Source organism: Centroberyx affinis, unplaced genomic scaffold (genome assembly GCF_046629955.1).
Source record: "Centroberyx affinis isolate AG114_WGS23_722 - 3 ecotype Tasmania unplaced genomic scaffold, CSIRO-AGI_Caff_v1 ptg000397l_1, whole genome shotgun sequence".
Lineage (NCBI taxonomy): Eukaryota > Metazoa > Chordata > Actinopteri > Beryciformes > Berycidae > Centroberyx > Centroberyx affinis.
Genome location: NW_027279065.1, coordinates 1 through 142,876, shown reverse-complemented (window position 1 = coordinate 142,876; position 142,876 = coordinate 1). Strand labels below are relative to the sequence as shown.

Sequence of the window (142,876 nt, the reverse complement as noted above, 5' to 3'; positions counted from 1 at the left end):
CACCAACTGAGCAGTTCAGGTTGGCATTTAATTTAACACTAAACATTTTGAAGACAGCTTTGCCAAAATTGATACCATTTGTTGTTTATTCCAGATAAGCTGTTTAACCTAATATATACCTAATATATACTGTATATATATTAAAAGGTTTGATCACTTACAATCACAGATGCTTTCCCAGATTAGTGCAGCTTTTTGGTTCCACTGTGCCCACCATAAAAAGTGCCTTTAATGTCTTTTAAAGAATATTTTAATTCAAGCTGCCAAATTTAAAATTCAGTTTGGAGACTAGAATTTAAGGACTAAGGACTAGAATCACAATCACAAATAACTCTCAGCATATCACAATACAACAACACTGCAAAACGTCAAGGTTTTGCAATGCGATAAATATTACGATTTGATATTGTGATATGCTTTTCTGTAACTATTACATTTGGCTGCAGTTAGAAGGCAAATGATATCAAATTAATGGGAAAAAAATTCAATTAAACTCATGAGCAAAATGCAGTATGTCAGTTACTAGATGAAAGATCTTCCACAATCTCTAGCCGTTGTTTTCATTTTAAAAAAAATTACATAAAAGAATGTCATTACATAAAATGAAACCATTGAGATAAAATTCTGTATTAATGTTTTCCCCCACTCCTCACAATTATTCTGTTACCCCATTTCTCACTCATCCACTTGTTTTGTGCTTAATTATCCACACACACACATACATGCAATTGACCCCCTGCACTACACACCTCTGCTTGGGGTCCTTCTTGAGCAGGCCAGCCAGCAGGGCCTTGGCCTCAGGAGCCAGGTTCTTGGGGAAGCGGATCTCCTCCATGAGGATGAGCTCAAAGAGACGCTCGTGGTCCTGGTTGTAGAAGGGCAACCGACCGCACATCATCTCGTACATGACCACGCCCAGGCCCCACCAGTCCACCGCTCGGCCGTAGTCATTGTCTTCTAGCACCTGACAGGGTGGGAATGGAGGGAAGTTACACAAAAATTAATCAATTGTATACTAGCAGACATTCAATTAACAGATCGGGGTGCAGGGCTATCAATTAACCTTTTTACTCACTCTTTTTACCCATCTCAAAACATTAGGAGCACCAGCTAAATTTCAGCAAAAAAATGCTGAAATCCTTTTTGATTGCTCTTCCTTAATGGAGTTCACATAGCGCCCAACTCAATACAGTCAAATGTAGATGTTCCAAAATGTTTTAACATCATCGAACTTGACATGCTGGGTAAGTCAAACCAACACTAAAACCAATGTCTATCATATTCTCATCCAGGTCTGTGACAGTCAGTGTAAAACAACATAATTCTGGTCAAACATCTTGATGATGTTGGTGCCTCCTGCTCTTGTGGAGTTACCTCTGGTGCCAGGTACTCCGGAGTCCCACAGAAGGTTTTCATGGTGGCACCGTCTGTGATGCCCTCTTTACACAGGCCGAAGTCTGTTATCTTTATGTGGCCGTCCTTGTCTAGCATAAGGTTCTCCAGCTGTGTGGGGAAGAAGAGAATCACATTAGATGACAACTAAGGCGGAAGTGAAAATGTAGCGAACAAAAAACAGTACTCCAGTACTTTATTAGGTGCGAGGAAGCACTTCTGTAAGAGCTTCAGCATAGCTGATTGCTTTCAGCACAGTCCTTGCAAGTAATTTAAAGCAGTTATTTTCAATACATTTACCCATCATCATAATGTACTACTGTTCTAATGCCTTGCTATAGCCTTGGATTGTGTGACAGGGCATAATTAACTTGACAATATACCTCCAGCCTGTTTAACAGTGTAACACTTAACAGTGTAGTAATACTATATTATCAGATTTGGAGTGAGAGGACACCGTACCTTTAGATCCCTGTAAACTACATTGCGTGAGTGTAGGTACTCCAGTGCCGACACTATTTCTGCACCATAGAATCGTGCCCTGTCTTCTGTGAACACTCGGTCCCGGGATAAGTGAAAGAAAAGCTGCAAAACAAATGGAGAAGTACACAGAGGAGTCAGCTTACTTCAGATTCAATTAAAAAAATCCTAGATTCAAATTTTAGCCTTAGCCTTCATCTTTTATAGTAATGTTTTCCATGTGTGCATCTAAACATTTCTGTATGGATGTCCAGTATTAGCTGGCTTGCATTTCTTGTTTTATTTTTTCAAATAAGCATTAACAAAAGTACTTAGTTTGGTTTAGGTTGCTTGATTAATCAACAGAATATTCAAAATAATACACAGAATATACAACTATTGATTACCAAAACAATCCAGCCAGTTGCAGTGTTTTTCAAGAGGTTTATATGTGAACACAACAAACATGATGGTTGGCCAGATAAAAACAGAGAACACTCACTTCTCCTCCATTTGCATACTCCATCACAAAGCATAGCCGGTCATGTGTTTGGAACGCATATTTTAGTGTCTACAGAGGAAGCAAAACAAAATTAGTGAATGCATTATATTGGTGGAGTGACTTTTTTGGGAAAGCAAGAACTGAGGCAACCGTCCAGCCATTGGTAACTCACCGTTAGGAAGGGATGCCTTGTATTTTGGAGAACTCTGCTTTCTGTAACTGTGTGTGCCACCTCATCCTGAAAGGAACACATACACACACACAGATAGATGTGATGAGAGAACACACACCAAGAGAACACATACCAATAGATGGGGATATTATCCCAACACATCACAAAGTATATGGATCATTGTAGTGAGGAGCACTAACTTTGGCAATGATGACTTCTTTGCGGAGGATTTTCATGGCATAGTACATCCCCGTGGCCTTCTCCTTCACCAGGATCACTTTACCAAACGTCCCCTTGCCCAGCAGCTTCAGGTAGTCAAAATCACTCATGGTCTGTAGGGACAGCAGCAGAGATAAGCCTTGACAAAAATGCCTACATCTAGTGGTGCACTCATACCACACTGAAGAACTCATACTTAGCTCTTGTGAAGGATACCAAGAACTTAACACCTGCAAGATGCCTTTTGATGCCACTGAAAAGGTATTAATCTCTTAATTACATCATAACAAAAAAACATGGGAGAACCCCCGTACCAGTGACAAAACCTGGCCAAGTCTCCAAAACTTTGATTCATAGTTTTTCCTGAGACACACAACAAAGTTGTATCTTTTCTAAGCCTAGCACAAGATTATTCCTGCTTTGGGCTACAGGGCTTGTCTATTTTTGAGACAGAAGAGCTGTAGCACTCAAAGAGAGATTTTTATGCCATAGTAACATATAAAAGCCTCCTAATTATTGGGTGAGATGTGGGCTAAGTGAAGGTACAGTGTTGGTGTAGTGTAGGTCTGATGAGTGCTGAGAGGAGATGTGGACGGGTGGTTCTGGGACGCAAGAATAAACTGTTGAGCTCTCTGGGTGTGCTGTGGGATAATAACTGAACAAACCATCTAATCCTAGTCAGCTTTCTACACAGGTGCTCACTATAGTTGAATAGTGCAAGGGAAAGTCACATCAGTGTATCACCTTCCAGTCTATTGATAAATGGCTATTTAACCACACCAAGAGGCAAAAAATAGCTTTAAAATACAGTGTGGGTGAAAAAGGTGGCATGGTGGCATCATATGTTTCACACACCCACATAATTGTGTGGGTGTGTGAAACATATTGAATGGTGAGTAAGAAAGGGGAAGAAAAAGTAGATGTTGGAGAAACTGCCCTCACTAAAGGAAAAGTGTCACCCAAAATAAAACTGATTTATAATTCAATTACTGGAATTACTAATAGACTTACTAGAAATATGATCAAATATCTTCCATTGACATTTTATGGTCTGCTAGGCTAATTCTAAATGCCGTCTCAACAACGAATTAAATTAGAGGATAGCGTCTTAAATTAGTGCTTGTTGTGAAATTTGTCTAAGGCAGTCCAACACTCAATATACCCTATCAAAATACCACCCCTGATTCATATAGATGTAGTTTGTATTGGTGAGTGGGCTGCCAAAAAATTAAGTGCTTGGTCAGTACAAAATGCATTGCTACAGCTCTACCTACATTTCACACTGGATCACAAACACAATAGACAAATAGCCATGCATAACCACTTCAAGAGAGACGACACTAGACAGAAGAGAAAATAAACACACTAATATAACCTTCTACTCACAGGTTGTATCAGCAACAAAGCTTTGAAAAACAGGCCTAAAGTTTGAACTGGACAAACAGGAGAAGCAATCCACCTGCCAGGCTCTGCTTGTGCAAATACTGACCACTTTGGAGCGGGACTTGGACATGGCGACCTCCATCTCCTCTGTGCCGCTGCTGTCGTTTGGTGAGCCAAATTTGATCTCCATGGGCTCCTCATCCTGCTGCTGACTCTTTAGGCCATTGGCCACCGCCTGGATTGACCGCATCCATTCCTCCCTGAACCAGAGAAAAATATATTCATAATTTATTAAAATTAGTCGAGGCCAATTTTAAATCACTCTGAACCTGTTCTATATGAATCTGAAATGACAGAAGTCTTGCCAAATGATAGGATTGTGGCAAGCAATGACTAACACATTTCTTTGGCTTTAATATAATCAGAAAGGCGATATATCAGTTGTGCCAAAAATACAACTTAAAGCGAAACAGTAGTCAAGTAGTTAACTAATTTGGAAAGGGAGAGGTTAATCTGCACGGCATTCAAACTGGGGGCTGTTGATGAAAAGAAAACTCATAATGGCGGTAGCTTGGGTTATTGGGTCATAGGGGCCCTTCCCTCAGGACCTTCTGTCCTTGCTTCCTGTGAAGCACACACAAGATCGAGACCGGAGGATTCAGACCTGTGTCTTACGAATTAACACTCTTATTTTCAGCCAAAAAATTATTTTAGTTACCAATGTATCAAGATCGTCACAAGTGACACCAATACACAGCGTGCACATATTTTTCACATTTTTCCCTATTGTAGTACAAAATCAGATCCTGAGGCCTATGACCTACATGTGACTTGTATTTGAACACTTAAATCAGAATTTGTCAATCTTGCATCATTCACCTGAGACAACTGTCATAATTTTGGTGCCCACAGCAGCTTGGCAGCTTAACCAATTTGACTGAGTTTGCAACAATTCGTAGTGAGCTTGTAGTGAAAAGGCACAGGCCTGTTAATAAAAAATTCCTGAGTATGAAGTTTGTGAATTAAAACTATTAATTGCCAAATTCACGTGCAAAGACTGTCACAATTGCAGCTTGTTGCTCCCTATAGTGGTATCTGTATTTATGTGCTTTATCACTCTGTAAAGCAGACATGTTTGCTAAAAGTGCTTTATAAATCAATCTGACTACACTTAAAATCACTCTTAAACTTCAAAAACGGCTTTTGTGATAACTGCCAAAATGCGATCCTGCATCTTTCCAAACAGCATACAGAGATTGAAAATAGGAATTGAAATAAATCCCTTGAAATGCATGACCTTGCACTTCTCTCACCTCTCTTCATTGCTGTCCACGTGGAAGGTGCGCTCGATGACCGAGGTCCACTGTAGGCAGCGGATGACAAACGTGTTGGGCCGGGGTCGTTCTGTCTTCATCAACTGGCATTCTGCAGGACAGACGGTCATTATTAAGGGCAAAGACATCATCACCACAACACAGTCAGCCATGGCATTTCTGGACATTTGCCATCAAGGTGGGAAAACTGACCTGCAACGGAGAAGTTGTTGAGTGGCGGGAGGCTGTGGTCGCTGGACACCTCAGGCTTCTCCTTGTAGCCGATGAAGGAACCATCACTCTTGAGGATGAAGTAGCGAGGCCTCCATGTTTTTATGTATTCACCTGGGAAAATGGACAAGGGAGGATATGTCAGTCAACTGAGGATTTATGTTTGACTGATTCCTAGTATGTTTAACTTGAGTGATCTACATATGCATTCAGTATTACCAGTATTACAGTACCAAAACGGGCCTTACCTCTCTTGTGGAGCCATCCCTCTCTCACAACACTGACTTCGTTCATGCTGGGGCAGAGGGCTGTCTGGGTTTGGGGAGGGCTGTAGGGAAGCCGGGGGAAGGGGCTCAACTGTTCCTATTGGTCAAGTGTCAGACAAGTGGCTCAGATAAAGTATTTAGACAATACCTATGGAAAGAACAGAAAAAAAATCTTTGTTAATTCAGGACACACAAAGAATGCCAGATTTTCCATAAAGTATAAAAACTATCCTCATCTTTGCCTAGAATAGCTTCATCATATCATCACTTCTCACTGAGAACACAAAGAGTGCTTATAAAACTCCATCATATAAGAAAGGCAATAAACCACCTATGTCAGAGAAACATGCCACTATTTATGACACTGGACATAACCCATCATAACAAAAAATATCAACTTTTCAAAATGTGTCAAATGTAAACTTGACATTAGAATGACCATTAGGAGTATGCTGTTACTCTTTCCTCTAAAAAAAATGAATCAAAAACTTTCAGCGACTCACAAAATTGTGAGCAAGCTGTATGACTTTGATTCACAAAACTTCAGTGCCTCGGTTAAAACACCAACATAAAAACATAGGCTTGGTTAATGGTTCTTTTCGTACGCATTTGCCTTTTGCATATACAAGCGGAAACTGATAAACAACACCAAAGACAAAGGAAGTAAAACTACAGCCAGGGAGGTGAAGGTAGAAGGTGAACCTGATTTCTCAAAACAAAGGAAACTTTCAGTGCATTGCTCTTGGCGCCTGGCTTTGAACATCTTGATTGCAACCTCAGATGAAGTCATACAATGAGATTTTCTATTTTTACTGTCTATTTGCATCCAGGTCTGTGTCAAAAACAAGTCTGGACACCAAGCCCAAGGGTCTGGGCCATGACCTGAGTCATTCTTGACACTGTAATCGATTAAAATCCTAACCTTGTGATGCATTCTGCTGCCATGGGACACAACAGCACAACAAAGAAACCTGCTGTATGACATCTACTTACTCTACTCCTCACCTCATCTCTGACCATCCGACACTGAAGGCAGTGAGGTCCAAAGGGGCAAGACTAGCATAGTTACTGTCAAGACCTTAGGCTAGGTGCTACAAATCCCAGGCAGCTCCACTCTCTCCCACAGCTCCTCTTGTCATCTACTGTCACTGTCATAATGTCAATAATATGGCACTGATACTGGCACTCTGGTGATGCCAGGTAGAGATCAAATGTGGGGGTCAATGCCACTGGTGGTTTGTATTGATCCAACAATCAGCAAAATTCCTGCAGTGCAGTGTCAAATCTAATAGCCACCCACAGCTCTGACTGACTGACTGACTGACTGTGTGAAATGGCCTTGGTGATCAGGGTCACCTCTGAATCCACAGCTTCACATAGAGAATAGGCATTACTAGAATTTATTTAAGTATTTCAATGAAAGTGATGGGCCTCATATTACAGTGCATACAGTCACAAGAACACAGAGTCTATTTGAACTGCTTTGTTTACAAAGATAAAAATCGATATGGCTTCCCCTCTACTTCAAACCTATTTCGTGGGAATCAGAATAGCATCCATACTTGTTCATTACTTTACATCTACTAATTTCAGTGGCCAGACTGACAAGTTGTGGTTCTTGAGGTCAGCAATTAAGAGCCACAACCTATCATGTCATTGCACCCATTACTTACAACTTTGTTTTCAGCAGACAGCAACTGTAACCTGGAGTCAAGTGTTACAGTGGAAGTGTACGTGCAAGTTTCAGGAATTAATTAAAAAAAAATCAATAAGTATCAATAGCTGCCGAGGATAGATAGCTACAGCATGTGCTAACATAATGCTGTTTCATTAATGTTTGAAAAACGAAAAGCCTTACACAACACGGCCACTCTAGCTAACGTTAACATTAGAGGTGTTTTGGTTAATTTACTTCTGCTGCCAACGTTTTGAAGGCTTTAAGCCATCTTCATGCTTTCTCAACTTCAAAGTCAAGGAACTAAGGCAAAGTCACCTGACGGTGCTTGTTCAGTCCCAGACAGATCGTTAGCGATGCTATCATATGTAAATAAGTTACAACTTCAACGTTACCCAATGGGCAGTTTGTCCAAGTGGCGCGTCAGGAGTCAGGACACTGACCATGACTGCATCACTACCAAGCAAGGCAGCTAGCCAAGGTAGCTTTCGAGCTAATAGCTAGGTAGCATGTTAGTTAGCAACTTGCGCTAGTCCTTCTCATTGTCCCGGCTTTCTTACCTCGACTTCTGTGGCAAAACCTTTCCAGCTGACGTTTCTTGAAGAGACGAGGGCACGCTACAGAAAACCTCCACCAGTTATCCTTTCAAGCTTGTGTGTATTGAACTCTGTCAATGATCACACAGCTTAGCTAACTGCTCGCCGAGCTTGTTTTCTTCCCACACAACAACAATGGCGGCGTGCTTGTTCTGTTGTTGGTGCAGTGGTTAACTCAGGCGTTTGCAGGCTAGCAAGCGAATAAAGTCGAATGAGCTCAAACTTGATGACTAGTTATGTTCTACGTAACTATAAACAATTTCCAAAGCGTTGAAAAAATGCAACGTAGCCTCTTTATCCCTTTAATGTGGTTAGTCGCCTGCTTAGCGTGTAGGCCCTCCGTCCAAGCCAGACAGAACAGCAGCCCCGCAGACGCACACAAACAGGAAATGACGTACGAGGCCAGAGAGGGTCCACTGCACCTGAATAGTATGAAAGAACATCAAGTACTATACTGTAACTGTACTGTGTTGTGGGGAGGATTAACTAAGAGTCAAGCAGTGCAACATTATAAAAGATGTTTATTATTCAGATAAAAACTACAAAAAATGTGTGTTCCCTTTTGACCTATTACCAGTCATCTAAACCACAGGTTATTCATGTCAAGGATCCCCAATTAGATACACATCAGACCACAGACAGCCTTCTGATAAGATGTTGTCCTCAAGGAATCACAGTCAATAAGATTTTTGTTTTTGTCAGATATGACATACAGAATTGCCTAACTGTCAATACTGTAGGTGGGGAGGTAAAAATTTGGGACAAAAGAAACCCATGAAAAAATAGTTTTCTTTCATTGTGCTCATTGTAAAGAATGAAGCAGTGCTGAAATTAACTATTTGCTGGGGACTCCCTGAAACCCTGTCAAGGAACCCATTTTGGGAACCACTACCATACCATTTTAGGGGAATGGATTAATTAAGACACAAGCAATGTAACAAAACATATAAAACTTTAATTACTCAGGTAAAATGTCCAAAAATGGTATACGTGGTATACCAGTCATGTCCTCTAAACAGCTGGCGAAGGTTTTGCACTCTGATGGTTGGGGTCCTGTGTTCTTTCATGTTGCTTTGCTTTGTTGTCGTTGTTGCTTTCGTTGCAGGTACCGAGCACGAGCGTCGCTGACAGTGGTTTCGTCGTTTCGCTTCTCCAGCTTCTTCATGACATCCTCAGTAGCTCCCTCTGACAAAAGATCAAACTTGTCTATTAGCTTGCCAGTGTAATGCCTCTTAACTTCATACACCGTTTCAAATGCTTAAGATAGTCATGCATGAATGGCCTTTTAACCCAACACATGCCATTTGGTGGACGTTTTCATCCAAAGAGCTTTACTGTAGAGTACATTTTAGCATGGGAATCCAACCTTATCCTGAAGCCTAGCCATTAAGCTATAGAGGACCACGATTCCCAAATGAACATTTAATGAATAATTCCCAAACCTGTCGGTCTTTTTGCCGCCTCTCTGGTCTCCCATTTTGCCATCTCCTCATCAGTCACCTCTTCCCTTGCCACGCTGCTCAGCTCATAGACGTCCACCTCGTGGAGCTTGGGCAGTAGGTCCTTCACCCAATCGTAACGAATTGGACACACCGTTCGGATGTACACCCGCGAGGTCACCAGCACATCGTGGAAGATGACCCAGTCCAGCTCTGCCTCCTGCTCAAATAGCTTGGGAGCAACAAGGAAAAGAGATCAAAGGAGAAATCAGAGAGGAAGCATGGAAGTTTTGGTTGCAGATTTCACATGCAATCTAAGGCCATTGGGTTTTATCTGTAAGTCTTCTTCCCTTGATTTTCAATGGTTGTGTCTTGTATGGAAAGAGAGTTTTATTAGTGATTTTTAAAAATAAATGAATACAAAAAAATACATTTACCGATGATGATGGATGAATGTGAACCATGGACCCGTGACCATCCATTGTGCAAAATACCTTTCCAATCGACCTAAGTGGGATGGAGGAAAGTTGAACAACTATTCACAACCAGCAAAAAAGGTCACGATACAAAAAGTTACTACAGGAATCCCAAATGTGAGTGAGTTAAATGTGGATCATTTAAAGTTATCATGAACACTGATGGTACCTTCTGGCAACGTTGGTGAAGTATCCTGTGCAGAGGCATCGTCTGAAGAGTTCACTCTTATTGCCATCAAACGTTTCTACGGGGAAATCTCTCTTCTGCAAGGCAACAGAAGTTCATCCCAAAAAAATCATAATCACAGTAATATCAGTCAGAGTAGAAGCATGGAGATGAACAGGATGTTCGGTTTAAAATAAACAACAGAATCCAGTATGTGACCACAGTGATCTGCAAAGAGGTTCATTACAGTTATGCAAAGTGTGGTCAATTCTTGCAGCATGTAAGTGGTGCAAGACACAGCAACACTAAAGACACAACTATCTATCACAGCTACAGACTAAAAAGACAGAATCCTCCATTACAGCCGTACTGTCTACAGTAATATGAAGCACTTATAGAGCATGGATACATGACAGGCTTCAGTGATGTAGAAATGAAGTCTGTCAAGTCTACCTGCTGCAGCCGGAGGAGGATCTCTCGCAGCTGAGTCTCCACACTGAAGGCCGACTTCAGCGCCCTCCAGTGGATCCAGTTATCTTTACACCATGCTGAGGGGTTATCGCTGCAGAAGGCAAGACAGTTATAGGTTAATATGATGAATCCATGGCAAGTAATGAATTTTCACATTTTGAAACTTCTTTAAATAAACAAAATGTTAATACCACAAAGGTCAAGATGAACCTACATGGGATCTAGATGCAACTACTGCTTCCATTTGAAAACAAAAAGAACTGATCATGGTTCAGCGTTCAGCAGTCATCTGTCAATCACAGTACCTGGCTTTACACCACTGAAACACACTCAGCAGCGTGCCAAAGTCGTTAACACTGCCCGCCTTGGCAGCCAGCTGCCTGTGCTTCTTATCTGCCTCCTTCTGCTTGTCAGGGTGTCCTGCAGAGATGATATCATGATATCAGTCAGTGCTTTGTAAACTGAAAGCCCATCTCTTCAGGCTGCACCTTACCTACTCACCAGCTTTTCTCCTCTAAACTGCACCTGCCTTTGATTTTGCCTGTCAAATATTAAATAAATAAATCAACTTGCCTGGCTCTCTATATTTCTGTCACTAGTACTTGTGGGACCAGATTTATTATTATCTCTTTATTATTTGACAATTCCCATGACGATACAACATGAATATTTCAGATGACAGGAATGTTTTAATTTATTCTACTGTCCTGGTGTGGTTGTTTTTTCCCCTGACACTCTTTATTTGACTGCTTGCTTAGACTTAAATGGACTAACAGATTACACTGAGTACTTTCTAATATGGAGGACAAATTTACTGTGAAGAAAAACAGAAAAACTCAACCGCTTGTAAACCTTCATAAACAGACACACAGACGCTAACCTGGTCGGATAAAGATGTTCTCTACAGACAGCATGGCGGCCACAGGGAGCAGCAGGTCCTGGCAGCCCAGAGCGGCAGCTTTCAGCAAGGCCCGGGTGAGGCCCGGGTGCAGGGGGAACTCCACCATCAGCTCCCCCAGCCGGGTCACACTACCTCTCCTACAGCCCACACACCGGACACACGGAGGTCATGAAATTTAACAGTCTACTACATTAACTGACTGTTATTGTGATTGTACAACAAAAGCTAGATCCATGTGTAGTGTAGTCCATGTGTACAGCCGCTCACCTGTCAATAGCATCACACTGGTAGAGCTGTTTTAGTGCCTCTAGAATAAACCTCTCCTCTGGACGGTCCAGGTAAGGGAACCTTAAAAGAAATTACTAGCCATTACTATTCCAACAACCTGAGGAAAACATTGAGTTGAACTACAGTATATTTACGTATGAAAAAATTAATCTCCAAACATGTACCTGATGACATCATGAACCCCCAGGCACTTGAGAGTGAGTATTACTGCAGTGAGGCTCGTCCTCTGGATCTCTGGAACTGTATATTCGGGCATGCACTTTTCCCAGAATTCCTTGCTATAGATTCGAAAGCATTTCCCGGCCGAGGTTCTCCCGGCGCGGCCCGCTCTCTGCTGGGCCTCACTCCTAGAGACAGAAAATCCAAACCCATCTATGGCGTGTTTCCTTTCACGGCACAAATGTTAGTAGGAAAATAATTTAAACAAAGCCATCTGTAATGATATACAGTATAATGAATTCCCAACACTCACTTTGAAATAGGCACCACCTCCAAGATATCCATGCCCACCCTTGAGTTGTGGTTGAGTTGTTTCACAAACCCACTGTCTATGATGTACCTGTATGGAGAACAGAATTGAATTTTGATGTGTTTTGCACAGCCATAAGTGGAGCTTTTTAATAGTGATGTTGCCATAACATATCATTATGTGGTGTTGTCACATGTGATATATGAAAGTCATTGGCAAGCATATAACCACAGGCCTCACTTTACTCACTTTATGCCATTGATGGTGAGAGATGTTGCCGCAATGTTGGTGGCCACCACACACTTCCTTATTCCTGGGGGGGGCGCCTGAAATATCTGCCTTTGTTGATCTGTGAAGAGGGCGCAGATGGTTAATGGTTTTCGGACAGAATTTTTGTTTTCAGCGTCATGGTAGTGCCATAAAGAAAGTCCACAATGAGCTAATTTTGGTTTGGAAAATGATGCACAAAATTACATCTACTTTACAGTGAATAAGATGTAACAGTTACCAGTGGGCATGGATCCATAAAGGGGCAAGATAAGAAGGCCCTCCACTGTTACGTCGTGTACATCATAGCGGTAGTCTATGGACTCAGCCTTTTCAAACAGCATGTCACAGGCCCTCTCAATCTCTGCCTGACCTGTCAAACATGGATGAATTCACTTATCAGACTGAGTCTGGCTTAAGGTATGCTCTGAACTCTGAGCCTGATAACATAGCTTACCTGTCAAAAACACGAGAATATCCCCAGTCATTTCACTGGTGTGCACATCAAGCGCCACCTTCACAACCTGTTAAGCAAACAGATATAATGCATCAAGCTACAAAGACATATCTAAACTGCTTCATTAGCGTTGATTGTTAATTCTTAAACCAAGTTACGGTACATTTTTTCCCCCATAACAATCACTACGTTCATGATAAATAAATACCTGACTCAAAAAATAAAGACTCACTATCTACCTCTTTCACATAGCTGGAGCTATCCGTGTCTTTTGGTCCTATAGCAGAGCCAAACTTGCAGCTAACAGGAAAGGTCCTCCCAGGAATAGTGAAGACAGGACAGTCGCCAAGGAAGGCTGACAGCTTGTCAGTTTCCAAGGTGGCCGACATCACCACCACCCTCAGCGGGTGGGACCGGCCTTTGGTGGCCTTATCAGGGTTGGAGAAGGTTTTCTTCAGTAAACCCAGGAGAATATCCTGCAACAAACATCAAATAAGTACAGCTTTTATTTTTTTTCCACAAAGAGACAATTCAGCAGCTGGGTGAGACAGCGAATAGGGAAACTGCCGTTCTACCGGTGGACCCGTCTTCAAGCTCCTGTGTCGACAACTATCTGCTCTGCTGAAGTGTCCTTGAGCAAAAGACAGTGAATCCCTACTGGGTCCAGGTCTGTCACTGACCCTGGACTTTGACCTCCCAATGGAGGAGAACAAGCAAAAAGAGAATGTCCCTACATATGACATTCAATTCTGAGATTATTTTGAGTGTTTTTACTTACTACTTTACGGTTAAGTGCACAATAAAGTAGTATGTCACCTTTCTAGACTGACATTCAGTTCTCTGGGCCCTCTGACAACTCCTGGCTTGAGTTTTTGGTTCAGAACAAGGAGGCTGAACCTGACACACTATTTATGTATGAAGGACGGGCAGAAAGGACTAAATGTTATCAGTCTTGGATGCTGACATTCTTTATGCATATCATGGTCCAGTGCAGACATCACAGATGCTGTTGACATGGGATCAATATCGTATACCGATTTCACAGTGGACTTACCGTGTTGAGGCTCCGTTCGTGGGCTTCATCCAAAATCACCACACTGTACTGAGAAAGACCAGGATCTGCCAGGATCTCTCTGAGCAAGCAGCCGTCGGTCATGTACTTCAACGCCGTGTCCTGGATCAAACACAGTCACATCTACACACTCACAAATATTTAACATAAAGACACATGTATATTTTTTGGTCATTTTTGGGTCCTCTGTCTCGCACCTGTGTTGTGCAGTCATCAAAGCGCACTTGGTAGCCAACCTCTCTACCCAGAGTGCACTGCATCTCCTGGGCCACTCTCTGGGCCACTGTGATGGCTGCCACTCGTCGGGGCTGTGTGATGCCGATTTTGCCATCTTTCCAAAAACCTACCCAAGAAGGAAGTCTTGGGTTCAGTCTATTGTTTATTTGTCATCCTAATTTGACAAAATTCACATGGATATGTAGAGGTGAATTATATTCAAGGAGGATAAACCCACCTAAACCCAGTTTGCCCGTCTTTTTGTTTGCAGAGTAGTTTACCCAACTTTATATGCAGACATAAAACTTTATAAATTCATAGTATACATCTCAGTAAGAGCATCAAACTGGTGTAATTATATGATGACATGGTCTTTTAAAGAAAAAGCATAAACGTTTTCTAAAAACATTTGTATCTACATTGTTTATAAAGTTGATTGTTTGCCTTGTGATGATCACCCACTGGTTTTTATAGTTTAACCACCTTTTTTCCCCCCACTACATCACTGATAATAAAACTGGAGCACTGGACTGGTTTACAGCCTACCTGCTTGATGTAAGTACTGTGGGAGCTGTGTGGTTTTCCCACTGCCAGTCTCACCGGTGACAACCAGGAATGCACTGTCCTTGACGGCCTTAATCAGTCTGGCTTTGTGCTGATAGATCGGCAGGTTTTTAGAGTCATTATCGTTATGCTCCTTCTTCGATGGTTTTGACATAACTGACAAGTCTGTGCAGCTTTACCAGGAGATGAAAGATGTGAGGAACAGAGAAGACAGAAGCTACACGAATCATGCGAATGACGGCTTAGCTACGGCTTACAGTGTCTGTACCGGCAGACAGTTTAAACGCCACAAAACTGCTTTAAAATAACTTCTCAGATATACAAAATTGCCACTTTCCTCGCGTTTATTGTCTTCGTTTATAAAACGATACAAGCATGCAATAACTTCCGCAAAACAACCCACTCTGTGTTTCTATTGGCTGACTTGTGAGCACATGACTGTAAGCCCCTCCCCCATGGCAAAAAGCTAACAACCTGCATTCAACACAGCTTACTCAAGGTTGATGTGATGAAATTAGCAAATACTGAAGCTGTTTGGATGAAAAGGAGGCTCAAATATGCCCACTCGAGGCTATTTTAGTAGGCCTACACTTATCTATTTCCATTACAAGACCATGGACAGTTCCTTGCTGAACTATTTCCTATCTTGGAGCTTCTAAATAACAGAGCAAAAATAGCTGCAGATGTCTCCTTGGTTATCACACCAGATGAAGGAGAGCTCCACCAGAGACTACACTGTAAATATTCTTCTGTCTTGGCCATGGTCTCATTCCTCCCAGTCTCCGCTTTCCTAAACAAAATGATACAACATTTTCAATACCACAACACAGTTTTACATGCAAGCAGCTGTATGTAATTTAACTAGAGAATCTAAGATGGCTTAATTTGACAAGAATGACTTCAAAAGGAGAAAATATAGACCCACTTACGTTTGCTACAGGGTTGTGGGCAGCCTGCTCCTTTACAGATCTCTACATCACAGTGGAAGTACACCTGTAGGAGCAACTAATAGTTCACACCAGCACTAAAAATTACTAGTATTGCTTTCAGTATACTAGTAGGCTTCCATAGGCCTGACACTGAATACCATTTGACATTGTCTCTTTCTTGTAACGTACCAGGCTTTGAAACGCAGGAGGCTTCACAAATGAGAAGAGCTTGACCACAAACCGCTTGTGAAGAGCAGGATACTTCAACTCCTTACTGGAGACAACTGGTAATAAAACCGTCCGCTGGCTGTCACCACTAAAAGGACACCTGGATTGGATACAAAGATGAGCCTCAGTTGACCCCGTTTCCTTTCAAAGTACAGATTTTTTTTCCTTAATTCTAACTGGAGTTACCCCTTAACGAGCAGGTTCCACCTCCGCAGGTCCTGTGGGTCTTCGGTCGGTGTGGCCCAGCAGTTCTGCAGCAGCAGCACCAGGTCCTTGTCATCACCTTTCAGGACAAATACCTCCACATACACAGGCTGGCCCAGCTGCGTCACCACTGGAGGAGTACGAGACGAGTAGAAGGACCGGTAGGAGGAATCTGCAGGGGAAATATTGTTAGAAAAAAAACAATATTCTCTGATTCGCTGGATTCATTTTCATGTCATTCACATCAACACCAAGTTTTGGTTTTAGTTGCATGGCTCTACCTTGTGGTTATGAAAATATTTTTGTGGATAGAGACAAGAAAAATATACAAAAACAGATAGAAACACATTACATCTCTGCATATATATATACATACACACACACACACATATATATATATACACACACACACACACAGGATGTAAATTTGAAAACTTTAAATGCTAGAAAGCAAAAACTATGAACTTGACCTTTGGCGAACCTGAGCTCAGCCCTCAGTATTCCCTCGCTCTTCAGTGCTGATGGGTACTCCGATGTTTCTCCCTCAATCTTGATGCCCAGTTGAGACATTCTGGCGAGCGTAAAGCTGCAACGCACAGTGAGTCTAACAAAAGAACATGTATAACTGAGTCAGGTGTCCATTACCTTCAAAACAACACAAGAACTGGACAATGTTCTCATGCTTACTGGAAAGGAGTGTCTCGAACTATAGAGCCTTTCTGCAGAAGTGGTTTTGCCTCAACCTTGACCCAATAGGTAACAATCCCATCTGCTATCTGAAAGAGATAATTTGCCAATCAGTTATACAAATGCCACCTCAACTATCTGGAGATTAAGGTCAGTAATTAATAGCTAGAGAATTTATTGACATTTACCACAGACTGGGTGCCACAGTCAGTGAATGGAAAGTTGAAAGTGACAGTGTCAGCGGATTTCGTTTTGGGTTTACAGTTCTGGCTTTGGCTGGAAGGGATCCATACTGTGTCCATGTTCAGAGGGGGCACTGTGGCATTCTGGGAAATGGTGATGTTGAATCCATCCTTGTCGCAGAGAAATTGTCTTGATACTGGTTGATTATCGTTTTTGATTTCCTCTGTAGGAAACACTCAGAGACTTAATAATACACAGACTTCTGATGACCATATCAAACATAATGTCATGAAATTCTTAATTAATATATTTAGAATCAGTACCTTTAATTTCCTTTTTGCAAATGAGAGGTATCAGTTTGGCAATCTCAACTCTGCCCTTGTCTGTCATTGCCATGATGGCAACAGTCAAACTGATATATTTCTAATAAATGAAATAGTATTGAAAGATTAGATTATGAACACTGGTGCTTTGCATCAAAGACAAAAAGAAAGAGGCTCAAGAGAATGTGTTTGGCTTACTTGTCTTCTCACAAAGCAGCCATGGAAAGCACCTGTTAACACGACAAAGGTTTCAGTTTCTCCAATGAAGTAGTGGCACTGTTGTGCAATGGCCATGGCTTGGTAATATCTGCCTCGTTCATCTGTGTGTGAAATTGGATATGAACAAGAACAGCAAAACCAACTAACCACACGACTGTGCCATCATCATTGAAAGTAAGAGGTTTGCTGATGTCATTATAATGTTGGTAATGACTCAGCTTTATCTGACTTACCTTGAACATAAATGGTGAATGGAAGATCGGCAAACCGCGCCTTTGATATGTAAACAGACATGAACCCTTCATGACAGATCAATGTATTATTATTCATGTCTTGATAAACTGTAGCTTGAAATAGTTTTGGAGGAGCATGTACGTCACATTTCAATAAGAACAGTGATAATGAAATGAATGTCACCATGAAGAAATCACTGCAGGTCTTCATCTTTGGTTACTGAAGGTCTCGGTGAACGAGAGGTGGAGCAGCTGTTTCTCATTATGCTTAATTGGCATGACATGACTCCCAAAGTGGCCTTTCTCTTTAAAATGATACAATTTGGATTTGTCCTCTCTTTTCATTGAGTAATGAGAGGGTTTCGTTTTTCATCCAAAATTAATATATAGCTTTTTGGAATGAAATCCTCCATTTCTTCCCAACAGTGTTGCAGTGTGGCAGGCCTACAGAATACATTTAAAATACATTATTCTTGAAAAATTGATTTGAAAGAACTTTGTTGGTCAATAGTATCACAAATATTTTTTTACTGAGCAAAATATCCATGTAAAAACCGTCCAAATATCACAGCAATGTCATGTTAATGATTTGAATTGCATTTTTACATCATTCACTATTAAAAATAAACACTAGGGGGCAAACTGGAAAGCAGACTCTGTCGGTTCAGTAGAATGGGACTGCTGGTTTTCTACTGTCCTATAGTCTAAAAGTAATTCAGCAATACAATATGATGTTTTGGAAAAAATACACCTCTAATGTAAATGTAATTCATCAAATTACTGTAGAAAACAATTAGTGGGGATTTGTTGATTCCAGGGATTCCAGGTCATTGTCAGTAACATATCAGAGACCGACCTTCATGAATTTAAGTGTCAGACATTTTCTTAATGGCCATCAGTACCACAACTTTGATCCTCAGTGAAAAATATATAATTAGAAAACTGTGGTATATCCTAAGGTTTAGATAGAAGCCATTGGGATTGTATAACACCGTAACACTATAACACACAGGATGCTAATCATTTTTTGGATAAGGATATATTTATTTGATGCCACGGCAAAAAAGAACTTTACAACATATTGCAAGCTGCTGTATCACATATTTCCTCATTTAACAGCCAAAAGTTGTGCAAGTTGTGAAATGCAGTGCAATTATATTACAATACAAAAATACAATAAATCACTCATTATCTAACTTAAAATCATTTCTCAATTGCAACATGAATGATCAGTAAGTAGCTCTGTAATTGGGTCCATATACAGAAAATATCATAACAGCCATCTGTGCTTTGTCCTCTACAGGTTGTTGAGTTGCTCTGTGCTGTTGTTGTAAATGGGGTTTTTGTATTCACTCTCTGTGAGGGAAAGAGCAGACAGATGAGACAGCAGTGTAAAAAAAGTAAAAGTAGGCTATTTGATTCTTAACACGCACACTGATGTAGTCACCACTCACTTAGCTTGGCTTTCTTCCTCCAAAAACTTGCTGCAACACAAAACAGAAAACACCTCAGTGATGAATGAAACAGATTTTCACAGTATTGACTCACTGTCACACCGCTTATGATATACAACCTCTGTGATGATTCTCCCCTTGAGATGACATGGCTTGCTGGTTCATCTCAGCCTGGTTAACTGTAAGATAAAAAAAAAAAAAAAGAATCAGTCAAACTCATCATAAAAGTTGAAATGATGTCTTTTGACGTTTATATTACCATAATAATGGCGACTGCTTGCTTGTCGTAATCTGCTGAGGAGTTCTGAAGAGGGGAAAGAAGATTGAGTTACTCTACTTTGTCCTGATTAAAGAGCTAATGATACAATGTGTAAGAGTTAAATAGATTTAACACCTCTGTGAAATCCCTGCTTTCTTCTCTGACTTTCCATCTGGTTACACTGATTTCTGTTTGGATCGGGCTCACTGGCACTTTGAGTGGGTTGATTTCTCTCTAGATCATACGGAGTTCCAGCTGGATCATAGTGATTTCTGGCTATGTTGTCCTGATGTATGTCCGGGACATAGCCATCGTTGTCTATTGAAGAAACAGAAATTAAAAAAAAAAAAATTGACACTGATCTTACTTTTCACAGCCTTGCGATTCATTAATTTTTGGGGGGAATACAATGACATTAGCTGTACATATGTAGTACTGTACATAGATGACATAGATGGGCAAGATGAAAGGTAAAGGATAAAACATTTGTGGAAAGACTGGAAGCTGTGTGAACGCACCATAAACAGGCTGATTGTTGACGGCTCCTAATGGAAGAGGGAAAACAACACATTGTGGATAGTGACGTTGGCTGCTAATTAAGTCACATAACACATTCTCACCAAACAAAATAGGTTTAAAGTTTTCTTATGGGATAAAGTAAGACTGGAGTGAATCCATTGGTTACAAAGCTCTCAATAAACGTTAGTTATGTTAAATTTGTTAAGTGTAAGTTTTGAGAATTTACATTTTACCAATCCTATATGCAAATCCATATGCCAAAGTTTTTTCAAACTTTTAACTGTGACTGTGATATCTTTGCATGTGTTCACACTTTTGTGCATTGCATGTAGAGTAGCTGTATGTGTGTGTGTGTGTTTGTGTGTGTGTGTGTGTGTGTGTGTGTGTGTGTGCGACTGAAATAGATTACCTCTCTGCTGTTCATTTCCTGGCTCTCTGCGTGTTTCCTCAGGTGGAGGACTGATACCTGCTGTATGGCAATACAGAAAGCAACTTAAAGGAAAATAAAGTCTAGCTTGTTTCCTTCAGTATATCTTTCCTATCATGCATTGCCCATTTCCATGACATGAATGGTAGAAAATACATCTAGACACACATCCAGAATCAAGCAGGAGGGAAGGCTGTGAGCTTGGTGGTACAGAGTGGCAGTGTGCAGTGGGTGAGGTGTCGCTTTTGCCTCTTTTACAGCCTATTTCCAGTTCTTTGAAGAAATTAGGATAAATAATTTGACAACTAAAACCAGTCTGTGCTAATGACCACATCCATGAGTCCAGTGCCGATCCACATTGCTTTATTTGGGGGCCGGTGTTGGCTGTACTGATTTAAATGCTACTTATCAGAGGATTCACGGCCACTTTCAGAAATAGTCTGAAAGTAACAAGGGTGCTACTTCTCTCTAAACTGACCATAATCCAACCTTGCCAATTAAATGGTTTGGAGTCTAAACCATTTAATTGGCAACGTTGGATTATGGTTTGACGAAGGCGTTTGTCAACAGGACATTAGATTCACTTTCAAAGTGCATGGGATCCTATGAGCGGCACGAAGTAATGAAAGTTTCATTTATATACTGTAACTTAAAAATCAGTCTAGATGGATCTGAAGATTACACTCGGTACCTCACCTGCATTGAAAGAACTGTTCACATAGTCTGGTGTACTTTCATTCCCTGAAATAGAACAAGATGGTGCTTTTACATGAGTAATCTGTCCATCCATCCATCCATCCATCCATCCATCCATCTATCCATCCATCCATCTGTCCACTGACTCAACCAACAAACCATACAGTCTTACTTCTAACCCACCAACTAATGGTTAGACTGAAGAGTGGAGGAAGATGAACTCACGTTGACGTCTCACCCACCAATAGCTGCAGGCGCTCAGGAGCAAGATGAGAGCGGCCACACCTGCAGCGTTGTAGAGCAGTAGCCTCTCCTCTGCGCTCAGGCCACCTAAATGGGAAGTTGTGGCTTTATGTAGATGCATGTTACAGGAAATGCAAGCTCATGAGCTCGGCCTTTGTTATAGAAGAAAACATGGTGGCCTTTAAGGCCACCATGCGACCGCTGAAAGGAAGAGACACCGCTTCTCTTCGCTTTCCGGTGAGAGGTTGTTGCTCTGCAGTGAATGAGCATCGCCTTGGAAAAGCGTACTTCTACTCACTGTATTCCAATATGAACCATACTTTCTCTCACCTGCTTGTTCAACAACTTCCACTTGGTGACACCCGTCGTCCTGCTCACAGCGATAACATCCCAGGTCAGACTGCTGGAGCTCATCGATGCGGATGGAGAAGACTCCTTGAGAGCACTGGTTGGGGAAGGCTTTCACCCGGCCGTACCTGGGGTCCAGGAATGTAATATTTCCCTTGGACGTGAGCTTGACCAGGTGGAAGTTAGGACTTTGCATCCACCGCACAGAGTCGCGGGCGGAGGGGGAGCTGTGGGAAGTGTTGGCAAAGCTGCACGGGAGGAGTACAGAGGAGCCGAGTGGAGCGACGAGTGTGGACGTCTCACACAAATCCTCACAGTATTGGCCGCCTAAACAGGGGGGTTGACATACAAGCAGATGTTTATGGTACAGGTCACATGCACTCATCTCATGCTAAAATAAGCAATGGTGCAAAGATATCAATAGTGGAGACATTTCTTCCCTTCGCAACAAGATAATGAACTTGCTTTGTTGTAATTTTTAGAAACACAAAGCCAAAGGAGACACCTTAAAGCAATATTCCACCGATCCGCTATGTCTGTCCGTCTCTGTTCATTTCAGTTCATTGTCCCCCACCAAAGGGGAGACTATGGATCGGTCTCCGTTCGTTCGTTCGTTCGTTCGTTCATTCGTTCGTTCGTTCTCTCTAACCACAAGACACTGTAGTTATTGTACAGTTGTTGGACTGTTGTACTGTTATTGCACTCATCACTGCACTACCACTGTGCCGTCAGTGTTGACTACTTATATCATATTACCACTTACCTACTGTGCAATACCATATATCACTTATCATTTAGCATTTATATTATTCATAACACTCACACTCCTGGTGTTGTATGTTATATTGTATATTGTATTACAAATTGTATTGTAGTGTACATTGTGTAATGTACGGATTGTATTTATTGCGTATTGTAGTTCTTATATTTTGTACTGTATTGAGTAAAAACAGGACAATTACAGTTACTACATTTGAAGATATAACTTGTAAGCCTAATTCTGAGGAGAGTAGGCAACAGAAATATATGGTCAATCTGTCCTTTCATTGTCCCATGCTTATACAATTTCACTCATATTTCAAGTACACTCAGCAATCACTGACTGACCCAAGGGTGGAACTATATCACTGGTGGGGGACAACATGTTTACTATTTGCTTGTTTTCAGTGAGAGCTGATGACACATCCGTCTCCGTCAGTTTCCATCCATTTTGACAGACAGAAAGTTCAACCCAGTTTAACTTTTTCTCGATGGACGGATTCGTGACCGTCCGTTTAGCTAATCAGTCATTCCTACATTTGTTTTGCTAAAAATAGCAGCGATCACAGAAACAACGGTCCAACCAAAATAAAGCTAACAATAATAATAATAATAATAATTGATTACATTTATATAGCGCTTTTCTAGGTACTCAAAGCGTTTCACATATCGGGGGGGAGGGACTCAACTCATCCATAAAATGGAGAATGCCTGGTATAACGTTGGGATGACTGTAGGTCAGTTTCTTATTTCATTTATACTGTATAGTCTAGTTCGTATTAGGGCCCGAGCACGACTTTGTGCGAAGCCCTATTGAAATTGAAGGAATTATTATTATTATTATTATTTTTCTTCACTCAAAAAAATCACACTTTTGAGGGCCTAAACATGCTCAAAAACTCACCAAACTTTGCACACGCGTCAGAAGTGGCGAAAAATTATATTTTTTTCTTGTAATACCGTTATAAGCAAAGCTGTGTTTCTGCCTCTCCCACCTTGTTGACATTCCAAAACAGCCCAACGGACAGAAATATATCCGTCAATAATTCTGTCCGTTTTCCGTCAGATCAGTGTGGCCGCAGTCTTAACATGGGGGCTATTCAGCACTTGGCCGCCATGAAAACCAGAATGTAAATTAATCACCAAGATTGGATGTAGCTGGATGAGTTTGTAGCATTTGGATTTTTACTTCCCATTCATTTGAATGAGGCCATGAAAATAACTGACATTTAACATGTTGGTGAACAGATTCAACAACAGATCCACTACTGTGATTTTCAATGGACTATTGGTCCAACGTTTTAGGACTTCGGCGATCAGCATTTTTATTGATAGAAGAGAACGTAGCGGAGGGATAACATTTAGGAGAGATAGTTCCTCTTTGGGAGACCGGTACTTTTATTTTTAAATACCATTTTTAGTTTAAACCAAGAATAGAAATGCAAAATGACGATGGACCCAAGACTGCTTAATTGTCTTAAAAGCAGGATCTGTTGTTGAATCTGTTCACGAACATGTTAAATATTAGGTTTCAGTCTATTTTCGTCAATCAAATGAATGCGATGTAAAAATCCGAACACTACAAACTCATCCAGCTGCATCAGATCTTGGTTTATAGTTTATATTCTGGTTTTCGTGGTCAAGTGCCGAAGAACCCCCATGTTAAAACTAAGTGGAATATTGCTTTAAGATGTCAGACAGTCAGAGTTGGGAATAAATGGATTACATGTAACAGGTTAACAGTGATATAATAAACAAAATTGATAAATCTAGCAACGATTAAAATGTTAACTGTGAATTAATCCATTACAGATACTTAAACAAAAGGCAGGCAGAGTACAGATGCTTTAAAATAGGTAGTTGCATGGTTACTAAAAAGTATGTTTTAAAGGCAGAAATTAATTACAAGTGTGAGATTTTAGTCCACAGACTACAGATTGCAGATATACTATTAACAACCTATCATGGTTTATCAAGGTTGTTAATAACACTGTTCGAGTGACAGGATCTGAAATAAACAGTTTGTCCAAGCAAAGGAATTCACAGATAACTAATAGTGATCGGATTACATTACTGAGTTGGATTAATGCAATGGATTTATGATGATTTTTAGTAATCAGTAATTTGTAACAGAATACATTTTGGAAGGAACCATCTCAACCTTGTAGACAGTAGGCCTAAACAATTCATTCAGCAAAAGAAGCAGAGTCTAATCGCATCTATTTTTTGAGCTTTTTCATATAAATGTGATCTATTCTCAAAGGACTTACCATCTGAAGACACATACATAAAGCACAGGGCTAAAAAGAAAATACAATATCTGTCAGCATTTACTGATGGCATCTTGTACAGTGTGAGCAGCATGGTGGGTAAAGCGTATGTGAACCGTTTTGAGCATCACCGGACGAAACCACAAGACCCTTCACAACTCATTTAGTTGCTTTCCGGAAATGCGCTGCACTCCCCCGTCTTCACACAGAACAGTAGCTGAATGTTTGAGATGATTGTTCCTTTAAGATACCACCAGACCACTTAAAAAGATCATGTTCCTTATCTTAGTTGTTCAAATGTTCCCCAAAGGAAATTCAACTCTTTTGCAAGGTGTCATGGCCTGTCGGCTAGCAGCAAGTAGAAGAAAGTTCCAGTGGGGTTGAAATGTCTGTCGCATCTATCGACCACAGCAGTTTCCTGTTGAAACCTGGTGGCCTTTGCAGAGCAAGGGGCTTTGTGAAGAGACGGCTAAAGTGAAAGGAAACATTTGATCAAGCAACCTCTGAAAATCCATTTCGAATTTGCGATACATCTGCTCTCTCTTTACCCCTAACTGTGCGACTTCTACTGAACTGTGGCCTAAAAAGAAGTCAGCACAGGACTGTATTGTTCCCATAGTCAGTGTAAGATGTACCTCTAACAGACACGTACACCTGTGTTACAAACAGACAGACACAAAGCAGTGCGGCTACATCAACTTTTTGCTCTCAACTACGGCAAACTTTTGTCACAGCTTAATATCAATTGTTGGTTTAAATCAAACACTGGAAGTCTGAAAACTACAGTCCAAAAAAGGCAGATAAATGGAGACTACAGCAACACTTTGCTGGTAATGGATTTTTTTTGAATGACTCCTCAAAGTAAATGAAGTGATTTAATTCACAAATGTGGCTGAATCTAAATTTTAATCAACAGCAATGTAAACGTGATGAAACAGTGACTCTGAGAGTCAAGGAGTGAGTGGGTGAGCGAGTGAGTGACTCAGTGACTCAGCAAATGAGTGAGTGACTCAGTGAGTGAGTGAGCCGGAAGCCAAACTCACGAGTGACTCATGTCTGTCCCTCTCTCATCTGTGCATAATGGCCAACTGAACCAAATTAAAGAGTAACTAAACCCCAAACCCAAATTTGTGGTGAAGCATGCACCACAAATTTACTACTGCACTGGCACAAAGACCAGCCAGTAGCAGATGGCCAGTGCAGTACCCTACTTTTCACCATTAGGTGTCAGGCTTCACCACAATTGAACAAATCTTTTCACTGAGTGAAAAGCTGAATCACATAAAAGAGCTAGTAGGCTACACACAGGTTAGCCAACGCTAGATGGAGTTGAGATTGGATATGTGAGCACATGTAGCCTATTTCCTGTTGCTAGGGGCTACTCCAATGATGCATACCCCCAGCACCTAAAAAGCACTAGTGCACTTGTTAATTTTGTCATTTTCTTGGCCTTCTGTGTAAATCATTTGTATGTTTATTTGTTGCATATTTCTATTTTCGCCTCTAATTGTTTAACTTTTAATTGTCACACTATATGCAATGACTTTTGGCTGATAAACAAAAAAAAAACAAAAAAAAAACAGTCACAATTGCCGCTTTTCCACTGCATAGTACCGGCTCAACTCGCCTCGCCTCGCCTCGACTCTACTCGCTTTTGGTAGTACCACTTTGGTTTTCCACTGCAGATAGTACCCCCTCAATGTGCCCCACCCCCCAAACTGGTCGTCCTCTCTAGATCCTCTTCATTCTGTCGCCTGCTGCTCCCAGACTACTACTAGATTTCTTAGGGTTAGGGTTAGGTGAGATTGTTACGGAAGAGGATTTGAACACCTGTCACTTTAATCTCAGAATTCTGAGAATAAAGTCAGAATTCTGAGTTTAAACTCAAACTCAGATTAAAGTCAGAATTCTGACTTTAATCTCAGAATTCTGACTTTATTCTCAGAATTCTGACTTTAAACTCAGAACTCAAATAAATTTTTCACGTGGCCCTAATCCTCTTCCGTAGATTGTCAACTGCCCCACAAGAAGAAAAAGTATTTCCAGTGTCCAAAATATCTTTCGAATGAAGGTCCAGTACATGTACAAATACATTTTTTTGGCCATTTTTTATATTTTGGAACCTATCTACAAAATGTATTCTACATTATGGTTGAAACGTATTTTTGCAGTATGGTAAATACGGCGTCGTCAAGCTTACCAAAGATAGATAGCTAGATAAGACCGGAATTTGATGGATTGCCTTCAAAATAAAAGCACCACTATTACAAGCAACCATTGCATCTTTGGCTCGTCAATAGGGGCTTTATTTTGAAAGCTGCGACCGGATGTTGCATTTCTCATTCTGGCTGGCTTGACACTGGTGATTAAAGTTGGGGGGGGGATCAGGGATCAGCGCGGGACAACGCGCACAGTGAACCCGCGGAGAACCTGCGGCGAGTGAGGATGGTTAGAGGTGACAGCAGGACAGTTTGCATTGCGTTACAAACAAGCTAGAGGCTATTTACTCCCATGGACACACAGCGGGTGAACTGTTAACTGCTGCTTGTCAGACGTGTAGCTGTGGCCCCATACGGCCGCTATGCGCTGACAGCAGACTGAGACGGCGGACTGTCCGGAGAGGAGAGCAGGATGGCTGGGGGCCACTGGAAAGGACTCTTCCTCTCCTTGTTCGACTACAAAACAGAGAAATACATTGTCGCCAACAACAAGAAAGTTGGCATTTTGTATAGACTTGTGCAATTATCTATCATCGGTTATATTATTGGGTAAGTGTCGTGACTTCAACGTTCATCTCATATGTTGTTCTAAAGGACTGAAGTTTATCCCGAGAAAAATCCCTATAATATTCTAACAGGGACTTGTATGTTGGTGCGTTTATGGTGACATAATCGTTGCCTAGTAGCCTACTTCATGGTATTTTGTTGTATCAATGTACTATGCCTATAATATTCCTGTAGGGTAGCTGGCTATTAGGCTACAGTTTATAGTTTTATTCCTTATAAAATTTATTGTAGGGTTACTGTGATTTTTGTGGTGCACGCTGAGAAAGGAGAGACATTTCTCTCCTTTCTCAGCGTGCACGACTGACAGTCGACCACAAACCACCATACTATAGTGATACCATAGAAGATTACAGTAAAAAAAAAAAAAAAAAATTCACTATTGAGTAGAACAGACACACACTATAAATCCCTATTCATAGTATTCCTATGATGTCACTTGCATTTCCTACCAATATGGTGACAGCTCATTGGCTGTGTTTGTCATTTGATTATAATCACCATTTTAATTTGTTACAATCACCTGTTATTTTCCTACCAAGATGGCCTTGTGGTGATGTAACAGAATACTATGAAGAGGAATATTATTGGTGTTTTTTTGTTAAGGAGATTAACACAGGTAATAACAGGTGGTTTCACTCTGAACACAAAACACAATAGAGTGTATTAAAACCACCTTATTTTTTGGGTGGTCAGGTACAAGACATTTGTATTTTGCATGTTGCTTCTTCACACAGGTGGGTATTCTTGACCAAGAAAGGCTACCAGGAGACAGACGAGGCCATCCAGAGCTCCGTTATAACCAAACTGAAGGGAGTCTCGGTCACTAACACCTCTGAGTCTGGCTTGCTGGTCTGGGGTCCGGAGGACTACGTCATCCCACCACAGGTGAAGACCTACACTCCAGTTTCAACCTACCTTTTAGTACACTTTCACACTATTAGGACAGGAAGGTATCTTTTCCATGTACTGACACCAGTGGCAGGTGGATTCATAGCCAAACTAGTTTAAAATAAGGAAGACTTAGTGAAATACTTGTGGACTACCTACCAAACTGGCAAGTAGAAAAAAAATGTCATAAGCATTTACTCGGTTCCTTCAAGCTGTGAATGAAATAGGACTGAACTGAACTGCAGCATTAATATACATCAGTGCAGACTAACAAGGCAGTAAAATGTGAAGAAGAACCCAATATAAAGTTCAATTATTTTACAGTGTTTTCTCTGTGTACAGGGTGAAGCTGTTCTTTTCATTGTAACCAATTTCATAGAGACGCCAAACCAGAAGCTGGGCTACTGTGCTGAGGTAATAATGTTTTCTTATGTAGACGTGACTGAGTTGCAAACCACAGACTATATCAGAGATTGCTGTGGTGACATTTCTATGAGAAAACTTGTGAGAAACAAAGTGAGAGTGCAGCTGTGTACGTGAGCACAGTGACAGCTCTTCTTGCACAGCAGCTCGGAGTGAACCTTCAGTGTCTCTTCTCCATCTTTCCCAGCTCACCACTCCAGTCTGAGATGAACTGTGTTTACTTTAAAGTTTCATTGTTTACTCTCTATTGTTTGAAGTCTCATCATCTGGAAACTAGGCTCACAGCGTTTCACATACAGTATAGACCGTGTAACAATGACAGTGGTTGAGCCTATCCTGGCCGTGCCTTGAAGGAAATACACATAAGGAATTACACAGAAACCTAACAGCTCGGCCTAGACTACCTTGAAGGCATGCTGAGCAGGATTTTCCCCCTTTGAAATAGCAGAAACTACCCAAAAAATTACCCTAGTCAATCATGACTTATAGCAGAGGCAGACAGCCTGCCTGCTGCCTGGATTTTCTTATTTACTTTTACTTTTTTTACTTTACTTTTACTTTTATTTTACTTTTTCTTATTTATTACCAAGAGGAGAGAGCACATTAGTCCAGTTTTAGTTTAGTTTTAGTTTTATGTCTATTTTCATGCATGTAATTTCTTTGTTGTAAAGCACTTTGAGCTGCATTTCTCATATGAAAGGTGCTATACAAATAAAGTTTATTATTATTATTATTATTATTATTATTATTTCTGAAAGCTCGGGACGTTTCTGGACGTCGACCTTTTGGCAGTGGCTGTGTCGGCTTGCAGCCGAAACCACTGCTGAATCGTTTATCTAAAAGACACGCTTGTTGAGCTAGGGAGGAGGAGGGGGCCAACTTTGAAAGTTGTGTTTACAAGCCACAACTGGCACAATCCAACTCAGTATGCCTTTAACTTGTATCAGTGAACTCAAATGTGGGCCCAGTTTGTCAGAAAGGCATGGGCCAGGTCCATAAACAAGAGACCCAAAGCACGACTACACCATGTAGGCACTTTGCGCCCCTCATTGTCCCCAGAAGTAGCCTGTCACCACTGAAGCTTCTTGTGTTCCCATCGCCCACAAAGATAAAACTCAAACAAATGGCTCATACGGTGGCACTGCCATCACAGACAGCATTTCCAAACAGCACTTACTCATAACAACAGACTTCAGGCTTTCAACAAAGGTTGAACACCTCGCTCGTCTGTCTGTGTGTGTGTGTGTGTTTGTGTGTGTGTATTTATGTGTGTGTGTGTGAGAGAGAGAGAGAGAGGGAGAGAGAGAGAGAGAATTTTCCTCAGCGACATCCATAGCTACATATTTCCAGAGGGCTCCTGGTATGTAAACTCCACTTCTGCTGGTCTGCTGCCTGACAGCTTGCTTTAACAGCCAACAAGCCTGAACAAGTGCTACTCAGCCATAAAATACTGCTCTTGTGTACATTTAGGTTCTTCCCACTGCAGCCTGTCTGTCATGTATCATCTTCCAGACAACGAGAGTTTCTTAACAATTCTGACAGGGACACGGGCACGGACACAGGCCCCTAAAAAATACCACTGCATTTTTAATATTTGTAATTATTAAATGTACTACCTGTAGCATTTTAACATTAATGAATTATTGCCACATTATTTTTTAAACATTTAGTATAAGTACTGTAAACAAATAAGGCCATCGCCAAGAAGATTGGCAGCCTCTACTGGCCTCTACACTAAATCTGCTGGATTGCTTTTATTTTATTTACAGCACAAAACACCTTAACATCCTCATTGTGACATCAGAGTGGCTGTCATAGCCATAGCCATAACCACCCACACACCCGCACACACACACACACACACACACACACACACACACACACACACAAACACAGCTATTGGTACGTATAGTACCAGTACATGTACCAGTATGTGTCAGTACCAGTACGTATATAGACACACACACACACACACACACACGGAGCTAGAATTGTCATAGCGACCATCTAGTACACCCTAGCAACCACCTAGAAACACCATAGCAACTACCTATTACACCCTAGCAACCACTTAGTACACCCTAGCAACCACCTAGAAATACCCTTGCAACCATCTAGTACACCCTAGCAACCACCTAGAACACCCTAGCAACAGCGTAGAAACACTCTAGCAACCACCAAGAACACCCTAGCAACCAACTTGAAACACCCTAGCAACCACCTAGAAACACCCTAGCAACCAACTTGAAACACCCTAGCAACCACCTAGAAGCACCCTAGCAACCACATAGTAACACACTAGCAACCGCCTAGTACACCCTAGTAACCACCTAGAAATACTGTAGCAACTCTACAGCAAGCCCACGCATTTTCTCCAGGAAATGTATTCTAGTTTCATATGCCTTGCCTTGGCTAAGGCCTAGATATTTTTGTTTTCATAAAGAACAGACTAATAACAATATAATCAGCACAACAGGTCTAATCTTGCGGTTCCTGATGCAAACCCAGTTGAGTGCCACTATATCAAAGATTTTTCATTCAGCATTTTTTTTTTGTTATCGCAACCTGTGAAACCTGTGAATTCTTGATAAGGGTTTGTTTACAAGCCTTAACGCAGACCTAATGAACAAGGTCAATTGTGGTTAAAATGGCAGATGTCAGTGTTTGTTGAACCACAGCCATCTTGTGTGGTGTTTGTTCCCAGAGCCCCAAAGTGCTGAACAGCCACTGCAGAGGCAACGAGGACTGTGAACAGGGAGAGATGGTGGTGTCTGGGCACGGTAGGAGAGAAACCTCACCGATTTGATTTGAGTAATCAAATCATTTTGATTGTCACGTTTCGATGTCAGCGTTGTCACATTGAGTTGCTTGTTTTGGTGCCATTCTGAAAGGTGATCTGGGCCTAAATTTATTCTGTTGTTTTGTGAAGGAGTTATGAGTGGCCGATGTTTGAGAAAGGATCAAAACTCCACTGGTACCTGTGAAATATATGGCTGGTGTCCCATTGAAAGAAGCTCTAAACCACAGTAAGAATGAATAGAAGTGAAGCTTTTGATTGTTCTCTTATCATGCTTTATCCACTTATTTTGATCTCATATTTATCTTCTTGCTATATCTGTTTTGATTTCTTCATAAATGAAATGAAAAAATAAATGGAAAAAGAGGATGCATGCACGCAAGTAGACACACACAAACTCACATACACAGAATGGCAATATTCATATCGCTGTTGTCATGTGAAAACCTCATAATTCTAAAATTTTCTGACCTCTTGGTCTTCAAAACCCAGAGATTAAGAATCTCTTTTTCAAGGGAGACCTGGCCCAAGAAAGCAGCATCAATACAAACATTTAATATGTAGAAAACATACAACAAATAAACAAAGCAAAGAGAGTTCCTTATTGGGTGTGTGACAAGATTGTTTCAACAATAGAGACCACCTTGTTCATCTTTAAATCATTTTGCAGTGAGTTCTATGGAGAAGGAGCAGTGTACAGAATGGAGCTTTGTGGTAGTTCAGGCAGGACGCAGCAGTCATACATCAGGCGCTCTACATGTCCACCAATCACATACCACCATGACCTAACTCTGTTGACTAGGCGGTTCATATAAACAGATCTAGCACTTACTCATCCTGCATGCCCTCATGCTGCTGCATCCAGCCTCCTCCTGCATTCACACTCAGGAATTCAGACTGTGTTGGTTCAGTGTGTCTATTATATTGTCATTATAATTAAGTGACGTGCATTTCTCAGGCTCTGTCCCGTATGCAGGAGGGCTTCGCGTGCTCCAAGCCAAATCTGTGTCATGCTTGCATAGATTTGTTCTCTGAGCATCCTGGGAGCAAAGCCACCCACCAAATTTAACTGTATTACCATTTGTTGCAGTAAATGGTTTATCTCATGACGTGATTGTCCTGACTGAAAAGGTCTAAGGCTTAATTCAGTTCTGACCTTAGGGATAAATACCAAGACCAAATCCTCTCATGATAACAGTAATTTCCAACGCCTTTTTTTAGACATTGGGAAGACTTGTGACTATATCACATCACAGTAATCAAGCGCTGACATAAAAGTGGCGGCGAGAAATATCTTTTTAGCTACAAAAGACAAACATGACTTCTCAGAGGAGCCTATCCCAATTTCAGCTCTTCATTTCTTAGCAAGGAAGTGAATATGTGGCCATGACTTATAAACCTTGTTGTTTTACAGAGGGCCTCTGTTGACAAACACTGAGAACTTCACTATCTACATCAAGAATTTCATCCGATTTCCCAAATTTGCGTTTACAAAGTAAGTCATCTTCTCCTGTGTCACCATAATATCTCCATGTAACTGCTTGATTAAAACAAAAACGACTACCACTTAAACTGTGCTTTTCTAATCGCTCAGGTCCAACGTCCTTGACACAACTGATAACTCCTATTTGAAGAAATGTCGCTATGACGAGGACCTCTACCCCTACTGCCCCATATTCCGCCTGGGAGACATTACTAGCCGAGCCGGATACAACTTCCAGGACATGGCCTCACTCGTTAGTTTACACCCTGCTCAGGGCTTCATTTGTATTCTAAAATCAGCTGTATCTGATGCATATTAAGTAACTTTAAACCCTAAACAAATCATACTGTACTCACTGGCACAACATGTCAAGTGACTGACATGTACTGAGTTATAGATAGAACTCTATCCCAGTAGTTCATCGATTGATTCTGACCAAAATCTCCACAATTGCTTCACTGTAGAGCTGTCTTTTGGTGTGCTATAAAGAAAATATCATTTACATTTTTGCATATTGTTTTCCTATAGCTGGCTTTTCAAATGGTAAAATGTCTGGATGGACTGGATTGTCAGACTATACATTAGTGTGCTTATCAGTCACTAAGTGCAGTTATAGAGTTATACTTAAAGCTTGCAGTGTCCCTTGTCCTCGAGACAAGGACAATGAAATTTGTCTTGATATTTTTAATGTTTTGAGTGAATGTTTATAGCAGTTTGTCATGTATTTGCTTTGTTTTCCAGGGCAGCTCCATAGGTATTCTAATAGAGTGGAACTGTGACCTTGACAAAGGTTATTCAAACTGCCATCCACGATACCACTTCACCCGCCTGGACATCAGCAGCTCCAACAAATCCATCACATCTGGATTTAACTTCAGGTGACCTACACTTTAGGCAGTGCTACAGTATATTTGAGCATATAAATATTGGTTGTGTCATATATTGTAAACTTCTTCCACGATTATGTAACTAGTTAAAACATTTGATTTGAAACAGGAGAAAAAATCTCAAGTCTGTTTTGGCACAGTATGTTTCATAAGAGAGTTATTGAGTTATTGAATTGTTTTTCCTTCTGCTGCCTCCAGATCTGATACAGTGTCTTGCTGTTTTCTCCACAGACACGCTCGCTATTACAAAGATGCTGCTGGGGAGAGCCACCGAACTCTATTCAAAGTCTACGGTGTGCGATTTAACATCATGGTGCATGGAAAGGTATGGCAAATGTGTTTTTCAACCTGGATGCATGAAATATTCCCTGCAAAAGCCTTCTCTCCTGACAGAAATCTGTGAATGGAAAGGTTCAAATGAACAACATATTATATAACACATTATGAAACTGATAATTGCTTCTAGGGTTTGGGGATTATCCAAGACAGTGAGATGACAGGATTATGATAATTTTCACGTATTTTTTGTGAATCTTTTTAAACCAGATCACTTGTATTTCTGCCGTTGTTCTTAGGCTGGGAAGTTCAGCATCATCCCAACAGCCATAAATATTGGCTCAGGACTGGCTTTGATGGGTGCTGTAAGTAACATTAATTATATAATTCTTCCAGAAGATGTTAAAGGATAAAACCACCAATGATATAGGGCCCATGAGATTTGTCGTATCTTTCAAGTAGTGATAGTACACTGATTACATGACTGAACGAAACATTACTTAACAGGGAGCTTTCCTCTGCGACATGGTCCTGCTCTACCTGATGAAGAAGAGCACCTTTTATCGGGAGAGGAAATTTGAAACATCCAGGTATGATAACCAATCAATGCTTTTCCTTTGGGTTTACAGCACTTTCTCTTAACAGATAATTAGATAATATACAGTGGTTGAGGGTGATAAGAAATATGGGAGAGAGAGGGATGATAAGCTGATGCTAAACTGGACTGCAGTCTACAACATTGCACAGATATGGTGTGTGTCTGCAGCCCTCAATTTTAAATATAGGTAGAGTCAAAGGTTTTTCATGTTATCTTGTGGATATGGATAATAAAGAGCTTAAGACAACCCGTTTTAATGATGCAATAGCACCTCAAGCTTGAATGCATCACGCAACAGCTGCATGATGTGGCTCAAATGAAATGTTAAAACTAGCTGATAAAGAATATGCATCACATACATCTAGGATGAAGATAAAACTGTTTTTCTATTTTAGATACTGAAAATAAAAGGGAAAACCACTCAGTCTAAGTATTCATATGTTATTACTGTGGTGAAGGGAAATTCAATGAACAACTCTCTTCTGAATCTGGAAACAGATTTTTACCTTTGGTGTCATCAAGATGTAAATGCTGAGCTGCTCCACAGAGAATGAATTGGCAAAGGTGTAAAGGTAACGTAACTGTGAGAGCAGTTTTCTGTGGATAGGTGCATATTTTCTGAATGGATAACACTAGAGAATAAAGATAATTTGAGCAGTCGGTCCACAACGTCAGTCAGTCTCCCATTCATTGTCAATGGGGAAGCTCCAGATTTTACAGCTTCATTATGTTGTGGGTCTGGATCTACGTTGGCTGGTTTCTGCATTTGACTATAGGAATAACATTCATGAATTCTTCCATCTAATTGTATTCCCTTTAGTAGTGATTACTATGTGTTACTTAGATTTCTAAGAAGCGTTTTAATTAATCTAATGTTATTCTTGGCTAGTGTAACTCACAGCAACACCTTCAGTGATAAGCGATCATTGCTTGTTTTGCACTCAATGGCACTGGCCCAACATACTGTAATAATAAAGACACTCAATGTAGACTGCGGTTTCTTATATTTCTTCTATCTTATTTAATTTATAAAAAAAAAGAAAAGAAAAATGCTGTTGTTGCTTCTGGGAGTTTAGAAGAGCAATGTAATATTGTTAATGAATTATAGGTTGAATCACTATTGTTTGGTTTCAATCAGTGATCGAGAGTAGCAAAACGGACATTTATTTATAATTTATTTATATGAAAAAGTTGCAGATTATTACTTGAAGTTTCTCTGTGAATTGTGCAACAGCACTCTGTGTCCTTTCCACAGAAATAACAAAGCTACATGTCAGGACGGCAGTGAGGAAGACAAAAATGACGGCTCTGAGCAGCAGAATCTGTCACCGCAGCTTTAAATGCCTCGGCCGCGGCTCACCGGCCTCAGAGACTGCAGCGTGCCAAGCTTTCACCACCGGCCCGGTCAGCACGGCGGGCCTTTTCCTGGCTCAGATCTGAAGGCAAACTGTTGGGACTTGATGGGCAGTGGCACTGAGTTTCAGCAGTCACATCTGAGCGTCGGACAGTCCAGTCTCTATTAGCGAACGTCTTCTGCTGCCTTTCAGAGCCACAGAAGAAGAGTTTGTACCAGGACCTAATCTGTGATGCCATACTGATGTGTAGCTCTCTTAAAGATGAAATGGAAAAGGTGACAATGATAAAGTAACTGAGGATTTTACAGGGATAAGATAGCGTATATTGTAGCGTAGCTGACAGCGCTACACTATAATATAAAGCTGATTGGAACGACAGTTGAGACCAACAGAGTCTCACTCAGCAGCTCCAGCCTTCATGTCACATCACATTCCTCTGGTTTCTTCTTTGGAGGGCTAGGTGCTCATGTTTGCAAACACTGATTGACTTGTCATGGGCCACAGGAATAAAATGTGTTGCTATTTTTTATCACAGAGTGCAATAAGTCTCCAAAGGCCCAGAACACAACTAGCAATTGACATAAAAAAAAATTCTGACAATCACTTTTTTGAAATCATGTGTACTACTTGATTTGCAATGTTTGTTAATTTAATCTTTATTTCAATAAAGGTTAAAAAAAAAAAAAGAATTACTATGAACGGAGTATACCTCATAAATGAATCAAGCAACAAGTGCCAAGTTTGCTTAAGCACATTTGTTTTACAGAGTAGTAAGTCTGTCTGAGTGTTTTTGTCTGCTCAGTCTGTATTATGTATCCAATAAACAAACCTTTTATTTATGTATTGATGCCGAAGAAAGCAATCTGATTGTAACCTGAGTAAATGTGTGAATAAAGATTTTGATAAGAAGCATGAAGTGTATGAAGTAACACAAGAGGAGAGCCACACAGTGACATCACAGTCTACAACTCCCCCTTGTGTTTTACGGCTAATCGTAACAGTCAGTAGTAGCAACTCCTGCCTCATATCTGAACCTGCGTGCAAAAGATGTTGTTCCAGCACAGACAAGCCCTATCTGTGGCTGGTTGGAAATAATAGAAGAATTATTAGAAGAATCTCTAAGGTGGAACAAATACCATCAGCGTTTGAGTTCTCACCAAGATCAAATCCTGCATTACATAAATTATCTTCTGTGCAATCTTCTGTTTGAAATCATTTAGAATCCACTCTTGTTGTTCAGCACTATGACTTTCCTTGATCTTGACCCACCCACCTTCACTGACAGCACTCGCCCCACCATAGCTGTTTAAACTGAAGCATCAAATGCAGTTTCCCATCCCCGTCTCTAGATGTCACTAAAGGACAGCTGAGGTTTTATCCAGTTGTCCCTCCCAGTCTGGCTTCCAGGGTGCTTTTCTTTTCCCCAACCTGAGAGGAGAACGAGGGAAATTTCTACAACATAGAGCGCAATTTTAAGGTTGAGTGCTATTTCAGTGTTTTATGGCCAAGTTTGACACTTGATCTGCGCTGAATGTACAAAATATCGGGGACTCTTCTCATGTTAAAGCCATTATCCCTTATTAAATCTCTACCAATTATAAAGGAGATGAAGATAAAGAGAAGCAGACAAGTTAGAGAAGGAGTTTTAAGCTTTGAGATAATAGCGATGTGGATTGAACAAAATAAAAAGTACATTCATTGTATGTTAACTAAGGCAATAGTTCTGATTGGTTAAATATTACCCTTTGATTAATGGGATATATCGGACGGGGTTACAGAAATATTACATTTCCATATTTGTGTGACTGTGTATCCTTTGCACGTTTTAATGTAGGAGTTGTTTAATTTACTTGAATTTGTTTTTGCACCCTTGATTTACTTTTGACACTTCTCACCCTGACCCATAGAGCCACTACATCAAATTCAGGGAAACTTCTACAGCATAGATGACACAGTGTTAGGGCTGATATAAATGTCATTTCATTGTTTTATGTCCAAGCTTTCCTCTTTATTGGCTAAGCCTTCGTACATACACTTCCTTTTTCAAGTTTTCATTTGACTGAGGGTGAGGCAGCTGGGGTATGATGCAATTTGTTATGCTTGATCTATGTTGACTTTGACAATAGTTCTGATTGGATACAAATATCAGCCTTTGAGTAACAGGTTATATGTTGCCAGGGAATAACTTTATCAATCTTAAACTAGGTTAAAGAAATACTCTGTTTCCATAGTCCTATGCACTTTGTAATGTACAATTATAGTGTAACTTCTGTGAATTTATTTTTGCGTCTTTTATTTACTCACATGGAGTTGATTTGTTAACATGGTTAACAGTTTATAGGCTCATTTATTGGGTTAGGCATATGTTTTATTCAAGTTGGCTACATGTAAAAGATGATTTATTAATTCATATGTCTTGCACTGTTGCTTCTGTCTCTTTCTGTTGTCCTTTCACTATGAGTCAGTGTGTGTGAACCTCAGTGACTTATCAATATACTGCATCTCTGTTTGTATGTCACCAAGACAGATTCCTGCACACCTGTTGCACTTGGAGATCAAAGTGATTCTGATGATTTGATGTTAGTTATACACAGACACTATATTGTCAAAGAATGTGTTTCTTCACCTCAAGAAGACAGCTTTTGGTGATTTCTTCTGCTACTTCAGGTGCCTTTTGTCCTGTGTAACGTGCCTTCCATTAAAGGCATTAAATGTTTCCACTTCATTTTCAAGTTGCCTAAAATGAAACTGAAAATGACTATTATTTGTTTTAGCACACCAGCACACTGAGCAACGCCCATGTTCATCAATACCTTCTTAGGAATAATATCAACATAGGCCATTGTAAGTCAGTAGTAGCTGTATGAATATAATGCAGGGTGGTGCTGAGAAATAGGTTGTAGAATGTGATTTCATCAAACTTAACCCAGATAAATAATAAAGTATTGTGTAATGTGTTGTTCTGCTGTGGAAAGGATGCTGTCTCACCGGTTAGACCAGGACGAACTGGCCTCTAATGCTTTGACGGTAACAGACCTAAAGTATGATAAAATACTTCCTGACTGGCAGGAATCCATGATAAATTCTCTGATATAATTAGATTCATAAGTTAGTAGAGTGAAACCCCTCATTAGGTCACCTATAGCAGATAATGTCAGAAACTCAAAGGTCATAAATGCATCATAAAAAGCCTGCAGAACCAAAATCTAATTGTGAACTTAAGCTGATCTTCCTACAAAGTGGAATACAATAGTTTGTTCTTCTGGAAAAGTACAAGGCAGATTAACTCTTGGTCTGCTTGATTTTCCACTTTGCTTCGAGACAATAGAGCTGAAAGGAATGTGCAGCATTTACTGTAAGATGATACACAAGGAAATGCAGGACTCAGTTGTAGTCTGGTATGTGGTGTGGCAGTATAAAAGTCAGTGAGCCGTACTACCCGCACACCAACTGACAACATGAAGGTCCTGCTGCCCACGCTGCTGCTGTTGCTGCTGTGTAGCACTCAAGGTGAGGACACTAACATTACATTGATATTTACATTCTGCAGTTTGGGATACCAGAAAACATATAAAGATCACAGTGGGATATGAATATGAATACTTTTTTAAGAATCTTTTTTTTAATTTTGTTATATAACATTTAATTGTGGAAGGAAATTGTTTCTTATACAAGAAGAGTAAATACACTACCAGTTTGGACACACCTGCTTGAATGTACAATGTTTTTTCATTATCTTGAAGCCATTTTTATCTAAGATAAAAAAAATAAAGATCATAAAGATTTTTTTTTTTTACACTTTTTTGGTCACTGCATAATTCTGCTTGTGTTTTTTCATTGTTTTTATGTCTTTACTATTATTCTAGAATGTGGAAAATAGTAAAAATAAAGAAAATGTTGTGTCCAAACTTTTGACTATGTATATCTCATGTAAATTATGAAATTGAAAAGCTATCCTAAACTAAGCTTCAACTCCTCTACCATCTACCCAGTTTCCATCAAGCTGGTAGTTGTGTTGCCTTCCCTGCTCACTCCCAGACAACCGTTGGGGTCGTAACACCGACTAAACATCGATGTTGCCTTTATGTCTGAATAGTTTTTATACTGAAGTAGTGACAAAGTGACAAAGACAGTGACTAGGAGCCTGTTTTGATGGACGCTGTCTTCTGTTCAGTGCACACGCTCAAATGCTTAACCTGTGACGGCGACGACTCCTGCAAGGTAGAGACGGAGTGTCCACCAGAGTCCAGATACTGCAGGATCGTTACGACCAGTACGTACTAAACTCTCTGCTCCAATCACTTGGTTTTGCTTAACCACAACGTAGGCTATGTATATACTGTATGTGTGTGTGTGTATGTGTGTGTGTGTGTGTAGCCTTTTTTCCCTTTGTTTTCCCTACTTTTGAAATGTCATATAAAAAATAATAAAAAATATCAAGCTTTTATTTTCACCTTATCAGATTGTTACAGTAACAGAGGGACGGTTCAATCATTGCAAAACCTTTCTTTTTTTTTTCCACAGTTGACAGCGTTTCTCGAACCTGCGAGGAGGAGTGCACCCCAGAGGTTGATGTCATCTGCTGCGAAGAAGACCTGTGTTAATACTGAGACTCAGCGTTCACTTCCGCTTTCTGTTCTAATCAACACACATGAAAAAATAATGGATCAAAGTCTGTATGACATCTGAATATTATGGAAGCGTGATTCCCTGGGTGGGTGATGGCTGCAATGACACTTTAATGTGAATGTCCTGTCTGTGATTCTTCTTGCTTTCATCTGCACAATGTCAATGAAATCAACACTTTTGAAATGAACCTCAGCTGTTTTGCCTTTCATTTCATGGCCTTCTGCAATTACACAAGACACCGGTAGTCACATATGAAGAGGGTTTTACACAAATGACTTGATGTGGATTTTATTTATGAATTAGTGCTAGAAGCAGGGCAAACACACACACACACACACACACACACACACAACACACACACACACACACACACACACACACACACACACACACACACACACACACACACACACACGCACACACTTAATCCCCTCCTGATGCTCCTGAGTGGGTCACTGCAGCAGCCTGCTGGTAAGTGGGTCGCCACACTGTCACAGTTGTGATGGGAAGTTTGGAGTCAGCTCTTTAGCACTCATTCATTAGAAAAAAAATACAATTTTAATTCATCATTTATTAATTTGTTTCAGTTGTCCAATGTGCAGGTGGGGCAGGGAAAACCTCCGCTGACCAATGAGTGAGATTTAAAAGGTTCTCACTCACTGAGAGCATTTCCGTATCTAGTTTTAAACAATGAATGACTGTACGATAACATTAGCGTTGCTCAACTGATACAATTTACAACTCTTTTAATGACTACAATACAAGTCAAAAGTTTGGACACATTTAATTGAATGTACTATGTTTTTCATTAGCTTAAAGCCAATTTGATCTAAAGACTTATGATTATATACTTGAAATTTGCTTTTTAGACAAATATAAATAGTGAATTAGTTGATGCCTATGTATGAATTTCTTTCCAAAGCCTTTGCCTTTCCATCTAGACAAAGGGCGACTACTTTAAAGAATCTAAAATATAAGATAGTTTTATTTGTTTAACACTGTTTGGTCACGGAATAATTCCATTTGTGTAATTTGATGTCTTTACTATTATTCTAAAATGTGAAAAATAGTAAAAATAAAGAAAAATGCATGTGTCCAAACTTTTGAGTGGTAGTGTAGTCGTCCACGCAAAATGTTGCTCTCAATTTAGATTTACAAATATATATATGTATATGTATATATATATATATATATATATATATATATATATATATATATATATGTATAGTTGAAAATAAATGAATCACCCATGAGTCACATGGCACTCAGACCTGCTGCCATATGCATCCAGACTGGCAGGATGAACTCACTCTACCCAGTCCACAGAGGGGGGATATTATAGCCTACCCTGTTACTCAGTCACGTACAGTACCTGGCAATCTGGACTTTTGCCCAGAAACCGAGGATTGTAGGGCACGTCTCATTCAGAGGCTGAAGGCTGAAAATGAGGGATTAAGAAGCTAAGAATAGTAGGCACTAGCATATTGCACATGACACACCGGCTGTAGAGGAGAAATCTACTGCAGGAGTGCGCTGAGCGTTTGGCTCGTTTTAAGGAGAAGGCGTATGCAAGACCGATTATTTGTAGTGTGCTGAAGCAAAAAGGAAAGGTGCTTCAATTATGTAATGATCAAATGAGGGGAAAAGTGTAGCAGGCTGACAGGAAAGTAGAGAACATTCATGAACGGCAGATTATGTAAGAGAGAGGAGAATGGTTAAATCATTTTTAATCTCAATATTAAGAATGAACTCCTAATATTGTATAATCTCAGTGTAGGCTATTTATATGATATTTCTATGATCGTCGTAGAGCTCTTTTACACAGGCATCAGATGTTTTCATTTAAAACCACGTTTCCTGTGAGTCAAACAACACAAATGCATTCGCATCAGCTCACAGAGATTTAAAAAAAGAAAAAGTTAAAATATAACTCGGATGAATTTACTAAAACGAAAGCACAGGGTGGCATCAAACTACTTTTTGATACTGCAAACCATTCCTCCTATACAACATAACACATGGAACATAATCAGTGTGAAAATACTGTATATAGGTCGTAAGTGCTAATCTCTCCGTCTGCTTCTTCTCCACATTAGAGCAGCCCAGACATTAGAGTTGACCGATTTATGGATTAATAATAACCAGAGTATTATACGCAACCTTCACACTTACATGTGTCAAAAGGTTAAATACACACACACACAAACATATTCTTCATATCCTCTCTCTCTCTCTCTCTCTCTCTCTCTCTCTCTCTCTCTCTCTGTGTGTGTCTCTCTCTCTCTCACATATAGCCTATATATAATTGAAATACGTCCAAAAGAAGCACTTTTCCTGATAATGAAACACTTGGTGGTTTTGCATTACTATTCGGTGAGCGGTCCCAAACTAAAAAAAATGAACAATTTTGCATAATTGCATAATGCGTAATTCCTCTCATTAAGGATTATGCTTTCTGATGAAACCAGCGGTTACATAAAGCCACATTTAGAGCCCAAGGGAAAATAATACACTCATCCACGCTAGCCCACACAGGAAAGAGTTGTGGCTGAGGTGACTGAATTACGTACGCCCCCTGCTGTGGTGTGTGTGTGTGTGTCTGAGACTAAGAGTTTAAATAATATCTGAGTGAGGCCAGCATGAGGCAGTAAGGGCATGGCACCATGCTAGTGTAGATGAAGCCCACATTTCCTCTTAGTAGTGCATTTTCCACATGTTATGTAAGCTCTTTGTTCCCACAGTTTTTATTATTTTTTCTACTACTCTTGTGTCTGGACAATTTGGGGGCGGTGCTCTATTCTTCCTAAGAGTCTTGTAAAAAACAAAAAACAAAAAAAAAACTCCTACCGCTAGTCTGGTCCTGGTAATACTGTCATAATTCCGATAATGCATTTATGAAATTCCATCTTATCAAATGAGTTCAAATCATCTGTTATTTATAGGCTTGTATCTGGAGCTCAGTCGGCCAAGTAATAAGGCTTACATTCAATCCCAATAAAACAAGGAGCTTTCTAGGATTTGATTGACTGCTAAGTTTAAATGGTGCTTTTAAAATGGCCCTGTTAAGGCAATACTGCTGTGAAAATAACTGCTTTGAGGGATTCATATGATTCAAAAGCCATTAAAACAGCTCTGATCTGTCTGAACTCAAATTGCTGTATTAAATCAGATACAAGACTATATGGAAAGCCTATAAGCAAAGTGCTCATTTATTGCTTTGATAAAGTTTCAATCAGTAAAAATGTCTGGGGAAAAAAATAAAAAAATAAGTGCCAAAAGTGCAAAGGCTGAAGCCACACATCATATCACCCTTCACTCTTGCTGCACCTTACATTAGGGTCGATGGCAGCCTAAAGGTGGAGGACTGACTGGTTGAACTGTCCGGCTCCCAGGTGTGACTGTGTGGAACTGTGTGAATGTGAAGCAGAGCGTTGGTGAAAAACAGCATGGCTTCCCTGCAGAAGGATAAAGACTAAAAGCAAAGACTGAATCTGCTGCTCCACCAATGGTGGGCTTGTTGTCATGTGTGCGGTCTGCTTCAGCTAGTGGAGTAATGGTGGTCCATCTATTGGATTAGAGGAGGGATTTCACTGTGGTATTAATCTGAGAAGACAGCAGGCGACCCAGGCTGGGCTCACAGAGAGCTGTTGTCTCTCTCCGTCTCTGGCTGTCACTCAGCACACTGTTAGACTCTATTAGACGCACTGACTCGCAGGAGACATGAACCTTTTCTGCTTCTCGCTGGTAAGAGACCAACTTTCATGCTTTCTGCTTCTTCTTAATTGTAATTTTGTTTTGTTGTTTTTTGACTGTGTGTAACTGTGGGAGAAACTAAAGAGAAAGTCACAGATTGATAGAGATGAGAGGTTGTCCCTACAAAAGGCTTAGCAATTCAAAGTAATATATATTAAGTATATGAACTATAACACGCTCTGTAAACCATTAAGTGCTGGACAATGGCCTTTTGCACAATCCGCATCTCAACTGTCTCAAAGCTTAAAAATCCTTCTCTAAGTCGTCTACTTTTCTTTATCCCCTCCTTTGTGATTGGTATAGATTTAATAAGGGAAATCAATAAGGGATAATAGCTTTTACCTGGATTCACCTGATCAGTGTACTTCATGATAAGAGCATTTAGTACTATTGTGTACTAAACGTTGCAGTTCATGTATTTAGTTGATGGTTCAAGCATGTAGAAGTGATGCTACAGGCATGAGGAGACCAGAGTTAAGAGATGTGTATAGTGGACAGCAAATACAAATGCACGCATACACACACACTCAGCACACACATATGGTCCTTCAGATGTTGCTACAGCTGTCATGCTTACACGTGTGTATGTGTGCACAAGGACATGTGCACACACTGAGACACACAGAAACTTCTCTTTGGCAGATGTCGGAGATGTTGACCAACAATCAGGATTATTAACTGAAGTCCTCCTGCAGCGACAGAAGGCTGGACGGACAGTGATTACACTTTCTGATTGCCCTCTCAGTTGCTGCTACTCCGCATCACGTGTACAGTGAGCTACTGACTGCTTAGACAAATAGATCACAAACCCATTCATGATATATTTACAATACATTTCAAATACACCTAGTTTAGGTTAGTTTAGGTACCTGCTCAATACAAACTTGAAGTGAGATAAAAAACACACAAACATCTCACAAAAAAACTGGATGATGAACAAAGACATAACTGCACTGGATAACAGCAACTAAATGATAACTAAACAAGTAGGAAAATGGTATTGCAACAATTAAAAGCATGGACAATGAAGGGAAATTAAATAAGTTCATAAAATATCCCTGATGCAGATAACAAAATCACAGGGGAAGTTGTGGTAGTGAGTGGATGGGTGTGTGTGTGTGTGTGCATGTGTGCGTGTGTGTAGTGGACCTTTATATCTCTGTTAGATCACTCAAGAGATGAACAGAAAGGTATATGTTTTAATCATTTGGACGCATCATGAGTGTTGCAACCTGAGAAAGAATGGCGATATCTGAGATCTGATGATAATTGCCAGGCAAAACTGCTACAACTGTGGTTTAAACTCCCTCACCTCTGTTGATGTCTCTAGCTCCTATACATTGATAAGACGTCATCTACGAGGCAAGATGAGATGGATGAAGAGAGAAATTGGTTATGTGTAATACTTTCCTAGAAGGAATCTGCACAAACTGCATGAGATTTTAATCCAGACTGATATCTGTTCTGAGGAATTTCAATCCCTCCCTACATCTATGGTTGACAAGCAAATGTAAAAGAGATTTTGAGCAGCATTAGTGGCATATCCCTATTGTCATGTCTAAACCTCCTAACTCCAAATTCAAGGATTTTCATCTATTCATTTGAAAGGAAGGTTTATGTGGATCTTTATGTGCTGAATGCATTTCATGAGCTTGGGCCCCTTGAAACACATTGGAAAAACTCATTATTTAAATTGTGGTCTTTCCAAACATGAAGTCATTTTTCTTACTTCCTGAAAAGTGGTCTTTTTGGAGGTGAGAGATTTTACCCAACAGTGACTATATGGAAGTTCCTGATATAAAATAAGGTCAGCTTGATTTGCACACAGAGACTTCAGCATTACACAATCATAAATCATTGTAAAACACAGGCGTCTCTAACTGTGCAGCCTCTATAGCAGGATCCAGAAATCCTTTGGGAGCACAGACACTTTCAAATCCTGTACCTTATTCAAATGAATAAATGAAATCCATTGATAAACCATACAATACTGTCATCCTGACAGTCCTCTAACAGCTGTGTGTGTGTGTGCATGTGACATCAGGAGGGGTCTATGGACAGTCTGTATGAGGCGGTGCAGAGCTCGGGTGACGGCCCGGTGTACCCCGTCCCCAGCCGCTCCTCCAGCCGCTCCTGCAGCCGCTCCTGCAGCCCGGCGGTCCTGCTGGATGACAGCGCCAAGTGGCGAGGCTCTGGAAGGTCTATTTCTATGGTGAGGGGAACACATATGTACAAAACAGATGCAGGCGCATGCAAAAATTCACATATCAAATCTACATACTGTATGTATTATGCACATTCTAATGCATACACAGGCTGTACACACACATGAAAACATGCAGGCACACATGTATGTCGTCAGGAGTGTGAATGGTATAGCCATCTGACAACCAGATTGTGTGGGGTCGTTTCTCAGTGGAATTGGGACTTGTGGGCTCCCACTGACCAGCTTGTACCCATAAAACAAAGCTGATTATGAAATCATGAGGAGGAACTGAGCCAGTTGACAGCTGCTATTAAAGCCAGACTATTCAGAGCACCAGACGTTATCAAAACATGAATTTCTCAGTTTATATTCAAACATGTTTATGTAAGTTGAATGCCAGTGGTGCCATGCCACTGAATCTCTATGTGAGTCTGCCAACATACCATTCAGTATATCGAGGGCTTGGAGCGATTTTGGTCGAATATGAGTATTATATATCAATTGAAAGGTCTCAGTGAGATCTTTTCAGTGCCAAAAGGACACAACTGAAATCATGACCCATAAGTTTTAATTAAACAAAAACTGAAAGCCGTAACAGTAAAAGTAGGGTTTTGTTTGCTGCCAAAAGGGCGTAACTGCACTTACGCCCTTTTGACACCAAGCAAAACCCCACTTTTGACACTGAACAAGCATTGTGGGTAGAGGATTCTAACAGCACTTAGGTCAACTCAAAAAGTATGCTGTTTTACAATTGTTTACTTACATACGCCCATATTCTGCATGGCTGTATTGGGACAATGTTTGTGCCAAAAAGGCGTATTTCACTATTTTGCCATTTTTTAAAAAGTTAACAAATATAATTCAACTTAAACTGTAGCAATATTGTTTTTATAGTGATGCTCAATCTGATAACACAAAAAGTTAAAATATTGTGCTTAGTATGTGGTAACGGCAGCTGATCCAAGTAAGATCCAACTCCTGTAAAATCTACTATAACACACTTACGCCCCTTTGGCTCCAAGCCCTCGATATAAGGTTTACCAGTGTGTTGTAATCAAATCCATTCTGACGTGGCAGAAAATTCCTTCTTTTAGTTAAACAGAAGTTAGCAAAATGAAACTAAACTGAGTCATCTAATTGAAAATGCCTGCTTTGCCTTCAGGAGATGTCTCAGATGCAAGGGGCCAACTCCAAACAGAAGAAGAGACGGTGAGTTCAAGCACCACGGATACAGAAGGAGAGGTTCGGCTAAGCAGGAAAAACACACTGACACTGTACCAACTGGTCCTCTTTAGATTCCCCCCAAACCATCTTTTAGCTCACTGGTAAACCAAGTCTGCAGATCTAGTTTGTAATTAATGTAATGCTGTCAGGCATTGAGACTAGTAGCATCACTAGCAAGTTAGCTACACCTGGCATGTGCATCTATGATCTTCTTTCTCTGCTTCTTTCATTGTTGAGTGTGCGTGCAACCTAAAGAAAAAAAGGCTTCTGTGTCAATCTGTGCAAGTGAAAGGGCTTTCCCACAGAGCAATAATATGGCTTGAAAGGCACCCTATTTATTTTCACTGAGGGTTAATACTATAAATCCTTCCTGCAGCGGGCCAGACAGGCTCTTCACCATCGCTTCTCTCCTTACATGGACTCCACTTAAGTCACAGCGCATCTGTCTATTCAATACAATGCTGTCCTTTAAGAAGGGGGATTGAGAGCTCATCACAAACAATTGAAAATATAGATTTTGGTAGCAATGTAATTCCGTTTGGTTGATATTGAATGTTTTTTGGGAAGCAGGGCACGCTGTGGGACCATCGGGCCAGCAGAAGGCAGCTTATGGCTTTGGGCTAGTTGGAGTAAGCGGATTCAAGCCCCACCTACTTACAGTCCCCAGTCGAGTCAACACCTTTACTCTGGCTTTACACTGAAAGCTTTAGGCCGCGGCCACACTGATCTGTTGTGTCTGTCCGTCTCCGTTCATTTCAATTCATTTTCAATAAGAGCTGTCCGTTGATGACACGTCTGTCTCCGTCAGATTTCCGTCCGTTTTGACGGACAGAAAGTTCAACCCAGTTGAACTTGTTCTTGACGGACGGATTCGTCACTGCAAATCAGAGGCGTTTTGTTGACGTTCCAAAACAGCCCAACGGACAGAAATCTATCCGTTAGTAATTCTGTCCATTTTCTGAGTGTGGCCGCTGCCTTAAAAGCAACATTCTCTGGTCACAGTGTGGTCTTCCCATCAATGAACAGAGAGACTACACATGCTTAAAAAGAATGCACTAAGTATGTCTCCGTAATAGGCATTAATGTCTGTATAACCTTATGTCCAGTTGTTTGTATGCCCTACTCAAACTCCTCGTAGCCCCATTTTTGTTATGTTAACTGACTTTGCATTGTGTTTCGCAGGGGAACTTAACTTTACTAACGGCTAGATCACACATCCACTCATAGTTTATAGATACCATGACTGAATGCTAAATAAAGACCTAATATAATATCTTTCTGTTATTTCTACTTTCAGAACACATATATCCAAATCTGCATCGGATAATGAAGCCTTGGGTGAGTAAAAACAAGAGTCAAGAGTCAAGAGTATAGTAGTGCCTGAAAAGGCCTGAAATGGTCAAGAGATCATGATTCATATATGACCATGCTTTCACCATAGTACTTAGTAATACCATAGTAATTTACCTTTTTGGAAGCTGCTTAAAAAAAGACAATTGGAAAGCTTCACTTAAATTGAGATTTAAAGCTATCACAAACTACTAGGCTGCCTGTGTTTGTGACTTGGATGACGGTTCCACTGAATTTTCATTTGCCGTCGTGCCCTCCCTTTCCCCCCAACTTTTCAAATAAAACCTTCAATGTTTCTCATTTCTCTCCCTTCGCAGCAGATAACCCCAGCTGTAATACTGCAGTTTGGCAGCCTGCCAAGAGCCGAGAAGATTTGGCCCACATCACCAACAATCTGAATGAAGGTAAATATAAAATAAATAGGTTAAGCTGATCTATGTGCGTAAGTTCATTTGGATTCTCTATGAGACCTGAAGACATAGGCAGGATTGTGGCCTTGTATGATCATACATGCGGTTGAGTAAACAATGAACTGGTACAATAGGACTTCATCCAACTGCGAGGATTTGCACTAAAGTGGAAGTAAAAATGCATTGTTTACTTTGATTCTAAAGGCGGTGATACACAGGATTAACATAATGTGTGACTGTGGTGGGCTACAGTGCTCAGGAGTCACCTCAGGATTGTTGCTCTTAATCACATACAGGAGGAACAGCACAAAGAAAGATATGGAGATAAACCACTCTAAACTCTTGATGGGATGTTGCTTTTGCTTTTTTTTGGTTTATCAATGCATCACCACCCTGCTGAAATATAGTCATGTTTTATGTCATTCTTCTAGAGATGGGGAAGACTAAGCCCAGAGCAGAAACCAAAGGAGGAAAAGGAGTTCGTCCATCTGGCGCTAAGAAAAAGGAGAAACCGCCCCCTAGCCAGGTTAGTCCCCCAGTCTTAGTCCCATCCTGTTTCACATATTGAAAATCTCAGTCAACAGACAATTACAGGCTACATGCAAACATCTTGCAACAATGCAAAACTGTTGCTACTACTCAAGCACTCCTGAATGTTTTCCGCACTTGTGCCTTCAAGATGTGAATGTAGAACCAGGCAGCAACACAGCATGTAAATTTTGGTTTACAGATCAGTAGTTATGAGGGATGGCAGCCAAATCCAGACTGGCCTAGCAACAACCAGACGGACCGGGTGAGCAACATAATGAACCTATATTTAAGGTCTTATTATCTCTGTGGTATGTGTGTCAGTACGCCCTCTGCAAGTTGTCAATACGTCTTTGCACCAATGTCACCAAGAAATTGCCGAAACTGGAAATGTATTGTACTAAACAATCAAAATGACTCTGATTCTCTTCCTGTATCCCCCATGTGCCAAATTAGACTTTCAATAGCTTTAACATGAACATCGTTAGCGGAACAAAAGTGTGCACATGTTTGCAAGTGGAGTCTAGTGGTCACATGGCACGCCAGGCCATTTTGGGCCAATGTAGGAGGTTCAACAGTATTACAATGTTACAGCTTGCTGCCACCTGCTTGTCACATCCAGGGAGCCTCTCTTGGCCTAAATGGCACAATCATTTCACACAAATGCTGATTGGATTTTAATACAGTGCAGATGGTCCAGAGAGGGGTACCGCTCTCTGTAATCTCTGGGCCACATGGCAGATAGAGATGTAAACAAGAGAGGGGAGAGCGCTGTGTGTGTGTGTGTCTGTGTGTATGTGTGTGTGTGTACGTGTGTGGTAGGGTGGGGGGTTTCTGTGTATGTGTACGTCCAACTTTTTTTTTTTTTTTTTACCTTATTGAGTATTTTTATGCCCGTGTGCGCGCGCGCGCGCTTGCGTGGGGGTGCCAATGGGTTTAAAGGCCTTGTGCCAGGTCACCCAGTGCCCATCATAGTGAGAACCAAACAAAGCGGAGCTTGCCAGAAGTGGATGAGCAGTAGCTTTCAGCCCGTCACAGTGCCCCGTCCTGCCAGCCAGCAGCCTGGCACAGCGGCTGTCCAGCTAACAAGACTAGTGTAACTGTCTGATGGGATTTGGAAGAAGCTGCACCCACCCTGCCTACAGTAGTGCCACCATGTCATCACAGAGAGAGAATGAGCTGAGTTGTGTGAAGATAAGACTTTCTGATGTTGTAATTGGCTCATAACTTTACCTAGCCCCGTTGGGACCCTCGCAATGTTGTGTCAGTCCCAACGGGGCTAAACTTAGGGGCTACCTAGTAACTTAATAAATGATATTCAGGAACTCTCCAGTCCAGTCAGCAGCCATTTTGTCAGAGGAGGTCTCACATTTTAAAGACGGTGAATTTATCATACTGGAATGAAATAATTTACCTGGGTTTTGTACGTGCTTTCTGTGGATGTTTTCAGAGTGTCCATGCTAACCGAGTGGCGACAGAAACTAAACCTGCTGTCAAAAGAGGCCAGAAGACTGGAAAGAAACCAGGCGGAAAGATCGTGAAAGAGGGCAGCAAGAAAAGTCACAGCTCCACAGGTAAAGATGGCCTTCCTACACACAACAGGATATTTACTGGCGACCGAAAATTCAGATGAAACATACGTTTTTAGAACAACATTAGCAACAATATAGTCAAGCTAGCTTTTTGCTAGCTGTAGCAGCAACAATATTGTACTGTAGCTACGTTAGTACATGATTGGCTGCTGTTCAGCTACAGCCAACTTTTCTGCTCTTATAAATGAGTAAATGAGGCAACCACTTCATTGTTTCACTTTCATTATTTCAGTTGTAGAAAGTGAATGGACTTCTGCTGACTGTTGTCTATGAAGGCATTTATGTTGCAAAACCTGAGAGCTTGTAAACTCATGTGACAACTTCTACTTTCGTAGAACGAAAATGTTGAAATTTTCACACACCTGTGTTCTGAATTTGAAGTCACTGACAAAAAGTTCACAAATGTGTAAATTGATAAATACAGTGACACAACTCAGAAGTTGTAATCACTGCGTGTGAATGCAAAGTAAATGAAATGCCCCTTGCTTGTCAATTGATGTTGTTTTCTGTTCTGCCCTCTGTGTCAGTACACTCCCCTCCAGGCCCTGTGAGTCCAGCCATGGGACCTCAGTATCTGGACGTGCCGTACAGGCCAGACAGGAGGCCCTACCTGGGCCGGGCCTCCACCCTCCCTGCTCAGGAGAACGCCACCCCTGGCCGGGACCTGGACATGACCACCCTCCCCGGCGGAGCCACCCCCACCCACACCCACCACCAGCGCTGGAGCAACCCAGCTGAGAGTAGTCCCTCCTGGGGAACCGTCCAGCACACCTGCCGCAGGCCGCTCACAGAGTACCGCGTCTACTCCCATGACTTCAGCGTGTCCCGCGGGAAGGATTGGGAAGGACGACAGCAGCAGGCGACGGCGCATGATGACAGTTTGAAACAGGACTCTAAACCCCAGATTCCCCCAAGGGTGCCGCGGTCTGTCACAGATGTGGATCTGTCAGAACCAAATGTAAGTTGCTGTGGATGGAAAATAAGTGTGTCCATTTTTCCTTTAATCATCCAGGGAAGCAGTGCTGAGTGTGTAGATGAGCATGCATGTTTTTTTTTAACAATGCCCTGCTAAATATTTATAGAGCTACACACATTCACACTTGGGAACTGCCCAGTATGACTGCAGTTTTCTAATACTGGCCACGATGCAGCTCTGCTGAAGTGGTTGGGGGTTGCGTGCCTTCCTGAAGGGCACCTTGCAGTTGCTGTTGAAGGAGGGGAGAGCATTACGCATTCCTCGCTCTGATTTCCCCTGCCTATTCGGGATTCAAACCGGGTCATCTTTGGGTCACCTCTCTTGCCTTTAGGCTACCGCTGCCCCACAAGCTGTAACATCGTCCTTGTATTGTCCTTGGGTCTCTTTAGGATACCGACGCCTGGTATTTACAATACCAAACCATTGTACTATTACATGGAATTTAATTCAGTATCAAATTCAACTTCGACCTTCCCGTTTGGACTGTTCGATTCAGTTGCTGTCCAGTATATAAAGTTCACTGTTCAATCAGTGCTAATACCAAGACGCTTGTGGAGATTGACTCAAAGGTCAACGCCTTCGCGTGCACTTTGAAATCTCTTCATGCATAAAACCTCCGCTGATGCGCAGTGAGCACGTGCAGTGTGTGCCCCATGTGACACAAAGCAGTTGTTTAGGCTTTACATGACATCAGGGTGGATTGTCTAATATGAGACGGATGATCCAGCGTCATGATTGCAAGGTCCCTAGATGTACAGTGTCATTGGTTCCTCAAGAGGAAATGTCATTTGATTTGACATCAAGCCTCTTTAGTGTGGCAAGAGATGGTGTGGTGGTTAGGGCCGCTGCCTTCCTCTCAGCTTCCCTACCGCTTCTCTAAAGAAAAAATTGACATTTTCTTTGCTCTGCTCACCTCTAAACATAGTTTTTTTTCCACCTTTTGGCACCAAATAGTGCAATTCCATAGAGTTTGGCCATGTAAAGTGTGTTTCTAAGCCCGTACATGGCTGTTACATGGCTCTTGCAATTTTCCAAACAATTCTCAATTGCAGGACAACATTTTGAAGACTCTAATGCATCTGCTTTAGCAAAAATGTGGGGCTTACAGTGTGATTTGAATTTAAATAGGATGCCGAATTTTAGACACCCTCACTTCTTCTTACACATGGTGTCCCCTGTTGCTCTAATTTCCAATCTATTTGTTGAATTCTGAAAACACAACTACATAATAATTTTGGTGATCTGATCTAACCAGAGACAAGTATTCATAATGTCTCTAAAATATATAGGATCCAGTCTAAACATGTTATCCCTTTGTCAAGCAAGGATTCAAATTACCCATAATTCTTTAAAAAGGTGCCATCATTTGTCGTAACTTTACACTATAAATCATTTCGTGAAAGTTGGTGTCATTTTTTTCAAATGGTAGATATTTTATTTTGGAATGAAACTCTTCAGATGAACAACTGCCTCTCCAGGGAGTCTGGAGGGTCTTAAGTAATAGATTAGAAGCTTTAATCTGGATTGAGAGGAGTTTACATCTGATTGCAAGCAGTGGGATTAGGCAATGTCTTTGTCCGTACGGTTCCCTTTTGTACAACTGGCCGATTGAAACCCCCAGAATGTAAACATAGTGGTAAATCCCCACATGCTAACGTCAGAGCAATGACTGGATGCCTGTAAGATGGCAACCTGTCAAGAGTTGAACTGCCAAACACTCTCAGATTCACTGACAGGGAGGCGAAGACCAAGGCTGCAATCTTTTTTGTGAGATAGTATTTTATTTACCTATTATGTGTAAGTAAGAAGTGTACAAGGGTATTGATTTGCAATCAGTACCCGGTCCAATGGTCTGATGACAGGCGGTTACTGTCTGACTTTCACAGGTTGCAACCACTATCTACCATTATCTAAGGAAACATCTAGATACTATTGTGTTTGACGGTAAATGATTACTATTGCTAAGCAAGGACAGGGTCTCTATATCAATGTCCCAAGTAGTAATGAAATGAATTCACTTAAAAGTTCCATATTGAATGCAGAGATAAACGGGAAACTGTTTCAACACAACAAAGTTGCCACTTTCAGCTGTTCCTCTGTTGGCCTGTCATAGCAGCAACACTTCCTCAAAAGTGAACACCCCACGTTAAGAAACGGGAGCGAAAGGAGGCAGGAGTAATTACTACTGCATCACTTACGATAACAGAGTTCCTCATTGTTCCTAAACGGAATATGGCTGTTGGGAGAAATACTTACCTGAAACTATTGACTTTGAATCAACAGTATGGGCAAAGCCATGATGTAAAGCACATAAAACACACTACAAACCAGGTTTCTATGTGGGAACATCTTAAGGAATATTTTCATCTGTTTGTGTGTGTTGGTTAATGCCAGGATAACCTGAGTAAGGCTAAAACCGGATGGCCCATATGAATTGTTATTTAATTGGGTTAAATCAGGTCACATTACAGCACAAACCCAGCAGATCAACCACAGTAATGACAAGGCGTGACCCCATTACCAAGACAACAAATATCTTACGAAGACAAATGTCACACTTATACAACCCAAGTGAAGCCGTTCCTGGAAGTGGCTCTTGAAAACGCTCACTTAAGCACATTGTATTTTTCCCTTTGAAACCGATACTGCGATAATAGACAGAATGTCAATTGCCTCACATCCTGTGTGTTTTAAGGAAGTGGGCCAGCCAGCCTGTAAGCAGGCAGTCTGACTTGATGTTAGTTAACACTTTCTTGTCAATAGAGTAGCTCACAGAGACGAGAAGAGCCAGGACTGAGATTTGACAATAACCTGAAAACAGCACAGACAATGTTACAGAGGACAGCCTCCAATGTCTCAGACAAACCAAAGAGCAGCAAACCAAAGGTAGGTGAAAATCTGAGCAAAATCTGAATATACTGCCGAATGAGGGCAGCGATGTTTAAATTCCACCTTTGACATAGTCGCTTGAAAAAAATAACCACTGTCCTAAATAAAAAGGAGAGAGAGAGACAGCCTGTTGTTTCCATTAAAGAGTGCTTCATGCATGCAATGTTTGAAGCATGACTGCAAAAATTCTCATGAGTTGTAAGTGACTCAACTAAAGATTTGGTAACAAAGTAGTATCATTTTAAAAGAGTATTAGGATAAATTGTACTTTGTCAAATATTGAATGAACATTGATTGTTTTTCATAATGGCAAAACAACACCAACAATGCAACAATGATGACAATGAAATACTCTACAAACGATACAAATAATACAAATAAGGGAATTCGTGGGAAAGAATAGTTACAATGCGACACTTCTGAAATACAGCAACAATTCTGTTGCTGTATTTCTGGACAATGGAGCAAATGGCAGCCTGTCAAAGTTGTAGACGTTGCATTAAATGAAGCCAGACAGGAATCTCTAGGAGTAAGGCCTTCATATTTAAAAGGGATTTCCAGGGATTATTCATTTATATAATTATTTTGATGTTCTGCAGTGGAGATGATGGGGGGAGGTTGGGAGAGATTAGCACTACTTTTAGTTTTATGAAAAATTGAAAAACGTGATTTAAAACAGAGCGAGAGTAAAGCAACTCCATGTGTGTTACCTCACCAGTGTTGTACGGTCACATAAGCTCTCATTTCTCTCATAAATTCCTTACATGCTGCCTATGCCTGAGGAGCAAGTCTAGGCAGTGATATGCTATGGAGGGCAGAGTGTATTCAGGTTTTCATTCTAACCAAAGACTACAGCAGGTGATTTTCACTCTCTGGGTGAAGGTGTGCTAATCAGTGAAATCTCCTGCTGTAGTCTTTGGTTAGAATCAAAACCTCACAGTGATTTTCACTGGAGTTTCTTTAAGCCATTTTAGCTGTGTGCGAAATATTAGGAACACTTGTGCTTTCCTTTAAATAGACAAACCAAGTGAATCCATTTGAAAGCTCTGATCCTATATTTTACCTGTGAGATCCACTCCCGTCACGAAGGGGAGATGTAGGAGGCAGGTTAAAGGGGGTGCAGCTCAATTCTCAACTCTTAGGAAGGTTTTCCTGTACAGTACCTTTACATAATGTTGTCTACTGTTCGAACCTTGCTACAGCAATCACACCAATGCCATACTAATTGTATTTTTAGACATATCCTCAATGTTTCTCTTTTTTGATCTCTCCCCACAGCGCTCCACAAGCTTTGGGAGGTTTGAGGGTCTCAGGCATCAACCATCACCAGTCAAACCAGAGGAAAATGGAACAACTACGGTTGGTAGTTTCATTACAGCCCCACAATGCTTTCATAGTTATAACTTGATAGATATGTTGCTTTGAATTCTGTAATTCTGCGACTTTGTTCGGTCATTATTGATCAGTAGTTATATATATGTAAAATGTTGAAATATGTTGATATACTGCGGTAGCAAAATACTAACAAATTAAATTACGAAGCTGCCATACCAAGTGGTCCTATTAAAAAAAAAAAAAAAAAAAACAGATACAGAGAATGGCAATAACAACACCAGAGTTATGGTTTGGATGGACTCCCATGAGAGCCATGCATCTTTGGTGCCAGGTGATGTCACCAACTGTACTCTAAAAGGTGACATCACCTGGCACCAAAGATCAGCCAATAACAGATGGCAATTTCAATAGCAAGCTTTTTGCCATGTCAGATGTCAGGCTTTACACCGATCTGGGTTTGGGGTTTAGTTACTCTTTAAAGACTCAGTAGGTCTTGTGCCAGTTTAATTGTTTTTCTTTGTTAATGTAAAATACTTTCTGTATAAATTTGTATTCTGGATAAATGAGGTAAACTGTTTGTGCATAGCTTACAGAAGAATGTGAGAGTTTGGACCCACACAAGTCAGCTGGACTTGGGAAGAAGATGAAGGCCATTTCACTGACCATGCGCAGAAGGATGGGCAAGAAACACGCCAAGTCATTCTCTGAGGAGCCGGTGAGTCATGGGAACACACACAGTCTGCCTCCACATATTAGTCCATCATTATATAGTTACTATATAGTTACTACAAGATACTACACTCAATTACTTGAACCCTGTACTGTTTTTCTCAAGAAGCCTATCAGTTTCATCAGTTTCATCAGTTATTGAACCCACATCCTCAAAAAATGCACTTTTTTGACGTCATAAGATCAAGAAATCCATGAATAAAATATCTAACAATCATCTAACAAGCAACTTGAATTGCTCAATTTAGTCATAAGCTCAACATACTGTATATCTGAGTTCAACATCTCTAACGGTAAAGTAACATTTAAGTTATGCACTTCATTCTGGGGTTCAGTTAAAGTTCTGTTTCTTGCAATTTCATGGCTTTATTGCAACATAGATTGAGTGTAGGAAATATGACAAACCTTCATAATATTGAGTTGCACTGTTACATCTCTACCTTCCTGAATTTCCCCAAGGGGATCAATAAAGTACTATCTTATATTACCTAAACCTCCTTGTTTTTAGGTTCAGCTCTGTTCTTAGTTTCCACATGGATCAGTCTACAGTTTGCACACTTGGTGTATATTTCATCTATGATCCCAGCATACAGTGTTATGACAGACTTTACCAATTTCCATTTTTCTATAATCTTCAAAATCTCCCTATGTGGTTAGCACTCACACTATGCCATCTTGATGCCTATTAATGTATTCCACAGACAGAGCTTGTTCCTGATTCGTTGTACACTCAGTACATGTCTGTTTTTTCCCTCCCAGGGTGATGAGACAGACAAAGACCCAGAGGGAGAGACAGAGAGCGTCCCTCCAGCAGAGAAAGGCTCTGCGAAGACCAGCAACTCCTTAGAGAGCCTCTACAGCGGCCAGAGCTCCTCTAGTAAGTATCTGTACATACTGTTAACACTGCAGACCTGGACCAAATAGTACATGCAAATACTTTTATGGTTTGTTTTAGCCTACTTAGGTGCCAGGTGAGTGGGGTTTACCACATAGGATATAACAATGAATTCCAGAAACTTTTACAATTATAAGAAAGTGAAAGTCAGTTTAGAAGACTTTTCCGTGAATGACAACTTGACACTATCTGAATTGTTTTGAATTGTTTTCATGTGGTATAACCTGCCTATTGTGTATACTCCAAGTAGGTTGAAGCATAAAAAGTAACCTGTACCATATGATCATACTGGGACACCCCCTGTTTTAATATAACCATAAAGGGATAGGACACCATAAACTCCCTTTTTTTCAGCTGTTAATCGATGTTCATGGCAATCTTATAAGAAAATATACTATACATTCTGGTCATAATCTTGACATTGCACAGCATAATGTTTATTTTCTGGATTCTTTTGTTAAAGTACTGGCCCAGTATCACCAACTTGCAGCTGAAATGACTTTTTTTCACTAATTTGAATGATGATGTTTTGATGGTGCAGAGATTTTCAAACGTCATACGTTCCCACCCCCTCTCCCTTTCCCTCAAAAGCCCACATGCCACCCACTCTCTCCGCCACTTCTCACGCTCCTCACGCCCACTTCTTCTGGAAATCTAAATCCCGCAGTAGGCTGAGAAAGGCAAAAAGTGTGGGCGTCTTATCCCTTTAGCTATGTAATCATACCATGTTGTCTTGTGTTTGCTGGTTCAGGTGGTGTGACCAGCGAGTCCAACGGTTCAGGACAGAGAGACAGTCTGAGGCTGGAGGAGGATGGTTCCTACCAAGGACAATTTTGTGGCAGAGCTCGTGTCCACACAGACTTTGTTCCCAGCCCATATGACACCGACTCCCTCAAACTCAAGGTAGATATGACACTGTATGAATAAAGTACTGTATTGTATAGTAACACCAACACAGTCTCAGCTAATTCCATGAACTTTTGAAATTCATCCTCACCATAATTCTGTTTTTGGTATGTGTTGTTTTAACATTGTAAACAAAACTCACTATAATATTGATTTAACAACTATAGTGACATTTAGAATTGAAAGATAAGAGTTAAGCATTTCAGATAAGATCTTAGGTAAAAATGAAACTGAAAACTGCGACAGTAAACAAACCCACAAATCAACATCGTCTACATGATTCTTTACGTTTCCTCCTAGGTTGGTGACATCATCAGCATCATCAGTAAGCCTCCTATGGGCATCTGGACTGGCATGCTAAACAACAAAGTGGGCAACTTCAAGTTTATCTATGTAGACGTCCTAGTGGAGAAGGAGAAAGAGGAGGAGGCCCCAAAGATCAGGCAACAGAAGCTGTGCAAGAGACCTCGGCCCAAAACACTGCTGGAGCTACTGGAGCGACTGAATCTTGAGGTGAGGAGAGCACCCACTCATCCCACCCACTCATCCCACCCACTCAGGAGGGAGGGGGAAATCCACTCACCTTCAGATTGTTTTTATTTATTTAGATAGTTGGAAAGTAGAGAGGGAAACAGACAGGAAAGCATCCGGAAAACAATTCAGTTTACTCTTCTGTATTTGACTTACTTGACACTGAATTGTCATGATGCTGTAAATCTTATCTATGTAATACTTCAAGCAGGTTATAACAAATGATAAACATTTGTAACTATATCGATTCAAGTCTGGACAGGATATCATCCATTTACTTTTCATCAACCAGAAAGTATCACCTGCATCGGTAATTTAGCCTCATTGATATATATGTATATACAGTTAAAATAGCTGAGACTTTCAAGTCTCTGCGGTCACCAATTTGAAATCAGCTCCAACACAGGATCGGATTTAGCTATCACATTATACTTTAAAACCAAGGTGATTGCAAACATAAAAACTTCTCAGAGGAAAGTAAGGTGAACATGTTTTCCACTGGGGTTTTTATTCAAGTATGAGTTGATGCTGATGAAGCAACACTGCCCTCTTCTGCAGGAGTACGCCTCTGCCTTGCTCCTAAATGGCTACCAGACAGTGGAGGACCTGATGCACCTGCAGGAGAAACACCTGATCGAGCTGAACGTCAAAGACCCGGAGCACAGACGCCGGCTCCTGGCTGCTGCTGACTGCCGCTACACAGGTAAGGAACATAAGAATGACTAATACTAACACTACTACTACTAATAATAATAAACGTAACTTTACAGTTCACTAATAAATGCTTTATTAACTAGTGATTAAGTATCATCTAAGCATGTGTTAACATATTAGCTATTTATTAGGCATGCTTCAGTCATAGTCATGATTGATGTGTAAGTACTTAAGTAAGGGATAATGTACAGTGAGCCGGTCATTATCGCAAAATAAGCCTGACCGGATGAATCACGACTCCAATGTGAATGGCTTTGATCATCCTGAAGGGGCAGAGTTTTCAGCAACGATCACCTCCATGTACATTATCCCGCTTATTACACAGCTAGGTACCAAAGACATTTCATCAGTTTACACAAAATATTGATTTAAAATGATTTTATTACAAGCTCATTTACAAGCAACTACAAGGGACTGCAGCCATAGAAACGCCTGCATCCATGGCTACACTGTAGCAGAGCTGTAACCATAGCAATGTAAGCTAAATGTAAATGTAAGATTGCCTCTCAGCATTTAACCAGCAATAAAGTTTTGTGCTCTCTGAATAAATTAAAAGTAATATTTGAGAAATCTTCCATGTTTCTATACTAGCTTAGCCAAATATGTTTTCTACAGTAACCAAGGTGTAATGTAATTTTGGCACAAGGTGTCACTAGTTAATTTGATTAGAAATCAACAAAATCAACTGGTCCTTTTGACTGTGCAGTGATTCTGTTATTCAGAAATAACAGATCCCAGCATGCATTCATTGGGCAATCAGAATTGGGTATTCAACAAAGCCATGTAATAATAATAACGAATTAATAACTAGTGCTAATTACTAGTTTAATGAATTATTAACATGTTAGTTACTCATTAACTCTGCAGAAGCCTCAGTTAGTTAATGCCTAATTACTTGTTAATTAAGCATTAAATAGTGAACCATAATGTAATGTATTGATAATAATAATAATAATGATGATGATGATGATGATGATGATGATGATGATGATGATGATGATGATGATAATAATAATAATAATAATAATAATAATAATTCAAATTTATTCAAATTAATTGGAAGTAAAAATCTGAACGCTACAAACTCATCCAGCTGCATCTGATCTTGACAAGTAGTTTATATTCTGGTTTTCATGGCGGTCAAGTGCCAAATAACCCCCATGTTAAGTGGAATATTGCTTTAAGTCAGTTTACCGTACTTCCTTTTTGTGAAACAAAGTTTACTCCATCAGTACCGTGGTATTTCTGTTTATATTACTCATTGTTGGGCTTGTGGTGATCATCGACTGACGTCAGTAGGTTTTGTATTTACCAAAACATTACTGCTTGAGAACAAGACTTGAAATGTATTTCTACATTAAGCTGTGAAATAGGACATGAATGTTAACACATTCGTACCACAAAGAAACACATCCTGCTGCTGTGAGAGGCTTATCAGTGATTTCCTGTTACTCAGAGAGAAACTGCTTAAAGGGGCAGAAGGTGTTTGTCTAATCTGATGTCTTGAACCAGAAGGCTGATTATCGCGGAGCCGCATATGAATAAAAACAAAACTAGTGTAGTTTCCAATGCAGATTTAGAAGGAGCGACGTGCAGATTTTTTATCAGTAGATAAAAAATCTGCACGTCGCTCCTTCTATGATATGTTTATCTGTTGATGTTCCGTTGTCTTTTACCCAGCCTCTCTCTCTGTGTCCGGGCGATTGAAGGCCGTGGTAAATTTTCTGTTTGGGTGACCGTGTGACCAAGCAGATGGCAGCGGCTGCAGTGCGACCTTGCCAAGCTTGTTGACTCACACGAGATTCCAGTAATTTAATCAAGCTGAACTCCATTAGGTTTTCAGTTTGGCAACCTAATTACACTGCTGAAACTAAGGATTAGTAGCCTGTTTCAACAAGGTATACAAAATAAAAGAAGGGAGGAACGGTGCATGCCTATGCCCAATATTTACTTTGTTAGACTGGAAAGTGAAAAGCAAGGTTTCAGTCACAGAGGACGTTCCCAGGTTTTATCAGAAAAAGTAATAAGATACAGTATACTTTGTGCTCCTGTTATAATTGGGTTATAGTGTACCTGCAGAGCGGATTCTAGTAATTAGGTCACTGGGCCGTTCACAGTCAGCCAATCACACACCTTATTGGTACATTCACATCAATCACAAATTTTACATTAGTTTTTGCAATATTATATGTGCCATTCTTAGTATTAAAGGTTGTTTTTATTAGTAAAACAACCTATAAAACAACATTTAATACTAAAAATAGGACATATACAACTATTATAGCAATACCCAAATGTTCACATATTCTGCTGTGAGTCGCTCTGGATAAGAGCATCAGCATATCTAAATGTAAACATATTAATTTGCCTTAACTCAATTGTTTTGCACTGATTTTAGATTCTTTAATGTGCTTGTAAATAGAAACCGACTTGTAATGCTGTATGATGAATGACTTTGACTTGATTTCATCTGTGCCCCCAGGTGACGATGTAAGGGAGGGGGAGGAGCACAAGTCCTCCCACAGTCTACAGGAGGAGGACAGCGACTGTCCCAGGGACTCGGGCTGCTTCATCCCGTCTGAATGCTCAGACAACAGCAAGGAGGAAGGGGACCAGCTCACAGACACTGTCGATACTTAATGTGCTCATGTCTCGTTGTCAGACGGATACCTTGACACTTCTGAATTTCAGTTGCTTATTTTTCCTCACCAGGTGACCTTGATGGAAACGGTTTCTACAGTTGTCTTTTAATTTTCCTAAAATGCCATGTTGACATTCCTCATTCCAACCAAGGGGCACAGAGAGAGCGAAACAAACAAAAAAAGAATATTCTAAATGTTAAGGTATCCCTTGATCATATTATCAACCGTTTGCTAATAATCAACTTGTTAGTTTTGATTGTCAGTTTTTATTGTATGTATTTTGTTGACAAATTGACATTTCATAGATTCACTTGTATTTATTGCCCTCTAAATCATTCAGTGTTTTCTGCGTATAAAGCCTTTATTTATCTTAACTATCTCATTTTGACTCATTTTATCTCATCTTGCCCATCACAGAGGTTGATCTCAATTCAAGAACCAGTGTCATCACATTGTTTTTTTGTGTAATGTTGATGTAATGAGATGAAATGTTTCTGAAATCCAGTCTTTGGGTTTGAATGACAGGCCCAGTTCAAATATACAGTGTATTGTACATGAAAACAATATGCATGCATATGTATTGTTTCCTGTGTGTGTGTGTGTGTGTGTGTGTGTGTGTGTGTGTGTGTGTGTGTGTGAGAGAGAGAGAGAGAGAGAGAGAGTGTGTATGCGTGTAAGTCAGCATCCCTGTGTTTTCACAACTTTTGTAAATACAATTAAAGAAATTAAATATACTGTCTTGTTGTTGTCTGTCCAGCTATGAAAAAAATGTATTGGGGGGGGGGGGGGGGTGAAACTCAACAAAAATACACACATATTTTAGACAAGAAAATCAACAAAGTTATTAGTGAAATACTTAACAGGAAGTCTACCCCAGCAGCTATGTTTCAATGAGCCTCCAATTTTGAAGTTGACTGGAATAAAGCCTGTGGTACACCACGCCTTTTCTCTGTGACCAATAAGATGAAGTGGTTTCCAAATACTGCCCCAGTGTGAAAAAGGAATATAGCTTCTGTGAAATATAAATATAATTTATAGAGTTGCTGATACTCTGAGAAACTTTGGAGAGACTTGGAAGATTATTTGTCCAATTAATTCAACACGAATATATAGCCTACAATTAGAATGTAACGTTAGATGTTCTATTTCGCTTCTCACGCCCTCATAAAAATTTCAATAAGAAAAAAACAAAACACAAAAAAAACAACGGCACGACACTGTTACGTCAGAATGTTGCTAGTGTTCATGGGAACTGTAGTAACAGGTAACCGGTTGTTCTGAACATGGCGATGACATCTAACATGAACTACATTACCCAGCAACCACGAAACGCAACACAATGTTGACGTGTATTTCGTTGATACCCTGAAAATTTCCAAACGCACAGTCAACCTGTCAGGATCAAACATCACTTATTCCGCAGATTTCTAGGTTTTTTACTACGTTTTTGTTTCGTTGGCTTGTTTGGTCATTTCGTGACAGTGTATGACAATGTCCGGAGAAGTTTCTATGATTGGTAAGTGAGCTGACAATTCATTATGTTTGTACGTTAATTCACCGGCGAGTGAATGCTAGGGTTAGCTAGCTTACTGGCTAACGTTAGTCAAGTCTGGTTTGGTTCACCTGTGCCTGTCTGGTGAGAGAATCTATGCCTATTCGGGTTTATGGCAGACAACGTTACGTACAGTATAGACGTAAGCATTATGTGTAACGTGTTGTCTAACGTTACCCTACGGCAGGTTCGGTCATCCTGGCCCTGTTCCTGGCTGGGTATCTGGGCCAGCAGTACCTGCCTCCCCCCAAGCCGAGAGTGATCGGTCTGGATCTGGGCACCACCTTCTGCTCCGTCGGCGTGTTCCACCCGGGCACCGGGGAGGTGGAGGTGATAGGAGACGAGGAGGGCAGGAACAGCATCCCCAGCGCCGTCTCCTTCACCGCCACTGAGGTCCTGGCCGGGCATCAGGCTCAGGATCTGGCTGACAGCAACCCCCAAAACACCATCTATGATGCCAAGAGGTTCATTGGGAAGATATTTGAGCCCGAGGTTCTCGAGCAGGAGAGTGCCCGCTACCCGTTCAAGGTGGGTCATGGGATTGATAAGGCTGGTAGGTGTTAGGTAAATGTTTGCAGTGGTTGGCGAGTTTGACTGCTTGACTTGCCACTTTGGCAGGTAACCAGCCTGCGTTCGAAGGCACTTTCCTATTCTAAAACTCAGTTTGTTTGGGGAACAAGGAAACTTCCATCAGCTTATGTGACCGATGGATGAAAAATGTATTTTCTTGCTCTGCATTTGTAAATTGAAATTAGTGACAGTGGGGAAAAAGTGATCCCAATCAGAATGGCACCTTTCCCAGGTGATCAGCAATATATGCAGTGCTGACTTTCTAACCTCCATCAGGCTGTTCCATATTATTTACGCTCATCTCTGCATCTTTTCTCCATCTGGACTTCCACCCCCCTCTGTGTCTCTCTCCCAGGTGATCAACAACAACGGCAGTGCGGAGTTTGTAGTCTCCACCAACCGCACCTTCACGGTGAGCCCGGAGTTCATCGGCTCCAGGCTGCTGCTGAAGATGAGGAAGATGGCGGAGCAACAGCTGGGGGTGCCCATCCAGAAAGCCGTAATCTCGGTGCCCGCAGAGTTTGACGAGAGGCAGAGGAACTACACTGTCCGGGCTGCTACTCTTGCTGGTCAGTATGGTGATTATTAAGCTAATGTGGGACGTCCTAGTAGTTATTTAGGCTAAGTTGCATACCGTGTACCTGCGGTGTCCTGCGTTTGAAACCGACCTGGGACCTTTGATGCATGTCATCCCCCTCTGTCGCTCCCATATTTCCTGTCTCTCTCCACTGTAAAGCTGTCCAATAAAGCCAAAAAATGGCCAAAAATCTCTTTAAAAAATGATTATGTTATTATGTTATAATAATAAATTATTATTGTGTGCATAGCCAATACATGGTTTTTACATAAAGCACTTAATAGCCAATATAAGATTTAACATTGTAGATCCAGTAGAGGTAGAGCCATTTTCTGAAATGTGAAAGGTGTGTACAATTTATACCTGTCTATACTAGGCATGTTTGATGATTTTAAACTATCAGCAAATACTAACTTTCCCTTTCATACCTTTTCAGACTGCTCTCATGACTGGAACTATTTCAACTCAGATTCAAAATAGCCTTCAACTGATGCTAGAAAATCTAAAAAATGAATCTGTCTGTTTATATCAAAGCCAATATACCCCTAATATGTACCCTAACTAATGTAAGTACTTGTTGCCGTCTGTCAGGCCTGGAGATCCTGCGTGTGATCAACGAGCCCACGGCTGCTGCCATGGCGTACGGCCTCCACAAGGTGGATGTGTTCAACGTGTTGGTGGTCGACCTGGGCGGAGGCACTCTGGATGTGTCCCTGCTCAACAAACAGGGAGGCATGTTCCTCACCAGGGCCATGGCAGGTAGGCATATGACAGCTTAAGTAATAAGAGATAGTAAGAGTATAGAGCAAAATATTAGGAATGCCTTCCGAAGAATGAGCTACACCTCCTGTTGCGCAATCCGTGTTCCAGTTGTCTCAAGGCTTAAAAATGCTTCTTTTAATCTGTGCGCTCCCCTTCGTGATTGAAGTGGATTTAACAGTTGAAATTAATACAGGGTCATAGCTTTCACCCGGATTCACCTGATCAGACTATTTCACGGAAAAAGCAGGTGGCCCTAATATTTGTTCAGACAATAATCTGGTTAAATTTTAATACCTATAATCTGCGACTTCACAGAGCAGCTTTTGCCTAAATTGGAAGGGTGGAGATCGCTCAGAGCAGTATTTGATGAAGAGAGTAGTTTCACTAATCTTAAATGGATGGTGTTTGTCCCAGGAATAGGGATGTTAATGATTAATCGACGATCGATTAATCACTGTTAATAATTTGATCGATCAAGCATATATTAATTGATAATGTACGTTATGTGCTATTTCTCATTTTTTTAAGAAATGGAAAGAAAAAGAAATTGATCTAAATCGCTCTGTAATGCGTCTAATGTGCGCATCACGTCATGTCCGTCATTTGGCGATGCAGCAGCTCTGTATCAACCTGACAGTCCGTCTCCCGTTCTGAAAATGTTCGTAAAAAAATATAAAATTCCACAATTTCTCAGAACTTGCATGTGTTGTAACGGTAAAGAGTAACTTGATACTTTTCAATCGGACAATTCTAACGCTGCTCAGTGCAGAGACTTCATTGCATATTTCACCAGTTGTGTTCCGTTGGACACAATGTAAAGACAATTTAAAGTAATGAACCCTAAAGAAAGTACAAACACTGATGTGTTTCCCACATCAGTCGGACCCCCGTTGTCGGGGGTCCGATGCTTAGTTGAGTAACTTGTTGAGTAGGCCTAAAGACAGGTGTAAAAACACACATTTTGTATTTTATCTTTTCTATGTCAAAAGCTGTTTTTTACATAATGATTAATCGATTAATCGGTCATTAATGTGACCGACGATCGATTAAGGACATTTCTGAAAATTTGCATCCCTGCCCAGGAAACAACAAGCTGGGAGGCCAAGACTTCAGCCAGAGGTTGCTGCAGTACACCATGGAGCGTGTCCAGGAGGAGTTTGGCGTCCCGCTCACTCTCAAAGAGGACATCCACCGTCTCCGACAGACCGTGGAGGCAGCCAAGCTCAACCTCACCCTTCAACCCAGCGTAGGCATTCGGGTGCCCCTGCACCTCCATACCCACGACGGCTCCGGTGCACCCCAAGGCTCTGTTCCGGTGCCCGTTCTCTTTCAAACCGTGATTACCCGCCAGCTGTTTGAGGAGCTCAACGAGGACCTGTTCCAGAAGATTCTGGCTCCTATTGAGACTGTTTTGGCTGAAGGCCACTTGAAGAAAGAGGAGGTGGATGAGATCGTTCTGGTTGGAGGCTCCACTAGAATACCGCGGATCAGGAGGCTGATCAGCGAGTACTTTGGGAAGGAGCCCAACACATCTGTAGACCCGGACCTGGCTGTGGTTACAGGTGTGGCCATTCAGGCCGGCATCATGGGCGGCTCCTGGCCCTTGCAAGTCAGCGCCATAGAAATCCCCAACAGGCACCTGCGGAAGACGAACTTCAATTGATCTCCTTTTTTTTTTTCTAGTTTCTGCTGCAAGGGAATTGCAGCAAAGACAAAACAGATGCCACAGAGACTTGCCACAAATCTCAATGATTTATGAATGGTTCCTGCTCCTCTATTCTGAATAATCTAATATCTGCTGAAGTTAATGAGAAATGCGCAACAAACGTCACTGTCACTCGCATATTTTTAAATGCATATTAGAGACACCGCATAATCCCTGGAGACATGCATGATATTCAGTTTTGCTGTCTAATCGTTAAAATCTCATGTTTCCATGTTTGTGAAAGGCAGTGGTAACAGAAAAAAATCATAATTTCATAACATAATATTAGTTTTCAGCAATTGACATTTTGTTTTAAAAGTGACACATGCTTCGTTATGCACATATCTTCAGCAGAAATAATGGACTGAGATGTTGATGAAATGTGAAGCAGAGAAGCCTCTTTGAAGCTAAAATGCCAATTCTACCATGTGTCTGCCATTACATTCAGCTTCAGTGATGGTGGCCAGCTGTGGTAGATACTGTAGGATTTACAATGGTGTTCAATTCAGGGAACAACTATTTTCTTTTGTAACCGACTGTCCCGTACATCTTCAGCTATTTATTTATTTATTCCCATGAACTGTGTATGGCTGTGTGTGTGTGTGTGTGTGTGGATGCATGTGTACTGCATGCCTTTATTGTATTTGTAACATCTTTCCATCAAAGGTTGACTCACAATGTGCTTGTGCCTTTTCAGAGAGCTGCTATATTGTTGTAAGTGAACTGCTAGAAGCTAGTGGTTCAAACAGTGGCTTGTGGCCAGTTCAGGGGGATGTGATGCTAAGCACTAAGATGATTTTAGTTCCACTGGAAGTCACTGGACAGAGCGGGACCTTAGTGCTGAGAAGTAGGTTTGCACAGTTCATTGAGAAAACTACATCATTGACAACTGCACAGCTGTTCATAAACAAGGTGTTCTGGCCAGGTGCAGAATCCCTGGCTAACAAGTGAAGTTACATGTTGGAGAAAGCCTTAAGTTATATTCACACATAGTACTGTAAATGTTAATTAACATTACGCCCCTTTTGAATGGAATGTGGGTCGGATCGTTTGCCTGCGAGAAATAAGGGACATTCCTAGTTTTGCACTTTGAGGACTTCCACTTGTGGGCCAACTTCACATTCTCGTGCAATAAATAGTGCATGGTTTATTTTGGTGGCAAAAGTCAAACACAGTTACACTGACTAACACTTAAAACATATTTGTGCTACATATCAGAGTTTTCTGCAACAGCCTGCCACTGTAAGCAGGCCTCTTCTGGTAGTGCCATAAAAGGACCAAAGGATTAGCTTACTGGTGCCTAGTGAATTTGTTATTGAGAAATGTGTTACTGTCACATCTAGGATATTTGGTGGGCCTGAATCATGGTTTGTAGTTGTAAGAGTGCCTAGAATTTTGCCTGTAAGTGGACAATATACAGACCATTATACATTCCTGTATGGAAGTTGGATTTGAGTTCTATTCCAAAATGCAATATATCCAGTTCAGAATACTTAAAACTACCTGAAAACCATTATTCAAAATCTCTAATACAGATGGTCCAGTGTGGATGAGTATCACCATTTTTCAACCAAGGACCCAAGGTACCTGCATTCCTTTAAAAAGTACCAGAACTTCATTTTTCAATTCTGCCATCAGTCGTTTAGTAAGAGTAGGTATTATTAGTTTTTCAAATGGTGTACATCTCATTTTGGAAGAAAATTCTTCATCTAATGGGCCTTCGGTGAAGATGAAGCACGTCAGGCTACGCTCTATGCTTTGGATACTGTACTAATCAATCCCTATGGAAATAGGGAGAAAAGAACTATGTGAGACTAGGATCTATTTTTATATTGTGCATTTTACTCACTGTCATCAAGTGAGACTACCCACTTGAAAATTAAAAGGAAGTTAAACTGCTTATGACCTGCTTGTCAGTCTATTAAAATTCCATTCCTGAACGTCTTCAGTGTCTGTTTATTATGGGGATTTCACAAAGCAGCAAACAGAAAAAATTAAAAGAAGTTTTGATCTCAACAATGAGGACAAATCTGTTCCTCTAACTGTACAAAGAATTGAAGTTGCCTTCCAACTTCAATTCTTTGTACAGTTAGAGGGCAAATTAACCATATTCCACGATAGTCTTCGCAATTGCAAGTGACTCCATTTTGAGATCGGAAATTCCTGTGAGTGAACCCTGTGTTAATAACAACATAGTTCACATACTGATCACACATCGTACCAAGTGCATGAAAAACGCTTCTTTCCTCCAGGGGACAGGAATCAAGTTGCTCTTATGTTCAGATTAATATCTATGTAGGCCATGCAGGCTTCATGGCTTTAAAAGCTGGTGTTAGAACTTTTGTTTTTCCTTCATTTGAAATTGACAATAAGATATAATTAAAGTCATTGGGTTTCTTCTTAGGACTTTTTCAATGTCCTAGACATGGCTTACCTTCCATTTAATATATTTAGATCCCCACTCCAAAACAAAACAAAACAAAACACATTAGAAATGTCTGGTTTCTAGAGTTTTTAATGTTTACTTCTGAGGCACAATAATACCCAAAGAAAGTAAAAGAACACAAAAGGCGATCCTTTTCTTGACCCTGTGCAGCCCGTTGTGATCCTTGTAGCGTCCCTTCAACAGCTTAGAGCTTCATTTTCACATTTAGAGCACCCCACTTCATTTACCTAACAGCATTCATCTGTACACTGTCAACCAACGTCAAGATGCAGCTAGGTTGTCAACACAACAATACCAAAGGCTTGATTGCAATTCAGAAGTTGTATAGGAAGTGAAATGACTTCCATTATGTCGAGACTATTGCTATCATCATCATTATTATTATTATTATTATTATTCTTATACATTGTGGTCACATTGTTCAAATGCAATTCTTAGCCGGCTGCAGCATCTCACACATCGGTTCACCTTTTCTGTACAATAACACACTCAACATAGCACTGCACACGGGGTTAAATATCTACCCGGCCAGAATACACGCAATACACTGTACACATCTTTAAAAAAAAAAAAGAAGAAAAAATCCAAACACATTCACATGAACCATAAAAAGACATCACAAATCTCCGTCCCCAAGCCATTTTCATTCGGTTGCACTGGGAGCACAGCTCACACAAGTCAGTTGATATGGTCATTACTGTCACATGCACTGATGATACGGAGAGGGGGGCATTCAACCAAAATAATCATCTTACATACATCTTGTGAATGTTTCACCTGGAGGAGAAGGCAGGACCTCTGTAAACAGCTTGTTCATGTTTTTTTTTTTTCCTTTTTCGTTTTTTTTTTTTTTAATATAAATATTGAAGTTGGTAATATTAAGAACAACACAGCACACTGGAGTGCCGACAGAAGGCAGGAGCATATGAGCTACAAGCGTTTCGCCTCATGCTGTAACAACGCCTCGTCGATGTTAAACGGCTTTCATCTGCTAAGAGTAGAGTGTCAACTACAGTGCTTAAAATAAAGTGACCGCTTTGGGAAATTAGCTTAAAAGAAATGAATCTGGAAAAACATTTTTTTTTGTTTTAAAGAAGCAGGCATTGGTAACTTAGGGGGCCTCTCAGACATTTTCCATGCGAGAGAGGAGGCCACAGGTTTGGCGAGATCATTTCCATCAATAAAAAGTGCTTGTAGTCCCAAACATGACAAGCAAAAACAAAACCTATATACAGAATGTACACAAAGCAACTGGGCGGTAACCAAGTGTTTTCTCCGGCGATGCGGGAGTCTGTCAGTCGATCATGAGCGCAGAGGAGGAGAGCAGACTTTCACACAAATCGGGATGCACGGACAAAAACGAGAATAATCTGAACACAACATCAGCCAAAAGCCACTTGGAGAGCGCCGTCGGTTTCCCACGTGCCTTTACAGTAGATTGACACAGGGCGAGTCTGGATCACTGGCTGATGCCTTGGTTGGTGTAGTAGTCGAAGCCGTTCTCCACATACAGCTCTTCAGCGCTGCCCACGCCGTTGCTCACCTCTGGGGGGCGCCAAAGGATTAGGAAAAAGTCAGTGTATAATGGTATATGAACCCATTGCACTTATGAAAAATGTTACAGTCTGTATCAATCTACAATTCAAACCACATCAGCTCGCAAGGATAAAAAGCAATTGGATAAATGAACGAATGTAAGAATGAATGAATGAAGAAATAATGAAAAATTGAGCAACAACAACCTCAGACAGTCAGACTTACCTTTTACCCCCCAGCACTAGAGGCTGCCTAGACAGAATGGGGTGTCTATAAGGTCCCCTACACATGACGCTGTCTCCAGTGGAGAGAGGGGAGGTGAGGTGAGGTGAGGAGAGAGGGGGGGGAGGATGGGTGGATGAAGGATGGACGAAGGGGAGAGGGGCAAAAGTAGGCGGAGAGTGGCGGGTTAACGAGGGGGGTGGAGCGGGATGGAGCGAAGGAAGAAGTCACCGCCGGCGGAGAATGGAGAGATGGTAGGATGGACAGGAGGTGGTGCACATCACACACGCAGGATGGATGAGGCGGGCTGCTACTGGGGCTGACCTTCATAGGGGGGAAAGAGGAGGAGGAGGAGGAGGAGGAGGAGGAGGAGGAGGAGCGAGAACATTCACAAACACTCAGAGATGCATGCTGGGATAGAGTGGCATGCTAGGTACTCTCAAAATGGCTGCTTCTCTTCATTCCCCGTTTGGTATGACCAGTTAAAAGGTGCGAATTACAGCGTCACCCTTTTGTGACCATCAGCGAAGTGGAAACAGAGGAAGCCATTTCTGAGTACAGGAACCCAAACAAACACAACAACAACACAATCATTATGTGAGAGCTGCTTACCGGAGAAGATGAGTTTCTCCTTCATGATGTTGACGTCTCGGCTGGACCGCCTGACCGCCGCGCTCAGCATGATCTGTTCGGGGTTGTAGCTGCGCATGCCGCTCATCCTGAACCTGCGGGGGTCACACGTGTCGGGTCAGAGGTCGCCGTGGGACACTGGGCATAACCAGCAAGTACTGCTGCCTCTGCTCTCACTGGACTAGACTGTGTACTGACAGGTCAAGTGTTGCTCCGAAAGGGGGTAAGACTTAACTTTTACAGTGGAATTGTGGACATGTGTAAGGTGTAAAAAGTTCTATTCAACATAGTGTACATACCTAAGTATAAAAAATGAGAGAGCACAAAAGATTACTAAATAGCTCCCTGGGTTTATTGTAATTGGAGAGCGTCTTTGACCAAACGGATTCCTTGGCTGAAGCGATTTGTTGTGTGCTGAGTGTTTATGTGCTGCTTTTAAGGAGAATGCCACTGAACGTTTACATGGAGTTGAGTTGTAATTTATTGGGTCATTGCAGGCTAACTTCTTATCATACAAGTGTGTATTGTACAGCAGAGAGATTTCTGAGATGGAATATATTGGTGGATTGTATTTAGTACACAATATATTTCAATATAATCCATTTGTAACAATGTATAGTGTAATATGTCATGTTTTACAATAATATTAAATGATTATCTTTTTTCCTGTACATATTTCCATTAAAAAGTGTAATGTGAAGACAGCGATCAGTTAATCAACATCTGTAAGTGGCACAGAGGATCACTTCCTAACGTCCTGGAGCTTGTTTGCTCTGCTAGGCCTTGTGTGACAGACACAGGCAGAGCTACTCATTTCCTGTAAGTGAAAGCAGCGTCCTCGCTCTAATAAAAACATCTTTGATTTCAATTAAATTAACTGAGGCACATTAGTCACAACGCACCATGGCTAATGCACAGAGTCATTTAAAAACAGAAACGCAAACAAGCGAGGCTTTGGTCCAAATCGGCATCAATAAAAGCCACTCTTGGAGCACTTCCCCTGATGAATGCATTACCGCAGTTCATTTGGGACTTTTAGTCATTTGCTTAATAAGATGGATAATAAATTTCAAATCTCAATGGCGACTAAGCGCGGCCGATCATTTGTGCTGTGTGGGTGGAAAGCATTCGTTTTAGCTCACAGGGATAAAGACGTAAGCTACTCCCTCTAAAGGGAAAAGGGAGAAGTGGCAGCAGTGCAGTACAACGATTCAGGTGAGATAGAAAGAGAGAGAGATGAGAGAATGAAAACGTGTAGAGAAAGACAGTGGCAGACAGATGGACAGAGGAAACCGAGATTGAGATCAGTGTGAAAAAAGAGAGCAACCAAGAATGAAAAAAAAGTACAAAGAGAAAGAAAGAATGAGGAAAAAAACTGTGAAAGAGAGAGAGTGCAAAAGAGTGCAACTGAGAGAAAGAATGATAAAGAGAATAAAAGAGGGAGAGAGAGAGGGTGAAAGGAGAGAAGAGTGCGGGTCAGAAGAGGTGACCCAGTTACCTGATCATGTGATAGCTGAGAGAAGATGCCAGAATGCAGCAGAAGGAGAAGAGCATGCACATCAGGCAGAGGAGAGAGGACGGAGGAAGAGGGGGAAAAAAAGGACAAAAAGAAGGCGGGAGACAAGAGAGGTCAGTCGAGAAGCCGGCAGAAGCTACTGAAGAACTCGGCTAAGCAGAGCGAAGCCGCGAAAGGCTTACTGCCCTCCATCCCAGAGACGGCGTGACATCTGTCTCTGGAGCGGTCAGACAACTCAGAAAAAAACCCCAAAAACACTCCAACAAAGGCATAGAAACAATGGAGGAGCGTGAAGGGATTTGCACACTAAGAGAAGATGTGCTCATGTTAAGAACACCGCTCCCTCTGTTCCCACTGGGAATATAACAGCACTCTTTGAATTTCACATAGAGGTGCTTGGGGAGTAGACAACAAAAACACATCGTAATAGCTTAACGCTGCTGTTGAAAAGTAGAACTGTGTTTCCCAGCCTTTCCTTGGAGAGTCATTAAAAAAAGAGGAGTAATTAAAACATAAAGCAATGCCAGCATTATCTGTGCACTGTTCTTTTGATTGTGTGTTTGAGTACGAGAATGTTTGTTGGGACAAATTTAATTGAGAGATATATGTGAAGGTTGCCATGCGGTGGTATGGCAGTAATTACCAGTAATTAGTAATATGTGTTCATGTGGGTTTGTGTGTGTGAAAAAGAGATAGAGAAAAACACAAAGAAAAACAGAGAAAACAAGAACAGTGTTTACTTTCCTCCCCATATACAACTACACAATTTACAATGAGAAGATTTAACTGTTGTATACTCAATGACTTGACAAGAGTTACATCTCTGAGTAACCATACTTACTTCTGGAAAATGAATATTCCTATGACTACAGCGAAGGAGATGAGGTCTGCAGACACCCAGATCAGGCAGTATTCATCTGGACTCTGGAAACACACACACACACACACACACACACACACACACAGTCATGGCAGGTCTCACTCTTCTTTTGAAAGGAAGCGTCTTGACATTTTTGCAGGACAAACCACCAGGTGGCGCTGTGTGTCAACACAATTCAAAGCCTAACGTCTGTGTCATGTCTATCATCTGAGCTGTGGCATCCAAACAGTCTGAGACTACATCTAAAGTGTTCCTGCAAATGAACAATACACAGTCATTTTTGTATGAAACTACTTTGAATGAAAATAATCAAATATTTTCATTTGCATGTGGAGAAGAGGGACATTTAGATACTTTCTATTCCGCTTCATGGATCATGAAATTGTGGTTCTTTGTGACGTGCATCCTTTTGAATGTTTATTTAACAGGCATAACTCATACCAAAAGAAACACTGCATGGGGGGATAAATACGTGGTTTCGCATGCCTTAACGAACTCAGTGAAAGTGGCTAGGCGCGGATTGAAGCTAACAAACAGGACGGCAGATGTCGTGGCAGCCTGCACTCCGCCTGAACCGCAGCAGGGTGCCGGGGTCACGGCCACATGTTGTCATGCGGAGCCCCGTGTGGCAGCGCGGACAGGGACACCGGGGCGGCTCATGGCACAGACCGGGCAGGGAAATGATACCAGCGCTCCACAGTGTGGGTGCTATCCATGTGGAGAGGTATTAGAGTGAGTCACGCACTACAGGAAAAGTTTGTCATAATATTATGTGTTGGGATCGCAAATGAGTGTTGAAAACAATAGGAGTGCCTTCTCTGTCCATGAAATAGACAGACCAGATGATTCCAGCTAAGATCCCTTGTTGATAGCACCTATTAAAATCCAATTTAGTCATGAAGAGGAGATGCAGCTGAAGAGGAGGAGACTGCAAAGGTTTACAAAACATTAATATCATATTGGGCACTTTCATGTACAACACCTAGATCATTTAAAAAAAATAAAAAATAAAAAAATTCTCGCAAGGGATGCAATCAAGTACAAAAAAAAAGCATGTAAATGATGAACACCGTTAGAAATGAATCACCAGTTTTGTATCTAAAACACTTAAATAAGTCTTTACTGCCAACTGATATCACACAATAATGATTCAACATCTATCCAGTTAATTAAAGCTTTTACATGTGCATATAAACACCGGGTGTCTGGTCCCTCTTTCCCAGGAAAAATTCTCTGATGCACAGAAAGTGATGTGTTTTACATATCTGGCAGCAGCAACAGCAGTTTGTTTGTAATAACTAGAGAGGAAGAACTGGGTAGTTAGCATGAGCAGTGATAGCCACCATGGCTGAACAGACAAAGAAAAGAGCGCCACCTACAGAAACTCAAACTGCATTAACAGAAAATCCAAGGAAAAAGACGTCACAGTACTGGACACACTGTTTGACTGACCTCAAAATCTCTGCAGTGCAAAAACAAAAGAAGAAGAAAAAGGTGGGTTAGGGGGTTAGGTGCTTACCATGAGCCAGATGGGGTAAGGCACCTTCTTGAGGATATGTGGGGCCTCAGAGGAGACTGATGACACCCCACTGCACCAGAGCACCGAGTACAGCCAGGGCTCGTTGACGGTGTAGAGGGTGAGGCTGATGTTGTTCTGTGAGAACTCACTGGAGGCAAATTCAAAACATGCAAGGTTAGTAAAGCCAGACAGGATCCACTGCAATGTGGATTAATGTTGGTCCAATGCTTTTAACTGTGGTACCTATATGGGATTTTATCTTTGTGAATGTAAATGCATGTCTTAATGTGCCTAGCTCTTAATGTGTGCGTACTTTCCTGCTTTCCAGCTTGTCAGCTTGTGTGTGTGTGTGTGTGTGCCTATGCTCCTACCTGATGTCCTGTGTGCCGGCCTCGTTGTATCTGAGCAGCAGCCTGCTGATGCCGTGCTGATGGAGACTCTGAGGACTTTGTTTCTTCACCGAGGTCTGGACCAGGCCAGGAGCCGCCTGCCTCACCTGAGCTCGGTCCTCATCCGGAGTCCACATCACCTTCACACACACAGCAAAACACACAGAGGGCTGCGGTTACACCTGTTGTCCCTCTGCGACTTTTATCATCCGATGACACAGCTCGCATTAGGTGACAGGGACAAAAATCAGATTACGCTCACACTGCTTCAATATCAGATAAGGAAGCGGTCAGGCTCGCATTGAGATCTGAATTCTACTTAGTCTGAACGCAATACAGCCACAATGCTCATAGCAATGTAAAGAGATGGAGAGGGAGAGCAGGAGAAAATAACAGACAGGTTTATATGAATACAGCCACAGGAGAGGCATTAACAGCTGTTTTCAGGCCAAGTGTGGACATACAGTAATGTGATCTCAGAAAATCCAATCCTTAGAATTAGATCTCAAAAATCAATTGTAATCATAGCCATAGTCTCTCTCTCTCTCTCTCACACACACACACACACACACACACACACACATTCATCACCGCTAAACATCCCTGTATTCATGTGTTTTTTTCGGATGTGCCGCTACACTCCTATAGCTGCTCGGTGTGTGATTCCTAAGCGCTCACCAGGCTCTGAGGCGCCCCAGACAGCCGCACGGCCTGCAGGGTGTCGTTGATCCAGCTGTGGTAGCAGGGGTGCTCCGGCGGCGGCCTCCTCAGCCTGAACACCACGGTGCAGTTATTGGTGGAGGCCAGATTAAGAAGCTGCTTCAAGCTGCACACACTCTGGTTGGCAACCAGTAGCTTCTCCCGTGGGGACAGGGTGTGCACCGTCCAGAAGGGGTCGTCCTGGAGCACAGGGGACAGGAGAGCGTGAGGACGCATTCAACAGGGTGTCACTTATCAGACAACCATAAAAAACATCAAAAGATAAAAGCCTTTGTCCTGTGAAGCTGCCATTGTTAGAAGTTCAATTCTGTTTCGGGCCACCTGTGCAGAAACATGCATGCATTCATGGCCCATTCATGGTCAGGTGCTTCCAATGAAAGCATCCATCAGCCCGCAAATGTTATACAAGCTATGTAAAGAGATAGAGGGGGAGAGCTGAAAAATATGAAAAATGTAGACATAGGTTTAAATAAATACAGACAGGAGAGGCAAAACAGACATTTTCAGGCCAAGTGTGGATGCACAGCAATCTGATCTCATAAAATCAAATCCAACAAGATGTAAAAGAAAAACAAAAAACAACAACTTTTAAATGCCAAGTTTAACTGTAGCCAAAGATCAAAGGGGATGAGTCTTGAGCCTCATTTTAATACAGCTGGATAGGAAAGAGCATGGATGCAACTTCTATCATCAAACATTACGGTACATTGTGAGTGAGATCCTCTAAATGTATAGACAGAACAACTGGCCACAACAGTGACTACAGTATGTTTTAGGAAGAAATTAGCAGAATGGAGTAGAGTATAAAAGGATACAGTAGAGTGGAAAACAGTGAATTAGAGTGCCACAGTGCATCTGGAATCCTCTACTCCACTCTTTTCTGTAGTGCTGTAGTCAGTTTTAACAAAACCCAGAGACCCATTATATTCACATTTTTCATGTTAGATTTTACTGATGCTCTTATCTACAGAGAGTTACAATAAATACATTATTCTTATTCCGGCAGATGAGATTAGGCCTTGGAGTCAATTCCATTTGAATCTGACATTGAAAATGTCGGTTTTGGCCTCCAGTGTCATCAACAGGATATCTGTTCAACTGAAAATGGGAATTTTAAAGGCTTAAAACAGTGATTCAAGTCAATGTATCAACGTCACTGCATTTTGCACCACATTTATGGATATTCTCTTCCTCGTGTGCAGAATATGCAGATAACTGCAGTTTCACAGTCTGCAGAAAATCATGAATACAACAACGGACTGGGCCATTTCTCAATTTCATGGGTATGTAAATATGGTGCAGTTATCGTATGGACCCAGAAAAGAATAATTCAGCCTGGGTCAAATAGTATTTCCAAATAATTCTCATGGTTTGTTTTGACTTGTTTGGAGAACCAGATGAGGTTTATTGCATTCAGATAGTGTCAGTAAGTCAGTCGGAGAAGTATACTTGATTGAATTTCAAATCATGTCTTGTGGTTGACACAGGAAAGCATCTCTGTACAATGCCTGGATCTCAATATTTTGATGAAATGATGACTAAGAAAACAACAACAAAACATGTTGTCAAAGGATGTGGTGGTGCATGACTCGTGACTCCATGGGCTTACGACATTTGTCACGTCATCATTAGGTCAGTCTACCCTGTCACACTATCTCACCAGCAGACCAAGCAGAAATGCCTTCAAAATAATCCCTCAAAAAAAAGGGGGGATACCTTGAGGAACCACTGTCCTGCGTTGAGCTCATGTATATCTGTCCAGTTGAAGAGTGAGGCGTCCTTCGTCCGTCTCTCTGGGAAAACCTTCTCTATGTCCGTGGTCCTCTGCAGGCTGCGGTCATGCATCAGGAAAGGCACACCGTCCAGACTGGGGACCACAAGGGGTTACACAGGTTTAAGGACATGAGTCAAGTCAAGTATTCAGTTTGAAGGAACGGAAGAAGGAAAGAAGGGAGGGGGAGATAGAGAGGGAGAGATAGAGAGAGATGAACAGATGGATAGAATCAATTGGAGAACAAGAATGATTGAATAGAATTAGAATAATGTGTGTTCGAGCAAATAATATTCAGTACTGTATGAATGCTGTCCATATAGGTATATTAATGACTGAGTATTGACATTAATGAGTACTGATATGTGGTTCTAGGGTTGGGAGTCAACCAGTCATCATGTGGTTCACATCATTATAATAATCTGCAACAAGTAGGTGTCAACAGAAAAAAACAAAGAAAAACCTTATATGAAGAATGAAAATGTAATAGTTACCAAAGGTAACCTCATCTTGTTTCTCATATATCAAAGCCATTACCTTTCAACATGCATCTCTGGAAATGCTTTTGATGATGTATCTAATGCTCAGTAGGGGAGTGAAAGCTCTTGAAATCACATCAAATGAAAGCGGAAGAGACAAGAGTTGGTTAGAGGGTAAACTCTTGAAATCATGTCAAACAAGAGCCGAGGAGAAGAGGAGAGTCAAGGAGACAAGAGAAGAGTTGGGCCCAAATATCAGCTTTCTGAAAATGCTGCTCTCAGACATTTGAATAACAAATTACTTTTCCCTTTTTGAGTTCACCTAAGCTTGTTGTCCATGAAAAAAACAAAATACTGTCGTTTTTCAGCATTTGTTATTCAAATTCATGGTCGGAAAAGAATGCCTTTACTGTGTGGACAGGTGTGTGTGTGTGTGTGTGTGTATATATATTTATGTGTGTGTGTGTATATATATATATATATATATATATATATCCATTTTGGGAATAAAATCATTACAGTGTGTGTGTGTGTGTGTGTGTGTGTGTGTGTGTCAAGTCTGCTGCAGCAGTGGAGGCTCACTGTTGCTCTGGTTGTCATCACGTCTAATTACTCAGCTTAGTCAGGAACCTACCTGTCAGCGGCCCTCACCAATCACACACTCATTCATGGCATGGGGAACAGCATACACACACACACACACACACACACACACACACACACACACAGTGCTACAATGTGGTTGCACATACACAAAAAGCTTGCACCTTCATTACGAGGTTAGAGGGTGGCAACAATAACATTAATGCATTCACACACACACTACACTTGTACATGCACACTAACAGAAACAGTCAGACACTCATCTACTACACTTGATCCTCCCAAAACACTACACACACACACCCACTCTCCACTAACTAAGCAATATTCCCAACCCCCACCCACTTGCTCATCCTCCATCATTGCACATGCATGAGTAGACACACACACACTCTGTTTCCATCCCATACCACGTCCCACTACAGCATCCACCCCCCCCACTTCACTTCCTCTCTCTCTGAGTCTCTCTAAGCTAAGCCTGTCATCTCCCATTGTGTTAGAGATGTCAAGCCTCCGTCTACTATCTACTGATCTACTGTTGCACGGCTCTAGCCTGCCCAATGCCACAATCCTCTGACTGCCGTACCCAACTATGTGTTGGGCTTGTTACTCATTAAGAGGAATATAATACTCAGTACTTGTTTCATTTCAAAGTAATATTATTGCTTTGCTTATTACTCTCTGCAAGCAGCAACTGTCGGTTGCATCAACTCCTACAAAATTTGTGATAAATTAATCGCACCGTTTGTGCACTAATGCACTTTCCATCCAAGCTAATTCAGTGTGAGCCCATGTCAACTGAGAAGCCGACAACTAATTATATTGAACACAACTCAGGGAATGGGAGTGGGATAGAGTATTTTGATAATGAACATCTTCAATCTGAGGAAGGGATACCAAAAGCAACAACTATTTTTTTTGATTGGCAAGTTGGCAACTGTAATATTATTCTTGAAATTTAAATAGTAACTATGAGTGTTACTACCAAACAATGACAGGAAGGCTCTGGAAAACAGGTTTGAGTTCCATCAAACAAAACAGAACTGAGGTCCACAGATCGACATGTACGCCCAATGCTGATGGGACCAACCAGGACCCAGTGGGCTTGGATAAGGTCAAGTCAGTTCTTGCGTACTTGTCTGGGTCAAATCCAGGTTGAAAATAAAGTAGTACTAGTAGTACTAGTAGTACTGTTATTAGGAAATTATCATTAGGAAATTATTACCAATTGTGGGATTTAGCTGGAGTTTTGACTCACAAAAATCTATACCCTTCAGTCTTTGGTTTTGGACAGATATTTTTTGAATTTGTGTTCGGGTCAGGCTCAAATGTTCCAGCCTGAGTTAAGCTCTACTAAGATTGTCTTTGCTCCGAGCAAGTCATTTGATGAAGATGATCCTAGTATTAAGATGATTTGAGGAAACTCAACACTGTTCTGCTAATTCAGGAAAGAAGGCCCAGCAGAGCGGTACAGTCCTGTGAAACACCAGATGACCTCGCGTTTGTTTGGCTCCGTCAGTCTGCTGTTCTCACACTGGTGCTGCTGTATTGATTCTGTGTGTGTGTGTGTGTGGGGTGTGTGTGTGTGTACCTGATGGCAACATCAGCCTCCAACCCGGTGACGTTCATCTGCAGAGCTCGCTTGAAGGACAATAGTGTGTTCTCTGGAGCAAGCTGGAGACACACACACACACACACACACACACACACACACACACAGAGCGAGAGAGCACTGTCAGTACCTGATTGATTGTCATGCCTGTAACAATATCCTGTAAGTGACCTTATATTAGGCGCTACTATGAAAAAACAACCGATGAGATGTTACATGAATGGTAAAACTGTATAAGACTAAGAATAAGACCTTCTTCTTCAAGTCAAAACATACAACTCTATGATATACTGTATCTCACAGAGATGTATGTGAAAATCTCAGTGCACTGCTCAGACTCCTCACTCTCTGAACAGGAAGGAATGTTGTGAAATGAACGAGGCCGGGCTTTGGATTGCTGTTTAACTCTTCAAGTCAAGGTTATGACCCAACACCAAACCAAGTTAAACACTACTCAGTACAAAAGCATTTTCCCATAAGGCCTTGTGAGTAAAGCTGATAATGGTCAATGACAGCAGAGGTGAAACCACGGGGTAAGGAAGGATGAAGCTGCGTGTTGCAATCAATGCAAAGTGCTTCTGGGAAATGGAGTCCAGTCATGTGATTTTCTCCTATGGGAGTTTCTCACAGCCTCACAGAGCCACTCCTAATTTTAGATTCCACTGTGTTGATTGATCATTTTGCTCAAATAACTGAGGAGGGCAGGGTGTGTTTGTGAGCGTGAGAATGAGAGTGAGTAACTGTTAACATATTTCCAGGAATCCACCGTCAATTCCCATCCAAGTGTTGCATAACAACCAGTGGGAAATTGTGCCAAACACATAAATCCTTCTTCAGGTAACGTTTAGAAACAATAAAATTAAACCGAGTACATAAATCAAATATCCAAAGCTGCAATGTGCTTGGGTATGCATAAATCATATTTATAGTGTGGCCTTCAATTGCATACTTATCTGAAAGGCTCTAAGAGGCTCTTAAAAAACACTGCAATGGAGTCTAACATGATCTGTAAGAGACATGATACAACTGAAAACAACCTAAGTGACAGAAGTGAATCTCATTAAAGAAATCCCCAATTGATTCTCCTACATATCAGGCTGCCAATTTAAGTGTTATCCCTCCCTCTCCTTCTCTTTGCTAGGCGAGGCTCCAGAAAAAACAGCAGAGAGCGTATCTCGACTCCCTGCCATACATCAGGCAGCCATACTACAGCACACCGATCCCTTTCTGGGCTATTTTCAGTTCCACGACCACAAGGTCATTAATAGACTAGAATAGCCCTGGGTTGTGCAGGAGAAGAAACACAAATGAGAAGCAAAGAAGAAAAACATATAGGGGGGGCAACACAGCTTTTTCTCTGCCTTCTCCTTATCAGAATTACCTTTAAAGTGGCCCTTTAAACTCTGCATGGCACCAACACTGTGAGGGCTTGAGGCTCCATTCCCCATGTAGCTCAGTGTGTAAGAGCATGGCATTAACACTGCTGTAGGTTTGGGGTTTGATTTCCATTGGGGCCACCAATAGGCTACTAAAAGTGTACGCACTCGTGTAAAAGCCGTTTCAAACCCCCACATTCTGATTGGAGGATGGAGGTCAGCTGACTCACCATGGGGGCTCCCTGGTGGCCAATGACATCAGGGCGTGGTTTGAGGCTGGTGGGGTCCATGATGCAGGGGGAGGTGATGGACAAAGGGACGATGTAGAGGCCCAGTAACACACTCAGATACAGCAGCAGCACCACCACCTGGAACCCTGGGAGGACAGAGACACAAGAACACACCTCAGCTTCACTCTTATTCATTAATATGAACAAGGATAATACAGACTTACTGATTCTATCCATGATTTAAACGCAAAGTCAAATGTCAAAATGTATATCTGTATAAAATTGTCATGCTTATGATCTTTTCCTCTCATTTTTCATAGCTATTCAAGGGACAAATCAACTTTTTGGCAAATAAATGCTTTGATTAGACCTTTTTTTTTTACACTTTTATGACAAGATTGTTAAGTGGTTTCACCTGTGTGCCCAGTAATTAATGTGGTGCATATGCTAAGCTAGTTTGTATCTTTCAGTAAACGTAAACAGCATACTAAAGCATTACATACTACACACACACACACACACACACACACAGACACAGAGGTGAGGCTGCTATCAACCTTCTCATTGCAGAACAGTAAATTGATAAAATAGCTTTTTCTCCTAAAAGAGTGTTTTCTTTTAAGATATTATTTGATTTGTGCCCAAGATGACACTTTTGTGCAGTCTAGGCCTGTTGTTCAGTTTGCAAAGCGATGTATGATGTAACTTTTTGTGAATATGGGTAATGCACGATGGTATTAATAGCTATGCACAATGGCCAACAGCACTGACCTCAGGGGCCAAGGAAATACACTTTCCCCTGCAACATCTCAGTGTAAGTCAGGGATGAAGGATCTTGGTGCACACACACACACACACACACACACACACACACACACACACACACACACACACACACACACACACACACACACACCACACACACACCACACACACACACACACACACACACACACACACACACACACACCACACACACACACACACACACACACACACACACACACACACACACACACACACACACATATACACATGGGGGTGTGTATTTGTTTCAAGGTCAACTCCAGGGCGAGGTTGAACACGTCAGACAACTCTTGTTACAGAGAGGAGACTGAGAGCCTTCGCCCAGACACACATACACACACCAACATATCCCTCCCTCCCCACCCACCCAACCACCCAACAATCCATCCACATGCAAGTACACACACACACCCTCATATCCTCTTTGGTATTCAGTCTCTGCTCTGCATTATAGCAGAGATGCTGAAGTGAGAGAAACCTGGCCAAGACCTTTCAAACTCAGCAAGGCTGTGCTAAAGCAGAATGTTCTATCACAGCTAAGTAGAAAAACATCTCCTTTATTAGAGTTAAAATGTGTCACAATACAAATTGTCTTGCACAATATGAGGGCACAGTCATAAGAAAAAGTGCTTGTGTAACTTAGTGGGAGTAAAGCTCTCTAGCCTGAACATAAACTTAATTAAAAGCATTACTATTGAGGAAGGTTACTGCTGCTGAAGAATAATATATTTTTATTCTATGCTATTCCACTTAGACATTACACCCATGGCAGCAGAAAAAGGTAGCACACACACTCCAATAGCTACTAATCCTCAGATAGTGTCCTGTGCTTGAAGAGAAAACAATCCAAGGTGTCCTGGCCCAGAAAACATCACATGAGCCCACAGGAATGTTCATTATCTCCGACACCCTGGGTGGAGGTCCTGGCCTCTGTCTACATGGTGTTAATCATTCAGCACCCTTCCTGTGTGTGCTGTGTGTGTGTGTGTGTGTGAGTGTGTGTGTGTGAGGTGGACAGTTAAGTCAGGTCTGTGTTAATCAGAGAGGTAAACCCACACAGGTCACACACACACATAGGTAGGACTTACTTGTCTTCTCTGCACGGGCGACTTGCCCAGCCACTATCCAGGACAGCGCTGTGACCGCAGCAAGAGCCCCGATGTGGAGGAAAGGACCTGTAGCCTGGAGGGAGAGGTGTGAGAAGAGAGTGAAGGCGGGAGAGGAAGAGAGAAAGAGGATACAGAGAAACAGAGACAAAGGAAAAAAGGCAGCGAGAGAGATAAGAGAAAGAGAATAGGGCGAGGAAGAGGAAAACGAGCGAAGAAGGGAAAGGGAGATAAAGGTAAAGAGGATTGAGAGGCATAGAATTACTGAGATCATCTAGCGGTAAGACATTAGCAAAGCCATTCAGAGATAATAGCAATAATTTGTAGAGCCGTTCAATTTTAATGGCATACGGTCACAAACACCAATCAGTTTCAGTGGCATTGCGTGTCCAGTTCAATCACACATTTCTGGTGCAATTATCCCACTGAGACTCACTCTAATTACAAGCTTCTCATGCTTCTACCGTTTTGCTGCTAAATGAGTCACTGTAGTTGTAGTTTGCTCTATTTCTACATATTAGGAGATGTAGAAATCTGACAATATTAATGCAGAAATTACAGTACATGCTAGTACATTGGGAACATTCTCTTAGGGATATCATTACAAGAATAGAAAAAAAACAATAGCATGTATACATATATATTCAAGGGATTTACATATGAAAAGTGGTTATGTATTGAGTTTTTGGGAGAGTTGAAGGACCTTAATAAATTACAAATAATACTAGCTATTAACATCTTAAGTTCATTCACAAGAATATATAATATGTACTGGATATCAGACTGATACCGGGCTAAAGTAGGCATCTGACAGTTTCCACTGCACTAAAATACGATACTGAGAGCCACAAGTAACATGTTATGAATCAAAGCAACGTGACTTTCTGTCTTTCTGTCTCTTTCCAAACACAGAAGAACTCTGGATCTCTCTAATGGAGGAAAATTGATTGTAGCTCAATTATTTCATCCAATGCCCTGAAACTCTTGGTCTAGACTGTTATGTAAAAGTAATGGCCCGGCTCCACACTAGGTATCACAATGCTCAGTTAAGTACTCTGACAGTGGGATTGAGGCTTCCCTAGGCTGCAGTCCACTGACCTGCAGTGATATGGGGACGACGTGCCACTCCTCCCCCCACGTCTGATTGACAGATATGACCCCGACGATGGTGGAGAGCAGAGCAGCAGTCACTCCAATCTGTGTCGAGAGAGAAAATGAAAGAGGCTGTCACCACAGATACAGAGCCACACGTACACACACACACACACACACACACACACAGACCAAACAAAAAGAGCCTTGGCGCCTTTCACACCCCAGCAGTGTTTTTGTCCTTCTATATGATTTTCTGATAGTATCACAGGCCATTTATTGGGCTTTCACAACCCTCCTGGGACAACACGAACCAAACACTAAGTTCAAGAAAAGTTCAGCTGATCACCAATGAATGAGCACACACACATGCGCACACGCACCATGCAAACAGATAAGAATATATAACCCCCCCCCACCCCCACCCCCAACACACAAACACTCACAGAGATAAGCATGTAGGTACAACTCACCCACCAACTACCTTCCACACACACACACACACACACAAACACACACTCTCACGTTTGGCCGATTACCTTATGAATCCAGTGCAAATTCAACTGTTGCCCAACTGCTACGTGGCAAAGTGCTAAAATCTGAAAGGACACACACACACACACACAAGAGAGAGAGACACAAGCACAATTTTCAAAAACAACTCTGCTGCCTCACAACTTGCTCATGTCACCGTGGGACCAGTTATTTCTGGTAACACGTACAGACCATTCACAAACTGCTTTAACACTACCAGGGCATTATCTCTGGCACATCGGTAGCGCCTCCTCGGTGAATATTTGATGAAGGACTGACCATTAAAAATGCAATATAGGTGAAACCAGCGGCGGTGGTGGCCAGGATGGGAACGGTGCCGTCACTCCACTCCCCGGAGCGGTTGTACAGGAACCTGCAGGAACAAGAGCGAGAGGTAATGACCTTTGTCATGCTGAGCGCTCACCGGTGTTTTATCTTTACCAACAGCTGGGAAGGCAAGAGAAGATTGACTCTGTGTGTATGTGTGGTTCTTCTTTGTGTTAATGTTTGAATACCACCCGTTGCCTCCTCCAGTATAAGTGAATAACACCTTGCCTTCAGTAATGGCAAATGGACTAGGGCTGGGCAGGGTTTGGGCTAGTTATCCGCTATATTAGCTAGAGTAGTGCCGAGAGTGGAGAAGAAACAATCTTAAGCCAGCAAATAGGACAGATAAAGATCCCAATGTGAAATATACTGTACATGCTTGGGATTTTAATAAACAATATGCATGCTTAGGAGTAAACTCATTGTTAGGGGTGTATTCAGTGATGTAGCAGTAAATTAAAAGGTGGCTAAACCATGATGTCATCATAAGGCATTACAACCATTAATATAAACAAAAATACATTTCCAGAAAAGCATTCATTTATATATTTTTCCCCTTAAATACCTAATCTTCATATATCTTGTATCAGTTTGACATTACTTACTATGATGTATACTATGAATTTAGCTCATGAAGAATTATGTCAGCCTAAAAAGGTGAGCAAACTTTATTCAACAAATAAAATGGGTGGTCCACTATATTCCTAGGTGCATTCAAATGGTCACAAATCCTGTATTTTGTGATGAATCTACAACAGAGGTAAATGAAAAGCTGAAAATTGAGGATAAAAAAGTAGCAAAAGCCCTGTCAGTGACTCAAAAACCACTGTAGACTCACTGTAGCCTTTAATTTTCAGTCAGACACCCATTAAGTGCCCTGGAGCGAAATGCTTTATTGTTGCCATAAAGTTAAACACAGGCAAACACAACAAATACGGCAGCCTCAGTGATTACAGAGACCATTGCTAAACTATGGAGAGAATCGGAAGCAAGCAGATTATGTAATCGTTATGGTAACGGATGGATGGCAAATTATTGACGGCTGGTTTCTGAAAGGACAGTCCTGCCTTATGGCAGAGCCTCATTATGGGCAACGGGAAGTAAGGGGAACAACAAAGATATCCTGCCTGCACTTCTACCTCTTTCTTTGAACGCACACACACACACACAGACACACGCACACACACACACACACACACACACCCTTGAGCTGTCAAGCTGAGAAGTGTGACACTGGGTGTCTCAAGATGGCCTGGTGGGCTGACAGCTGCAGAGCAAAGGGAGGGTGTGTGTGTGTGTGTGTGAGAGTGTGTGTGTGTGTGTGTGTGTTACATGACAGCTAGGACCCAGCACACCACACCACTAATTACATTCAAAGCCTTATCAGTGATTCCAGTGGCACAGAGCCACAGCAGGGTCACTTAGTGTCAATGATCATTGCTCCTTGTGAATACATTTATGCTGCAGGAGGGACTGGGACCCTCACCGCTGCTAAGACACTGGAATACACAAGGGCAGGGAGGTGATCAGTCATGTGACCAGGAACACCAAAAAAGCAGGAAGAAAAGCAGGAAATTTGTAATTTCCCTATTAGAAATGAATGGAAAAAACACCTCTGAAAAATCACATCCCTGATAAAGGGGAGGGATGAACATGGAGAAAGAGAATAAAGATATTATTCAAGAGAGGGGGTTGGATAAAAGAAAACTGGTGGATAAATGAAAGAGGGAAATGAGGAACGAAGGGTTAGAGAAAGCAGAGAAAGGTCGAAGAGGAATGTGAAAGAGCTACAGGAAGAAAACGGACAATAGGAAGAAAAAGAGGTGACATTGTAGAGAGTGCTGACAGCAGGAGGAGAGGGGGAGGAGATGAAGGAGAGGTGGTGGGAGAGACAGAGCAAGGAAAGTGACCTTGAAGGACAGAGCAAACTGTTATGACATACAGCACAGCACAAGGCTTCTTTCCCCATATTCTGCCAAGGCTCCCGTCTCCCCGGCCCTTATAACTGAAGGATTGCATTCCAAAACGCAGCACACCAAGTGTAGAAAACATTAGCAACAGCTGCCTGACATTGAGCTGCACCACCTTGTATCTAGTCTGTGTGTCAGTGGTTTCAACATCTGTCTTTAACCGGTCTCCCCTGCTTCATCTTCATCTTCAAATTCACCTCAGTGTTTAGTGGTCAAGGGAAAGCGATACGGGGCTGAGTGATATCTGGGCAATACTGGGTGAGCCATCTTTGTTATGTAATAGTGTAATCTGTGGAGGGCTGGGCGCTCTCCGCTCAGATTAAGGCAGAGGGCAGATTAAACTGTGATGATTTGGGAAATCAACAAGCAGACGAGCACGGGGGAAATGTTATGGCTACATAGTATTTATTTGCAGGCGAAACAATATGGTGAGGACAGATGGAGATAAAGGATGGCAAAAAAGGTCACATCAGAAGTACATATCATAGTTCAGAGGAGGTAATCAAGAGGAGGAAAGGACTCGGACACCAAAGAGGAGAATGTCCACAAAGAGGTTCATGATGCAAAGGAATAGAAATGAACGTGTCAAATCATCAAATGCTAAACTGACAAAAAACCCTGCCAAATATAAAAACAAAACTAAACAAATGTGAGAACAAATGTGGTCTGGTTTACATCATAATTTCTTTCTAAATGGTTTATATTCTGAAACATCAGAACACCTAACAGTCTGTAGTAACGGTCAGTGTAGTTTTCAAGGAAAACGTAGATCCTACAGTACATCCTTTTGGCTGTAGTCCAGTTTTATCAGGAATGTGATTTTTCAGGGGTATTGTTTTTGTTTTTGACATACAAATCCCATTCATTTATAATCCTGCTCATGAACACAAGTCTAGAGGTCATGATGAACTTTCCAAGGACCGGGTTGCTCATACTGACTACTTTCAGAACTATTTCAACACCAAAAAGTAATGTTAGTGAAATCATCTTTACAGCCATCTGCAGACTGAAATACATTTCTACAATACACATATATCATTTCTATATGGAATTGTTCCTTATGTTTACTAAAATGTACACAAACTGGATCCAAACATATTAAAAAACTCTGTTTTCTGAATGGCATTTGGGGCATGAGGGCATAACATAGGTGACTTCATCAATGGTACACTGAATTAAAGTCACACGTGTTTCACCACACACACACAGACTACTCACCAGTTGAACTCATTGTAGTCGTTGTGCGCCTCCCACCAGAAGTAGAACCAGACCAGCAGCAGACAGAAGGTAAAGAGGAGGATGAGAGACCACAGCAGCTCCCACTGGACACACACAAACAAACAAGAAATGATTTCTTTGGATCCACTATATTAAATTAGAATTTACAAAAGAAACATTATAGAGGTTCCACATGGTTCTATTGACATTTGAGGGCAGTTTCTGCCCCCCCGGCGACTGTTACAGCAGGAAAAGGAGGGAATTTGATGGCCTGCAATCTCTAACAGCAAGTTTGTGAATACTGCCAGAACAAAAAAAGAAACTATGAGACACCAGAAAAGATCATTATGTGGAGGAATATTACTTATTAAGGTCTGGAACAGTCATGGGCACACAGCTATATAATGTTTTCATGTCAGTGGGCTGATTTTGTGGTACTTTATAAACTAGATGAGCATACTCTAACTTCAAGTTTGCAAAAAGATGGAAAATCATAAAAGACAACTAGCAGAGTGCATCAGGGCTAAGTTTTCCTTGGACTTATCCTGCAATGAGCACATAGGGTGTCAACCTGGCTGCTGACCTCAGTAGAGACTATTACCTTATACACTTTCCTCATTATGAAGTAATGACTTTCAATAACTTCATATGCAAGCTGACTAATTACTGTCCTGCTCTGTCATGCACTTTCATACCATAGCAATTATAAAATACACATTTAGACACAGACACATCCTTAAGCCATTCCCCGGAGCGTATGCGCACGTGCAGCAACACACAGTCTCTCCATCTCTCTCTCTCTCTCTCTCTCTCTCTGCATACTTTAAGTACATCCAAATTTTGCCTGTGACTCAGTCGACAGCCTTTTGACCTTTTCATAAGCGGAGAAAATTGCTCTATTTAAACAGAACTTGTAGCTCAGTGCAGCCCAAAGGACTTAGCGGCAGCACGTTAGCTGACTTGAATTGCTGTGATAACCCTTAGGCTTGAATATACACACACAGAGTAGACTGAATAAAGGTTCTAGCTTTAATGGTAATGGCTAGAGTTCTACTTGTCGTTTCAATGTAACTTTAATCGTCCGATCGCGCCGGGACACATGAATTGACAGGGTCTGGATGGACAAAAAAAAATCCCATTTTGCTCATATTGCTAGATATGTGAGTGGTCAGGGTTGCATTGTGATCTGAATTCTCCATTATCTTGACACAATCCACCCACAATGCTCATGCAAGCAATGTAAAGAGATGGGAAGGGAGAGTGGGGAAGAGTGATGCAGACACTCAGTTTTAAATAAATACAACCACAGGAGACACAAACAGCCATTTTAAGGCCAAGAGCGGACAACGTGATCTCAGAAAATCCAATCTTCAGACCTGAATCTGAAAAAAAAACAACCCCATAATAAATCACATCAAAATGACATGTGTAACTGTAGTCATTATAGTACAATCACATCTGCTCTGGTTGTGTCAAGTGTCTAGAATGTCACCAGGCTGCACAGGCTGCACATATGTCGCTACACACAAAAAACACACAAACACATGCACGCGCTCAGTGTGTGTTCTGGTCTCAGGATAATGAGACTCAGCCCAAGCAAAGCAGCTTGAATACACACCTTTGTTGTGTGTGCCAGAGCTGTGATCGTGATCGCCCCCACCAGCAGCCTGCTGATGGGACACACAGGTAAGAATATCAGCCTGAGCTGCTTATATCTGCTCAGCTAAAGACAGACGGCATCAGAGGCCATGCTGGATATGTGCAAACACATGGGTGCACCTACATGTAGCTACATACTGTATGTACACACCAGGCTCATGGTCACAAGAACAATACTGTAATAATGACACAGCTTTCATTCTCAGTGATGATTTCATGGACATGGCACACAGTTTAACAAAGATGGAAAATGGGAGATTCCACTGTCGGTCATGTGAGCTTCACCAGCTTTGACTATTCAGACCTGGGGTCAGAATTAAGGGGGAATCATGACGGTATAAAGATGTAATATTATTACATTTTTGGGAATGGTTGTTATGGCATTACAGTGAACTGTTATACAAATAAGGGAAAAAGCCTGGGGGAATGGGGATCCAACAACATTTCATATTTGGACATGACTCTGAAAGTAAATTTGAGAAGTGTAAGACAAATTTTATTATGTAACAAGTCGTCTTACGTCAGATAGTATGGACACAATCCAAATCATTTTGGCTGAACATCATGGCCCCTTACAACAAGGGAATGACTAAAAGAACAAGCACAAGCAGTCTCTCTTGTAAAACTGCTCCTATTGTATGGGTTTTTTAACCTTTATTTATTGAAGGAAGGCTTGCAGCAGCACCTTGTTTCACACATTTACAAACACTCACACCTGTCTTAGGGCAAAAAAAGTCCACTCACTGTCCAACAAAACAATTCCAGTAACAAAAGGTTACACCATGGTCTCCCTGGGAAGCAGGTGTGTGTGCATGTGCATGTGTGTGTGTGTGTGTGTGTGTGTGTGTGTGTGTGTGTGTGTGTGTGTGTGTGTGTGTGTCAGACAGCTCTGCTCATTGATCAGAAGGCACCGACCCTGGTTCCCATGGTCCTTAATGACTATCTGAAAACACCTGGGAGTTCCGACCTCGTGCTCCTGTGAGGGGACATTGTTCACCCCCCCCTACCCCCACCCTCCCATCCACCCACCCCTCTATATGGACAATGATGGATGAGACCTGAGACGCCCGTGGGAGAGCAGAGTTGGTGCGGTCAATACTGTTACCAACACTCACGCCTCTTTAATTAATTACTTCATCTATAATAAACTGTGTTTTAGTCGTGTTCAGTGGCTATGAACAAAAACAGAGAATATTCTGGTCACTGAGAAACACTATCTGGGTGTCCATATTGCAGGGTGGCATCATGCTGGCTTTTGGTAAAGGCTCCAATTTATTCTGGCAAGTAGCATAACTACTCTGTACACACTAGGCTCGATCTATATAATAAGATGCAAGTCCTGTTGCCTGATACCTTTGGTTATGGTTACACTTGTCATTTGGATGTGATTTTTGAGACCTGGAGCTGAAGATGATTTTAAGAAATGACTGAAAACAGCTTTTATGCATCTCATATTGCTGTATTTATTTAAATCTTTGTCTGCATTAGCCTTTCTGTTCCATCTCCCCATCTCTTTACATTGCTTATAAGCACATTGTGGCTGGACTGAATCCAGACAACACAAAATTCTGATCACAATGCAAACCTGGCCTCCTCCATATCTGATTTTTGAACATCCAACAACAACGTGAGAAACATGTGATTTTTGTGCATCCAATCCTGCAACTTAATGCATCATAAAAATGACAGATGATAAAAACTGCACTGAAACAAGTGTAGCCTTTTTTTTCCCTGTTTTGAACCTACTCAAATGGACAACCACACCTGGGAGAGCAAAACTATAAGGATTTCAGTTTGAATCAGCATACAGTATGTTGGCTCTTTGCTCTTCAGGTGTAGCTGATTTTCATTTGCTTGCAAACATTACGGCCTAAAAATACATATAAAATGCTTAGCTGTCGTATTGTTCTTGTATCAAAAGCTCAGATGTTCTTTAATTGTGACTACTTTCAGTTTCTCATTTTTCTGCGATTTGTTAGGACAGAGGTTCTCCACTCTTCTCCAGTTCTCTATTCCCGTTTCCCAGCTTATTCAGCAGCAGTTGGCCTGGCCTGGCATGACTTGGCCTGCCCTGATGACATCACATTACCATTCTGCATGGTTGCTGTTTTATTTGGGGCACAACACCCCATGGCCTGGACTGACACTGTAGCATTAAAAACCTGCTGTCTGCTGTTCAAACACCACTCCACAAACATCAAGACTTTAAAGCTCCAGGAATCACAGACTGTTTAAGAATAATAAGGAAAATACAGCCTGCATGTTTCTGATAATTATTCTGATAGTTCAACGCTGTTCACCACTGGAGAATTCTCGAAAGACCACAGGGACAACTTCCCCTTGGGAGGATTCAGAGCCATTCAATTAGATTCAATTCAATTCAAATTATGTGGTGAACTGTAATTAAAAAAATAATTAAAAAAGTAGTGTACTGAATTTTCAAAACCCACAAGAGTCCTTTTCCATAGCCACTCAGAGTGATGTAGTGCAGATGGGGAAAAGTACTTTTCTCTTGCAGTGGGAAGATTAAATATCTTATTTTAACTACTTTATTCTAACTAAACAGTTTTGCTTTCCAAACAAGGTAAATTGAAAAGGATGGAATCAGTCAGACTTAAGCCTTACTGACCAACAAACTCCACTGCTAAAAATAGAAGGATCAAACGGATCAGGGGAAAATTCACTGCAGCGTGTAAACACTCATCTTAATGCTAAAAAAAAGGGATAAAATCTCAAAAATCCTCCACTTGCACTTCCGTCACTAAAATTACTGCAGAAGTAGCAGATTTTTGTTAGTGTTTGTTTTAGCTTGTTTGGAGTACCAGATGGGCGGAGTTTACCGCATCAGTACAATTTAGAGTAAAGTAGTATGGTATACAGAAACGTATAAAATTTTATTTGAAAAATGCAAAAATGTGAAGTGACTTCTGCAGAGCTTGGGCTTCTTCTAGCTGCTGGCAAAATAGAGGAGAAGCATAGTTCATAGGAGATTAGGTTCGCCGCACTGATTTGTCTTCGTTCATTTACTATACACCCATTTCAGCCAGTAAAAACAATAGAGTGAACACGTTTCGCAACACTGCTTCATCAGGTTCGCTCATTCACTTAAATATTATTGTCTAAACTGTCTGTGGGCCTGTTACCACCCATCTGATGCCCAAACCAAAGTAAAACAAACACCAGCTTTCCCTCAGTGTTGCAGACTCTGTAAAGGTGTGTGATGTCTTGGATCTGTTTTGGATGGATCTGGCCTACTTATCTCACAGAGGGTAAATGCTAATCATTACCAACATGATTCTGAACGATCTGTGTGTGTGTGTGTGTGTGTGTGTGCATGTGTGCGTGGGTGCATGTGTGTGTGTCTCTTTTCCCTTGATCTTTACCTCCCCCTAAACCTACAGTATAGAACTATTTATAGCAATCATGCTTCAATGTCAAATATGGAACTAGGCTACGCCATAGTGTTATCGTAGTATAATTATTATTCAAGCTTAGCAATTAGCATGATACCATGACATGTGCATGCATGGACAGACATGCATGCTCCCTCAATTACTCAGGCACACACGTTAAAAACACACAATACACACCCACACACAGCACACACAAAGACAAAGGCTGCAGAATTAATCAGAAAAAATACTGATATTGCAATACTAACTACTGTGATTTACAAACTGCAAGATGATGCAATTTCTTCTAATAGGACAAAAAGCATTCACGCAGCTTTCTTTAAACTAGGTATTCTGGCGCTCTGCAGAATCCCTGGTCTACAAATCAAGCTGCATATTAGAGAAAATCTTCCATTTCATTCAAAGCGTCCTGATGATGCAGCTGTACTCGTCTTCCGTGCCTTACTCCTGTCCCTCCACACTGACAGGACAGCAGTACATGGGGAAGGAATTCTGCTTCGCTAGGGGCAAAGTCCGCTACATCACGCATGCATGCATGTGAATTCCACTTCAAAGAAATAATAATTGCGGACATCTCTAGCACAGCATGCCCTCGAAGAACTATGAACAGACATGAAAAGGTGATAAGGTATGTGTGTGTGTGTGTGTGTGTGTGGGTGTGTGCCTGTGAATGCGTGTGTGAGGAAAAAAAAAAATCACGTAATTTCGAGGGCCCTTTGTCCTGTATGTGAGGCCCTGTTGTCCTTGTACCATGTATGTACTGTGACACTGTGACACTGTTAGTTGTCAGTACATCTCTACACCAACGTCACTGGACAACTTCCTCAACATTTTTTTGTGCCTGGCAAATAATGTGATTCTGATTTTGACAGATATAATTATGGGGTGGCACACAGTGTACTGCCTTCATCTGTAGTAGTATGTTACACTGTAGCACCTAGGTCAGATGTGTCATCATTAGATCGACAGCTACAGTATGTACATGTTGCCGTCAGGTTATGGCCACCAATATTACTGGGGTTCCCTATACCAGGATAGACAGAAACTGACAGGGACTCTCAAAATTCCTCACTCACATACAATCATGTACAGTTCATGCACACCCTGCAATTCAATAACAAATTCAATTAGGTACGGTAGCTTGACTCAGTTTGCTGCCGTCTAACATGCCAACGCTGCGGAGGGAAGATATGGGGTGGGACGGCCCCGGCAGAAATTGCTGTCACAGAACAGCACAGACGCACTCAAAAACATGCAAACATGTCGGCGTGTGTGAATACACTTATAAATGTATGTAAATTTGGAAGTGAAACCATATTGGGCACATATTAAAGTAAAAAAATAACACATTGTTAAAAGCGGTTTAGCTGTTATTCTTTGGCCGTCATTGCTTCTTTCCTCGCACCCCCCCCCCCCCCCCCCGCCGACTCTCTCTCTCTCTCTCTACGCCTCTCTCTCCACTGGACTTAACACCTCAGTCCCTTGTCACATTCCTGAACATATCCAGATAAGTCCCTGGCATTTCACACCGGGCCTGCTGCGCTGCTTTGTAATACAGCCATCCCACCAGGACAATTCACACACTGTACAAAAGCGTGTGCAAATGTAGGAAGGTGTTCCTAAGAGTATAAAAAAATAGCACAAACACATTCCTAATATCGAGTTGAGCCCCCTTTTTATACAAGCCATGTCTCCATTGTCTTAACGCTTAAAAATCCTTCTATAATCTCCTGTTCAATACCTAAGTGTATTTGGGCAAATTAATGAAATATTTCCCAATATTTCAAGCTGTAGATGATTGTGTCCCCTAAAATGCAACTGTTTTATAAGAAATTCTCTTAGGATAGTCAACAACCTCAACAATATTTAACAGGAAGTTATATACTCTCATTCCAGCAAACCAGTGCTAGTCTGAGTCAACAGCCGCGCCAACTAGTCAGAACAGTGGGACCAGACCAGATTTAAATGCAATGGTATTTGTTTTATGTGTACGTGTTTTGTATTTATTAGGTGCTCGGGATGAGCACTTCTATAAGAGCCGGGCTCTGTGTGTACATTCATTCAATTGTGTGCAATACTTTGAATTTGTAGTGCTGAGGGGAATTATATTATGCACTGTTTAGGCAGCACAGAGCCCCAGAGCCCTGCATGATGCAAATACAGTGTGCACTCGTACACCAGGCAGTACGGTAGAAGTCAAACAAGCATCAGTTAACTGGATGTTGCTGCGCTGAACATCCACATACCAGGAAGAAACTCTGTGATTTTCTAACTGCAGTGGCTCAGTCAACACATGAATTAAATATTTTGTTCAGTGATTCTCTTAGTTGCAGCACTGTGCTACCACAGCACTTTGGTGTTAACAGGTGGAGTTTTTAAAGTCAACATAGTTTCACTCACTACAATCATCCGAACACCTAAAAAGCGCAAGCGCACTTGTTTAGATCTAGGAAGTATAAAAAAAAAAGAATTCCAGTTACCTTGTGTAGATTGGCAAATAAATTTAATAAATGAATGCTAATCTTGAGAATAAAAAAGTAACCCTGGACTGACATGCACTGAAGTAGTGAAATTGCAAATTCATCCATCATCCTAGAAGGCCATGGCCTTGGGTGACCACCCACGTCTCTCCAGGGAGGCGGAGAGGTCGCACAACACTGGACACATTACCACAATTATCACAAATGCTGCAACTTAATTATTAATTATTATTGTACTGAATTACTGTAAAACAATTTTATAATACTCAGTCACTGAGTGAAGCAGTGAGGATGAGCAGTGTTTGCCATACACACCTCTCCCAGGCCCTGTAACTCTAGGCTACATACAGAGCTGTAGTGGTAAATAAAAAGTTGAGTAAACTATAGTAAACTAAACAATATTTTCATAAAAGCATTGATTTATGCCCCCCCCCCTTCCCCTTTTCTCATATAACTTGTATTAGTTTTATACAACTTATTATGATGCATATTATAAATTTACATGATAAAGATTTATGTCAGCCTATAAAAGGTTGGTAAACGCTATTCTGCTCAAAATAAAAGGCTGGTAAACTGAGTACACTCCGCCCCGGGCTATAAACAGAATATGACAAGATTAGTCATCAGTGGGAAGACAAAGGGCAACTATTAAAATAATCTACTGATGTAGAGATACTGAAAATGTTCCAAAGCATATCAAATGGTGAGGTAGACTTCATATTGCAACAGCAACACCTATCAACATAATATCAATATGATATTTTGTCCATGCAGTTCTACTAACGACTAGAGTAAAGATAACAGAGTCCTTGGTGGTGTGCGGTCAGACGGTCTCGCCTTCCAGACGCAGACCAACCCTCTAAAATTACGGCCACTCTATTTAACTAAACCTTTCACTGCAACTCTGAATACACAAATAAAATAGCGCATGTGTTGACTAACATAGGCGGCTGACGGCAGATCAACAAACAAATACCACAGAACAGTAAACATATACTGTAGGTTTTTAACTCAAAATGAATAGCGATGGTTAATATTAGCCATCCTGCATTAATTCCAAGTTTCTTGGCGTTTCTTCCCTTCATGTCAAGGGACTTGAGACTATTTCACTGCATAATTGGGTGCTCATACTAATCTAGCTTGTCCTTAACAGAGATAGGGGAAGTCAACAATGCATATTCAACGCAGAAAAGCTATCCATTTACTTGAGCAACACAGCTACCCTGCTAAGGATCCTACCAGTTTCTCTTGATGTCTTTTTGAGAATTACCAATTTATTAATTCTTACCATTTTGCAGTCTGCTGACAGTGGACACAGCCAAATATAAAGTTTAAATGGTTAACATGATGGGCTAGCCAAAGTAGAAAATGAATATTTAGGTTCGGCATGTATGTGGTGTTGATGGGAATCTACTAGAGGAGGGCAAACGTGTATCTTGCTGGTGTCTGTATTTTCCCGTTTTATTTCTGTTTAGCCCTGCTTGACCTGTCAGACTTGGGTCAAACAGCATTTGAAAATAGTTTTAAGCATTTGTTTTAACCTGGAGTACCAGGTGTGAGGGGTTTACTACATCAGCACAACTCAGATAGTGTCAGGTGAGTTTTCAACCAAAGGAAAGGATTGTCTAAACTTTCTGTCACTCATTGTATTGTCCTATGAGGAGGTATCTGTTTGAATTAATTGGTATGCAATGAATTATTTATAAATAATGCTTCAACCATGTCTGGTCTTTGTGTGTATGTATGTGATGAACTTTATTTATGAGTGGGTTTGGGGGGCAAATAAATTGAAGAAACATGCTTATAAATCCTCCTGTTACGGTTTCAATCTTTCATTCTATACAAAGCACAGTGGACAAGGCTTCATCCATACACTTGAAGACAAACCCGCTTGCAAATCTATTGAGGACAAATGCGGTCTATACAGCCTGTAAATGCCCAACAATTTGGCAAGAAGGAGAATGAGAGGCAGACTTGATAACAGGTCTACATGGAAACAGCTGTGACTTTACATAAACAAGAGGCGTCCACGTGAAACTCAGAGTGGCTGACAGATGGATTACTACAGAGTCTCTCCTCTTCACCTTGGAGAGAGGGGGGGGGGGGGGGGCACATAGAGAGAAAGGAACAGTGGAAGATGAAGATAGAGAGGGGGGAGGTGGGGAGAGATTCAGGAAAATTGCCCTCTTTGCTTTTTTAAGACAGACTGGCAGGTGGATGTGATAGTCCAATCCTGTTAAGCAAAAGGCAGCTCAGAGAATATCAAACATGAAAATCTGTTCTGAAAAAGGTTGTTTTAAATTGAGGGTCTGAAATGTTATTGCTCATTTCAGTAAAATGCATATAATACACGTATGGAAGCTACTTGCCAATCTGATATCGCCATCAGTAATGATCCGCATTACTATAAAATCCTGGACAGGACATTTCCTGCATTGAAGACATGATTAACCATAACACCCTCAGCCAGCTAGCAGGCCTTGCCATGTAGTCATCTCACATCTGATATATTGAAGCTTCTGACCTTTCAGTCTGAGAGCTGGAGGGAAACCGAGGGGACAGGGATGTGATCAGGCACACCAAAAAGCAAAAATAAAATTAGTAGGAAAATAATAATCTCCTTTAGAAATGAATGGAAATTGTGGGTCCAAAAAAAACCCAACTGAAACCCAGAAAAAAAGAAAGAAAGAAAAGAAAATGTCCATTTTTATTTCTGGTATATGCAAATGAAATGAACAAGCTGGAGCTGGAGTCACTCTGTCATTTCCCCCACCAAGGTAACGGCTGCTAGTGCTTATAGTTCAGGTCATTGTGTTCTTCGTCTGTCATTTCACAGACCGAGGCAAATGAAGACCACAAGAACACTGGCAAATTATGGCCGAGTGGCCTTGCTTGCTTCTATTTTTGAAGCCTTTGTGTGACTGAAAGGTAAAGACTGGCTAAATGGAAATACTTTCAATTATTACTGAGAGGCCAGATCGGCTTGCACCGAGTGACGTGAGCCGTCTTCCTACAAAGCCCCTCTCACACAGACAGAAGCAAGTTCACTAAGACAGTCGGCCGTGCCGGACGGCTCATTACAGGCTACAAAGATGAAAAAGGAGTGAAACAGCAGTTCTCTATTGGTGGGTTATGAAGGAGTCTACAGTAGTTTCAACGTCAGACTCTCAGTTCTCACGCCTCAGTGATTCGCTCAGGTCCAGTTACATGTAGCCGATACCTGTCCTTGATTGGTCACACAGATTGTGCACTGGGATCGTTAAAGATGTAGTCTCACATGACGTAATCTTACCCTAGTAGGAAGCATATTCAGTGGAAACAACAGCTCTTTGGATTTAAGAACTGGCAGACACTTTCAGGTATGAAGATTGATTACAAATTGTCTCTATTCGTGCAACAGCAGCTAAGGACCGACGGAAATGTAAGAAACATGAAAGGTTGGCTCAGATGTCTAGGATTGTAGCATGCTAAGTTAAAGTAAGTAAAGTGCCTTCAAGGGACTGTAGGAATGCTGTAATAAAATGACGGGACAGTTTCAGCAGTGTAGGGTTCGGGCAGTATCGCCCTTCACTGCTGAAGCTGCATGAAATGACATTCCACAAGTCACATGTCAAGTGACATTTCCATTGCTTGGCATTCATGCAGTTTAACAGCATTCAAATATATGTGCTCAGGGATGTGATCAGGAAGGGCAGACAGATATGTTACATGTGACATTTCATTGCTGCTTCAAATCAGATAATAAATCTAATGTTTGACATCGATAGAATTAGCTGAATAGGAAATAAACAGAGATGATTTGGGACAGAATTCCAAATCTTTCTGTTCCGTTTGTTGTAGCAATAAAATGGTCAGATCTGTGTCAGAAGGGCTTGAAAAAAGTAGCCTTGACATCTTTCAAACGGTTTCAAAGTGACATATTTTTATTGAACCACAGTATGTATTGGCCGATTCCCTCGGATCACGTATGGGAAAGCAATGTCAAAAAAATATAAAATAAAATAAAAATAAAACAAAAATAAACCAAAGAAAATATAAACAATCAAACAAATCAAAAACAGTAAAAAAATAAGAAATATTTATATAAAAATAAAGAAAATTCTGCTACAAATGAACAAATAAATAAATAAATAAACAAATAAATAAATAAATAAGGCAGAGCTGCACTCCAATAACTGGAATATATTCAACATTACTGTGCACAGCAGGTTTTTGGCTCCATTCACTTTCAGTTCACTCCATTCATAATACAAATACCGCAACTCCCAGTTTCTTAAAGTTGCAATAAATAAATCCAGCTCCTGAATCAAGTGAATTGAAATAAACCGACTCCAACCTTGGTGAACAGTGGGTGGCTGACTGTGTGCTTCTTGCTGGGGTCAAGACAAGTGCTAACCAACACCAAACGGCCAAAACAAAGGATGAGCAGCGTGAACAAAGAATGCTGACTTGGCACTCTCCTATCAGCTGGCCTGAAAGACAACCACGTGCAACAGGAAACAGAGCTACACGGTGTCCAGTTCCCTGCAAACAGGAGGGGAAAAAAATCAATATCTCTTTATTTAGTCCTGCGCTGCTTTTTATATGGTCCCACAGCTACCAGACATCCCCTTCTCTGTCTGTGTATTTATGTGTTTACACACCTAATCCAGGTTTAATGCAGGACACTTACTTGATGCATATGCAGCTGATTAATCTGTAGTGCTGCCATGCGTCTGTTCTGAGTGACATACATCCTCGTCTGTGCCCCAGGTTTCTGCTTATCTACAGTATGCGGGGAAAAATATATTATCCAAATGTGTGTGTGTGTGTGTGTGTGTGTGGGGGGGGGGGGGGTATATATGTATGTTTGTGTGTTCTTCTTAAGGGCAGAATAGCTGAGATGGAAGGAAAGGTCAGAACAAATAGCTCATCCTGTGTAGAATGTGGTGCTTGTTCTGACATGCTGCGCTTATACCTATTATTAGAAAACAAGCACTTGGATATTCTTCGGTTGGGAGTCGCACGTGACGGTTGGGTATTGATGCGTGCCTTGTAACGCACCCTGCAAATCAAAAGGAGCTTTTCTGAATATGCATCTCAGTGTGTAGCTAATAGCTATATATGAAGCGTTTGTTCCTACCATTAAAAAAAATGTGTTCATCCAAATTTTTCAAAATGTTAACTAGTGCGAATGTCACTATGGGATGAACTATGAGTATGAGTGAAACTATGGGACATCTACAGGTAGTTAAAACATTGAAAAGTCATTTTTTTCTTAAATACATACATAACATTTTGGAATTAAAGTCCTTCATATATACTTTTCATTGCATCAAGTCCTTCATATATACTTTTCATTGCATCAAGTCTCTCCAGACTATGATGAACTGTCATGCAGCTGCCTTCCAACCCGTCTGAGATGCGGTGCTTGCAGCATCTTCTCTGCACTGAACCACTGTCGGGCCAGTGCCGTTACATAAAACCCACTTAGACAAATAAAGCTTTCGATGAGTTGGATTCATTACAAAACTTGATTAAACTAATTAAAAATCTAATATCTGGAGCACTTGGGAGCTGACAGCAGTGACAGACAACGGGAAACAAGGGAGTATTGTAATAATGCCCAATTCACCTCCATGCAGAGCTCAAGGTTATTGGATAAGGGATAAGTCAGCGAGGATATTTTCGCTGAGAGATAATTGTTCTTTATAAATCAATGTTGAGGGACAGACATCAGTGTAAGGTATCTAGGAACCGAGAGGCATTGTGAGTGAGCACCGCCACGCATGCCAGCCACAGACTGGAAAAAAAAAAATGCTAAGGCCTTCTATGGGATTTTGCTCAGAAGCACAGTAATTGTAAAATATTTCCAGTTCCTGCATAGCCATGTTGTTGTTCTGCACCCTGAAAAGAGACACAGTAGTGGATGGAGCTGCAAGAACAGCTTCTACATTCAAGCTTGTACAGCAGCCTCAACAGAAGAGGAAGAGGAGAATCTTATGAATGCCATTATTTTCTATACACTCTTTGTCAAAAAGTATAACAGTGCTATGTCATTAGTAGATGTTGATGTAACTACAAAACATCAGACCATCCAGGGATGTGATCGTGAACACACAAAACCTTAATCTGTCATTAAAACTTAATGGGAATTCTGTATTTAAAAACCCCCACAAAATCCTGTTAAAAAAAAGCTTAAAATAAAAATCCCTAAGCATCAGAATCTCACAGGATAGCAACACAGTTATTATGGAAAAGTGACCTTGAGAGAATAATTACACAGAGAATAAGACAGGATCTGTTTCCGCATTTGGAGGTCACATTCGCTGCCACCCTGATGTGAGCAAACATGCACGTACGGACACACGTGCACCACACACACACACACACACACACACACAGGTTGTAGATAGCTTATAATTATCTTGTGAGATAAGCAATGTCAGCAAGGTCAGCCTCCATTATAATTCCTATTGCTTTACTACCCAGTGCTGTATTAAGTAATGCATGTTTCACCTAAGAAACAGATATACAAAGGGGTTATCATCAAGGGTTTGCTTTTATGAAACATTACATAATGGGAGATTATACAGATGTGCAGAAGAATGGTTTCAATATCTCTTACCTTCTAACCTCAAGTCAAAGTCACGCTAAGTTGTTACAACCCACCAGAAATGGCTGACAGCCATTTAAAAATGCACAACCAGTATGAAATCCATAGGATTTCGTACACAGAATGTTTCCACAAGGTATGATCGGTCGTATGTCATTCTGCATTGACAGATTGACTATTGCATGTACAAATGTAGAGCAATATGTGTAGTCTGCTGTCCATAGTATTTCTCGCACTGTATGTGATGTTGTCTGTTTGGTGTCCCTGTACCATGTATGTAGTATGTACCACACAACTAAGTTGCCAGTTTATCGTTGCACCACTGTCACAAGACTTGAAGTGATTCTGATTGGTCTAGTTCACCCACAAAAGCGTTTTCCACCCTCACTCACCTTGGTGGTGTCATCATGGGAACGCTGGTAACGTTTCCAGCGGCAACCGTAAATCCCGGTGATACATGACAAACACAGCTGGCGCTCATAGACCTGCAGGGGTTGGTGCTTCACCATGCTCCTTCAGTCAGTCCTGGTCCTGCTTCCAGAGCTCTAACATCCCACTGACAGCAAAGGCTCCTGAAAGGAAATCAAAGGAAATCAGAACGGTTGGCATTAGTGTCGCTGGACCCTAGAGATTCACACGAGCCACTTGGGGGATACAATTACTGTAACTCATTAGCACTACTATTCTGTTTCTGCTCAGCATCATAAAGTTATTGATTCTCACCATTTTAAGATTGTTGAGAGCAGAAATGCAAAGTACCCAAGTCTACATAATTAAAATTGACAACCCATGGTACAAAGAGCCACTGATATATCACGTCTGGCAGTATGACAGAAAACACATGATGGCTTGAAAAGCACCTTGCCTTTGATACCAAGCCCAGCCTCAAATTAAAAGCTTGTTTCCCCAGCTCCTGTTTCCAATGACAACTGAGACTGCTAGGAGCTTTCATCAATATGTTCAAGGTCAGAAAAAAAAGAAAAAGAAAAAGGGAAAATCAAGCGAACCCAGCATCTATTGAACGTCATATTAAGCTACAGTGACCATTCTCCTTATTTTGCCACTCTTCTTTTTCTTCCATTTTCTAGCCACTAGCCGGGTTATCCAGGTGGCAAGAGAGCAAGCAGAGCAACCCAGACGTCCTTTTCCCATCAATTTCCTCCAGCTCCTCCTGGGGAATCCATAGGCGCCCCTAGGCCAGCTGGGAGATGAAATCCCTCCAGCGTGTCCTTATCAGGTGCCCAAACCACCTCAACCGGCTCCTTGAGGAGCAGCAGAACCCCAGCTCAAATCTAATGCTGTGGTAGTGATCATGGTAGGAAGTGCCAGCTGAGGCTCTGTTGGGTGTGAGTAACCACAGTTAAATAACTCAAGCCTCCCATCTAGGGTTGCAAAATTCCGGGAATTTTCAAAGTTGGAAACTTTCCATGGGAATTAACGGGAATTTAAGGGAATTAACGGGAATTTATGGGAATAAACGGGAATAAACCAGGAATTTACTAAATTGAAGGTATGCTCTTAATAAGGAACTTAAATATAGTTGGGGAAAACATATTTTAGCATAATCCTGACTAAAACAACCAGATATCATGCAAGTACAGTTGAATATCTATGCTATTCCTCAATCACATGCACACATAGCACACTGCTTACTGCAGGGCTGTTGAGACCACGCCCCCTACATGCACTGTGCATTCCTGTGCATTTTTGTTAATTTTTGAATGGGTTGGGTCAGGGGGATGAGTAATATTTAACTCAACATTCATGTTTTTGTTCTTCAATGAAAGAATTGATTCAATAAAATATTTAACACTTGATAAAGTTCTACTTACAAATAAATCTGTTTTAATTGTATTATTTTGGATGGATGTCTGCTTATAACAAACAAATATTTATGCTTGGATATGATACCTTTCCATTAAATTACCCTCAATTCCCATAAATTCCCATTAATTCCCATAAATTCCCATAAATTCCCATAAATTCCCATAATTCCCATGGAAAGTTTCCAATTTGGAATATTTCCAAAATTCCCCAGCTTAACTTCCCATGTAAATTTACCGGAAACTTTCCGGAAATTTACCGGAAATTTTCCACCCCTTTGCAACCCTACTCCCATCGAGGTGCTGCTGATTCAGCAATGAGACTCTGTAATCAGCAATAATAACAATAATGACATTACGGCCCTGCTGACTGTTATCACAAGTGTACCTCAATCTCCAGGGACATGAGGGAGCCTGTTGTGCTGGCACTGGAGCTGCAAAACACACACCTTGATTCAATCTGGGGTTGAAAGGGCGCCTTGATGTTATCAGAGCATGAATAATTGTGCGTGAATAATAGTGGGGTTAACAACCCCTGGAGATGGGAGTCACAGCTTAGAGAAAGTACAAAAGTAGAAAAAACTGTACAAAGTACTAATAATTGGAGACACACACGTAGGTTCCAGGGAGATGCGTTTTAAGTGTACTTGATATTTCTCACAGCTTGTGAATCACAGCCAGCATATGGCTAAGTAAGCGCTAAGTCACATGTGATGTTTCAGAGCAATTTTGCATGTTAACTACACTCTTCCCCTGCAATCAGGGTGTCTCAGGCTCTGGGCAGCTGCTCATTAGCATCTGCTGCAGTGGCCATGTTTCCTGTTATTAGTGAAACTGCTCTGAGGAGGGCGGGCCAGACCCCAGGGTATCATGGACCCGGCCCACCCCAGCAGGACCACAAGGGCCCTGGATAGGCAGTGTGCAGTGCTACTCTATGGCTAAAATATCCCAACTGGTTAGTGTTGCATTTTATTTATTTTTACTTAACCAGACATTTGTGACTAAAAATATTTTTTTCAATAGAGACGCGGCCAAGGAATCGATTGGCATCGATGCCAAGCACAAAAATTGCAGAAGAACAATATACAGCACAGGACTGTACATCAATAAAAATGTCATCATAAAACTATTACACAGCAATGAGACATTGCTTCTCTGCTTGATTAATTACTAACTTAAAAACCAAAACTTGCATAGGTAGGTAAGCAAGAGAAATAAAGAATTACTTAACGGAGAACATCACTCAGTGTAAAAGGAGTCCATCTGTTATCCCCATGGTCTAGGACAGTCCAATCAATATTTGTGAATATGAACAACATTCTCCCAAAGTCAGAGAACAGACTCATATTTGTGACATCATCAGGTAAAAAGTCTATTAGACACATTTTGATTGGACTGTCCTATAGGAATAAGATAGGACATCTTAAATTAAGTGTTGCTCCCATTTAAGGGTACGAAACATCTACCATTTGGCGGTCCGTGTTAGCTAAACCATTATACAGTACAATGAGTGAATACACCTTAGTATTAGGTGGCGCCAATGGGAATCAAACCCCCAACACTGGCTGGGTTAGTGCTGTGTTTTTCCCATTGAGCGATACGGGACCACTGAAGTCTCTCTGACACAACCAGGCGCAGACCGATGCAGACAATCCCTTTCACATCGCCTGCCACATGCTGAACACACTATGGGCCGGTCTGTTATCTATAATCACCTTATCTGACTTGCAGTCTGGGTGCTACTGTATAGCCCGACATCAAGCAGCACACATGACTGAGCAGATACATGGTAGTCTGAGGGATTTAGACAAGGATCAGGCGCTGCTTGACTGCCAGCGTAGCTATTTTGCTCATTTGATTTTTTTTTTTGTCTAAATAAATCATGTCTGTGGGGTGGATGTAAATCACCACTATGCAAACACAGGACTTTGAGTCTACTGGGGAAAACATGCCTCTGTTTGAAGACCTAATCTGTAATTGGAGAGTTGCTTCCAAAATGAGATATCCACCATTTGAAAAAAAAAAAAAAAGGTGCAACTAATTTTTCACAATGATTGATAGCACAAAATCCTGCTGCTTTTTAGGATAGAAAGGATATAAACTTAAGCCCTTAATTAACAAAATGATGACAGCTTAACAAACTGTATCCTCTACATTTCAGAGATATGAAATGATGAACTTTAAATTCCTCCACTCTGCTCAGTGGTTAAGACACATATGCTTGGGTTCCAGGGAGGGGAGGATTTAAAGCTTGAAGGTTTAGGGAGGAATAGATATGCTGCATAATTAAGCAGTTCCAAGCTTTCTGCCTATTCCATTCAAACATCCTAAGTGGTTTATGCAAAGAATTTAAATATGTATATAAATATATATGTATATACTCAATTTAAATATGTGTGTATCTTTTTTCTGGGCCACTGCTTAAATAAAGTGAAATAACACATTGATCAATGTGCAATACCTTAGAACACGTGAACATGGATATCCTGATATTGTACAGCTTTGTCTGGAAAGCTTTAAGAATAATATTGCGCAAACCTGTATCCATGTTGTTAGTGTGTTTGTAGTAACTTGCATAATATTGGCAGAGCAAAGATCAGGTGACAATGAGTGTGACTAACAACTCCTAACATGATGGGCGAAGGACAAAATATGGAAGTGTGTCTGGGCATGCAGGCCAAGCCTTCAATACGGAGAGAAGAACAATCATGCAGCTGATGAAGCCCTACTTGTACGTTCATCGAGGCAAAGCAACAGCCACTTTCCGCGCTGTCAAGTTATCACTTGTTGACAAATTACAGTGTTCAAGCCTGTATCCATAGCAATGTCTCCTTGTCGTTACAGCAAAGTGGTTTGTTTGGTTTATGCTGCAACTTGTTTACCTCCCAAAAGCTTCTATTCATGCCAATGTTACAGCCACTTACAACCTCAAAGTCAAAAACATCACACACATCACTGCTAGTTCAATTGAGTTGAACATCAAACAGCTCTTTAATTCCATCTATTTGATCTGGGATATTATCATAATTATGCTGCAGAGCCGAGGCAACAGATTTGTCACCTTGAGGTGCGAGGCTCATCCATTTCTCATTCAGTCGTTAATAGGCCCTAACCCTCCTCAAGGCTGTATAAATACAGAAGGAAGGCACAGCAATTAATCCCACCCTCAGCATGACGTCTTAACACAATCTCATCAGTTTAGTATGACACATTGGAGATAATTAAATCTTGAATAAATACCAATGACTTGGTAAATTTGACACAAAATCAGTACTAGTGTTTTACACTTGAATCTCATGAAATCATGAAACAGTGGAATCAGTCAGAAAATGGCAGCAAAGCATATTTGCTATTTGAACAAAGACTAAGAGTCCAATATCCCTGCGACATTGAATTTTCGTTCCTGCCAGGAATCGAACTCGGGTCTCCTGATTGAGGGTCTGCAGAGTCTGTATTTACAACTTACAGATGAGAGTTACAGTATACAATGATGGCAACAAGTGAAAGAAATGAGGACACTCTTGAATTACGTTGTTCCAAGTAAAGGCTCTTAAGTTGCACGGTCATATTTTGCCAACATGAATGTGACACCACTGACCATAGGAAGTGAAGAACTGTGAGCACCATAAGGAGAGTGGGCTGCACCGACACAGTCCCTCACTGTCTGCCACAGACACAGCCAGGCCACAAAAGCTCAGGCTTGGGGAAAAAAAAACAACACATTGTACAAAATAAAGGATCACCTTCCTATCATTGAGCTGGACATCCCACTGCATAATCAATACCTCCATTGTCTCGAGGCTTTAAAAGATCCTTCTTTATCCTGTCACCACCCCTTCATCTATATTGCCCCTTCATGATTGAAGTGGATTTAATAAGTGAAATAAATAACAGATCAAAGCTTTCCGCTGGATTCACATGGTCAGTCTATTTCACAGGGCATTTTAACATTTTGTACAGTGTGTGCATTTGTCACAGTGCAGCAAAGGACCTGCTGAACTTGAGCGGACTAGGAGAGAAGATATGAGGGTGTATGCGAGGCCCCCAAAATGGCTGCTGTCGTCGCCTTTTCTGCTGCCTCATTTCCTCCAATCAAAGGGACAGGGAGGAAAAACAGTCTGCAGGGGAGGAAATGCTTCAGCAGTTTCCCCAGCAGAAAACAGTGTCTTCTGCTAACCAGGGAACTGAGGGAGAGGCCAAGCAGCAGAGGCCTGTGGTGACTGATGGTCAACCAACTGATAAGAAAAATTACCCTAAAATTGGCTGAGAAAAAAGCAAGAACAAACAAACAAAAAAAAAACAGTACTAAAAATAGGACTGAATCAGCTGCAATTGGTCTGCAAATCCCAAAAAGAACACAAAAATACATGTGAACACATGTGGATACATTTAAAGTAATATGCAAGATCCCAAAAGTGACACAAACCTTGGCATAAAGCCCATTTTACGAAATACAACATGCAAATATCTAGTCATAACTCCTTATTAGAGTATGGAATCAAATTCTCTGCAAACAAGCCTCCGCTGAATAAGATATTTTCCTGATCCATATCTCAGTGACTGATTTGACTCTCTTACTGAGAAGTGCCATAGATACTAAGTCAACAAAGCACCATGGAGACTGGGTCTAGCCATCCAGCATCAAAGACGCCTGTGAGGGGGTTGAGTTAGTGACACATGGGTGATAAAGCCCATTATAACAAGCAACGGGATAGTCTGCGCTGTTAAAGCTGGCTCAGCGCTGACGTCTCAGTGCAGCGTGTTCTCACTGTAGAGACCCATGGGCCTCATTTAAAATAATTTCTTTTAATCAAATGTTGTGCTCATGACCAAAATTAAAGGCTGCTTTTTTATACTCTTGCTACATAGTATATTGTATGTTTCTGTAATAGAGTTAAAGTGGAAAACTTCATGTTCTTTGTTACTGTTTTTTTGTCAACATCTTTGAGTCATTGCTGTGATGTTTTTCCACTGCAGAAACTCACTTGGCAATTAAAACAGTGTGTCCAGCACTGTGACGTCTTTTTCCTTGGAGTTTCTGTTTTTGTTTGAGCATCTGTAGGTGGCACCTCTTCTTTCTCTGTTCAGCCATGGTGGATATCTCTGCTCATGTTAACTACTCAGTTCTTCTTCTATTTATTCCAAGCAAACCACTGTTGTTGCTGCCAGAAACGTAAAACGCGTCATTTCGTTATTTCGCAATTTTTCCTGGGAAAGACCTACAAGACACCAGGTGCTTCGAACAGCAAATGCAAAAGCTTTCATGAATTCGGTATAGGTTCAGTCACTGTTGTGTTGTATCAGCAACAGAGTAGCAAAACAAACATTTGTGTATATGAAAATCTTGTGGATTATGTCAGTGTCAAGTGTTACATTGCAATTGCCCCCTCTACAAATTTCTGACTCAAAAGATTTAATTAGCAGGAGATTACCTACTGGTCAACTCTGACAGAGTACAAACCGGTGGGAGCGGATTATCCGCTGTGTATATCGAGGTAAGAGTGGATCATACAGATACTGCATAGACACATACATGCACACACACATGCATATGCACAAACACACATGAGCACTCACACCTACATAGTGTCACACACACAAATCGCTGACAAAGCTTTTCATCGTGCTTGTTATAATTCCTCTCGCCATGAGTCAAACCTGGAGAGTTCTTGGAAAACCAGAAATCTGGAGACATGCTCCAACTGGCCAGGCTAAGACTGCACAGCCGTGTGTGTGTGTGTGTGTGTACAAAATATTATGAACACCTGCTCCTTACACTAGACTGCGCAGGTGAATCAAGGTGAAAACTGTGGTCGCGTTTGCATGGCCATATACACAATATGTTGGGTGAGTTTCATGAGCTTTGAGCTTTTGAAACCTGTTAACATTGCCATTATGTGATATCAAATAAATGTGGGCGTTGATTTGACAAACATTCTTTCTTCATCCATGAAAATCTTACCTTTGGCTGATAAATGTGTTTTGTCCAACAGTAGCAATTAGCGTGGGGGAGTACTGAGTGAAAACATTTATTTCTAAGATTTCTTTTAATAGTCATATCCACCCACTGCAGATAAAAATATTTGGTTCTATTGCAAAACATGCATTATATCCCATTGGGAAAATAAAGTATTCTTTATAGCTGATGAGCCTCATGAGTCTGATTTAATGGAAAAAACCCTTTTATATTGCTTGGTAAATTTCTTCACCTCACAATACTATATCATCATTTAATATCATCTTGAAGTTGCTGTTGACCTTTGTCTCCTTACTGCTAACTACATGAAATTCCTATCAGGAATTTGAGCTGTGGATGTGAGTGTCGGCTAAATGCCTGAAAAGACAAAATTTAAAAAACGAGTAGATATAATATGAGTGGAGTCAACGGCATGATAAAGAGCAGACTGGGAAATAACAAGTACGGTCAGGTGTCACCTTCCAAATCAGTTGAAGTTATGACACGTCTCAGAGGCAATCGTGAAGCGAACGCTGTATATGAAAACTGATAGGTAATGGGCTTGAGACCACCATGTCAATTACCTTATCCACATCCAAATGACATCTGAGGCGCTGAGAACAACAGTTTGATTTGGCTCTATCTAGCTGCATGATGAAAATAATAATGAACCCAACATGCCATGTCATTCATATTCCATCTTCATGTGCCAAGAGTCTTGAGAAACACCTCCTCCCTCAATAACCATGGAGCTGTAGATGAGCAGAGCCCTTAACCCCTAATGCGCCAGTGGAGCTGCAAGCAAACCTTAGCTAGTTTTACTTGGCAGCTCCCAGGTAAGAATATGAATAATTGTATGAATAAGATGCATCAAATTTCTGAAAAAAGACTATGCATGCTCAGCAAAACACCTCAGCTGCTAAACAAAGGTAAAAACAAACATCAGTGCTGAGGCAAGCCAAAAAGGAAAAGCAGCAGGCTGGGAATTACAAGACTGTATTACAACACACTTCATTTGGCAAATCATAACTGACGGAAATCTTAATTTATCAGATTTCTTACTTTCAGTGAACTTCTAAATCAGTGACTGAGCTGCTTTGGTAGTGTCAAGGTATTGCATGTAATTTTCAAATGTAACATAAAATATATATATAAAGCTAGTACAATTACTGCTGTGTATTATATGCTAATACATGTACAAGGCATCTGCATAATTATACAACAAAAACAAAATGTTTGGCATGTTTCCAAAGGCAAAATCATGCAGCCTTGAACACAATCATAATGCACCAACAGTAGCATTCAACAAAGAAAAACTCTTCAATATCATTACTGAGCAACCCCAACATAAATCAGTCAGATGAGTCAGTGTGGTGGGTGTGTGCAGGCAGGGAGTAAACCGCCCATCGGAGCACACACACTCCAGCCGGCAGTCTTGTGCATATAGGCCACAGCTCTTGTTCATCCTGACTATAAGTCCCAGCAACACAAAGCACTCTCAAGTTGCCCAGTCAGCTGGACCAGCCAGTGTCACAGCAATCACTCTAGTACAAGAAACAAAGGTGATTCGATACACTGATGAAACGTTACCTTCCCTGAGCCGTTCACACATGGGCCTAAAGAGTGGGAGTGGCACCGAGAGGGAAAAACACACTCATCCTATCATCCTCTGCTGGAAGACTTCTATCCAAACCATGTAATTTTTGATTGTTTTTACTAGAAATTTAAATTTGGATCACAAACAAAGGAGAGAAGTGCTCATTGTGGCTGGCATATACTTTTATTAGCCTTCTACAATGTTAGTCACATGGGCTTCTGCCTAATTGGCAGCCTCTGCTGTCTGCAGTGTGTTACATTTTCGAATTATGTAACATCAGCAATATTTTTGCAAGATTTTTATACATACAATACATTTGACAAATTCACTGCTCCCCAGGACATAAAATACAGAATCATATGTGGGAGTTGCTGCATGCATTATGATACGCCGGTTTGGATTAAAGCACCCACTGTGCCCGGGCATCCGGTGCTAGTATTAATTGGGCACTTCCTAGCCTTGGGGAACAAATGACTGAACCATGGAAGGATCAATGACGTATATTGATTCTACCTTGTTAGGGCCATCCAGAGTAACAGTGCGTCTACAAAACGCTCATTAGCAGGCTACTTCCTCTGAATATCAAAAGATGGTGGGAGGCTTACTGATGAGGGTCAAAGGATCGTACGTAGGCTAAAAGCAAGTTAGTAAACACTGACGATGCAGCATTAAGCGCATCCTGGCTGTCCTGACAATGGAAAATTAGCGCTGATGGGGGAAAGGTTGAAGCCAGCAAAATGATTCTCAAGGACTAGTATACTCCTCATTTGCAAAAATTATGTTGATCACTCTGATGGACAAAGATAAATTTCAACAAATCTAAATCACAAACACACAAAAAAGTGAAGATATCGGGATCACTTTTAGAAGAGAATGACTGAACTGATTTTCACCTGGATTGTACCAACCACCCACTGTTTGTACAGGCATTTCTGGATTGAACTGCAACCTGTTTACCTGGATTGTAGTTGACAAATGACTGAACTAGATCTACCTCCACTACCTCACTACCATTAGGCTCTTACATGATCTGGCAGTCCTTCTTTTCCCTTCCCCTCCCAGGTGTTGCATGTTGTTGTAGGCCCCATGTCTTTTCTTGTTAAGACCTTATAAAAACCCAGAAATGTGCATTCTGGTTGAAAATAAATGTCCCCATACAAACAGGGTGCACTGATGTTTTGTCTCATCCAGTTTAGTTTGACAAGATCCTGCCTGCGACGATGAGGGATCATAGTCTAGTAAACCCACAGACAGTCAAAACTCAGTGTTAAGCCAAAATTGAACACTTTCCTATGGTTGAGTTGCTATTTTGTCCCCTCTTGGAGAGTTACTTTGGTGAAGTCTTCCTTTTTTTGCTCTTTTTTTTGGTATGATATGACATATTGATGTTGCAGAACAGACATTTTTGTCATTTTAACCATTTAACATTTCTGCTTCTTCAACCGTTTTATTTTATCCCCTTATTTTTTGACAGTTAACGGGGGAGCTCCTGTTCTTCCGTGTCAAGATGCCTCCCAGAGTGCACCGGGGCATCGGAAAAGCACTTACCTGTCAGATGAGCTTGAAGATGCGTGCTGTGGGTTCAGTTAAAGAGCTTAACCTTTACTATTGTTACACCCTTTGAATGTCAAAGACTTGTGGTTTTCATGGGCATGTACAGGGGGGTTTCTAAAGCTGTGAAAACAAGTACTGTATATAAGTACTCAGTAATAATTCAGCAAACGTATGGAAACACTTCGGCCAATTTTCTGCTGACACATATAATGGATTGTAATGTAATATATACATTGTAGTATCATGGGAGACCCTACATCATTTACAGCAAAGAAAACTTTTGTCAGTACTGATTGCAGTAGATTAGGTTTGTACAATATGTGCTCACATAGTAGCTGCAAGTACATTATGAATTAGGAGGTTTTTCATTAGCAACTAAGACAGTAATATTGTATATTTACTTTTCCATAAGTTAATACACTGGATTAATGGCATTGTGAAGTGAAGTGTTTAGGGCTGGGTATTGTTTGAATATTTCAAACCGTATTATAAATATTAAAACTATTTAATAGCTTAATTTTTGAATATTTAGAACTATGTCAACATTACTTCACATTTAGAACTATTTTTATTGCCGTTTTTCTCTTACAGTCAAACACGGTACGGCTCTCTTGCCTCAAATTAACATCCTGCTTCATTAGGTTCGAGGTGTTGCCGGATGTGGCAGCTATTTTCTTGTCACAAATATTGCACCACGCGCTGTCACCATCAATTTATTCAAATGTAGCCAGAGCTTGGACTGTTTCCACGACATTGTGTATGTGCTTTGAGCAAACCAAGAGACGAAGGTGTGGTGACGCCTGCACAAGTTTGTTTTCCCGTCTGTGGCAACTAGTTATCTAACGAGCCAATCAGGAGTCATTTCAGGTTTTAGCACAGGTATGGTGATTGGATGAAAGATTAACCATTAAAAAAACAAAACAAACATATTTTGGTAGTATCGATGCGATCGTCGGTATCCGCCCTGAAAGTGTTACCTAATTATACATAGTTACCTACAATTGTGCTCTTGTTTTGTGCGTTCACTGAGGAGCCCATCAAAAACAGTTATGTCACATGCAATGAGACAGTTACTCGTTGTTCTTACTGGATGAGCGATGGTGTGAAATAATGTACAGAATTAACCTCAGAGCTAATGATCAGTAGGACCAAATCCACTGCAGCGGCTTAAATCAACGGATTTGTAGAAAAAGCTAAAATATGTCAATTAAAATGGGACAAGAGTGATAAATTATTAAAAACGTGATGACTAGTTAACCTCTGCTAGTGGAATAAAGGTGATGTGATGCATCAAGTTGTTGCTTCCAAGAATATTCCTTGATATAAACCAATCAACAGAATGAATGGAGTTCTCATTTAAGCATGAACAACCAGAGGTACAACGAATGTTCAAGTTGCTCCGGCTCTGTTATCTACAAGCTGAGGACATTGAGATGAAATAAGAATTCAACACATACTTGTTGAGAGGCGCTGCTGCCGGAACATTTTGGCCTGACAAACGAGGGAGGGAGGGGTATTGTAAACCTTACATAAGGGCTCTTGGGTGTCAACGTAAGGGCACATGGTATTGGATGCATCATGATTCACATTCTTTGATTACTGATTCTGAAATTGACAGCAACCATTATGTGAACTTAAAGACACAATACCAGTATATCTATTCATAGGATATGAATTAGGAAAGCTTTAGAAAAAGGCAACTATTGAGTTTATCTTTCACCCATATGGGTGAAAAATAAACTCAATAGTCATTGAATTAAGTTTTTGTGTTTTGGCTGACACCAGTCTCGTTATGAAACCTCTTAAATCAGTTGACCATGAGCTCAGCAAGTAAGTCTCAAAGCCAAAACCAAGAATGAAGTCTGCTGATACTTCATGCTTTGCAACTGTACTCATTCAACTCCAAACTCCCAATTTGCCAGTTCCTGTTCACTAGACAGCAGCTATTGCAGAAACTGGTGAAACACTTGGAGGATGGACTGCCCCCTCTCATTTGATAGAAAAGAGTAGACATTATGAACACTTTACCAATGAAAGCATAATGCTGTTCAGAGGAGTGCAGTATTTCCGTCACATGCTCAAAAGAGCCTAATCAAGAACGGTATCCACACCTGGCAACATCACTTCTAAAGTTACAGTGAACATGAGGAAAAAAAATAAGCACTTCCAGACAATCTGAAGCTGTGCTCATCAGACTGACAGCTCATCAAACTGAAAAATATGGGTCAGAGATAATCCAAGAAAAAAAAAAACTAATCTAATCACAGTCCATTAATAACTTCAAATTACAACCCTGACAACAGGAAGTGGGGGTGCCATGTAGTGCCATTCATTTCACATTATTGGAATGAAACAAAATGAAATAAATGACCAGGAGGAGGAGGAGGAGGAGGAGGAAATCCGCCCACTCATTTCGATGATGATGGAACAACAGTCTGCCAGGAGGGGTGGAAGTGGGTCAAGTGTTATGTGGAGATATCCCTCTCATTTTTCATCTGGAGATGAAAATAATCTCTAAAGTAGTGAGGTAGGGCGCTGCCTCCTTCACAGGCCGAGGAAAGGCTTGGTCTCTATACCAAACGAGGCTGATTTGATACTGAAAGGTGCCGGTTTGGCACAGAAAGACGTCAGTTTGATGCTGCAGGGCCAGTGCCTGAGAAAGCAATCTGGACACACAGTGAATAATAAAAGCCACATTAGGAGCCCTGGGTGACCGATGGAGGTTCGGTGGTTATTGATTTAGGTATTTAGGTAAATGCAGCGTTTTTCCCCTGAGAATCTGCTGTGGCATGAAACTGGGCATCTGAAAAGTTTTAGCAATGTCTGCTGTGTTTCATGGTCCTCTTTTCAATGGGGATGATTGCTGAAGAGCTTGGATGATTGCCTTCGGTATTTTCAGAAGAATTATATATTAAAAAAAAGCTGTAGGCCTAGCTGTAGCATGGAGCCATCTCGGGCATGTTTAAGATGAGTGTAATTAAAATGTTTCACCTGATGATTCTTCACAAGTTTAGTCTCTATTTGATCGGTGTCTATTTAAAGCAGGCGGAAATCACGAGAGGATGGAAAACAACCTGCTAGAATATGGATTGCTTCAATGAGCCAGAGAGTTTGGGTGAAAGGGAACATCCTCTCATTGTGCAAACTAGAGGCACATGCACACATCCAGACACGGCGCTGTCTCGAGTGTGCATCAGCAAAATACTACTAAAAACTTCCATATTGGTAGCTGCCTTTTCACCATTTATTGCGATAATATTTTGAAGCACAAGCAATCTTTGAAATTAAACACAAAGCCCACTTCCTCATACATATACGCATTTTCAGTTGCAATCATTCCAGTTGTACCCCATGTTTTAATTTGTCACAACATGTGGTGATTAGGCAGCTGATGGTGTGTGGGTTTTAATAATCATCACCTTCCAGAGCGGACGTATGTATGTTTGCATCACGCCTTCACATCGTTCACATCAGCCTCAGTGCCGCCTGTGATTCCAGATGCCTGGAGAGATAGTGAAGGGATGCCAGCGGGATGGGAGCTTCACCCACAGGGAAGAGTGTCCGGCTACGGAGAAGCCAGTGGGGTGGACGTTTAAGGGAGTGCTTGAGCTGAATTATAGTTGCCATGATGCCCACACAACCTTTCCAACTGTCTAGAAGCCACAAATTACAGTAAAGTGCTTTGGTGTCACTTGGCAGAAAGTTGTTCTCATCACAGCAACTTCTACCATTTAATTAAACTTTCTCAACAGTAAAAGCAGCAGTACTATTACCTAATTGGAGTTGAACGGAGACACTGTGAGTTACCCAGTACATTGGCTACTACTGTATTCTATGTTTTTAGCCTGAACTTTTGAGTATATCACTATTGTTACAGTGACACCTTTTGAGTTATAGTCCTCTTTAATTCTGCAGCTACAGTGAGACAGTTGCCTTCAGGCCCGTCGAGGTCCAGCACTGTACAAAAGATACAATTCAGCGACATTTCGGGAACAAGTAAGGAAGAAACTTCAATTATAAAACCAGTGTCAGTATTATAATCCGTGTAAAGTTTATGTTTTCCTTTTCCTCAACGCACTACTCAATTCAAACACCTTTGTTTCCTCTCTTCTAGGTCCAGCATTAAATTACATTTTATATTTTTGACATTCAGCTGATTATCCAGAATAACTTTAGGAGGATTAGGAGATTAAGTTTAAATTGTTAGCTCACCAACACTGCAAGCAAACCAAGTAAGGAGTGGAAGTGTGAAAACCGCAGTGCCCTCACAACAGATCTAACAAGTATTTTGTGCTTCGAGAATGATACTTTATGACAGAGATGCGCTAGGGAGAGAAATAAGAGCCAGGAAGAAAGGGCAGAAAAGTTTTTTTTTCTGAAGAACACGATGGGAGAATGAGGAAGGGGAGAGGGAGATGTGCGCTGTGCCTCCTCTGTCAAACCATGTGTAGTGTGTCTCATGTGCTGCTGGTGGGAGGCCAGAAGCAGGGAAATGTACCAAGTGTACAAAATATTAGGACGACCCTCCTAATACTGACCTGCACCCGATTTTGTAAACTCCATGTCTCAAATGTGTCAAGGATTTAAAGTCTTTAACTCGTCTCCTTCCCTTTATCTTATGCTATGGTCACACAGCAGGCAAATCCAATTTGTTTTTCAAATATGATCCTTAAAGCTGACTGTCCACAATGCAAGTGCCCAGATCGGATTTGTGTGTTCAAACAGTATGATTATTTGCTGTCATTATGACATTGACATTGGTTATTATGACATTAACAATCCTTATTCCGACTGTTCTTATGATGGAATTTTCTTGTTGCAGCGCAGAACACATTTGTGGGAGGAGGCAGGAAACTTAATTTGTCCAGGCACCAGTTTTCTCCATGTTTGTTGCTCTCCGCTCTTCTTGTCACAACATGTGACATCAAATACATGTCGAGTGGAGAGTGACGGGAAAAAAACGATTTGCTTGCTGTTCAGACTTAAAGTACGTGAGTGATTTGAGTTTTTGCTCATTTTTTACATTTTCCATCCCTTTATTGCTAATTGTGACAGTATTTACATGCCTAATTAAAGATATTTTGAAATCAGTTTTGCCATACCTCAGCTCATTCACTCACTCACTCAGCTCATTCACTCCCATTCAATTCCAAACAGCATAGAAAACATCTCCAGAGAATAGTTCAGTCAGTAAAGGTAATCCATCACTGTGAATGAGAGGCCGTCAACTGCGTTTTGCAAAGTTGCATCAGAATGCTACTATCAGGCTATAAACTTTTCCATTTTCAGAGAAGTTTTGCTCACCGTTTCACATTAATGCGTGTATTCATTAACACTGCGAAAGCGAAGACGAGACATGAGGGGACGTCTTACTTGCTTTCTGCTTCCGGTTTCCGCATTTTCCTCTCCTAAATAAAACTTTCTACCAATAGCTAACTTTTCTGTGCCTTCTGTCAATCACAATCCATTCAAGCCAACAGAAAAACCAAATCAAGACACCAGCTACAGTCCGTAAAATGAAAAGCTTGATTTTACACAATTATAGCTTATAATTGGTGCCCCTCTCTTTATTTGTTTGTTTAAAAATATTTACTTAATCTTAAACATGATCACAACATGATTAAAGCACTGGAAAATGCTCTACAGTGTTGTAAAGCAGTATGGGAATGCAGGAAATTAGCAAAATCTCCAATCATGCTGGAATTATCCTTTAAGAAAAAATATCTGACTTGCATCGAATATGTGAGAAAAATTGGATTTGAGCTGTCTGCTTGAACACAGCTGAAATCTCCCTGGCTGATGTGGATTTAACAGGTGAAATCAATAAGGGATAATAGCTTTTACATTGATTCACCTGGTCAGTGTATTTCATGGAATGAGCAGGTGCTCCTTATTTTGTACACTCAGCGTAATCTAGGCACCAGTTTTTCTCCTTGCCTGCATGTTTCTCTGTGCTGTAACCAACAGCAGGTGTACAGCCTCCGGATCCTCTATCCAAGCCTTATATGAAGATGTTTCTTTGGTTTTTTTGCAGACCGAGGCACCTTTAGCAGCATTACAGTCTCATCCGTTTCATCTGGATGTGATGTTCCTTCTTGCTGGTTTTTAAAGCCATTTTAATGGGGGAGAATCAACTTCCACACCGAGCAAACCTGGCATGATAGGAGCTTGCATTAATAGCCCATTCTGGCTATTCAAGCATATAATTGTCTATTCAATGAACTGTTCATAAAATGGTCTACCAATTTGGGAATGAAACAGAAAACGCAGGAGGACTTTATTTTGGGGTATTCAGGGCAGACAGTTCAGTCCACTGATGACTCCTGATAAATGGTCCATTTTATAAACATACAAAAAATTTTTTTATAAAAAAATAGCATGACTGAAAGTGTGTAAAGGCAACAGATTTGCAGTTAATTACAAACCACTCTTGTTAGAGTTCTCCCGCAGTCTCTGAACGCTTTCAACAAAGGTGTTAGTCAGCTTCCATTTAATTCTGATGTTTCCCACACAGTGTGAACCTAAAGTATTTTATCCAACAAATACAGCAGATCTCACTACTTTCACAACCGCCCCATCATTTCCCCATGATCAGGTTCTTTCCATGGGGAGCAAATGTCAGAGTCGATGCGGCAATATATCACTGAAACTTAGCCTTCTTCAAGCTTTAATTACCTTCAGCAAATATTTATTGTGTAGACCGCCTCAAGAAACGCTGCTCTAGGGTGTCTTCTTCCCGTCTTTCCTCTGACTCTCCACAGCGCGCTGTTAGGCAAAGCAGAAAAGCCCTATGAATATTTTTTCAAACTGCTTTGACCAGTGCCAGACTGTGCACCTTTATTTTCCTTTGATTCAACCTATGGGGGTGTTTCCTAGATCCTCTTTGCTCTGACACAATGTTCCCCACCGTCTCCTGCACGGCTCCAAGGAATGGAAAACAATGGCTGAGGCGGTTGTGTCTGGACCCCTCCCGGCCCGCCTGCCTGCCTTGTGGGGTTGGGAGAAAGTAATTCTGGGGTTGGCTCCTAATCATAGGTGCTGCTGATACTGTGGCCTGGAAAGCAAACAGCTGACAAAGGCATCCGTGGCATGCAGAGACACGGTGGGAGCCATTGTTGTACTGTGCGGGCGAACGGACCTCACCGGTGCCTTAGTTCGCTCCGGTCGCTTCAGTCTGATTGTTTTTCATGGCCAGGAGGAAAGCAAAAAGCGGAACGACTAGTAGGTTGTATCAAGGTGCCATCTGTATGTCTGGTCGAGGCTCTTCACCACCATCTGTGTGTGTTGACATCACACCGAGTTCTGTCCTCTACTGCAAGTGGCTGCTGCCTGAGCTCGGCCGGACGGGAGGCAGGGCCAGACAAGCAGGTGCCGTCACGGTGAACTCGGCTTTCTCCGCTCCACAAGCTTTCTGCTCCTCTGAATCTTTGTCTTTTCTATTACTTCATATTACCACATAAAATGCAGGGAAACAGTAATCTCCCATTAGAAATGAAAGGGTGTTATATGTCTGAAATACACTGAAATCATGAAATAAGCTGAAAAACTGCCTCCTTCCTCAAGCAGAGAGGACTAGACAATAACATCAAACGTTTCTCAACTAAAGTGAGTTGCAGAGACACCTGGGGCACTGAAGACATTAAAAACAGAATTGTTCTCATTTTACAGAATGAACATTTTTCATCTACAAAAGGGAATGTTTGGAATCTGTGGCTGTGGACCCCACATGGTGGGAACATAACCAAGAATGAAAACCAAAACAAGCAGACTTGTTATCCAGTCAAGGAGGTATTGTTATGTTTTTCAGAGGGGAACCACAGCTCTGACATAATAACTCTGCACCTCCCACTTTGGGTGCTTGGCTTTGAAGAGAGCTCAAGTTCAAAACCAACAAAAGACAACATGCCAATGGCTCTAAGGTTCCTGCGAGGGTTAATTAATGACAACTAGCATTGGAAATCTTTCCTGCTCAAATAAGGCGAGGCAGGTCCCCTAACTTTTGAAAAGAACTTCTCTTCCTTTTCTCCCTGGCTCTCATTTATTTACCTCACACTTCTCTATCATCCATGATCATTCATTGACCTCATTGCTTCAGACAGGCAATAATAACAAGTCATTTTTTACAAGTCAGTCTTGCACTCCCACATAGACAATTCTTCACCCTGCCACAGCTTTGCATGTACCTTAAAGCGGATCTTATCACAGGTACAAGTAGATACAGTACATCTTACAGATGTGTGCAATTGTGTTTCCTTTGGTGTGTAATGACAACAAATATCTGGCACACTATTTTGAGAATGAGCATTCCCCTGTCAGTTTACCCCCTTAGGAGCAGTTATATAAAGCTTGATATTCTCAGCTAAAATGATATTTTGAGCCGCATGGCAGAGCAAAGCAGAACGCCTGGGACACAAAATCAATAATAGTCTCAAACGGCCAGCAGGATCAGCTACAATCTATACAATGTAACTCTGGACGACATGTCTTATCAGCTGCATAACTAAACTCTGACCAGTGATATGATTTGGTTGATTGCAGCAATCCCTAGTTTAACTACGCATGTCACTATGAGTGAAGGGTGGATAAAGAACAAATGGTTTAAGAGCTCTTAAACAGAACCCATATTCAGGGGAGAGTGTGTGTGTGTGTGTGTGTGTGTGTGTGTGTGTGTGTGTGTGTGTGTGTGTGTGTGTGTGTGTGTGTGTGTGTGTAAAAGAGTGGGTAACCAGTAAGAGGATTACTGTTGTGGACACAGGTGCATTCTACTGAATTCCTCCCTGTTTTGACCCATCATATCTCCTATCTACCTTTAATTCTCCAAAAGTAAGATTTGGAAATCAATGGTTATGTTTTAAATGCTTTCCAACTAAACTCAAGCTATTCTAATGCATTACATTAAATTCTCTGAATGTCAGACCATAGGCATTTCTCTCTATAATTCAACAAATTTGTAGTAGTGTGTATGCTTGCTATTTTTTTCCCCAGCTAACCTGAAAATGTCCACCTCTATATCATTTGCAAAAAGTCCCTCGGCTGAAATCTGAGCGGTGTGAATGTCAAAGTAACATTTATTTTCTCACGTGCCACACAATATGACTCAATGTCATGACCTGAATGTGTTCTCACAGTGCCGGCTGCCCTCAGGAGCCCCAGTAAGCAGTTTAAAAAGACTTGATTTAAATAATCTATTTAGATGTTGTACCCAAGTGACAACAAAGTAGTCAGAGATTGGGAGGTGTGAAAGGGGCAGCAAGAGAGACCTCATAGTTAGAGAGACTTACACCAAATATGTCCTCTTAGTGGTTTAAGTTTCCTTGAGCAAGACACTGAACCCCTACCTCATTTTAATTCCCTCTGGCTAAGTGCTAAATAAATTAAATCTAGCCTAAATGCTGTGGTCTTATAATGCAATAATCCAATGTTTGTGGTTGCATGCAATTTCTGACTTGATAGGTTCGTGAAATGTTAAAGTCACCAGGGACATCAGGCTTAGTCCAAACCGCAATCCTCACCCTCAGCCAAAAGAAAATCTAGTGGTGTTATGAATTATGCAAATCCAAGTGACATGAGTGATGCACATGAGCAAGCACAAATGCATGTAGCCTACATGTGGAGGAGTCTGCATTCAGTCTATGTAGCTTAACTTGCATCGGAGGAAAGGCGATATGTAGCTTCACGGGCATTGCTTTTGATGTGACATGAGTTGTACTAGTTATACACGACATAAACAAAATCAGGTGTATTCATGAATTATCCCAATTCCCTCCAAAAGGGAAACCCTACATAAAGGCTACAACATCATGGGCGTGTCCGTTGTCTTGCTATAATAATTTCCAGTAGTATTTCTGAGCGCACATGACACCAGAGAGCCATGGGACAAGTACTGAGCCTAAAGCCTTTAATTGGTAAAAACAAATGATTTGCTAATAGCTCGGATAGGCGTAAAACTGAGGCAAACACCGGCAATGCCCAAGGACTCAACCTCTGTCAATGAAACCATGGAAACTTCCTTTACAAAAAAGAAAAATCCTATAATACATTTTAGTACTACACTATATCACAGCATACCTATAGGAACATTATAGGAATGTCATTGATACCATAGGGGATAAAACAAAAAAGATAATAACATACGATAAACTCAATATTTAACCTCACACACACACACACACACACACACACACACACACACACACACACTATAAGAATATTGTGGTAATTTTTGTTTATGTAGAAAAATGTTCTAAAAGAAGAAATAACTTTCTGTGAATTATATCATGAAACTCACATAGCAACGTGAAATAACATGCTAGCCAAACCAAAACACTCACCTGTCTGAAGGCTACTGCCACTTTTGTTTCTTTCAGAGTTAGCTTCAGTTCCCCCAGTAAAGTTGAGGCTTTTTTTCCTTTCTCAACAGCCCACCCAGGCAAACTGTCCCCCCAGTGACAAATGGGGACAGTCTGTGTCAAACGTAGGAAGGTGGGTGGCCGGGCAAATGTTGACAGAGATAGCCGAAGTTAACACCGAAAACAAAAGAGAAAAAGGCGTCCTGTGCTCCGCGGGAAGCAGCGGGGTGAGTAAAGGACGGGACCGATGCGAAGTGAGCGGTGTAAAGTCCTGAAGGGCCGCGGCTTTGGTCTAATAGTCCCGTCTCATGTTTTCAGTAAGTACTCCGGGGTTTGTGTCCTCTCTCTCTCTCTTTCGGTAAAGCGTGCCTTGTCTCTGTGAGCTGCGGCGGACACCGGGCTAGTAATTCAATGGACTGACTAGTGGGAGGAGTTGAGTCTTTATCTGCTGCCCTCTCGTACAGTGAGAGAGCGTCACCAGCTGACTTTACTCCTGTGATGCGTTCAGGTGATGTCGGAAGGAGCGGACAGGCCGGGATGAGATTTCGTTGAAGCACACTGTTTTCAGTGTAGCTGCAGCGAGGCGAAAGAGTGGGTTCCTGTGCGAGACGGAACGGGGGCGTGTGACTGTCACTTTCTGTGTGGGTTCTGAGGTCACGGAAACAAGAATATAATCAACAGTACAGTCAGTGATTCTTTTAACTGTGTTTTCCACTTGGATTTGATGGTCTACAAAATGCAAAAACGTATTTTAAATCAATAATAGGCCTATTAATGATGATGATGTTGAAATAGTAGACAACTGATTGAATTGATTGAATGTGAGCTATTTTATTGTGATAAGTGGCTGTCTAACTTGACGCACTGGCACATGTAGCCAACTTTACGCACAGCCATGGGCGTCGGTTGGGTAGCCTATAGCAAGGTGATGCATTTACCATGCCTCAAGCCGAAATGAGTCTAAATTTGATCTCGTAGTTTTCATCTATTTCAGGCTAAACCAAGTGTCATGAATCGACGCATGTGCGCATAGCGCGCAATAAGGCTCAATCCTATCCAAACAGCAAATGTAAAGACATGTTGGGCTGAATCAGCTATATAGATCACTGGTGTGCGTAAAGACACGTGTGCGCAAATCTCAAAGCAATGGATTGAAAACTGTTGAAATTAAGTAGCCTACAGAATTCATGCTATTCTCCACAGTATATAGAAGCCATTCAACCACCTTTTCAGCTCAGAAAACGTGATTTGATTCACTCCTCAACTCGGACCACATCCACATCCAAAATAATTTGTATTTGTGAATATAAATAGAGGTTTGGTGTGAATTCGTACTGTGAATATTTTGATGTGTATTAGCCTACCCTGCACTGCTGACATCGGTGGATTCCCTGCTATGACTTGAACGCAGCATTATCCACATACAATTCATGGCCAGAGAGCTTCATTTTAAATATCCACCAATTTATTAAAAATTCCCCAGTCTATTACTACATCATACAGCGGACAGTCCCGGTCCTCGGTTCTAATTGGCTGACTCGCGTTCCATCTCTTTGCAAAATTAAGAAATATGTCACGAGGCCGTGCCACATGATAGCTGTTCTAAAATAAATCATGCCTCTATTTGATTTTATGAAACACACAGTGCAATAAAACAACTGTGTTTTTTTTAACAATTGTTAATCATTAAATTTTAGCATAGCAATATAGTCGGCCTACCTGAACAGTAAATTAGGTTGCTAAGCGACACATAGCCTGTGGTAGCTATGAGCGGTGATTTTCGGTTAACATAGGCTAAATATTGAAATTAACTGATATGCATGTCACCTGTGAGATTATAGTTTGCTGTTCAAGAACTATATTGCTTGGGAGAAAGAATAACATTTAGGCTAATTATTATTAGCATTTATTATCGATTGAAGATCAAATATTGAACACTGTCTTGTTTAATACAATATTGTGTTATTGAAAGAAGAATTCTTACAATGTAAAGCACAGCCTCTTTGTTTATGTCACACCAAATGAACAAATAAATACATTCTCTCTCTCTCTCTCTCTCTCTCTCTCTCTCTCTCTCTCTCTCTCTCTCTCTCTCTCTCTCTCTCTCTCTCTCTCAATCTCTCTCTCTCTCACACACACACACACACACACAGACACACATGCATGCATGCTTTCATAGATCATGGTAGCTAAAGGCCTACCTAACAGACATAGCAGACAATGAGAGATATTGAACAAAATGCAGTCTTGGTTACTGCAAGGCAGCAATCCTATTAACGAATGGCAGAGATTGAATCCCACTGTCATTGTACCCAACTGGCGTGTCTGGTATTTGTTTGGTTATTTCACACACACACACACACACACACACACACTCCGCCTTATTTCAATCAAACCAATCTGTGTTTCTCGGTCCCTTATGAAAAGGCAGAAGGGCAATATAACAGGTACGTTCAGTGAAAAGCAAAGTAAGAAAAAACCCAGATTGGACTGTATCGTACAGTACTGTACAATACTGTACAGTACTGTACATTAGTGAGACCTTCTTCTGAATATCATTCAAGATCATTGCACATTCCTTAATTTCTCCAAGGGGATTAATAAAGTGCTATCTTATCTTATATGGTACATGCTATTCAAATAAGTTTGATTAATCCATCAGACAAAATCAAGTAATCAACCATGGAGAGTTTCCAGGGCCAGACTTTGTCACCTTCGACCATATTGACAGATACAAGACAACTCATCAAACACAACCGATTTATTGATTTTTGTCACAAGAACACAGTCTGCAGTCATAATCACAAGACAGCTTGTGCAATGTCAGCAGTGACAAACAACCAAATGACCTCATGATTGACCCATTTCAGTATTCATCTGTCCATTGACTTCTCCTGTATGGAATATAAATGGTGTACAGTGCAGTAAGTGAATGAAACAAACAGCAACATGTTTTGTTTTTTGTTGTTTTGTTATTTATTTATTTATTTTGTTTTTCAAACTGGCAGCTTTAATCACACTCATTTTAGATATTTTTCTTGGGATGCCATTTTGACCTAAAGGCTGGGGAAGCCTCTGGGCCTGAATGGTTGCATGGTTGAATGGTCCACATCCCATTGTTGCTTTCACTCAACCGCACCCATGAAAGTGCATTAGAATTACATAATCACATATTGTAGATATTGAATAATGAATGGACAGTAAAAATCAAGGGCAACATGTTTAGTTCACTGTTTATTGTGTCTCTTGCAGTGTGAGTGAGGTCCCATTGTCCTTGACAGAAAATGTTCCAGTATTAAGCATTATATTATATTATATTATATTATATTATATACACCATTGTACATACTGTATGGGCCTACACTTATCAACACTTTCAGAGTTAACTTCACGATTTTTATGTCATTATGTAAGTAGGTTTTCAACATGTCTCTGCACCAAGGCTACACAGACAAATTCCTCTATATATTTATTGTACTTGTGAATACTGTGTGGCAGCTTGTCAGGAGGTCTCAGGTGTGTGAAATCACACACCAACAGATTCAGCAAATGCAGAGTTGTGAAAAAGTACAGATTCACAGAATCATCAGTGCTGTTTGTTTTCAGTGTCTCAGTTTTCAACCCTTTTCAGATCAGTTCTATTGAACTAGTTAGCTTCAACAGCTTTAAGCACATTCTGGTGTCAAGTGGAGAAAGGGATAACTGTTGATCACCAACAGATTGATCACCAAGGAAACGGGCACTGCTGTGATGCTGCCAATAAATTTGCATCATTCTGATGGAAATTAATAGTTTGACAGGGTGTGTGTGTGTGTGTGTGTGTGTGTGTGTGTGTTCTTAAAGCAGGCCAGCACTGGGGTCTGAGACCAAGTGATCCAGTTTGAGCCAGTGTTAAAATTGCTTGCATCAGTGTGCAGTAAAAACTGCTCCTAAAAATAACTGAACATCATAATAACCCTGAAAGATATTCGAAAGATACTCTCCTTGTCCTCCCACTCGTTTTTGCATTTGTGCTTTTGAATTCTGAGTTGATGGAAAGAATGAACCACACAGGGAAATAATGGCAAAATGAATAATTAAAATCCAATGAATACTAAACACTGTGCAGGTGACTGGATTCATCCCCATTTTAAACAAACAGGAAGGAGCTGGGTTCTCCACACCGGCCACCTGGGCGCCTAACCTCGCTCTTACCATTTAGCATCACAGTAGGCCAATAAAACAGAGGTGTAGATTTAGTGCACCGCCCTCCCACCCACACACACACACACCTTAGCGTCGCCTCTCCATGTGCATCTATGGGAGGGGAAGAAAGGAAAGCGTTCCTCTGGGGATGATTTCCTGTCTCATTTCCCTGTTTGATATGCCTCTTCCAGCCCCCCCTTCTCCCCCTTCTCCCCCCTCCCCAGGTTGGCATTACTCAGCGGCTCCAGCTGGTGAGCTTTGTTTTGAACTCCGCCCCTCTAAAAATGCCAACCAGCATCCACAGACAGGAAGGGCAGGACGGCCTGCAGGGGTCTCCTCTGCAGGTGGTGGCCCGTGGGTGGGTGGGGTGTGAGCAATGTGTTATGTAATACAACAGGGTGGGGGTAGTTTGTGACTGATACTGACTGAAAGGGCACGGAGCAGGATTGGGGCAGAGGGAACAGGGAGAGAAGCAGAAATAATGAGGACGCAAACTTAGCCCGGCAGACTGCACTGTCACCCGCACCAACACAACAGCTTGCTGTGACTTCCTAAACAACAATCTGCAGGAGCAGCTTGAGCGCAACTCATCGTCCCTCCAGGAGCAAGCTCATGCTGACAGGCTGCTGGGAGTTAACACCGTGGTCCGAGCCGGTCAGTAAGATATGGAAATTATTCCTGTGATGTTAGACAGTTTATTCAATATTTCTGACAACACTCCCACAGCTAGAGAGCAGAGAGGAAAGGCTGCTCTCTCTGATGTCAGCAAGAAACAAAAGCTTCAGCTGCTCCATTGACAACAGACTGGAGACTGAATTTCTGGAGTTCTTCAATGTTTGTTTGAGCTTTTACCTCCAAATTCATTTCGTTTTGCTGCAGTGCAAACATGACGCAAAGAAATGTGTTGCTAACCCCTTTCCATGACTCAAACAACAAAGTTGGATCTGTCATTTACTGTCAACAGAGCAGCTCCAAGAGTTTTCTCTTTAAAATGTCACTGAGACAGACTCTGCTCTCTTGTAGCTTTAAGATGTTTGTCCATGTTTGCACTCATAAATCAAGACTGAACCGTCCAAGATCACAGGAAAAATCTGATCATTTTAGATTAGTTTTCCCTTTAAAGATGCTCTATAGTGGTGGAAAACTTCAGCCTGAGACTCTTTTGGTTGCTTTGCACTCCATCTAGTGGTAATATACCCACAATACAATAAGGGCTAAGCAGAATAAGGGTCTGGCAAACACTTCAAAATCACTGTTTCTGATATCTCATATTACAGTTTCAATATTCAAATCCAAGATCGTAACCAAGAAAACCTTTCCACAGAAAGGTTGGTGGTTTTCTTTGGTTTATGGGTAGAATATTTGTTATTGCGTTTGTGCTGATGTATGTTTGTTGTGTGTTGTTTGTAACTTATGTTTGTCATTGGTGATGCTCCCTTGGTCAGGTCTCTTTTGTTAAAGAGGATGCTTCCTCAGTGGGACTCAATGGGACTACCTGTTTAAATAGAAAAAAAGAAAAAAACTCAAAGCCTGCAATAGCATGTCTGTGTTTTAAGATTGGCAGTAAAAAGAAGTCAAAGTAAAGCCATCCTTAGGGTAAAAGAGCGAGTATTAACTTGACTCTCAATTTGCCTGAATGTAACCCCAATTAAGACTTTAAATGCTATGAAGAAACTTTGATGGCCCGAGAGAAAAGTTTGACACTTTTCCCACTAGGGGGCATTTTAATTCAGTGTTGAAACAAGACGACCTGACTGGCTCTCAGGCTTGTCATCAAAATATAGTCCAAATAGAGTTCAAAATTTTTTTTTTTTTTTAAATTTAAACACTGAAGGCTTGGATGTTAGAGTTTATCAAACAATAGAAAATACCCCTTTGGGACAATCCATGTCTTCAAAATCCATTTTCCTCTTTTACCTGTATCCCCACCTTCATCTACACCTCCCCTTCATGATTAAGTTAATTTAATAGGTGAAATCAGTGACAGATAATAGCTTTCAGCTGGTCAGTCTATTTCATAGAAAGAGCAGGTGGTCCTAATTCTCTTATATACTTAGTAAAGCGAATTTTTAAAATAACCACACATATAAGCAATGCAACCCAATAGAAGAAAGAATAGAATACCATGTTTACATTACATAGCAGTTTACATATACATTACATATTACATATATGATCAAGTTACTCTCTTCATTTACAGATGCAAAACATCAGAGAGTTGCATCATATAGCAGAGTTGAAACATTTCTCGGATCTTACGTCATGCTCTTCCATCTGAGCTTCTCTCTCAGTTGAGCCTTTGTGCGCAGCGTCTTGCTCAGTGAAGCAATGCATGGAATCAAGACTTTAGCAGTTTTGGCAGCATGACAAGTCTTACAAGCCACGCATACAAAGTCTCTTTCCAAAACGATCTGCCATCTGAAAATATGGCACCTACTCCTGAGTAATGCTATCAAAGTAAAACAGTTAGAAGATATTTTAACACACTTATACCTATAAAATGTTAAGATTCTTCAGGGTGGAATCTTTTGTATTTTGGAATCTTTGAGTCATGTACTCTCTGATGCACCTGGGGAGAGTTTAGCACTGATGTCTAGCAAACAATGTTGCGGCCCATCTGGAAAATAGATCAAAGAGGAAAACCTAACAGTGATTCGGCTGGAAGAGATAAGCAGGAAGAGAAATGTTTAGAGAAACCCTCAACAGTAGCAAAGGAGTGTCAAAATCCCGATAGCCAACTTGTTTGGAGAACTAACACAGATGGCGAGAGAAGAGAGCAACTGCACTCCCCTGCCTGCCTGTTTACATACCTACATACAGACAGCTGGAAAGCAAAGGCCTCATCATATCCTCTGTCCTGTGCCTGTGAGTGCTAAACAAATGAGCCTATAGGTGATCTGAATTTGCTTTGTCGCAAAATGAGATATCTGTTATTTGAAAAAAGACCCCTACTATTACAACATGTTTAATATGTATGATAAATTTGTTAGCATTGTGTCAGCCTTGGGCATAAGTTACCTACTATTCTTTAAATCCAAATGTATAGATTAGAAATGAACTGAAATTTACTGCAGAAAACTGGAAAGCAAAGGTAGTTGCCTTATTGGTAGATCCTCTTTTAGCAACCCTAAGAGCTAAGCAACTGAGTGTACAGTTACAAGTGGCCAAGAGGCTGGAGCTGAGGTTAACGTAATGACATCCAGATGTTGAGTGTTGTACTGCTGTCCGCGAAAAGCAATCTGTTGCTCTATTTATGTATGTTGCTCCACCCTCTGGAGTCTGTTATTTCTACTCTTACATCAGATTCCTTGGTGTAGAAAAATGTGATGGAGGCGTGACTGGTTCTTGAATTTCTCTATTTTCAACAAGAGCGATCTGACAATCATATATTTTTCAGTCAGTTGATGATTGCAGATACTCCTGATGCAATATTCAGCATTGTGTCTAGCTGTTACATCTTACACCATATTCATATTCATAATCTTAGAGATGGATGTATTGTTTACTGTAAGCTTTTTGGTAGTGATTCAGCAAGATGCTAGAAGCTTCTTTACCTCAGACACACACCATGGCTGTGTATGAGGACAATATAGAGAGGGTACTGAGAATGGAACAGCAGAAATGCGTCACACACTGCTCTTCTCTTAGGTCCCTCATACTTCCTGAGAGAAAACAAAGAATTAATATATGAACATGTATTAGCAAAATTAAACAAATCATTGTTGCAGATGCAATTTTGCTTTTACTGAAGTATTAGCGCACATGATAACAACACAGTATATCAGAATCATGAATTTGCCTTGAGATATTGTTATTGTATTGCAGTGTTGTTATTGTGCGTACAGATATTTCAGTAAAAGATCCCTGTATGGTCTCTTTGTTTCCTTTTTTATTCCTTGGTCCTAGGAGCCTCCTTTTCTTCCAATTTTTTTTCCTCTGTGTGAGTGTTTTAGGCCTTCGTGGAGAGTAAAAAGAAGGCTATTTGTCTGGAGATTATGTCTATTGGGGGGATTTGACCAGGCTTGCTTGACCCAGCAGTAGCCCTCTGCAGGTGTTGAGGAATTTCAGTGTTTACTGCAATTGCAGCTTTTTCAGAATGACAAACACACCCTGAAGGGCTGGTGCCCTAACCTGTATTAAGCCTCATTAAGTAGAAGCACTTATATAGGCTCACTGTTCCCAAAATCTCAATCAAAGACATTTGCATCTAAATCAGCATCTACAGTACATCTATTTTAATGAAAACCCTCCTAAATACTGCTCTTAGATCCAGGTGACTGCTGCTTGGCTATGGCAGTAGGGTTTCGAGGTTTCCCTCAAGACTTCTCTAAACTTCTCTGTGTGTAGAAACTTCTGGTGCCCCCACCAACCCCCTCCCCCGCAAGACAATGAAAGGCAAGTCATTCATCAGCTTGCATGTCAGGACAATTTATGGTAGGGCTGCAAAAAGGCAAAAGGAGGAGGAATTTGGGGATTAAGGCAGTGAAGGAATCCTTCTGGCTGGAAATTAGCTTGTGTCAGACATAGAGTACAGTATTAGTTGTTTATTAGAAGAACAAGTTATAATCTGCTCAAATGCATTTCATTATTGAATATGAAATGTTAAATGTAGAGTGATATGTATAGTCAATTGTCTGTCACATGTCTTGCATTGTCCCTTTGCACTGTATGTACTTCCCTTGTTTTGTCAGGAAGGAAATGGCACCAAAAGAATTCCCGGGGCTGGAATATTTTGCATCAGTATATAATGTCTTTTTTAATAATTTGAATAAGTAAAATAAGACAAATATTTCACAGAGTTTATGTTGAATTGTGTTCACAATGACAGAACTAAAAAAGGTTTTAGTATCAGGACTTAACAATGTTCAACTTTGACATAATGCGGACATTAACAGCAGTCTGGTGTGTTACAGTAAAGACTGAATAGGTTAATACTATTTAAATCTGTTCGAGCTGCTCTTGCAAACTTTAGTGGGGGAGGGAGGCTCTGTTTCGAGGCAGGTTTTTACAACACTGGTCATCCTCAACCACCCTGCAATCAGCCACTCAGTCGGGAAGACGTGGCACTCTGGTGGAGGGGGGAGGGGGGATCTGAGATCCTGCAGCTTCTCCCATGCTGCTATTCCAAAGTTTTACATGTCTGCACAATCCCCTTCAAAATGAGAAATATGTTTTGAGGTCAATCAGGCTAACACTTTTGCTTTTCCTCTGAGAACAATCGAACTACATGCGAACAGTGTGCCTGTTAACTGATGTCTTGTCTGCTGATAGCTCTTCAATACAAAAGATTGGTGTCCCACAGAAGCACATACAGTCAAATGAAGAGTCGTGAATAGCGCCGGGTATGTGACATTCCACAGATTTTCATGCATAAGAATCATTCAACTGATATTAACACACTTTACTACCCATCTTTTAGACATGATGAAACTAGTGTCTGAGATTGAGTCAGCAAACAGCATTAGGACCTAGAGGCTGAGGAGCTGAGTCTGCACTGCAGCAACCAGCACTGACCAGGAATCAGATGTTCATCTCAGTTATAACTGTAATCATTGGTGGGAAACTTATCCCAGAACAGTGCTCAGGAGTTAACGTCACCCGACCCCACTGCAGCCCCTGGATCAAGGGGGACGTCCCAGCTCCTGGCTTCCTGGGAAAGACAGACAACCTCATTTAAATATCCCATTCCCACTTCCAGAAGTTTCTCTTCCAGAAGGATAAATAGAGCGGCAGAGTGGAACAGTAAGCTACTCTTCGGGACACACAACTCTGAGAAGAAACCCTGCGAATCTGTGCCAGGTAAGGATTGGGGAGATAAATGGAGATACGGCTTTGTTTTCAGGAAGGAATGCAGTGGGTGAAAGGGGTGCTTTGTTTTCATGGTTTAAAGGAACAGTGCAGCATTTTCCCATTTTAACCACTTTGAAATGTCGGTCATCTCTCAGGCTTTTGAAATGCATATTTAACAGAATATTACGATTTGTCTTCAGTGAAAAAATGAAAAGGGAGGAAATTAGAATAGTTGGTAGAGCTTAATGTTTTCATGCAACTTATCCAAGCATGATGATGCTAAATCTTTGTGCCTGTTGCATGTCACTCCTTTTTTATCTATAAAAATCATGCATATTCACAGGAATTTTGAGTTAATCTGATGAAAATACTGTATATCTATCCACCCAGTCTGGCTTTATTGATTAACTTTCCGTTCATCACTATGGGAGTGGTGGGAGGTTCAAATACATCTCCTGGAATATGGGTGTTGCTCTACTGTGGCATAGCTGATTGGATGAAAGTTTTTTTTCTGGGTCACACACAGCCAATGAAAAAAGTGTACGTGTGTGCCTGTGACTGCATGATGAGTAACTTACATGAGTGTAACAACTAATATGAAACGTTTTAGCTGTGAAAGGTTAAAGGCTGAAAAGTGGGAGATAGGATGGAAAATGGAGAAAGCGTGGACATTGAATAAAAGCGTATGTGTCTCCATAAGAGCCTGAATAATGTTTTACTGCCTGCTCTATGGAGATTACCACATGCACCTCTTGTCTTTCAGAATGAAAATCGCAGACATCAGTATGAAAACTTTTGAAGGTATCCAAACATGATGTAAAGTCGGTACTGCAGAATCACAAATATACTGATATTGACAGAGATGCAGACAACAAATCCTGACACTCTCTACATTCAGAATGAGATAACAAGAGCAGAGGATTCAGAGATGCCAGTGCAGCTGGCTACATATAGCCTAAGGCTAAGCATTTGGTCCTTTGTTTGAACAAGTGATGGCTGATTCAGCTATGCCTGCTGACACGCCCGTCGCTTGGAAAAAGGATGCCTTGGAGCAGCTTTGAACCGTTACAAAGTAATCCTTAACAGTAGCAAAGACTACAACTCCAAGCCTAAACACAGTGAAAAAGAACGCAATAGCTTTTGTTTTCTAATAACCAAACGATTCTCTTGGCTTAATCAAAGTCTCACAAAATGCAGACATGCAAGAGTTTACAGAACAGAGAGGGGTGTCGTATTACAACCACAAGTCAGCACACAGCTTCACTCTGAGTGGACGGCAGCTGCAGCAGCACAGCCGGGCTTCAGCTGCTGACGTGGAGAGAAACATGGCTGCCTAAAACTGGAAGCTTTCCTCAGCTTCACCGTGGGCTCAGCCAACCCTGTGCTCCTGCTGCCCGCTTCAACAATCCAATCACAATCTGTGTTGACATTTTCTTTTTCTAAATATGGAGAAATGATTGAAATAATGTAGCTCACAACATCGATCCATTCCACAACTTCACTCTAACAAGATGTTCTAAGACAGCTTCTCCACATACACTCATTACATACATTTTTTGTTTTTTTTGTTTTTACAAAACCAACACTGGATAAGTATCATTAACATCATCTGTCACTATTGTTCTTTCTTGCAGGCTGTTCTAGCTGCTTTTGGAGACAGACAGGATGTGGGTGACTAATGTTGCAGCTCTGTGTTTGCTGGCCCTTGTGGCCTCTGCAGAGGACAAGAAGCTGAGCAGCCATGCGGCCACACTGGCCGAGAACAGCGCCAACCTTGCTTTCAGGTCTGATATGTTACTGTCATATTCATTATGTGAGAATACTGAACTGTATATTATGGTGGTGGAATACTGTGACATTGTAACATAGAGATTCCTGATGCTAGTCTCTTTGGAATCCATGTTTTTTGCTTGTACAAAATTTTGTTAATCCTCTTCACCAACAGATCAAATTCCTCTCTTATGTTAGAACGCTTAGCAAATCATTCTTCTTCTGATTTTGCTTCAGCCTCTACCACAACATGGCGAAGGAGAAAGGCACAGACAACATCCTCATCTCTCCTGTGGTGGTGGCCTCCTCTCTGGGCATGGTGGCTCTTGGTGGGAAAGCCTCCACCACCTCCCAGGTCAAAACTGTCCTCAGTGCCGACAACCTGCAAGACGAGCATCTGCACGCAGGCCTGTCCGAGCTGCTGTCTGAGGTAAGTGCCATAAAATACAATCTATGAGAGAATGCATTTTCAACCCTAACCTAGTCGCCAGATGAGGCGCGAAGAGTTACGGGTTACCAATTTACAAACCTAACCCTAACCCTCCTACTACCCTCCTCTCAATACTTTCCACATATTGCACATTGTCACAGTCTGTATGTTGCACACTTCCAGGTCAGTGATGCCAAAAAACGGAACACTACCTGGAAGATCAGCAACCGCCTCTATGGCCCCAGCTCCGTCTCCTTTGCCGATGCCTTTGTGAAGAGCAGCAAGAAGCACTACAACTACGACCACTCAAAGGTCAACTTCAGGGACAAGAGGAGCGCGGTGAACTCCATCAACGAGTGGGCGGCCAAGTCGACAGGCGGCAAACTGCCCGAGGTCACCAAGGATGTGCAGAATGCAGACGGAGCCATGATTGTCAACGCCATGTTCTTCAAGCGTAAGTAGAGAATAAATGAATGGACAAATGATTTTAAACCCGTAGAGAAATTTCAAACCAGCTAAAGCATGATTTCTTTGTTCATCACTAGCCGTAACTGACACTGATGAATGTTTCTTGAGTGCGTACGGATGTGTAACTGAGTCTTCCATCGTTTGCCCATTACAGCCCACTGGGATGAGAAATTCCATGAGAAAATGGTGGACAACCGTGGTTTCCTGGTTACCCGCTCATTCACTATTGGAATTCCCATGATGCATCGCACAGGTGGGCGTCACCATCATTCTTACTTCTCGATTTATCTGATTTTACAAATAAACCTATGTTCCTTCGTCATTCCTATAGAAGTCATCTAGATACCATATTTTCATCTACAGTAATGAGCTTTTCAACGTAGTGAAAACAAGATAACACCATACTGACTCTTCTGACTGCGCTCTGCAGGTCTGTATGACTTCCACGAGGACAAAGAGAACCGTATCTTTGTGCTGAACATGCCTCTGGGCCAGAAGCAGGCCTCTATGATCCTCATCATGCCCTACCATCTGGAGCCGCTGGACCGCCTGGAGAAACTCCTGACCAGGACGCAGGTGGACACCTGGCTCAGCAAGATGGAGCAGACGGCTGTGGCCATCTCCCTCCCCAAAGTCAGCATGGAGGTCAGCCACAACCTCCAGGTAAATGGTGATAATTTGATCTATGTAGGAAAGGAAGACATGCAGCCTCATTTTAGTGCTTGCAACACTCTTGATGTCAAAGTCAGTGGGTTAGGGTTAGTAATGTCCAAAGGTATGACGATATGAAGCTATGTCCTTCATGTTTTTTTTAAATCATGGAATGTAATCTAAGGTAAAACTCAAACAAGGCCCTTGGCTTTTGAGTAATTCTCCAACTTTTCCATCTCTAAACTTTCTAGAAACATCTGGCTGAACTTGGCCTGACTGAGGCTGTGGACAAAGCCAAGGCCGACCTGTCCAACATCTCTGGAAAGAAGGACCTGTACCTCTCCAATGTCTTCCATGCCTCGGCTCTGGAGCTGGACACGGAGGGGAACCCTTTCGATCCCAGCATCTTCAGCACCGACAAGCTGAGGAACCCCAAGCTTTTCTACGTGGATCACCCCTTCATTTTCCTGGTGAAGGACAGCAAGACCAACTCCATCCTCTACATCGGCAGGGTGGTCCGACCTAATGGAGACAAGATGCGCGATGAGCTATAATGTTGTGAGCTGTGGTCGGTGGTTTGGTTACAGGTGAAATCATGGCAGGAAAAAGTGTGTATGTTCTGGTCTGACTGTTACCTCAAGAACACATTCCAATAGGTGATCTGTGGACTGAATATCTGAGCTTAACTAGTTTTAGAGATGTTAAACCCTCCCAGGGAACACTTGTGTATCAGTATGAATGAATGCTGTTTGCTCTCTTAATAACACAGAGAGACACCACTGTGTGCCTTATTTGAGATTTTCATAAACAAATGGCAGTTGTCACAGCAGACAGCATGCTTATATTAAGTATGATCTCTCTCTTTTTTTTTGTACCTCCTGGTATTTTCTGGCATTGGTTAGGCTAGGATCCATGTGCGTTTTCTTGCATTATCTTTAACGTTTAAAGAAAAAAAAAAAAGATATTTACACAAGCTTGTGTCTCACTCACTCCCTCATGCCACTCAGTTTTTTGCCTCCCACCTGCACTGAATTGTTCCTCTGCACAAGCTGAGCTTGCAGTGGAAAGTTGACAAATGACTGATGACAAATGCTTAAAATATGCTCACCTGCCAGCCATACTGTGCCATTTTATTACTGTTGGTATTTTCCCACAAGAATTCTGTTGGAATGGAGTTATTATGCAATAATGTGTTACTTTTTCAATAAAAACAATCAAATGGATCTGTGTGTGTTCGATTTCTTTCATGCAAATGGTTTCTGAATACCGTCCAAACACACTTGGATACAATAGAGTATTTATCAGTGGAATGTGTGTTACTAGGTTCACTACAGAGTGAACATCTCAGAGGAAAAGGATAACAATCTTTCCAGTTGGCTGGAGGTCAAACAATCCTCCCAGGTCTGGAATGCAGGGATTTAACGACGACGGCCCTTTTTTTCTTCCCTGGGGAAGATCTGCAACAGCCACCTATCCACAACATTCCATGAATGACTTCCCCAACCCCCTCTAGTCTTTCAAATCGATGAAGTCAGCGGGGGCTCAGTTGGGACGTCCCAAACAGAGGAATGGCAGACCTGGGATTGCAGGAACTGGAGTGCAGGGTTCTCATGGTGAGGGTGGGAACTGAATCTCCTACTCCAGCTCAGCAAAGAAGTAAAGCTGGACATAAAAAAAATATAGCTCTTTTAAATTCAATATTAAGTTAACAAAAGAATCAAAATCAAAAGGTAAATAAATCTTTAATCTAGTCTAGTCTGAGCATTATTTGAAAACTTTATATACAGCAGCATAGTATATTTTCATATACTAGGCTTATCAAAACTGTATCACAAAACTTATGTAAAGGAATGCAACAACATTGTAAATCTTGAATATCTCTCTCCTCAAAATTATGTGTTTCCTGCATGGGAAATTAATACAATTAATGATTATTGTTACATTAATGATTTCTGGGTAATGACTTTGGCGCCACCTTCTGGTTGCAACCTGTAAAGCATACACTATGAGGAAGGTCAAATGACAAGGGTGTTACAAATGAAGGATTTATTTACTTCATAATGCTGTATTTACATACAATCTGTGTCGCTTTACACAATAATAACATACAAGACAAATAGCAACAACATGAAAATGGAAAAATGTATTACATAATGTACATGTTTCCGACTGAATTTGCTGTTAATTATTTTGTACACCAAGCATGAGTACAACTGCTTCTAATATAGAC

The 142,876-nt window shown here is 41.2% G+C and overlaps 9 protein-coding genes across 12 annotated transcripts in view; 5 read left to right on the top strand and 4 right to left on the bottom strand.

The window, feature by feature from the left end:
* LOC139641721 (RAC-beta serine/threonine-protein kinase) overlaps window positions 1-8,550 on the bottom strand; it is a 12,971-nt gene extending 4,421 nt beyond the window's left edge. The window contains exons 1-11 of the mRNA XM_071516281.1: window positions 8,173-8,550; window positions 5,920-6,085; window positions 5,654-5,785; window positions 5,441-5,552; window positions 4,234-4,387; window positions 2,726-2,857; window positions 2,526-2,591; window positions 2,354-2,422; window positions 1,855-1,977; window positions 1,375-1,503; window positions 750-964 (exon numbers count right to left, since the gene is read on the bottom strand). Coding sequence (XP_071372382.1) covers window positions 750-964; window positions 1,375-1,503; window positions 1,855-1,977; window positions 2,354-2,422; window positions 2,526-2,591; window positions 2,726-2,857; window positions 4,234-4,387; window positions 5,441-5,552; window positions 5,654-5,785; window positions 5,920-5,965 — 1,178 coding nt within the window. The 5' untranslated portion in view covers window positions 5,966-6,085; window positions 8,173-8,550. The remainder of the gene's footprint in view (window positions 1-749; window positions 965-1,374; window positions 1,504-1,854; window positions 1,978-2,353; window positions 2,423-2,525; window positions 2,592-2,725; window positions 2,858-4,233; window positions 4,388-5,440; window positions 5,553-5,653; window positions 5,786-5,919; window positions 6,086-8,172) is intronic.
* Window positions 8,551-8,740: 190 nt separating this feature from the next.
* dhx40 (DEAH (Asp-Glu-Ala-His) box polypeptide 40) lies at window positions 8,741-15,374 on the bottom strand. The gene is made up of 17 exons (XM_071516290.1): window positions 14,977-15,374; window positions 14,412-14,557; window positions 14,197-14,316; window positions 13,382-13,618; window positions 13,143-13,209; window positions 12,927-13,058; window positions 12,668-12,767; window positions 12,422-12,508; window positions 12,114-12,296; window positions 11,929-12,009; window positions 11,641-11,798; window positions 11,066-11,180; window positions 10,743-10,851; window positions 10,293-10,387; window positions 10,085-10,154; window positions 9,651-9,879; window positions 8,741-9,393 (listed from the first exon to the last, which is right to left on the bottom strand). The coding sequence occupies exons 1-17, from the start codon at window positions 15,146-15,148 to the stop codon at window positions 9,272-9,274; spliced, it is 2,223 nt and encodes a 740-aa protein (XP_071372391.1). The 5' UTR covers window positions 15,149-15,374; the 3' UTR covers window positions 8,741-9,271.
* A 3,661-nt stretch (window positions 15,375-19,035) lies between these two features.
* Window positions 19,036-25,335, bottom strand: LOC139641733 (uncharacterized). Of its 2 annotated transcripts, none has more exons than XM_071516294.1 (11): window positions 24,976-25,335; window positions 21,929-22,273; window positions 21,581-21,685; window positions 21,356-21,400; window positions 20,642-20,701; window positions 20,232-20,258; window positions 19,849-20,031; window positions 19,714-19,758; window positions 19,574-19,633; window positions 19,455-19,484; window positions 19,036-19,356 (listed from the first exon to the last, which is right to left on the bottom strand). In XM_071516294.1, the coding sequence occupies exons 1-11, from the start codon at window positions 25,067-25,069 to the stop codon at window positions 19,298-19,300; spliced, it is 1,053 nt and encodes a 350-aa protein (XP_071372395.1). In that variant the 5' UTR covers window positions 25,070-25,335; the 3' UTR covers window positions 19,036-19,297. The 2 variants fall into 2 exon arrangements, with proteins under 2 accessions (XP_071372395.1, XP_071372396.1); XM_071516295.1 differs by having other exon boundaries at window positions 20,642-20,698.
* Window positions 25,336-27,460: 2,125 nt separating this feature from the next.
* Window positions 27,461-37,339, top strand: LOC139641731 (P2X purinoceptor 5-like). The gene is made up of 12 exons (XM_071516292.1): window positions 27,461-27,743; window positions 28,496-28,646; window positions 28,992-29,063; window positions 31,777-31,852; window positions 32,002-32,098; window positions 33,284-33,364; window positions 33,464-33,605; window positions 34,094-34,230; window positions 34,471-34,564; window positions 34,815-34,880; window positions 35,023-35,105; window positions 36,369-37,339. Exons 1-12 carry the CDS (start codon window positions 27,607-27,609, stop codon window positions 36,451-36,453), a joined length of 1,221 nt encoding a protein of 406 aa, XP_071372393.1. The 5' UTR covers window positions 27,461-27,606; the 3' UTR covers window positions 36,454-37,339.
* Window positions 37,340-39,842: 2,503 nt separating this feature from the next.
* Window positions 39,843-41,284, top strand: LOC139641732 (lymphocyte antigen 6D). The gene is made up of 3 exons (XM_071516293.1): window positions 39,843-39,978; window positions 40,643-40,741; window positions 40,993-41,284. The coding sequence occupies exons 1-3, from the start codon at window positions 39,927-39,929 to the stop codon at window positions 41,070-41,072; spliced, it is 231 nt and encodes a 76-aa protein (XP_071372394.1). The 5' UTR covers window positions 39,843-39,926; the 3' UTR covers window positions 41,073-41,284.
* Window positions 41,285-55,879: 14,595 nt separating this feature from the next.
* Window positions 55,880-64,485, top strand: LOC139641730 (SAM domain-containing protein SAMSN-1-like). The gene is made up of 8 exons (XM_071516291.1): window positions 55,880-56,022; window positions 57,304-57,384; window positions 57,947-58,075; window positions 58,849-58,966; window positions 59,736-59,887; window positions 60,191-60,403; window positions 60,980-61,124; window positions 63,618-64,485. Exons 1-8 carry the CDS (start codon window positions 55,966-55,968, stop codon window positions 63,773-63,775), a joined length of 1,053 nt encoding a protein of 350 aa, XP_071372392.1. The 5' UTR covers window positions 55,880-55,965; the 3' UTR covers window positions 63,776-64,485.
* Window positions 64,486-65,149: 664 nt separating this feature from the next.
* On the top strand, window positions 65,150-70,876 carry hspa13 (heat shock protein 70 family, member 13). The gene is made up of 5 exons (XM_071516286.1): window positions 65,150-65,293; window positions 65,517-65,857; window positions 66,255-66,468; window positions 67,068-67,235; window positions 68,321-70,876. Exons 1-5 carry the CDS (start codon window positions 65,263-65,265, stop codon window positions 68,899-68,901), a joined length of 1,335 nt encoding a protein of 444 aa, XP_071372387.1. The 5' UTR covers window positions 65,150-65,262; the 3' UTR covers window positions 68,902-70,876.
* A 572-nt stretch (window positions 70,877-71,448) lies between these two features.
* On the bottom strand, window positions 71,449-127,714 carry gdpd5b (glycerophosphodiester phosphodiesterase domain containing 5b). 2 transcript variants are annotated; one of them, XR_011694987.1, is made up of 17 exons: window positions 127,335-127,714; window positions 106,466-106,645; window positions 91,927-92,030; window positions 88,691-88,784; window positions 88,417-88,476; window positions 87,884-87,982; window positions 86,768-86,861; window positions 84,873-85,018; window positions 83,246-83,328; window positions 80,518-80,668; window positions 78,760-78,981; window positions 78,064-78,221; window positions 77,693-77,840; window positions 76,135-76,217; window positions 73,760-73,872; window positions 73,151-73,471; window positions 71,449-72,934 (listed from the first exon to the last, which is right to left on the bottom strand). XR_011694987.1 is itself a non-coding variant. In XM_071516284.1 (16 exons), the coding sequence occupies exons 2-16, from the start codon at window positions 106,580-106,582 to the stop codon at window positions 72,849-72,851; spliced, it is 1,758 nt and encodes a 585-aa protein (XP_071372385.1). In that variant the 5' UTR covers window positions 106,583-106,645; window positions 127,335-127,714; the 3' UTR covers window positions 71,449-72,848. The 2 variants fall into 2 exon arrangements, 1 of the variants encoding a protein (XP_071372385.1); XM_071516284.1 differs by lacking the exon at window positions 73,151-73,471.
* A 9,526-nt stretch (window positions 127,715-137,240) lies between these two features.
* On the top strand, window positions 137,241-141,860 carry serpinh1b (serpin peptidase inhibitor, clade H (heat shock protein 47), member 1b). 2 transcript variants are annotated; one of them, XM_071516287.1, is made up of 8 exons: window positions 137,241-137,336; window positions 138,091-138,128; window positions 138,962-139,111; window positions 139,335-139,527; window positions 139,711-139,981; window positions 140,150-140,248; window positions 140,426-140,658; window positions 140,898-141,860. In XM_071516287.1, exons 3-8 carry the CDS (start codon window positions 138,993-138,995, stop codon window positions 141,198-141,200), a joined length of 1,218 nt encoding a protein of 405 aa, XP_071372388.1. In that variant the 5' UTR covers window positions 137,241-137,336; window positions 138,091-138,128; window positions 138,962-138,992; the 3' UTR covers window positions 141,201-141,860. The 2 variants fall into 2 exon arrangements, with proteins under 2 accessions (XP_071372388.1, XP_071372389.1); XM_071516288.1 differs by lacking the exon at window positions 138,091-138,128 and having other exon boundaries at window positions 137,274-137,336.
* The last annotated feature ends 1,016 nt before the right edge of the window (window positions 141,861-142,876 follow it).

Coding starts and splice junctions, on each gene's coding strand:
- dhx40 (XM_071516290.1), bottom strand. CDS start 15,148: ATGTCAAAACCATCGAAGAAGGAGCATAACGATAATGACTCTAAAAAC. Junction 12,768..12,926: donor TTATGGATCCATGCCCACTG/GTAACTGTTACA, acceptor CCCTCTTCACAG/ATCAACAAAGGCAGATATTT. Junction 9,880..10,084: donor ACATTCATCCATCATCATCG/GTAAATGTATTT, acceptor GTTGCTCCCAAG/CTATTTGAGCAGGAGGCAGA.
- LOC139641733 (XM_071516294.1), bottom strand. CDS start 25,069: ATGCTGCTCACACTGTACAAGATGCCATCAGTAAATGCTGACAGATAT. Junction 19,759..19,848: donor AAAGCAGGGATTTCACAGAG/GTGTTAAATCTA, acceptor TCCCCTCTTCAG/AACTCCTCAGCAGATTACGA. Junction 19,634..19,713: donor AAGCAGTCGCCATTATTATG/GTAATATAAACG, acceptor TTTATCTTACAG/TTAACCAGGCTGAGATGAAC.
- LOC139641731 (XM_071516292.1), top strand. CDS start 27,607: ATGGCTGGGGGCCACTGGAAAGGACTCTTCCTCTCCTTGTTCGACTAC. Junction 29,064..31,776: donor AGCTGGGCTACTGTGCTGAG/GTAATAATGTTT, acceptor GTTTGTTCCCAG/AGCCCCAAAGTGCTGAACAG. Junction 31,853..32,001: donor GATGGTGGTGTCTGGGCACG/GTAGGAGAGAAA, acceptor TGTTTTGTGAAG/GAGTTATGAGTGGCCGATGT.
- LOC139641732 (XM_071516293.1), top strand. CDS start 39,927: ATGAAGGTCCTGCTGCCCACGCTGCTGCTGTTGCTGCTGTGTAGCACT. Junction 39,979..40,642: donor GCTGCTGTGTAGCACTCAAG/GTGAGGACACTA, acceptor TCTTCTGTTCAG/TGCACACGCTCAAATGCTTA. Junction 40,742..40,992: donor CTGCAGGATCGTTACGACCA/GTACGTACTAAA, acceptor TTTTTTCCACAG/TTGACAGCGTTTCTCGAACC.
- LOC139641730 (XM_071516291.1), top strand. CDS start 55,966: ATGTTACAGAGGACAGCCTCCAATGTCTCAGACAAACCAAAGAGCAGC. Junction 58,076..58,848: donor AGTCATTCTCTGAGGAGCCG/GTGAGTCATGGG, acceptor TTTCCCTCCCAG/GGTGATGAGACAGACAAAGA. Junction 61,125..63,617: donor TGCTGACTGCCGCTACACAG/GTAAGGAACATA, acceptor CTGTGCCCCCAG/GTGACGATGTAAGGGAGGGG.
- hspa13 (XM_071516286.1), top strand. CDS start 65,263: ATGACAATGTCCGGAGAAGTTTCTATGATTG. Junction 65,858..66,254: donor GTGCCCGCTACCCGTTCAAG/GTGGGTCATGGG, acceptor TCTCTCTCCCAG/GTGATCAACAACAACGGCAG. Junction 66,469..67,067: donor CCGGGCTGCTACTCTTGCTG/GTCAGTATGGTG, acceptor GCCGTCTGTCAG/GCCTGGAGATCCTGCGTGTG.
- gdpd5b (XM_071516284.1), bottom strand. CDS start 106,582: ATGGTGAAGCACCAACCCCTGCAGGTCTATGAGCGCCAGCTGTGTTTG. Junction 88,477..88,690: donor CCTATATTGCATTTTTAATG/GTCAGTCCTTCA, acceptor GTGTCCTTTCAG/ATTTTAGCACTTTGCCACGT. Junction 78,982..80,517: donor CAGGACAGTGGTTCCTCAAG/GTATCCCCCCTT, acceptor CCTGTGCTCCAG/GACGACCCCTTCTGGACGGT.
- serpinh1b (XM_071516287.1), top strand. CDS start 138,993: ATGTGGGTGACTAATGTTGCAGCTCTGTGTTTGCTGGCCCTTGTGGCC. Junction 139,528..139,710: donor TGTCCGAGCTGCTGTCTGAG/GTAAGTGCCATA, acceptor GCACACTTCCAG/GTCAGTGATGCCAAAAAACG. Junction 139,982..140,149: donor CAACGCCATGTTCTTCAAGC/GTAAGTAGAGAA, acceptor TGCCCATTACAG/CCCACTGGGATGAGAAATTC.